The sequence below is a fragment of the Salmo salar genome, chromosome ssa24 (assembly GCF_905237065.1).
Source record: "Salmo salar chromosome ssa24, Ssal_v3.1, whole genome shotgun sequence".
NCBI lineage: Eukaryota > Metazoa > Chordata > Actinopteri > Salmoniformes > Salmonidae > Salmo > Salmo salar.
In genome coordinates this window covers 3,214,848-3,359,026 of record NC_059465.1, presented here as the reverse complement: position 1 = coordinate 3,359,026, position 144,179 = coordinate 3,214,848, and the positions used below count along the sequence as shown (strand labels likewise).

General features: G+C 41.7%; 2 protein-coding genes and 1 pseudogene across 4 annotated transcripts; 2 read left to right on the top strand and 1 right to left on the bottom strand.

Annotated features, from left to right (window-relative positions):
* Positions 1-30,444: 30,444 nt before the first annotated feature.
* Positions 30,445-45,488, bottom strand: prodhb (proline dehydrogenase (oxidase) 1b). The gene is made up of 14 exons (XM_014171223.2): positions 45,000-45,488; positions 43,953-44,161; positions 42,257-42,291; positions 42,004-42,153; positions 41,629-41,693; positions 41,398-41,514; positions 38,152-38,222; positions 37,930-38,011; positions 37,365-37,457; positions 37,010-37,156; positions 36,568-36,743; positions 36,028-36,126; positions 32,855-32,943; positions 30,445-32,259 (listed from the first exon to the last, which is right to left on the bottom strand). The coding sequence occupies exons 1-14, from the start codon at positions 45,306-45,308 to the stop codon at positions 32,057-32,059; spliced, it is 1,845 nt and encodes a 614-aa protein (XP_014026698.1). The 5' UTR covers positions 45,309-45,488; the 3' UTR covers positions 30,445-32,056.
* Positions 45,489-46,240: 752 nt separating this feature from the next.
* LOC106585229 (scavenger receptor class F member 2) lies at positions 46,241-73,394 on the top strand. Of its 3 annotated transcripts, none has more exons than XM_045706666.1 (11): positions 46,241-47,165; positions 49,927-49,985; positions 51,926-52,027; positions 52,186-52,705; positions 53,870-54,088; positions 54,562-54,690; positions 57,061-57,164; positions 58,790-58,904; positions 59,325-59,449; positions 64,650-64,808; positions 69,765-73,394. In XM_045706666.1, exons 1-11 carry the CDS (start codon positions 47,056-47,058, stop codon positions 71,045-71,047), a joined length of 2,925 nt encoding a protein of 974 aa, XP_045562622.1. In that variant the 5' UTR covers positions 46,241-47,055; the 3' UTR covers positions 71,048-73,394. The 3 variants fall into 3 exon arrangements, with proteins under 3 accessions (XP_045562622.1, XP_014026697.1, XP_014026696.1); XM_014171222.2 differs by having other exon boundaries at positions 46,246-47,165; positions 59,352-59,449; positions 64,647-64,808; XM_014171221.2 differs by having other exon boundaries at positions 46,246-47,165; positions 64,647-64,808.
* A 12,868-nt stretch (positions 73,395-86,262) lies between these two features.
* Positions 86,263-88,238, top strand: LOC106584946 (selenoprotein M-like; annotated as a pseudogene).
* Positions 88,239-144,179: the final 55,941 nt, after the last annotated feature.

Below are 144,179 nucleotides of genomic sequence, written 5' to 3'. Positions count from 1 at the left end.
GATTTTTACTATACTGTAGCCTACTCTTTATCTATTTAGATATAGGTATTTGATTTATATTTCCATAGCTGTTCAAGTGATGGAGGATTGGTATTGCATTGAGATCTGATATATAGCTTTGCACTGTATCGTTTAGCAAACCAACCGATGACTTTCTCTGTCAGAAAGTATGGACTGATGCTGTGATGGGGTGGAAACCTACCGGGGTGACAGTCATTAAGTTTCAGTGTGGCTTTCCATTTATCAGTCAGATATTCCCATTATCAATTGCTGGCCTCTGAAAGGCAGAGGCTGCCTGTGGGCGGTTTTGTCAATCAGACACATGACTCACTCAGCACTACTTGGTGTGGCCCTGGATGACAGCTGGATGAGCTCCCTGTATGGCCCATATTAATAGAATAACTAGAATGATATGGCCACTGGTTCACCCAGCACATAACATTGACTTGAATGGGAATGGCTGTTCTGGTAATTATATTTCTATAGCCCCAGCTCTTTTTAGTTAGGAACAGTGCTTAATTTGAGCCGGATCCTGTTCCCTCTCAGTTTTGGACTGTTTCATTCCGGAATCTATGTGCCAGGATCCAGTACCTCTGTTGGCATGAAAAATAATTGTCACTGTTTGCAATGTAAAAATTACAAATATAAGCAATCAGAGTCAATTCAAGTTGACTCCTCTGTAATTCTCCTGCCCCTAAAAATTGCAATGTGAAAATGTGGCTGATATATTCTAAGAATTGATTCGTGTTGGGCCAATCCGGGTTTATGGTTTGCGCAACACTGTAGCCTATATAGACCGACACGTGGCCATTGCTGTGGTGAGAGAGAGAAGCACGCCTGTATCTTTCATGGTAATAGAATGAGATTCACTTTCTATGATCTCTCTCCATCTCTCTGCTCTGATAGACATGAGCCTGCAACTCTCATCTCTCCAGCATTGCACTTCATCATTTATTTCCTTATAGAATCATAGCTACGGGAAGTGTGCCTGAGGTGCTGCAGCGCCTCTGATGAATTCAAATACATTTGCCAACTTATAGTATTACTGCTGTCTGTTCAGAAATAAATGAAATAATTCTGAATAGTACACCAGGAGTAAGCCTATGATTTAGCCACAGAGGATCAATAGCTTATTGTGTGTACCCCAATCACAAGGAATGCCTACAGTCGGGAACGCACTGCAAATCTGTCAGTTAACAACATGCAGCCAAAACTGGCCTTGCAATATTTCAAATACAATCATGGGAAAACACAGATTGGAAAGTATCCTGCTGAAAAGATATGACTAATCTGTCTGTAGGCTACCAAGTTATCAACTCTAAATATTAGTTAGCTGGCTAACATTTATGAGTCCAGCAATACGTTCTTCACACGCTACGAACAGATTATATTTAAAACATAACAAAACTGTTTTCTGGAGACTTGTGAGAGGAGTGCTGATGTCGTCCCCACTGCATGCACTTTTGGTAGCCTGATTGCGTCCAGACTGACTGAGGAGAAATCCGCAGTCTGGTTTGGCTGACCTCCTGACGTGGTCAGCCAAATCTGAATTCAGTCAGACCACAACACGACTTGTGTGCATCTAGACCCGTCTTTTCAATGTGATCTTAGTATTCTGATAACAGAAGTCGCATACAATTGTCAAGTGTAGACAATGACCTCAGTTTGTCAGTGTCAAAGTAGCCTGTCATTTCGATCATTTGTGAGGTCTAAAAAAATATTCAGCTAAAAAGTCTTCAGTCATCCAAAATAATGTAGAATTGCATGAAATGTGTTTATTAAAGGACACATTTTTCCTGCACCCTAGGCTACAAAATAGTTTTCCCATGTGTGCATCTTCTGCAAGTGCCTCTACTCTACTGCTCTATGCCAATTTTTGTTCCGGCACCTCCCAATTTACATATAAGCATGGTTAGGACGAGAAGAGCCTCAGTAGTAATGTTAAATGTTGACAGATAGATGATGGATGGGCGGGTGGGCGGACAGACAGATCAATTGACATGAACAGTAGCCGACGGATACAGTTAATATCTTTGAGCAGAAATTTGCATAGATTAAATACAATGAGATAAGATTAATTTAATTGTCCCTGAATGGAAATTTGTCTTGGACCATCATATTGGAATTCTCACCAGGGATGTTTCACGGACTTCTTACACACGCATTGTTTGAATCAACCTGACCGTGTTGGGAACTCTCTATCAAATCTGCACCGTCTGCTCTGACTCAATACTGATGAGTTTATTAAGGCTCCTGCATCCTACCGGTCCCCAAGCACACACTCATGTGCTTACACACAGCCACACTCACGAACACACTCATGTGCAGACACACACACACACACACACACACACAGTATGTTCACATGTTAACACCACCTTTTGTCATGTGAGTAGAATAACATGTTTTCACCTCACATATGAAGTGCAGTTTCACATGTGAAAAACAGAAGAAGAAAAAAAAATCTGCCGCTACAGACGGCTATATCGGTCCAATAATACAGGACTAGTAAAGGCCCAGTGCACTACTTTTTAAATAATATTTTCTGTTAATTCAAATTTTAAGGAGGTGCTGCAGCACCCTCAGAACTACTACTTCCCATGGCTATAGCTGAAGATACCATTGTAGCTAGCGACCTCCACATAATAATTATAATAAAAACAAATGTCATTACCATGACAATAAACTTAAACTGAAGGCAACATTGATATAATTGGCTTAGCTGCCAATGTGTATTATTTAACATTACTATTAAAATAGTACTAAATAATAAGAATGGGTAAATGTTTACAAGTTGCTAGCTATCCCATAAAGCCATCACCGAAAACCACATTTTCCTCTTCTTCTGTAGTTTGGCTGGACTGAAGATGATCAAAGTTTGAAAACATTCTAAGTATGAGGTGTCCGTCTCGCAATGGAGCCTTCAACCAAAATGGGGCATTGTGTTCCCAGTCTTCTGTGGAAGTCCCCATTGAAATGCATGACATCCTGTGCAACGTAACGGAGTGCTTATGGGTAATGTGAACGAGACTTTACTAACACACAATATTTCAGACAGCACTGGCCCGATTGCGACAACTTGGGTGAATGATGTGTCTTGCTATAGAGATCCGGCATTAACAACATTACACTGATTGGCCCAAGGTGGGACCTATAGTAATTACTGAAATGTGTGAATCACACCAGAGAGGAAGACAAGAAATAAGAGGGATAACTGGCCCAAAATCTGTTTTCTCCAGCAGGTGGTGTTTTTTCTTTGGCACATGACATTGAGTACAGGGAGTGGATTGGTTAAAGAGACTGCAGGGCTCGACATTTACGGCTGCCTGTTGGCCCGGCAAAATCTACCAAGCTAACCGGGCCATTTAAACAAGCTTTCATAAGTCCCGCTTGGGCCAGTAGCCTACATTTTCAAACTCCAAAACAGAAACATATATTTGTATTTAATCCTTCACTATCTTCCCGACATCTGACGCTTCACACTTGTTATCAACCAGGGCTGCAGTCCAAACTCAAAGTAGACAGCCCTCGGCCCTAAACTCTCAGCCCTTGAATGAGGTTGTACATTGTCATATCGGAGTGTACCTTAAATGTGACTTGTTTCAGGAAACTAGGCCTATGTCGCGCATCACTACTTCACAGGAGAGGCATTTGAACGTAAACATTTGTTTTTTTATCAAAATAAGTTTTGGGGCAGAAATGCCTTCTGGAACATGTGAACTTTAATGTGCCTTAACAAACGTGTATTCCATCTGTTAATACAAATACAGTGGTTGAATTACGAGCCTAGTTGGTTTAGCCATGGAAAAAGCCAGGAACCTTCCCACTAGTCATGGTTGGCTGAGATAATGGATGGGCTGGACATGCTGAGACATGATTGGTCTGCCATGTAGCATGCTTCTGTCTATAAAAAAGAGTATGTGTATGTAATCCTTTCTAAGGTGGCTATTTTGAAAGATATCACAAATAACTCATAGTGTTGGTCTCCACTTTCTGGAGGACAGAGTTTTGAAATCAGTGGAATGCACGGTGGAACCATGGCATCCGTGAGATGGAGAAGCGTTCATCCATGTGTACAAGTAAGAGAGTCTAGCTAGCTACATTTTCAGATAGTATACACTACCGGTCAAAAGTTTTAGAACACCTACTCATTCAAGAGTTTTTCTTTATTTTTGCTATTTTCTAAATTGTAGAATAATAGTGAAGACATCAAAACTATGAAATAACACATGGAATCATGTAGTAACTAAAAAAGTGTTAAACAAATCAAAATATATTGTATATTTTTGATTCTTCAAATAGCCACCCTTTGCATTGATGACAGCTTTGCACACTCTTGGCATTCTCTCAATCAGCTTCACCTGGAATGCTTTTACAACAATCTTGAAGGAGTTCCCACATATGGCTGCTTTTCCTTCACTCTGCGGTACGATTCATCCCAAAGGAGGTATTGGTCAAATAGCCCTTACACAGGCTAGAGGTGTGTTGGGTCATTGACCTGTTGAAAAACAAATGATAGTCCCAATAATGCCAAACCAGATAGGATGGTGTTGCGCTGCAGAAGGCTGTGATAGCCATGCTGGTTAAGTGTGCGTTGATTTCTAAATAAATCACAGGCAGTGTTACCAGCAAAGCACCTCCACAGCATAACACCTCCTCCTCCATGCTTTACGGTGGGAAATACAAGCTAACTAACTAGCTAACATTGAATCTAGTTGGTTAGCAACCTGCAGATTCATATAGGGTAGTAACATTATGAGTTTGGATTATGGTTAATTGTTTAATTGGCTAGCTAGCTACAGGTCTAAAGAAATACTCCACTATGCAAGGTACCATTTCACTATACCGTTTACACCTTCTGTATCCTCTCCATGTGACAAATAAACATACATTTTAGTGTGAAACAGTAATCTGGAGAACAACATGACCTGCACCAAAGTCAAATTAGGATATAACGTTAGGCCAACCAGACAGTGTCCAAGTTCTAAAATTCTCCGGTAGAATGCCCTGCTTTTATTTCATCACACTCACAGCCATAAGCTACTTTCTGTAATTAGCTTGCCATTAATTTGTAAATAATGATCTTGTTGCGAGTTTATTTTCCTGTAATAATGAATACAACATATTTACATCCAACAATCCTCACAACCGCAGACACACTGTAAACACACCAGCCCAGGACCTCCACATCCGGCTTCTTCACCTGCGGGATCATCTGAGACCAGTCACCCGTACAGCTGATGAAACTGTGGGTTTGCACAACCAATGAATTTCTGCACAAACTGTCAGAAATCATTACAGGGAAGCTCACTTGCGTGCTAGTCATCCTCATAAGGGTCTTGACCTGACTGCAGTTTGGTGTTGTAACCGACTTCAATTGGCAAATGCTCACCTTCGATTGCCACTGGCACCCTGGAGAAGTGTGCTCTTCATGAATGAATCCCGGTTTCAAATGTACTGGGCAGACAATGAACACAATTGCATTTTATTGATGTCAATTTGAATGCACAGAGATACCATGATGAAATCCTGAGGCCCATTGTCGTGTTATTCATCTGCCACCATCACCTCTTGTTGCAGCATGATAATGCACTGCCCCATGTCGCAAGGATATGTACACAATTACTGGAAGCTGAAAATGTCCCAGTTCTTCCATGCATATTCACCAGACATGTCACCAATTGAGCATGTCTGGATCAAAATGTATGACATCCTGATCCAGTTCGCACATCCAATGAATAGGAGCGGGACAACATTCCACAGGACACAATCCAGAGCCTGATCAACTCTATGCGAAGGAGATAACTGTGTACAAAATACTGACTGGTTTTCTAATCCACGCCCCTGCCTTTTTTAAGAAGGTATCTCTGACCAACAGATGCATATCTGTATTCCCAGTCATGTGAAATCCCTAGATTAGGGCCTACTACATTTATTTAGATTGACCGATTTCCTTATATGAACTGTAACTCAGTCAAATCATGGAAATTGTTGCATGTTGCGTTTATATTTATATTTTATACTCCCAGTCCCTGCCTCTGAAAAACATCCCCACAGCATGATGCTGCCACCACCATGCTTCCCCGTAGGGATGGTGCCAGGTTTCTTCCAGACGTGACGCTTGACATTCAGGCCAAAGAGTTCAATCTTGGTTTCTTTAGACCACAGAACCTTGTTTCTCGTGGTCTGAGAGTCCTTTAGGTGCCTTTTGGCAAACTCCAAGCGGGCTGTCATGTGCATTTTACCAAGGAGTGGCTTCCGTCTGGCCACTCCACCATAAAGGCCTGATTGGTGGAGGGTTCTCCCATTTCTGGAAGGTCCTCCCATCTCCACATAGGAAGTGTAGAGCTCTGTCAGAGTGACCATCGGGTTCTTGGTCACCTCCCTGACCAAGGCCCTTCTCACCCGATTGCTCAGTTTGGCTGGGCAGCCAGCTCTAGGAAGACTCTTGGTGGTTCCAAACCTCTTCCATTTAAGAATTATGGAGACCACTGTGTTCTTGGGTAACTTCAATGCTGCAGAAATGTTATGTTACCCTTCCCCAGATCTGTCCCTCGACGTAATCCTGTCTCTGAGCTCTACAGACAATTCCTTCAACCTCATTGCTTGGTTTTTGCTCTGACATGCAGTGTCAACAGTCCATCCTTATATAGACAGGAGTGTGCCTTTCCAAATCATGTCCAATCAATGTAATTTACCACAGGTGGACCCCAATGAAGTAGTAAAAACATCTCAAGAATGATCAATGGAAACAGAATGCACCTGAGCTCAATTATGAGTCTCACAGCAAAGGGTCTGAATGCTTATGTAAATAAGATATTTCTGTTTTCGTTTTTATACATTTGCAAACATTTCATTATGGGGTGTTGTGTGTAGATTGTTGAGGATTTGTATTTATTTAATCCATTTTAGAATAATGCTGTAAATGTGGAAAAAGTCAAAGGATCTGAATACTGTCCGAAGGCACTGTATATACACCACCGTTCAAAAGTATGGGGTCACTTAGAAATGTTCTTGTTTTTGAAAGGAAAGCAACATTTTTTGTCCATTAAAATAACATCAAATTGATCAAAAATACAGTGTAGACATTGTTAATGTTGTAAATGACTATTATAATGGAAACGGTTGATTTTTTTTTATGGAATATCTACATAGGCATATAGAGGCCCATTATCAGCAGCCATCACTCCTGTGTTCCAATGGCACGTTGTGTTAGCTAATCCAAGTTTATCATTTTAAAAGGCTAATTGATCATTAGAAAACCCTTTTACAATTATGTTAGCACAGCTTAAAACTGTGGTCCTGATTAAAGAAGCAATAACACTGGCCATCTTTAGAGTAGTTGAGAATCTGGAGCATCAGCATTTGTGGGTTCAATTATAGGCTCAAAATGGCTAGAAAGAACCACACTGTCTTTGTGAGAAGCGGTGTTGGTGAACGGATTACCTCATGTGTATTTCCCACCATAAAGCATGGAGGAGGAGGTGTTATGGTGTGGGGGTGCTTGCTGGTGACACTGTCTGTGATTTACTTACAATTCAAGGCACAGTTAACCAGCATGGCTACCACAGCATTCTGCAGCGATACACCATCTTATCTGGTTTGGGCATAGTGGGACTATCAACAGGACTATGACCCAACACACCTCCAGGCTGCGTAAGGGCTATTTTACCAAGAAGGAGAGTGATGGAGTGCTGCATCAGATGACCTGGCCTCCACAATCCCCCAACCTCAACCAAATTGAGATGATTGGGATTAGTTGGACCACAGAGTGAAGGAAAAGTGCTCAGCATATGTGGGAACTCCTTCAAGACTGTTGAAAAAGCATTCCTGGTGAAGCTGGTTGAGAGAATGCCAATAGTGTGCAAAGCTGTCTTAATGTACTTAATCTCTGCAGGTGATCTGTCTCTCTGGTCAAAATCACTAATACAAGTCCCACTACATCCTCTGATAAAATGTATAACTTAATATTATGTCTCCAGAGAAACCAGGATTCAAATAAATACTTTTTTAGATTTGCACTAGAAAACCTACTTTTCATGGAATACACACCAATGCACCTCTCTGTGTAGATGTACATTGTATCTGAGTTCTGTATTGTAGTTCTATCAAGTACTTATACTATTGACAGACTTTGTATTCAATTTGCAGAGTTTTATATGTACAAAAATAAGGTATATTTAGGTTTTGTACACAGTCATACGATACATAGTATAGAAAAGTACAATCGTAGGCGAGTACATGGGGAGCTACAGTATATCTCTGCAGGGGATCTTTCTATCACTGATCGAATCACTGATACAGGTCCCTGATACCCTCTGCTGGTATGGATAACTTCTTGATACTGTATGTCCGCAGAGAAACCTCGATTTAAATAAAGGTCCTTTCTATCAAATTACTGTGTTCTTTTGGCTGTCATTTTTTTTTAAGTCCGTATTGATATAGAAGCACCTAATAGTGATTTATATTTATTAAGAATAAGGTGATTGGCAAAGTCATAAAAACCTGGAAAAATGTAATAAACCACTTTTGGGCTAGGATCTAAAATATCACTCTGTGGTCGAAAAGACCCCAGTTGGTAGAATGTGGGTTAAGGTATTTGAACATTTGTGAATGTGTTCGTAATTTGAATTAATGTAAATAGATAATTTTCTGAAAATATATTATTTTGAATTAGGTCTGTCAGAGATAATCAGTTAACTCAAGTCAATTTTATGTAATTTTAGTGAACATATTTGTTTTAATCGTCATTAATCGCATGGTCTGAAAGCTTTCAAAATACACTGAAAACATCCCAAATACTTAATATATACAGCTAAAAACCACATGCGTTGTCTAAACAAATTAACATTGAGGTTAAAGAATTTCAATTTACTTGATTTTGTTACTGAGAAAAATGTATAAGAAATATTAATTGAAAGAAAAACTTAGTGTCGGCTGTTGTGCTTTAATGGTCAAGACATTGGGTTCCCCCGTGGAACACCCAGGTTCGAATCACACTGGTTACGAAAGCACATGTTGAACTTAGAATATCATATGTGAAATGTTGGAAAACATTGTGTCTAAGTCATGTGAAAACCATGTGTCTTTTTTTTTGTTCATGTGACATTTTTCATATGTGATTTGTTCACATGTAAGAAAAGTAAGCGTGAAGAATTAACCAGGAAGGTAGGTAGCCTAGTGGTTAGAGCATTGGGCCAGTAACCAAAAGGTTGCTGGATCAAATCCCTGAGCTGACAAGGTAAAAATCTGTCGTTCTGCTCCTGAGCAAGGAAGTTAACCCACTGTTCCCGGGTAGGCTGTCATTGTAAATAAGAATCTGTTCTTAACTGACTTGCCTAGTAAAATAAAAACATGTGTCTGACTCATGTGAAAAAATAAAACCATGTTTTTTTTGTAAGGAATCTTCTCTCTATCTCTCTCTCCTTTAAAATTACAACATTACCCGCCCGCTGTTCATCACCCCGACCAGACCGTAGCCAGATCATTAATCAGGGTGAACTTTTAACATGTCATTTGGTGCAGCTTAAGGAGCCATTTTGTGCCATCTCCGCCATGTCATTGGTCCAATATCTGTCACTCTGTAATGGCTGGTCAGAACTCATTTTTTTGTTGGTGTTAGTATTGATGAGATTAGTGGAGAGAGAGAGAGACCGCCTCTAGTGTGCTCAGACAGCATTCTGTCTGGTTGTGTCCTAAATGGCACCCTATTCCCTATGTTGTGTACTACTTTGACATGGGCCCATAGGGAATAGGGTGCCATTTGGGACACCAACAGACAGTCTCTCGCTAATACCATCAAGGTTGACTGGGATAGCAACAGCTGGAGTGGGGGTCCCTGTCTACTGTAATACAGTGTGGCATTATCTATTCTGTCTTTCTATTAGTGATGGCTGGGCCAGCGAGCCAGTGGTGGATTCAGAAATTTAATCACAGAATTGGAGAGTAATTCTACTTCCTTTCAGTACAATTTGTGTGTTTGCATGTCTGTGTGTGTCTATTTGTGTCTGTGTGTATTGTGTGTACTGTGTTTAAGAGTCGCTGTTTATGTCAGTATTTTTGTACTGGTTTACCCTAACCACACAGTGTGTTTTGATCTGTATCAGATCTGTATCAATATCTGCAGCAGCCCATATCCCCTACAGTGTTGCTCTGAGCATTTGTATATAAGCGTTGGGTAACAGAGTGCTGTAGATGGGACGGGAGCAGCAAGGGCAGACCAGGGATAATCTCTCCTCTGGATGATAATGAGGAACTATACAGTACAGTAATCCTAGCCTGGAAGGAGCCTCAACCTGCCTGCAACACAAACTAACTCACACTCACTCACACACAAACACCTCCCAGTCCCAACTGAATTATCTCCACAGCAGGAAATCACATCCACACAGTCGTACCTCAAGCCTCGCCCTGCCAAGGTGTTATGATATTTTTTATCTGAAAGGCAACCAGATTGATAGTAAAGCACCAAAATAGTTTCTGGAGAGAAGAGCTTAGGATGAGGAGCTTTCTGTTGACTAATGGAAGCCTGGGGTTAAGCCCTCTTTTAGAAAAGTGTGTGAAAGATAGAATAGGTGAAATATTAGCCGTTTTGTGTGTGGGTGTGTGTGTGTGTGTGTGTGTGTGTGTGTGTGTGTGTGTGTGTGTGTGTGTGTGTGTGTGTGTGTGTGTGTGTGTGCAATCTGTGCTGTGTGTATCTGTATGAGGGACAGTTGTACATCAGCTCAAAGAGAGAGAAAGAGGGGTAGGGAGAGATACAAGGACAATAATCCTGCACTCCTCTCTTCGCTCCCTCTCTCTCTCCTCTCTAGCTGATTATCCCTCTCTCTCTTTCTCTCTCTTTCTGTGTGTGTTCATGTGTGTGTGTGCAATCTATATCTGTGTAAAGATAATAATCCTTGAAATATCAAGGTAGGGATTATGCGGTTATGGTGACTGATATCAAAGGGAATAGAGTACTGTTATCCATCGACAATATATCGTATTGTGAATGCAAGAGGTTAATGGAAGGAAATGTGTGCTGGAAATAGAGAGATGGTGTTGAGTGTGCTTCTTTACATGTACGTTATGACATTTGTAGTGGAATATTTCTGATTTAAAGGAGAGAGACTTTTAGATTTCTTCAAAAGAATCAAACTTTATTATTCATTATTGCAATAATGGAGCTGGTCAACGACCCCCCGTGGGTGATCGCTGAGAGCCCAACGAGCAGATTTGGGTTACATCTCTTTATAGCAAAGTACATCCTCCTGAATGTTCATGACAAACAACAGATGTGTTGAATTATACAAAGGTACAATGTGATATCAAGCAACAGCAAGATTTACATCGCACCAGGTTTCTGTCTCTCGGTCATTTACTGCTTGTTAATACAGAAATACTGATGCAACATAGGACACTAGGTCCTTCCCTCAAATGATGAAGTCCTGTGTTCATCTGCGATGTGGGAGAAATAAACTGGAGGGAGGGTTTGCCTGGCACTGGGAAACAGACCAGCATTTCACACAGACACTAATCATGGAATGGAATGCAGTCTTTAGGTTTTATCACCAAAGGTATCGTAAATCAACTGTCAGTGTTAAGCCTCAGCGGCTCCTCTCAGAAGAACAGACAGAGTGTGAAAGTAACAATATAAGAATACATTCTAATATAAAGTAATGTGAATAACATAATGTTGTAATTTCCACCACACATTCTTTAGGAAACATAAATGATGTACTTACTGTAAGATATGAGAAAAACATACACCTGTGCCTGTGGTTTATGCTCTTCTGCTAAATGTGAATTCTGCCCTTATTATACTATATGGCCGTAAGTTTTGATCAATGATGTGCAATAGCCCTGAGAAGCAGGTCCAGCCTTAAGATTTTTTTTTACATATGATATTTCCCTGACTAAAATAGGTCAGCATGAAATTTCATACACTAAAAACGGCTTTAGCTGGAGGACTAGTAAAGAGCTGGAAGCTGGATGGGATGTGTAAGGTTCCAACACATCTGGAGTCTTATCATAGGAAAGGGAAGATCCCTACTGCCACCTGCTTATGAGTTCTGGTACTATATTCCTCTACCAGAATGTATTCTATCCAGAGCACTGCTCACCTTTATATTTGCTTGATCTAAAGTGTGTGGGCTTAGCGGTATGAATCATCATTTCAACTTGGCCGTGGGCGTCAGAACGCAACGGAGAAAGAAAGGATATCCTTTTCTTGCGGATCACATGCCGCCCGCCAGCTGAATCTCTCGAAGCCCACACACAGAAGAGAAATCAATGAAGATGTTTTAGTCTTGGCTGCTGTACAGTCGACTTTTATATGCTGGATTCTACCCTTCTGCCCAGGGTTAGGAATATGGAGTGAGGAATAAGGAGCGGTAGGAGTAGAGGCACTGTGCCATATCTATCTACACACTGACTCATCATCCTGAAATAAAAATTGCAATTATTTATATCCTGTTTGGAGATGGACAGGTATAATAAGGATTTAAGATGATGAAGGAACTTCTCTTTGTTTCTCTGTTCGCTTCCCCCACAACACATCTAATGACATAAGTCCACAGTCCCTCTGAGGAAGGAAGCATTGTAGAGGTATAAGAGGTAATTGTATAAGAAGGATGTGATTATGATGATGTGGTTCTCTTCTCTGCTTCCTCCCACAACACATCAGTCCTTTTCTTCCTTCCATTTGATGGAGTTCTAAGTTCAAAGTCCCTCTAAAGTCATTAGGCATGAAAACATGATAGGCCCTTAGTTTTTTAAATTTATTTTACCTTTATTTAACTAGGCAAGTCAGTTAAGAACAAATTCTTATTTTCAATGACAGCCTAGGAACAGTGGGTTAACTGCCTTGTTCAGGGGAAGAATGACAGATTTTTACATTGTCAGCTCGGGGATTTGATCTTGCAACCATTCAGTTACTAGTCCAAAGTTCTAACCACTAGGTTACCTGCCACCTAGTGGTGAACAAACACTATAATATACAGTAGGCCCAGTACCATCAACCTTCGTCTTCCCAAGGTGCAGTTGCTTGTGCAAGAACAAGGAAACCAATTTGCTGTCTTTCTGTTCTGTTCCTTTATTTCTAGTCTTACTGTATGGCTAGGCAATATTCATCCTACTGATCTGGATTTTCACCCGACCTGAAACCCATGTGATGCATGGCTGGCAGTACGCTGTCTTCCTATAGGTAGGCTGTCTTCCATAATGTTCTAGGATGCATCTCAAATGGCATACTATTCCCTATTTAGTGCACTTCATTCAAATATATAGGAAATAGGGTGCTATTTGGGACTAAGACTAGTTCTGCATCAGGTAAAGAATGATGGAATCCATCCAGATCCAGTCAGCCTTGGAGTTTTTCATTTTTTTGTTATTTATTTAAGACCATTTGGCTTGGCCATAAGATAAGATGGCGCCGACAGAGAGGGACTATTCAGTATTTCATTTTTTTATGTATTATTTCTTACATTGTTAGCCCAGAAAATCTTAAGTGTTATTACATACAGCCGGGAAGAACTATTGGATATCAGTGTGACGTCAACTTACCAACATTACGACCAGGAATATGACTTTCCTGAAGGGGATCCTTTCTTCTCACCACCACCCATGTCATTTGATCTGATCCCAGAGGCAGACCCAGAACAACATCGTAGAAGAGGTATATGGAGCGGCTTCCTGGTCAGACTTCGGAGGCGTGCACATCACCCACCGCTTCCGAGTATATTACTTGCCAATGTCCAGTCTCTAGATAACAAGGTAGATTAAATTAGTGCAAGGGTTGCTTCCCAGAGAGACATCCTGGATTGTAACATACTCTGTTTCATGGAAACATGGCTCTCTCGGGATATGTTGTCGGCATTGGTACAGCCAACGGGATTCTTTATGCGTTGTGCCTACATAAATAAACATCTCTCTGGGAAGAAGAAGGGCGGAGGTGTATGCTTCATGATTACACGACTCATGGTGTAATTGTAACAACATACAGGAACTCAAGTCCTTTTGTTCACCTGACCTAGAATTCCTCACAATCAACTGCTGACAATATTATCTCCCAAGAGAATTCTTATCGGTTATTGTCACTGCCGTGAATATCCCCCTCAAGCCGATACCACGACGGCCATCAAGGAACTTCACTGGACTCTATGCAAACTGGAAACCATATATCCTGAGGCTGCATTATCGTAGCTGGGGATTTTAACAAAGCAAATATGAGAACAAGGCTATCAGCATATTGATTGTAGCACTCGTGCGGGCAATACACTGGATCACTGCTACTCTAACTTCCGCGATGCATACAAGGCTCTCCCCTGCCCTACCTTCGGCAAATCTGACTACGACTCCATTTTGCTCCTCCTGTCCTATAGGCAGAAACTCAAACAGCATGTACCCATGATGAGAACAATTCAATGCTGGTCTGACCAATCGGAATCCATGCTTCAAGATTGTTTTGATCACGCAGACTGGGCAGCCTCAGTAAGAATGGCATACCTATGTAAGAATGGTGTTCATTGATTACAGCTCAACATTCAACACCATAGTACTGTCCAAGCTCATCATTAAGCTTGAGGCCCTGGGTCTCAACCCCACCCTGTGCAATTGGGTCCTGGACTTTCTGACGGGCCTCCCCCAGGTGGTGAAGGTAGGAAACAACATCTCTACTTTGCTGATCCTCAACACTGGGGCCCCACAAGGGTGAGTGCTCAGCCCGCCCCCTGCACTCCCTGTTCACCCATGATGCCTCCAACTCAATCATCAAGTTTGCATTGCAGACGATACAGCAGTAGTGGGCTTGATTACCAACAATGACGAGACAGCCTACAGGGAGGAGGTGAGGGCACTCAGAGTGTGGAGTCAGAAAAACAACCTCTCACTCAACGTCAACAAAACAAAGGAGATGATCATGGACTTCAGAAAACAGCAGAGGGAACACCCCCTATCCACATCAACAGGACAGCAGTGGAGAAGGTGGAAATATATATACATATATATTCTCCTTTCTCTCCCCCAATTTCATGGAATCCAAATTGATAGTAACAGTATTGTCACATCACTGCAACTCCCGCACAGACTCGGAAGAGGCAAAGGTTGAGAGCAACGCGTCCTCTGAAACACAACCTAGCCGAGCTGCACTGCTTCTTGACAGAATGCCCACTTAGCCCAGAAGCCAGCCGTACCAATGTGTCAGAGGAAACACCGCACACCTGGCAACCGTGACAGCATGCATTGCGCCCAGCCCACCACAGGAGTCACTAGAGCGTGATGGGACAAGTACATCCCTGCCAGCCAAACCCTCCCCTAACACAGATGATGCTGGGCCAACTGGGCTGGCTGCAACAGAGCCTGGACTTGAACCAGGATCTCTAGTGGCACAGCTAGCACTGCAATAGCAGTGCCTTAGAGCACTGCACCACTCGGGAGGCCAGGTGGAAAGTTTTGAGTTCCTCAGTGTACATATCACCGACAAACTGAAGTGGTCCACCACACAGACAGTGTGGTGAAGAAAGCGCAACAGTGCATCTTCAACCTCAGGAGGCTGAAGAAATTTGGCTTGTCACCTAAAACCCTCACACACTTTTACAGATGCACAATTGAGAGCATCTTGTTGGGCTGTATCACTGCCTGGTACAGCAACTGCACCACCCACAACCACAAGGCTCTCCAGAGAGTGGTGCGGTTCTGCACAACGCAATCCTTGGGGCAAACTACCTGCCCTCCAGGACACCTACAGCACCCGATGTCACAGAAAGGCCAAAAAGATCATCAAGGACAACAACCACCCAAGCCACTGCCTGTTCACCCCGCTACCTTCCAGAAAGTGAGATCAGTACAGGTGCATCAAAGCTGGGACCGAAAGACTGAATAACAGCTTCTATCTCAAGGCCATCAGACTGTTAAATAGCCATCACGAACACAGAGAGGCTACTGCCTACATACAGACTTGAAATCATTGGCCACTTTAATAAATGGATCACTAGTCACTTTAATAATGCCACTTTAATAATGTTTACATATCTTGCATTACTCATCTCATAAGTACACTACCGTTCAAACGTTTGGGGTCACTTAGAAATGTCCTTGTTTTTGAAAGAAAAACACATTATGTCCATTAAAATAACATCAAGTTGATCAGAAATACAGTGTAGACATTGTTAATATCGTAAATGACTATTGTAGCTGGAAACGGCAGATTTCTTATGGAATATCTACATAGGCGTACAGAGGCCCATCATCAGCAACCATCACTCCTGTGTTCCAATGGCACGTTGTGTTAGCTAATCCAAGTTCATCATTTTAAAAGGCTAATTGATCATTAGAAAACCCTTTTGCAATTATGTTAGCACAGCTGAAAACTGTTGTCGTGATTAAAGAAGCAATAAAACTGGCCTTCTTTAGAGTAGTTGAGTATCTGGAGCTTCAGCATTTGTGGGTTTGATTACAGGTTCAAAATTGCTACAAACAAAGAACTATCTTCTGAAACTCGTCAGTCTATTCTTGTTCTGAGAAATTAAGGCTATTCCATGCAAGAAATTGCCAAGAAACTGAAGATCTCGTACAATGCTGTGTACTACTCCCTTCACAGAACAGAGAAAACTGGCTCTAACCAGAATAGAAGGAGGAGTGGGAGGCCCCGGTGCACAACTGAGCAAGAGGACAAGTACATTAGAGTGTCTAGTTTGAGAAACAGACGCCTCACAAGTCCTCAATTGGCAGCTTTATTAAATAGTACCCGAAAAACACCAGTCTCAATGTCAACAGTGAAGAGGCCACTCTGGGATGCTGTCCTTCTAGGCCTAGTTGCAAAGAAAAGAACATATCTCAGACTGGCCAATACAAAGATTAAGATGGGCAAAAGAACACATACACTGGACAGAGGAACTCTGCTTAGAAGGCCAGCACCCTGGGGTTGCCTCTTCACTGTTGACTTTGAGACTGGTATTTTGCGGGTACTATTTAATGAAGCTGCCAGTTGAGAACGTGTGAGCTCTGTTACCTTCAAGAAGGTTTCGGTTTTGCTAGGGTGTTGTTTTTTCAGATTTTTGTTTTAAGTCTATCAAAAAACCTTAACCCTTACCTTAACCATTCGGAGTTAATGCCAAACTTAACCCTATTCTTAAAATTCTGAATTGATGCCTAAACTTAACCTTAAACACTTACTACTTTGAAATGTCATACTTAAGAAGCATGGATGGACGTCTAATTCTGACATGAGACTGTGAGAACTAGTTGTATAATACATGGGCACCATTCATTGGCTAGAACAAAAGCTAGTGGTGGTGGTGGAGAAGGAAAAAAGGGGAAGTTTGAAAGAAATCCAGTCAAGATGAATTCTTCTTCTGTTTTAGTGACTTTCAGGAGAGGAAGAGAGAGAGCTTGGCTTTCATGGCCATTGTTTGAGTCCTAATGGCACCCTTTTCCCTATAAAGTGCATGACCAAAGCACTATATAGGGAATAGGGTGCCATTTGAGACACAACCATTGGATTAGTAATTTCTATCAGGACAGCTTTGTCTCTCACCTCCTTGGAAACTGAACGGAAACTAAATTAGAGAAACAGCCAGTCCGACAACAAGCTGTGGTGGAAGAAAAGCCAATTAATTCTTCCTGAGACGTGTGACCCTCCTGTCTGCCAAAGCTACTGATATCTGACATGCTGATACCTAAAACATTTACACACACCCAGGAGATCTGTAGCCTATGACAATCGGAATGACTCATCATTCATAGTAAAATGGTATGGATGAGAGAACCACAGCAGCGATGAGATGCCAAATACACTCTCTCTCTCTCTCTCTCCCTGTCTCTCTCTTTCACTCTGTCTTTGAATGCCTCTCTCTCAACAGACCAATGAGATTAGTTAGTGCCAGTCCCATCTGTTGCGTTTACATCTCATTTGTTTACTCATTGGCTGACATCAGAGCCACCAACCAAGGGGAGCTGTGTGTAATCAGGCTGGTCCGGGTTGAGTCTCTCTCTCGCCCCCTCTCATCTCTCTATTCCCCTATCTTTTTCTTCCTCATTCTCTCTTACTCTGTCTCTCTCTTCTCTCTCGCTCTCTGAAGCGTGTTCAGATCAATGGAGCATTACAGATTACCCAGAGCCATTCAGTGAGTAAAGTGACACTGATGAAACATACACGCTCTGATACTGTTGATCACTGTTGACTACAAAGTGTTACGGGATTATCACACTCCACAAGTGTGACTAATCCCCCCTGTTAATTCAGCAAGCATTTTCATTGGACAATTGACCTAATCATATGACTTGTATATTGTGTATTTCAGTCCTCATGTATTGTGCTTTATGTGGCTGCCCACAAGAAGTGAATGCAGTCTGGAGACCTGGTGGAGCCGGGTGCGCCGACAGCATATGGCTACGTTTGGTGAATGCACATGGAAAATGAATTTTGAGTTTTAATTGATAACGGGAATAAATTGATGCCTGCCTCCTGGGCTGCACCACTTGCTATGCCCCTTTTTGTTTTGTTGGTAAGTTTTGTGTGGTTTTAAATAGCATGGTTTTAACCCATGAGTCTAAGCCCTGTCTAAGCCGGGGGGGTTCTACTACATACTGTTTAACCCCCTTCATATGTGTATACTGTATTCTAGACAAGGTGTGTGTGTGTGTGTGTGTGTGTGTGTGTGTGTGTGTGTGTGTGTGTGTGTGTGTGTGTGTGTGTGTGTGTGTGTGTGTACACACACAGTACCAGTCAAGTTTGGATAACCCCTTGAATGAGTAGGTTTCTTTATTTTTTATATTTTCTATGTTGTAGAATAATAGTGAAGACATCAAATCTATGAAATAACACATGGAATCATGTAGTAACCAAAAAAGTGTTAAACAAACAGCCAGCCTTTGCCTTGATGACAGCTTTGCACACTCTTTGCATTCTCTCAACCAGTTTCACCTGGAATGCTTTCCCAACAGTCTTGAAGGAGTTCCCACATATGCTGAGCACTTGTTGGCTGCTTTTCCTTCACTCTGCGGTCCAACTCATCCCAAAACATCTCAATTGGGTTGAGGTCGGATGCTTGTGGAGGCCAGGTCATACAGCACTCCAACACTCTCCTTCTTGGTCAAATAGCCCTTACACAGCCTGGAGGTCTGTTGATTCATTGTTCTGTTGAAAAACAAATGATAGCCCCACAAAGCGGAAACCAGATGGATGGTGTATAACTGTAGAATGCTGTGGTAGCCATGCTGGTTAAGTGTGCCTTGAATTCTAAATGAATCACTGACAGTTTCACCAGCAAAGCACCATCACACCTCCTCCTTCATGCTTTACGTTGGGAACTACACATGCGAGGATCATCCATTCACCCACAACATGTCTCACAAATAAAATCTCAAATTTGGACTGATCAGACCATGGGACAGATTTCCACCGGTCGTGTTTCTTGGACTAGCAAGTCTCTTCTTATTATTGGTGACCTTTAGCAGTGGTTTCTTTGTAGCAATTTGACCATGAAGGCCTCCACGCAGTCTCCTCTGAACAGTTGATGTTGAGATGTGTCTGTTACTTGAACTCTGTGAAGCACTTATTTGGACTGCAATCTGAGGTGGGGTTAATGCTAATGAATTTATCCTCTGCAGCAGCGGTAACTCTGGGTCTTCCTGTGGCAGTCCTCATGACAGCCAGTTTCATCATAATGCTTGATGGTTTTTGCAACTGCACTTAAACTTTCAAAGTTCTTAATGTTCCGTATTGACTGACCTTCATGTCTTAAAGTAATGATGGACTGCTTGTTGGAGCTGGTCTTGCCATAATATGGTCACAACACAACTGATTGGCTTAAACACATTAAGAAGGAAAGAAATTCCACAAATTCACTTTTAATTGAAATGCATTCCAGGTGAATACTTCAAGAAGCTGGTTGATAGAATGCCAAGAGCTTGCAAAGCTGTCAAGGCAAAGGGTTGCTATTTTGAAGAATCTAAAATGTTATATATTTTGATTTATTTAACACTTTTTGGGGGGTTACGACATGATTTCATAGTTTTGATGTCTTCACTATTATTCTACAATGTTTATAGATGTACAAATGAAGAGAAACCCTTGAATGAGTAGTTGTGTCCAAACTTGATTGGTACTGTATATATTATGCTGTCCTACGTATTCTACAGATATACTCAATGTTATATATATACACAAACACACTGGACTCTGACATTGCTCATCCTAATATTATATTCTGTATTTCTTAATTCCATTCTTGTACTTTTAGATTTGTGTGTATTGTTAGATATTACTGCACTGTTAGAGCTAGGAACACAAGCATTTCGCTACACCTCCAATAACTTGTGCTAAATATGTGTTTGCGACCAAATTTGATAAGGAATTGTTTTAAGAGGGTCATGCCAAGGATCCTTTTGTTATTTACTTTAGATTTTTAAGACCCATTGAAGTATAAAAAAAAATTTTTTGCTTTACTGCTGTTAGCCCATACAAACACATTTGACTTGAGACTTGAATTTGTATAAAATAGCTTTGACTTTGAGCCTCAAGACTAAGGACTTTGACTTGAGACTGACTTAAAAGGATCTGACCTTGGTATGTCACTCATTTTGTGGCACAGTCTACATGGATTAATCTACATGTAGCCGCATCATCGCCCTTGCAAAAAAAATGCAACAGATTGGCTAGTGAAACATACACTCGGAACTCTAATTGGACAAGCAAACTCTCAATCCACACAGGTCGGGCGAGCAGTTTGCCAGATTTTGATTACAAATCAAATCAGCATTCTCTGGATTTATGGTGCTTTCAAGACAACTGGAAAGCCAGGGGGGACGGACAAGGTCAAATCATGACGTCAATGATCTACAGGTCAGACCTGTTGGATGACCATTCAAAGATTATTGTCCCAGTTGGAGCTAGTTTTTTCCCCAGTTGTCTTGAACTCACTGAAGTTGGAGATTTCCGAGTTTGCAGTTGTTTTGAACATGGTAGAAATCATGCAGGATTGAAAGCATGGCCAATGTATTCAAACTGTTCTGGCCCGTGGTGTTGCATGTTTATTATTTTAAACTTGGTAAAGGGACCGTTAAACCCAGACTTGGACCACCCACTACACTGAATAGCAGGCTAGTGATTGATTGCTTTGCAACACTTGCAGTTAGCAACTGATTCCTTCCAAACCACTCATTGTTGAGTTTGCGATTTCCAACTTGTGTAATGTTTACGATACATCGGCCTTCAATACATTTGAATTTTATAGCAACAATGTGCACAATGTTTATAGTGCACATGAACATTTGGAAGACTCGTGAGGTAGCAATTGTTTATTTAATGAAATGTATGATTTTCTTTTTTTCATATTTCCCTGCTTATGTCAGGTCCTGGGTGTCCTGTTCCTGTCATTTTTGTTGTGCGTAATAGGAGCGCGTGCTTTAGGCTACATGGCCTGCGCTCCACGCTTTGCAGTCAGAACATTGAATGAGAGAAAATTATTGTTCCATGTATGCATGGTGTTGGAATATCATTGTCTGATTTTTAAGACTAATGTACAAATATAACAATGGATGTAGACATTACCTTTTACATTGTGGAACCAGTTTATTGGTTGTAGTTGCCTATTGGGTAATTGTATGGTCCTGTAAGCCAAGGGCTTATTATTTAGGCATACCTGTTATAGCTCCTTTTAGACAGATTCATTTTGGTTTCTCAGATACAGAGGCAATTTATTTCTGGCTATTGCTCATATATTTGGTAAATCTACTTGTATAATGTATGCCACTTTCAACGTTGGCTCACCATGACCTGTAAATAAATCTACGCTCTGAGCACATCAACCTGCCTTGCCTTCTGCTGATTTCATGCCCTTGACTGCTACAAGGTACATATTTTACAATTACATAGGCTAATAAAAATGTTGCAGAAAAAATTATGAAAAGAGCTGTCCTGTAGCCTCAATAAATATTAAAAGATTTGTAGTTGAACAAGCTGTTGCATGTATAGATTTATTTTTTACTTGAGGCAAGATGGCGCTGACAGACATGGCAGCTCTGCTTCTAGCTACTACGCAACTTTGCAGTATTTCTTTGTGTGTTATTTCTTACGTTATTAGCCCAGAATATTTTTTTGTGTTACATACAGCCAGAAATAACTTTTGGATATCAGTGGTGGTATCTCTCCAGCATTCCGACCAGAAATACAACTTTCAAATTGGATCCTTTCTTCGTACCCCCCACAAGGCTTATGAACTTATCCCAGAGGCTGCTCCAAGATGCCGTCGGCAAACAAGATATATTCGAAGTGGACTTCTAGTCTGACTCAGGAGGCATGCACACCATCCACCACTTCCGAGTATATTATTCACTAATGTTCAGTCTCTGGACAATAAAGTAGACTAGCTCAGGGTGAGGATCTTCTTCCAGAAAGACATCAGGGACTGTAGCGTACTCTGTTTCACGGAATCATAACTCTCTCTGGATATATGCTGTCCCCATCCATACAGCCAGCTGGGTTCTCAGTACATCGCGCAGGCAGGCATAAAGAACTCTTTGGGAAGAAGAAAGGCGGCATTGTATGTTTTATGATTAACTACTCATGGTGTGATTGTGATAAGAAGACATATTCCTATGTTAGATCTGGTAAAAGATAATACAAAGAGAAACATAAAAAAATACCATCTGTGGAATGCAAGAGAAAGGCCATAATGCATTATTCCAGCCCAGGCAAAATTTTGATTTTGGCCACTAGATGGAAGCATTGTTGGTGCAAAGTTTTCGACGGATCCAATGAACCCTTGCATTTCTGTTCAAAATGTTGTATAAAGACTACCCAAATATGCCTAATTGGTTTATTAATACATTTCCTTGGGGGGCACACTGATCACGTAGAGGTTAACCTCAGAAGGATCTACAGGATCGGTGTCCCTATACCGGAACAGTTGTTGCTAACGTGCGCTAATGTGAGTAGAATGACATAAGTAACAGCAAACTTTCCAAGATATAGACAAGTCTTATATGGGCAGAAAGCTTAAATTCTTGTTAATCTAACTGCAGTAGCAGTAGCTAACTGCAGTAGCTAGTACAATGACTGCAGTAGCTAGTACAATGAAAAAATAACATGCTATTGTTTAAGGAGAAAGCACAACAACAAAAAACTTTAATTACTGCAACTGGTTTGATATGTAAATTCACCACTGAAGGTAAATAATGTACTTTCATTCAGTAATTTTGCTCTGATTTGTCATCCTGGGGGTCCCAGAGATAAAATGTAGCATAGTTTTGATTGATAAAATCCCTTTTTATATTCAAATGTAGGAACTGGGTTCTACAATTTGAACCCCTGCTGTCTCACACACCACTGCAGTATATCTATATAGATAGATGAGATTTTAAATATGTTTGTCACTGAAAGTATAGGCGGGTAACAAAAGAATTACATCTATTTGGGAAAAGTATAAATCGACAATGGGGATTCTGTTTATGATATATTTCTTTGATAGTTTACGGAGTATTTTTATCAATTCAAAGCTTTTATGGTTCATATGACAGCTAAATCTCCATAGGTTTATTAGCTTTAACCATTTTATCCCACTTCCTATATATATATATATATATATATATATATATATATATATATATATATATATATATATATATATATATATATATATATATATATATATACTCCTCAGTCTCCTCCTCACCTTATTCTGTGTTGTTTGAAAGGGCTTGATACTTGTTGCGAACTTGCATTATGAAGGTTTTGTTGACGGTTTGGTCCCTCAGCATGCCAACATCAAATCTTGTTGTTCCTTTTGTTGGTGGTCCTGAACATTTCAGCTTTAGTTTGATGTTGGCAGTCACAAGATGGTGGTCACTGGCGACATCTGCCCCCATTCGCACCTTGACGTCCCTCAGCGAACTTCTCCACTTGCCGTTGATCATCAGGTGGTCAATCTGGTTCTTGTGTCTTCCATTAGGAGAGTACCATGTCAGTTTGTGGATATTTTTGTGGGGGAAACAGGATGCCAGAGACTAACACAAATGACTAATTTAAAAACAGTTATTTATAAGGCATGTTTTTCTGTTCAACCATTCAGCACATTCTGAAGTAATATCAACAATATACATTATCATTTCAATTGTTGGTATCAATTTCCTTCAGTTTCGTCTTTAACCCCTAAGGTTGATTTCCGCATCCCCGCAGAAATCGAATTAGCATAATAAAAACATCCCCATGAAAGTTTGTCAGTTGTAGCTTTTGCATTTATTATTATTGTTATTCTTTAAAAGTGCCTTCCTCAACATCTTAAATAAGCATGCCCCCTTCAAAAAAAATTGAACTAGGAATAGATATAGTCCTTGGTTCACTCCAGACCTGTCTGCCCTTGACCAGCACAAAAACATCCTCTGGCGTACTGCATTAGCATCGAATAGCCCCCGTGATATGCAACTTTTCAGGGAAGTTAGGAACAAATATACACAGGCAGTTAGGAAAGCTAAGGCTAGTTTTTCAAACAGAAATTTGCATCCTGTAGTACAAACTCAAAGTTCTGGGACACTGTAAAGTCCATAGAGAATAAGAGCACCTACTCCCAGCTGCCCACAGCTCTGAGGCTAGGAAACACTGTTACCACCGATAAATCCACTATAATTGAGAATTTCAACAAGCATTTCTCTACGGCTGGCCATGCTTTCCCCCTGAATACCCCTACCCCTGTCAACTGCCCGGCACCCTCCACAGCAACTTGCCAAAGCCCCCACCATTTCTCCTTCACCCAAATCCAGATAGCTGATGTTCTGAAAGAGCTGCAAAATCTGGACCCTTACAAATCAGCCGGGCTAGACAATCTGGACCCTCTCTTTCTAAAACTATCTGCCGAAATTGTTGCAACCCCTATTACTAGCCTGTTCAACCTCTCTTTCCTATTGCCTGAGATTCCCAAAGATTGGAAAGCTGCCACGGTCATCTCCCTCTTCAAAGGGGGTGACACTCTAGACCCAACCTGCTACAGACCTATATCTATCCTACCCTGTCTTTCTAAGGTCTTCGAAAGCCAAGTTAACAAACAGATTACCGACATTTCAAATCCCACCGTACCTTCTCCAATATGCAATCTGGTTTCAGAGCTGGTCATGGGTGCACCTCAACCACGCTCAAAGTCCTAAACGACATCATAACCGCCATCGATAAGAGACATTACTGTGCAGCCGTATTCATCGACCTGGCCAAGGCTTTCGACTCTGTCAATCACCACATTCTTATTGGCAGACTCGACAGCCTTGGTTTCTCAAATGATTGCCTCGCCTGGTTTACCAACTACTTCTCTGATAGAGTTCAGTGTGTCAAATCGGAGGGCCTGTTGTCCGAACCTCTGGCTGTCTCTATGGGGGTGCCACAGGGTTCAATTCTCGGGCCGACTCTCTTCTCTGTATACATCAATGATGTTGCTCTTGCTGCTGGTGATTCTCTGATCCACCTCTACGCAGACGACACCATTCTGTATACTTCTGACACCTCTTTGGACACTGTGTTAACTAACCTCCAGACGAGCTTCAATGCCATACAACTCTCCTTCCGTGGCCTCCAACTGCTCTTAAATGCAAGTAAAATTAAATGCATGCTATTCAATCGATCACTGCCCGCACCTGCCCGCCCATCCAGCATCACTACTCTGGACGGCTCTGACTTAGAATACGTGGACAACTACAAATACCTAGGTGTCTGGTTAGACTGTAAACTCTCCTTCCAGACTCACATTAAGCATCTTCAATCCAAAATTAAATCTAGAATCGGCTTCCTATATCGCAACAAAGCATCCTTCACTCATGCTGCCAAACATACCCTCGTAAAACTGACCATCCTACCGATCCTCGACTTCGGCGATGTCATATATGAAATAGCCTCCAACACTACTCAACAAACTGGATGCAGTCTATCACAGTGCCATCCGTTTTGTCACCAAAGCCCCAGACACTACCCACCACTGCGACCTGTATGCTCTCGTTGGTTGGCCCTCGCTTCATACTCGTTGCCAAACCCACTGGCTCCAGGTTATCTACAAGTCTCTGCTAGGTAAAGCCCCGCCTTATCTCAGCTCACTGGTCACCATAGCAGCACCCACTCGTAGCACGCGCTCCAGCAGGTATATCTCTCTGGTCACCCCCAAAGCAATTCCTCCTTTGGTCGCCTTTCCTTCCAGTTCTCTGCTGCCAATGACTGGAATGAACTGCAAAAATCACTGAAGCTGGAGACTCATATCTCCCTCACTAGCTTTAAGCACCAGCTGTCAGAGCAGCTCACAGATCACTGCACCTGTACCTAGCCCATCTGTAAACAGCCCATCTACCTACCTCATCCCGTTACTGTATTTATTTTATTTATCTTGCACCTTTGCACCCCAGTATCTCTACTTGCATATTCATCTTCTGCACATCTACCATTCCAGTGTTTAATTGCTATATTGTAAATACTTCACCACCATGGCCTATTTATTGCCTTATCTCCCTTATCTTACCTCATTTGCACTCACTGTATATAGACTTTTTGTTTTTCTTTTTTTCTACTGTATTATTGACTGTATGTTTGTTTATTCCATGTGTAACTCTGTGTCGTTGTATGTGTCGAATTGCTATGCTTTATCTTGGCTAGGTTGCCGTTGCAAATGAGAACTTGTTCTCAACTAGCCTACCTGGTTAAATAAAGGTGAAATAAAATTTCACCGCATCCGTCTATATCACACTTCTGCATCTGCGGTGAAAGTTGACAGAGCTAGAGCGTTTGTCAGACCATGAGACATCCCAAAAATCGGTTTTCTCACAAAATGTTCTGTAGCATCGGAACAGTTTGGCCTAAAAACCACTATAACCCCTCTATGGAAAGATGAGACTCTCACGAACACGACGGTGTTCTTCGTAAATTGGTACAGCCAATCTGTCAACTTCTGTCTGTAGCAGCCGAACAGTTTGGCCAACACACTAATATGACTCCTCTGTGGAAAGGCGAGACTCTCACGAACACAGACGTCCACAGGCATCACAAACTAGTCTGAAGGTCCCCCGGTACCAGTTGAAAAAATGAATGGAGACGGTTTAGTGCCAAAAATGAGGGTTTAATAACATGTAAAAAATAACACACTTCAGAACAAACTTCCTTTAGATATCTGTTGTTCCATGTTGTAAATCTGTTATTCAATGTGTTCGTATGGGGTAATAGCACTGAAAATTCAAAATCAAATAGCAAATGGATCCTTGGTATGACCTTAAAAAATTCCATGTAGCTTAGTAGAACTTGGATACTATGGTGTTGAAGGCTGAGCTGTAGTCAATGAGGCGTTCTTACATAGGTATACTGTCAAGAAGGGATAGGGCAGTGTGCAGTGCAATGGCAATTGCATCGTCTGTGGATCTATTGGGGTGGTATGCAAATTGGGGTGGGTTTAGGGTAGGCCTGGAGGGCCACATTAGAATATATTTTTGCCATCGCGGGCAAGAATCATATTACAGGATTATACAACATGTGTATGACTGTGTTGACAGATATATCTACTGTAAATCATGTCCAGATATGGTACTTATTTGACTTTTTTAACAAATTAACCACATCCATGTAGGTATTTTCATTATTAAACATGCAATGAACTACATGGAGGGAAAAGTTCACTGTGCATTCAGCACCACTGACATAACTCTCGTTAATGGGTATGCACAAAAACACCATAAAGAGAGAGAGCGCAACATTACATTTAAACTACTCAATCAGTGTGAGGAGTGAAGTTTCTGATGGGCATTGACTAGAGCAGTGAAGTCAGGTATAGTTTCTGACGTCGCTATGTGCAGGATTGCTGAGAGGTGAGAGTCAGTAAGAAATAATCTGTGCCTTGACTTGTTATATTTCATCACTGAAAATAGTACAAACATCTTCTGAGCATGACTCCTAATCTTTGGAAAGTTTTGTTAATAATCGAGAGATGCATAGAACCTTGTCAGTGACATTATTTTGAATAGTTCTCCAATCACTGCATCAGACTGAAGATCGAAAAGCTCAAGTTGCAGGTCAGTGGGAGCGTTATCCACATTGAAGGTGAAAGGAGAGGAAACCAACAGCATGTCATTTTCCCACACTTTGTAATCCTCAAAACGATGAGAAAACTCACCGTTCAAAGCATGCAGCAGTGATGTATACTTCTCCCGCTGGTCATCTGATAGGAAACAGACTAGTAGTGTCGGAAGGTGGGTGAGATTGTTGGCACCTACTTGACGGGTCAGGAGGAGTAATTTTCCCTTGAAGACTTTGACAAGGCTGTACATCTGATGTGCAAAAAGGCCCTTCCCTTGTCATTTGGAATTCAGTTCATTCATGAGGGCCATGATGTCCACGGTGAAGGCAAAATCAGCCAACCATTCTTTATCTTGCAGTTGAGGGAAATCCACATAAACTCAGCAAAAAAAGAAACGTCCTCTGCATTTATTTTCAGCAAACTTAACGTGTAAATATTTGTATGAACATAACGAAATTCAACAACTGAGACATACACTGAACAAGTTCCACAGACATGTGACTAACAGAAATGGAATAATGTGTCCCTGAACAAAGGGGGAGGGGGGTCAAAATCAAAAGTAACACTCAGTATCTGGTGTGGTCACCAGCTGCATTAAGTTCTGCAGTGCATCTCCTCCTCATGGACTGCACCAGATTTGCCAGTTCTTGCTGTGAGATGTTACCCCACTCTTCCACCAAGGCACCTGCAAGTTCCCGGATATTTCTGGGGGGAATGGCCCTAGCCCTCACCCTCCAATCCAACAGGTCCCAGACGTGCTCAATGGGATTGAAATCCGGGTTCTTCGCTGGGCATGGCAGAACACTGACATTCCTGTCTTGCAGGAAATCACGCACAGAATGAGCAGTATGGCTGGTGGCATTGTCATGCTGGAGGGCCATGTTAGGATGAGCAGGAAGGGTACCACATGAGGGAGGAGGATGTCTTTCCTGTAATGCACAGCGTTGAGATTGCCTGCAATGATAACAAGCTCAGTCCGATGATGCTGTGACATACCGCACCAGACCATGACGAACCCTCCACCTCCAAATCGATCCCGCTCCAGAGTACAGGTCTCGGTGTAATGCTCATTCCTTCGACGGTAAACGTGAATCCAACCATCACCCCTGGTGAGACAAAACCACGACTTGTCAGTGAAGAGCACTTTTTGCCAGTCCTGTCTGGTCCAACAACGGTGGGTTTGTGCCCATAGGCGACATTGTTGCCGGTGATGTCTGGTGAGGACCTGCCTTACAACAGGCCTACAAGCACTCAGTCCAGCTTCTCTCAGCCTATTGCGGACAGTCTGAGCACTGATGGAGGGATTGTGCGTTCCTGGTGTAACTCAGGCAGTTGTTGTTGCCATCCTGTACCTGTCCCGCAGGTGTGATGTTCAGATGTACCGATCCTGTGCAGGTGTTGTTACACATGATCTGCCACTGTGAGGATGATCAGCTGTCCGTCCTGTCTCCCTGTAGTGCTGTCTTAGGCATCTCACAGTACGGACATTGCAATTTATTGCCCTGGCAACATCTGCAGTCCTCATGCCTCCTTGCAGCATGCCTAAGGCACGTTCACGTGCAGGGACCCTGGGCATCTTTCTTTTGGTGTTTTTCAGAGTCAGTAGAAAAGCCTCTTTAGTGTCCTAAGTTTTCATAACTGTGACCTTAATTGCCTAAGCTGTTAGTGTCTTAACAACCATTCCACAGGTGCATGTTCATTAATTGTTTATGGTTAATTGAACAAGCATGGGAAACAGTGTTTAAACCCTTTACAATGAAGATCTGTGAAGTTATTTGGATTTTTAAGAATTATCTTTGAAAGACAGGGTCCTGAAAAGGGACATTTCTGACTTCAGGTCCCACACCCTTTTAAATCCTAACCACAAACAAGATCATCTCTTACTGACTCTCACCTCTCAGCAATCCTGCGCATAGCGACGTCAGAAACTATACCTGACTTCGCTGCTCTAGTCAATGCCCAAGCAAAACATACAAAAAGTCTAAACCATTCCACCACCACAGGGGCTCTCATGAAACAACACTGCACTTAATATTTTTGTCATTTAGTACACACTCTTATCTAGAGTGACTAAGTGCCTTGCTCAGGAGCACATTAAGAGATTTTACAAAGTCATCTTTGGGATTCGAGCCAGCAACCTTTCAGTTACTGGTCCAATGCTCTTAACCACTAGGCTACATGCCACCCTACCTGCTGCCCACATGTAAAGTGATTCCAGTCAACCTCTTGCATAAGAAACGTCGACATTCATTACATAAAGGAAATTAGGAACAGCTCAGTTTAGAAGGTACTGTCAGTGGATCTGGAGTTCCATTGTTTCCTTACTAGAGAAAAAAAAACATGTCCTGAAAGTCAAAAAGAACAGTTTAAAAAAAACAGAGAACAGAAACGTATTGCTGAAGTTTCGCGGAAGATCCGCTTTGACATTGAAAGGCAATTTCTGAATGAGCCAACATTTGCAGCATTTACTGTGAATGCAGTCTCCGCGAACATGGGAACACTGCCTTTAAATGTAATTCGAGCTATAACAATACAGATTGAATTGAGCACTTTGAGCACATTAGACAATGCATTTTTCTTGTTTCTGTAACACAAAGAGTTTTTCTGACCAATTTGCCTACAATGAATGACACATCCTCTCCCTCCCCTATTCAGTGTGAAATAACAATATCACAGGCAATTTAATGAACATCTGCAGAGTCGCAGGGTGATAATTATTGGGAAGCATGATTCGTTTCTGACTGAAATATTAATAGACTGTTAGTAATGAAACAGGCATTAGCCTACAATTATCACACAAAATTACCCATAATGGGAGTCTAACTTAAAAGCTGGGCTACCAAAAGAGGACAATAACTTTGTGATTTCTCCATTTGCTTTCTTTAACAAGACTTGTTGATGTGTTGAGAGTTCGAAGTTGTGTGCATTCATACAAAATGACCCATACTGGGAGTCTAACTTAAAAGCTGGGCTATCAAAAGAGGACAATAACTTTGTGATTTCTCAATTTACTTTCAACTTGTACAAGACTTGTTGAGGCCTTGTGCATTTTTTCATACATTCTTCTTGTCAGCCATTTTGATTATAAACTCACTTCGTGAAACACATTTTGAATAAACAAAATTAACGACTTTTCACAGATAGCTTAACTATATTTACAAGAGACAAGGTTGGAGTGTAAAATCCAACATATTTAAAATGTCATTAATTTACATGCCAAATGGACAAATAAATAGCACACTCAGTATCAGTTATTTGATGTCCAGAATCGTATACAATACTGTAATTGCATCCCTGGATATGAACACAAAAGAAACTAGGCTACCGGAGAACCAACCCTCCAGACCCTTTACACAATTTAGTTCCAAAAAACTCTTATTGATTCAAACTAAACAAGCTATGTCTATGAGAGCAATATTTAATACAGTACTAGAGGCACTAGTGTGTGTAGACATGTATACATTCTCACCCTAGATTTATGTACAGTATACATTCTCACCCTAGATTTATGTACAGTATACATTTCCAAAGAACACTATACTATCTTTAAAACATTATGTAGGAAATCTACAGAAATACTCCTCAGAGGTTTTTGTATTCTCAAGAAGCATTATAAAGTAAAAGGGATATTGATGGATCTTTTACTGCCATTTAAATCAAGCCTGCTATGTTTTTATTACTGTCGTCCCTCTCCAGGATAAAGGATAAATAGAGCTATAAAAAGCAGCGAGTGACGGGTAGACTGGGCCAGCCTGACATTTTAGGGAGTCCTGTTAGAGTAGTAAAGATGCCCATATGATGTATGCAGCGCTTTGAGGATGCTGAGGACACCAAGAGGAATGCTCACAGAGAGAATTAAGAGAGAGGAAGAACGGGAAGTGGGGGAAAGAGAGAGGGAGAAAGATGGCTAGGGGGAAGGGGAAGAGATTAACAGAGAGAGGGGTAATCAATAAGAATAAAACAGAGAACATGACAAAGAGAGATAGGAGACAGAAAGAGAGAGAACTAGAAAGAGAGTAAGCAGCACAGACAGCTAGCTAGCTGTGATTTCATAGTCCCGGTTCAGGCTGAGGTCTGTAGAAGACTTGTCCCGAGGCCAGCCTGCGTTTTAGCTCCTTCCACAGCAGCTCCCTCTCCCTCTGGGAACCCTTCATGAATCCCCTGTTCTCCTGGGCACGACGGGATAGGTACGGTATCACTTCATTCACCGGCCCGTATGGAACATATTTATAGACAGGGAAACCTGCCTGGCCTGGGGGAGAGAGACAGAGGGGAAGAGAATGACATATATTGGGGCAGCTTTTCAGTACAAACCAAAAAAATATTATACTTGGCTAGTGTAATGGAATTAGTAAGTTGGGAATTTATTCAACTAATTGTGCACTTAAATATTAGACCACACAAAGTTGAACCAGTAGTATCTTCGCTAGGCTTGAGCAAAAGCCTTTACATCCTGTGGCTCCCCAGCACCTCAGTTGACCATCCCTGATTTAGTTCAATACAATGTCTGTGATTGACAAGCTAGTGCTGTGAGCCAACAACAGACATGGCCAATTTGTCAATAATGTGTCAGTGGAAGTCCCAGAACTCCATATGTGCACATTGCAGGGTCATGAGTTTCCATGTGTCAACACAAATAACTGACTGCTATTGGGAAATACCGATACTAATCCTATTGAATCTAAACAGGGCCAATAGGCCATCAAATCAACAGTGCTCTGTGAGGTCAGAGAGCTCTGTCTGTCCCTGCATTCCAATAATCTGTCCTGTAGGCATGGGAAGTGCAAACTTGGACTATTGGGAAGCTAACCAATCAATAAATTAACCAATCAGTCAGTCAGTCTCACCCAATGGGAAGCTGATTTGGTCACACATGCCCAGCAGCTGTCCAAAGTACACCTTGTTCTCCGTGGGAGTCAGGCCCAACTCATTCATCCTGTGTCAACAAGAGGAAAAGGAAAAATGTAAGTTATATTTGTATGGTATATGACAGTGACGTAGACACAGTCCATGAAGCTAAGAGATGAGGTACCCGGGCATAGAGACTTCTTTTGGACACATTTTGTTACTGTATGTGCAAACAGCTCTAGCTAGCACTAATGGTGAAAGGGACACGTTAGCTTTCCACACACAGTTGAAGTCGGAAGTTTACATACACTTAGGTTGGAGTCATCAACACTCCACAAATTTCTTGTTAACAAACTATAGTTTTGGCAAGTTGGTTAGGATATCTACTTTGTGCATGACACAGGTCATTTTTCCAACAATTGTTTACAGACAGATTATTTCACTTATAATTCACAATTCCAGTGGGTCAGAAGTTTACATACACTAAGTTGACTGTGCCTTTAAACTGCTTGGAAAATTCCATAAAATGATATCATTGCTTTAGAAGCTTCTGATAGGCTAATTGACATAATTTGAGTCAATTGGAGGTGTACCTGTGGATGTATTTGTGGAAGGCCTACCTACCAACCCAGTGCCTCTTTGCTTGCCATCATGGGAAAATCAAAAGAAATCAGCCAAGACCTCAGAAAAAATATTGTAGACCTCCACAAGTCTGGTTCATCCTTGGGAGCAATTTCCAAACGCCTGAAGGTACCACTTTCATCTGTACAAACAATAGTACGCAAGTATAAACACCATGGGACTACGCAGCTGTCATATTGCTCAGGAAGGAGACACCTTCTGTCTCCTAGAGATGAACGTACTTGCGAAAAGTGCAAATCAATCCCAGAACAACAGCAAAGGACCTTGTGAAGATGCTGGAGGAAACAGGTACAAAAGTATCTATATCTACAGTAAAACAATTCCTATATCGACATAACCTGAAAGGCCGCTCAGCAAGGAAGAAGCCACTGCTCCAAAACCGCCATAAAAAACCCAGACTACGGTTTGCACATGGGTACAAAGATCGTACTTTTTGGAGAAACGTCCTCTGGTCTGATGAAACAAAAATATACCTGTTTGGCCATAATGAACATCGCTATGTTTGGAGGAAAAAGGGGGAGGCTTGCAAGCCGAAGGCTACCCGAAACGTTTGACCCAAGATAAACAATTTAAAGGCAATGCTACCAAATACTAATTGAGCGTATGTAAACTTCTGACCCGCTGGGTATGTGATGAAAGAAATAAAATCTGAAATAAATCATTCTCTCAACTATTATTCTGACATTTCACATTCTTAAAATAAAGTGGTGATCCTAACTGACCTAAGACAGGGAATTTCTACTAGGATTAAATGTCAGGAATTGTGAAAAACTGAGTTTAAATGTATTTGGCTAAGGTGTATGTAAACTTCCGACTTCAACTGTACAGTCGTGGCCAAAAGTTTTGGGAATGACACAAATATTAATTTCCACAAAGTTTGCTGCTTCAGTGTCTTTAGATATTTTTGACAGATGTTACTATGGAATACTGAAGTATAATTACAAGCATTTCATAAGTGTCAAAGGCTTTTATTGACAATTACACAAAGTTCATGCAAAGAGTCAATATTTGCAGTGTTGACCCTTCTTTTTCAAGACCTCTGCAATCCGCCCTGGCATGCTGTCAATTAACTTCTGGGCCACATCCTGACTGATGGCAGCCCATTCTTACATAATCAGTGCTTGGAGTTTGTCAGAATTTGTGGGGTTTTGTTTGTCCACCCACCTCTTGAGGATTGACCACAAGTTCTCAATGGGATTAAGGTCTGGGGAGTTTCCTGGCCATGGACCCAAAATATCGATGTTTTGTTCCCCGAGCCACTTAGCTATCACTTTTTCCTTATGGCAAGGTGCTCCATCATGCTGGAAAAGGCATTGCTCGTCACCAAACTGTTCCTGGATGGTTGGGAGAAGTTGCTCTCGGAGGATGTGTTGGTACCATTCTTTATTAATGGCTGAGTTCTTAGGCAAAATTGTGAGTGAGCCCACTCCCTTGGCTGAGAAGCAACCCCAAACATGAATGGTCTCAGGATGCCTTACTGTCGGCATGACACAGGACTGATGGTAGTGCTCACCTTGTCTTCTCCGGACAAGCTTTTTTCCGGATGCCCCAAACAATCGGAAAGGGGATTCATGAGAGAAAATGACTTTACCCCAGTCCTCAGCAGTCCAATCCCTGTACCTTTTGCAGAATATCAGTCTGTCCCTGATGTTTTTCCTGGAGAGAAGTGGCTTCTTTGCTGCCCTTCTTGACACCAGGCCATCCTCCAAAAGTCTTCGCCTCACTGTGCGTGCAGATGCTATCACACCTGCCTGCTGCCATTCCTGAGCAAGCTCTGTACTGGTGGTGCCCCGATCCCGAAGCTGAATAAACTTTAGGAGACGGTCCTGGTGCTTGCTGGACTTTCTTGGGCGCCCTGAAGCCTTCTTCACAACAATTGAACCGCTCTCCTTGAAGTTCTTGATGATCTGATAAATGGTTAATTTAGGTGAAATCTTACTTGCAGCAATATCCTTGCCTGTGAAGGCCTTTTTGTGCAAAGCAATGATGACGGCACATGTTTCCTTGCAGGTAACCATGATTGACAGAGGAAGAACAATGATTCCAAGCACCACCCTCCTTTTGAAACTTCCAGTCTGTTATTTGAACTCAATCAGCATGACAGAGTGATCTCCAGCCTTGTCCTCGTCAACACTCACACCTGTGATAACGAGAGAATCCATGACATGATGTCTGCTGGTCCTTTTGTGGCAGGGCTGAAATGCAGTGGACATGTTTTTGGGGGATTCAGTTAATTTGCATGGCAAAGAGGGACTTTGCAATTCATCTGATCACTCTTCATAACATTCTGGAGTATATGCAAATTGCCATCATACAAACTGAGGCAGCAGACTTTGTGAAAATTAATATTTGTGTCATTCTCAAAACTTTTGGCCACGACTGTACATAGTATGTGCTTTAAACATGAGAAAATCACTATAGAAATGCAATAACCATGTGTGTTAGAGTTTGAGCAGGAAAACTAGGCAGAGAGCCATCCTCAGTGTGTCTGTGTCAAGCTAAGGCCATGCAGTGCAGTAATGAGACTTGCCTCCTGAGGGTGTGCTTCACTGTGTCCTCATTGTGAGAAGCAACCATGACATTGGCATTTCTGTTCAGTCCAATCTCATCCAGGATGTAGTCTAGACACCTTACAAAGTACAGACATGACAGACATGTTAAGTAAACGACAGGTAGCCTAGTGGTTAAGAGCGTTGGGCCAGTTACTGAAAGGTTGTAGTTTGAATCACTGAGCCGACTAGGTGAAAAATTGGTCGATGTGCCCCTGAGCAAGGCACTTAACCATAGATGCTCCTGTAAGTCGCTCTGGATAAGAGTGGCTGCTGAATGACTAAAATAACAAAATGCTAACCAAAATGCTCTCTGTGTGAAACGATGTTACACAGCTGTGACTGAAAAATTCCCCATAGTGCTCTACTTTTGTTCAAGTCAGAGAGTTTAGTTTATAGGTCATTCAGCATTTTAACAGGTTCTTAAAAACAATTGCTATTCAATACGAATTGAAGAATGTATTAAGTACAGTATGTATTTAAGCACATTGAGTAACTAAATAAGCACATCCATCCCTTACTTGTGGTACATTACGTTAGTGGTCTCATAGTCAGGGTTGATGGGGTCCTCGTATCCGATCTCCTCCGCTCTGCTCCTCTCCTGATACATATAAGCCCCACGCACTAGCTTGGCCCCAAAAAACCATCCCTCACGCCTCGACAACTCAACATCCATGGTCACGATATCATAGGCCTCCTACAATGGAAGAGAAAGCGAGAGGGAGGAAGTAAAGGAGGGATATTAGGGACACCGGTCATCTGTATAATCATGGCGTATAAGCTGTTTATAAGCAAACCTTCAAATTATGTGTTTCAGAGAGCTGCTGGTAAGACATGACTACATACAGTATGAGCATAGAAACTCAGTGGCGGGGTCTCTGGTAGCCTCAGCTCCCAGGCTTCAACTTCCTTGTGATGTAACAAACAAGACTTGGAAGGATAGCAACGTAATGGGTCTCTAACCTTGAGGTAGCACTGGTAGGTGTTGAAGATGACAGGTTTCCCTCTATTGTAGATCCTCTGCATCTCCACAGTCAGTGTGCTGATGGCAGGCTGGAAGTAGGTCTGCTCTGCATCCACCATCAGACGAACACTGTGCTCCTCTGCATGCTGCAACACAGACAGCCAGGACAGGTGAGTTCCACTTCAATCCACACATGAGCTCAGAGCTTTTCTCAATAAACCAAGGAAACTGAACTGGTAGCTAATTATGAGATAAGATGACCTGGCGTGATGTAACGTGACATAGCATAACATTGCTGAAGATAACATAAACATGGCATGGTTTCATATAGCATTTTGACCTCCCTGTGTTTACATTGGCAAGTACATCCAGCCTCTGGAGCATCCTCTTCATCTGTTTCTCCTCCTCCTCTGTGAACTTATTGAGCAGGGGCTCCAGCTGACCAGTCTGGACAAACAAAGAAAGGACAAGCCTACCTGAGGCTCAATGAATCACACTGTCTGAGCTAACACTGGAGACAGCTGACACACACAGAGACCTGAGGGCCTTTACCTTCAACAGAATGGCTTTGTCTAAGATAAGTAAGTATTAACACACGGCCTCAAGCCTTCTCACACCGCTGAGGTGTGTGGTTATTCCTTGGAATTTCACAGCTGTCATGTGTTAATGCTTACATAGGGAATGGCGTGCCAATTCAAACCATTTCAGGCCCAGTGAGTCACAGGAGGTGTAACTCCTTTCAAACATTCATTCACCATTCTGGGATCAACTCTAAACTGAATGGTCAATCTTATCAACGTATTTACTCAAACAATTGACAGGGTTTGGAGGTGTTTACGGAACCACTTAAGTTTGAAACAAATCCAAATGGTGTTTATCTTCTAGAGTACTTTCATTGCCATTGCCGTGCCTTGCTTACCTCTAAATTTGGGACAACCAGCAGATCTGATATCTTTATTCTGTCGTCGATCAGGCTGTTCCAGTCCAGCCTGTCAATGGTTCTGCAGGGGCACAGAGAGACCGCTTTTAGTAAGTCAAATATAGTTGTTGTAAGGGGCTTTTTCAACAAAGTATGCAAGGGCAATTATTCTACTGCTTTATGACATAATACAGTTTCTCTAACTAGTGGTATTATTTTTACCCCGATCCTTGTTTCTCTCCAGTGAACCAGCCATAGAAGTCACCTGTGGCTCCCAGCGTGGTCATAAACTCCTGTATGGACAAATAGGCATTTTTGACCATATATATATAGTACGACATTGTTATCTCAATGGATCAAATAGGTCAAACAAGGGGTGATCACCTAAACAGTCATTATAAAACCTAAAGAACAGCAACTGTGTTCTCAGGGTTGGGTAGATTACTTTCTAAATATAATCCGTTAGGGTTACTAGTTACCTTCCAAAAATTGTAATCAGAATATTAACTTTTGGATTACCCAAACTCAGTAACATAATCTGTTTACTTTCAGTTACTTTTAGCTTGCTTTCCGCTTAAGAGGCATTAGAAGAAGACAAAAATGAATATGACCAATTGAATGACATTTATTGCAGGGTAAATACATATTAGAGTTTACATAGCTGGCCATAAATGGATGTTGCATTTTACTTTATGTGTTGGTTATGTAGGCTTCTTCTAACCCATTGCTTTCTACTACAGATAATAATACAAGTAGGCCATATATTTACATTAAAAAAACAAAGTCTGTCAGATGTCCTGTCATTCCAATTAATTAATACCCCTTGATCTTCAAGACTTGGAAATATAGATTAGCCAATATGTTTTACCTGACCTTAACCCAAACAATAAGGACTTAATAACCTACTCTGTTGTTTATGTTTTGTTGTCATGGAGGACTGATTGGGGTCATTGCTTCAAGTTGAAAAAGAAATGCTGCGCTCATGGAATGGCATGCTTTGAGCACTACTGAAAAGTGCAATTTGCATGTGACAAATGAATACCATATGCTGCATTTGCTATAGGCCTATTGCTTCAATTTTTGTTGGTGACACTTTGATATGCCGATAATTTGCAGCTGTTTGGGATAATTCTATCAAAAGTGTGCGAGTTTGAGCATGTGTCTGTTAGGCCTATGGAATTGTTTTTTTTTTTTATCAGCATGAATTAGATTGAGCAATAAAAGCCCCACTTAAATTAAACTCGTTTTTGACAGTATTGAACACAATACCACAGGGAGTTTAGAAAGGAGGAACTCCCTCAAACTTTTATTCGATAGGCTGGGAACCGCACTAAAGCTGTTTCATTTTTCACTGACTGTCCACTGGTCACAAAAACAATGATTAATAAGCAGCTTAAACTTCATAAATTCTACCATTATTGGGTTAAAATACACATATACATTGGTGAACTGCGATCCCCAACAACCACAATCTGTAAGGCGCACAGACACACACATACACACGGTAACATACACACATACACATGGATTTTGTGTTTTAGATATGTGATAGTAGAGTAGTGGCCTGAGGGCACACACTTAATCTGTTGTGAAATATAATGGCATGTTTTAAATTATATACAATTGCCTTAAGTTTGCTAGACCCCAGGAAGAGTAGATGCTGCCTTGGCAGCAGCTAATGGGGATCTGTAATAAATACAAATAGCTAAATGAGAGAGCAGCAGTGTGATTCACATCAATGTGCTATGTAGATATTAATAATAAGTGATATCCACCAGTGCTGTTGTCCTTAACTCCAAGCGTTTATTCAAGTTGGATAATCTTTTGATGCCGACAGCAGTCGCACCATTGGAAGACATAGCTTGGACTGTAGCCTACAAAACCTATTCCTATTTTCCTGCGATCCATCAAACACATTTGGTGTGTCAGCATAGTGTCACACCCTGATCTGTTTCACCTGTCCTTGTGCTTGTCTCCACCCCCTTCCAGGTGTCGCCCATCTTCCCCATTATCCCTTGGGTATTTTTACATGTGTTTTCTGTCTGTCTGCACCAGTTCATCTTGTTTGCCAAGTCAACCAGAGTTTTTCTCTCAGCTACTGTTTTTCCCCAGTCTCTCTTTTTCTCGTCCACCTGGTTTTGACCCTTGCCTGTCCTGACTCTGAGCCCGCCTGCCTAACCACTCTGCCTGCCCCTGACCTCGAGCCTGCCTGCTGCCCTCTACCGTTTTGGACTCTGCCCTGGCTATAAACTCTTTCCTGTCCCCGACCTGCCTTTTGTCCATCCTTGGACTATAATAAATATCAGAGCTCAAAACATCTGCCTCCTGTGTCTGCATCTGGGTTTCGCCTTGTGTCGTTATACACAGTGGTCTCTGACTTGTGGTCAGACTCGCTCACGCCGAACAAATTTAAACTTGCGCCTTTTTTCAATTCTGATTTGAATGTCATTGTCACGTATACTCCCTCTCCGGCCTCTAGGTCATCAGGCTGCTGACTATCCCGCACACCTGTCACCATCGTCAAGCGCACCTGCGCCTCATGACACTCACCTGGACTCCATCACCTCCTTGATTATCTTCCCTATATCTGTCACTTCCCTTGGTTCTTTCCTCAGGTGTTATTGACTCTGTTCTTGTGTCTCGGTGTACTGCCTTATGTTAGTGTCGTGTTCTTGGTTTTGTTTTATTAAAACGTTTCACCTGCACCTGCTTCCCGACTCCCCGCCCCATCATTACAGAATAACACCTCACTAAGGGAAGTATCAGAGAGTGTTGTTTTTTTTGTCAGTGTAAATGACGTCGGGTCCGGGAGCCGCTACATGCTCCCCTGCCTCCGCCAGCTCGTCAGGCTCTCATGCCTCAGCCGGATCGCCAGGCTCCCCTGCCTCAGCTGGTCTGACAGGTTCTCGCGCCCCAGCCAGCTCGACAGGTTCCCGTGCCTCAGCCTACGTGACAGGTTCCCGCGCTTCAGCAGGGGTGACCGGTCCGCTCCTGATCCCCGGGTTCGTCTCCTTTGTCGGCATCCTGCGGCTGGATCCGCGCGTCAGGGAGGGGATACTGTCACGTATACCCCTCTCCGTCCTCTAGGGCATCAGGCTGCTGATTATCCCGCACATCTGTCACCATCGTCGAGCGCACCAGCGCCCCATGACACTCACCTGGACTCTATCACCTCCTTGATTATCTTCCCTATATCTGTCACTCCCCTTGGTTCTTTCCTCAGGTGTTATTAACGGTTTCATGTCGGTGAGTTGTTTGTGTTTCGTATTTTTTGTTGTTGTTTATTTATTAAAAACACTTGCTTCCCGACTCTCAGCGCACTCGTTACAGTCATTGAGAACTTTCTTTCTGAATTGAAAAGTAGTCCTATAAGTAATCATCTAGTTTTTCAAAAGTATCTGTAATCTGATTACAATATTTTTGCTGGTAACGGAACCGTTACTCCCCAACCCTGTGTGTTCTGTATACCTGTAGTGGCTGCAGCTCTAGCCTCTGCTCCAGAGCCTCCATGCCATCTCTCCCCTGCTGTGCCGCCAGGAAGCTGAAGAAACGCCTCCATTTCACCAGCACCTCCGAGAACTGGAGCTATAGCGGTAGAGAGCAAAACACAAGCATTATAGCACTTCACCAGAGAGTCAACTATCAGCTAAGTGTGCGCTACACATTGATATTGAATGAGGTGAGTTTCCCCTTAACTACCAGGAACTGAGGTCGTCCCAGTGCAGTCATCTTGATGGCAGAGAAGCCATCCACTGAGCTCCCACCTGGATGAAGGTTGATAGGTCACAAATGCTCAGTGTAAGCCACACTAATATCAATCAAAAACAGCAATATATAAATTCATGGGAATAGGAAGCTGATGCATTTTGCATAATGTTGTCTAAACAGTAAGGTTCCATAGAGGGATATGTTGCTGATTAATAATTACGGTCTTGCATTCATGAGTGTCCATTAGTGAGTGTTACGATGCCAAGAAACAAAAAATTGGTACATGGTAATTACTATTAGTCACTGAATAAAAAACTCCATCCCAACCACCCAGCCTTTTCGTATTGTTTATATCCACAGGTGTACCAGATGCTTTGATACACTTTAGGAAGGTCTCCATGTGTTGGTCACATTTGGCCTCATCAGAGTAGAAGTATGTCCTGGCGCCGGTCACTCCCCCTCGGCGGTCCCCAAACTGTTGGTGAGCCTTGTACTGCTTTTCTCTGTGGTCCATGCCTGCAGGGGGAAGCAAACACATCAGCATCCCTCCCTATTGCAACCAGTTGCATCATATAGTTTGGGCTCAAATGAGAGCAAAAAAAGGCAAGGACGGACTTACTCATGCCTTCTTTCTCTGTAGCAGACACACATGAGCTGACAATGAGAAAAGAAAAGAGAGGAGAATTGATTAATTTGTTATGGACACAAAGTATTATAAGAGATCTCTCTCTCTCTCCACACACACACACATTCAATTCCTTGGTGACCACACATCAAGCCCCGTTCCACTTCTAGAAATAAATACCATTCTATGAACCATATTGCCCTTGAGGCACAAGCCAGTGTATATAGCACACATCTACCCACAGGTGGCCCCAGATTGACTGAAGCTGAGCTGTCTCCCTGCCAATGTTTTGACCTTCCTAAAAGGGCACTCAGACACACTACACCATCACAGATCACAGGACACAAGGGCTGACGTCACAGGACACTATATTGGGTATTTTGGTGGTTATTGGTGCTAGGTTTGGTGGGTTTTTGGACGTCACTGTCAGTGCGTTTAAACAGAAGGAGGTTGAATGGTATGATGGCATGTCTGGACTGTAAGTGCCAGACGTTTTACATGCTTGGGATGGAACTGTAAATGTCTGAGTGATGGTTTGGTTGTTGGTTTGCATATTTGTGTGTACATGTATGAGCTTGTGAAACCTCTATACTTTTCTATTTTATTCTCCTTGAAGGCCAAGCGTTCCTGTTGTTTGTGTCCTACTCTAGCTGATCAGTGCGATTCTCTTTGGAGGGTCATAGGAGTGCATGTCAAGCACGAACGTTACTATAGCAGTCGTCTTGCATCAAAGTAGACTAGCTACCTTTCTCTAGCATATGCCTTGCAGGTCTGTTTTTTTACCAACAGAGAGGCCTGACTGAGACTTTGATGGCCATGTCTTTTGATGGCAGACAAAGTAAAGACAAAGGAGAAAATTAAGCAGAGCAATAAAGTGACTGTATGTGTATTGAGAGAGAGAGAGAGCGTCCTCAATTCAATTTCAATTTAAGCGGCTTTATTTATCTCTCTCACTGGACTAAATGCCAACCAAATGTCTTATTTATTTATTTGTAGGTATATAACCTCAAAGTTAAAGTTGTCCTTCAAAGAGGGGCCAGGAAACTAAGCTAAGAAGAAAAACAAATGTCCTTAGCATAACTAACTCACAGTGTGAGTACATAGTGCCATTATCTCACACATCAAAACTATAGCTCTCCTCAGAGAGAACAGTTGTGTAAGTTTTTCCTGGCCTGTCATACAGGCTTATATCAGAGCTGGGATCAACTCATGTGACAGAATTCCTGAAGAGTGAGTTCCGAGAGGCCAGCCAATCCACCGAGGAGGGCCTTGACCAAACCGACCAATGGGGTCTGGACAGACTAGTGTTTACATCCTAAGAGGGATATCAAATTATAGTGTGTCCCTGGCTACAAACAAGGGGAAAATCATACTTGTGGTCATTCACTCTGGTTAGATTGGGATGCCTTTGACTTTATACAAAATAAGGAAATTACATTAGTTTGGGGAACTAAATCTGTATGTGTGAAAAATAGAACTTTGTTTGCTTAAAACAATGCCTGTGTGCTTTCAGAAGTGAACAACACAGAACTGCAGTACTTTCTATGTTCCCTAATCCTTATCGAAACCTAACTGATGACAGGAAATGCATTCATCAAACAACCACTCATATTCCTTCTGATTAAGTTGTGGAACAGCATTTTATATAGGTTAGGAACAGCATTTTTAGGGTAATAAGCAATTTACTTACTCCATCTCTTTAGTCACTGCATCCTCCTGTGTGAGGTCCTCCTCTACACTGTAGTCCAGGACAGAGCCTACTCCGAAGGCCCTGTTCTTTTGAATCAGAGACTTGATGGACTTGTGGTCCTCTCCCGCCACAAACTGACCATAGAATGTCAACTTCATAAACTGCTCAAATGCCTTCTTCCCCAGTAGGAACTTACTGATATCCATCAGCTAAGAAAAAAATGGAAATGCATTTAGAGCTTGATTCAAGCTATAGCGCTGAGGATCTGCGGTATAGCGCGATTTAAATGAAAGCGTTTACAGTGATTGGCGTCCCCGCAAACAAGTAAACATTTCCTTTAAATTTCAATCACGCCATTACTGTGGATCTTCAGTGCTACGGATTGAATCAAGACAATAATTGTGTGGTAATAATGGTAATAAAGCCTTTATAAATGCTACATAACATTGTTATAGCATTTGCCATGAACACCGTCTTTTGCAGTTTTTGGAAATTTCACTGAGGTGAGAACCTCAAGGTGACAGCAAACAGTGGGAAGGGGGCCAGGCAAGTCAGGCACAGTTATGTTCTATAAGAGGGAGTAATTCCACACTCTAAATAGACCGCTTGGTGGTAACTTATCTAGTGATAGGCACACAGCATGCTAGGTAGATGACAGATTTACTGGAAGAGGGGTAATAGATTCCTTGCTGCCTGCACCTGTATGCACACCCTTTAGGTTAACTGAATGTTAAACAACTATGTTTATGTTTTCTTATACCACTTCAAATAAGAGTTCCCTCACAGGAAAAAATTATTCCATTATATTCTGTTTCTTATATATTCTATAAAATGCAGATTCTCCTGCATTTAGAAAGTAATTTGGGCTTTCTGTGTTGTCTTCTATTATGAGTCAGCATAATCCTTTTCAGCAGGATGTTGCGAGACAGAGATCACATGCAGTAAAGTTTCTCTAATACAGTTTATGTGTCTCACCAACTTGAGCTTGTCAACAACAAAACAAATACGAACTTAATGCAGATTCAGCACACAGATATTATACCATACCTCCTTATTCTTATCAACCAAAAGGTCATAAGAGCACAGTTTGAAAACCACCAAACTTCTGAGCAGTTCTAAATTGTTTTTACTCTTGTATGCTTCCTGTGTCAGCTCAAAGTCAATAGAGATCTTTGGAGAGGAGGAAGCATTTCTGCTTTTCCTTGAAGAGTAAGATTCTCTGTTGGTGACATCCTGGTCTGCCTGAGTTGAGGCGACAGTGGACTGTGCTCTTCGGTTAGAAAGGGTATTCAGTCTTCTGACGTTTATATCCACGCCTGCCCGAGTAAGGGCAGGTACAGTTTTGATATAAGACATGAGTTTTGAGGTGCTGCGTTGGTCTCAGCGGAACTAACTAAGCAGGTGAGGGCGGCATGGGCTGTTTAAAATTAGTTTCGCATTTTATCTGCCACACGTATTCGTATCTACTCCTTTCATGCATATTTATAGTTGTTTAATTCTGAAGTACCGGTTGGTGGAAAAACCCTGACGCATGCATATTGAATTTGACGTAATAGTTTAATTTCGACACGTCTTTATTGAGACCTCATTGGCCAAGACTTTAAGGTGTACTTGGGCGCGCAAGACCATCATTCTGTCCCCTGTCATGAAATCTTATGGAATAGTGATTTTTTTGGTGTAAGCCTAATGTTGCACATTCAATATCAGGATAAAATATTACTACTATTGTATTGAAAAACTATGGCCATCTACTAATAACCCACAGTCCTCTCCGTGGTTATTTTGCCAGTTCATTTAATGAAACAGACGGGGGAGCCATTGCCGTGCAAAAGTATAGCCTAATCGGTAGTCTTTCTGTCAAATTTCAATACAATGAAGTTGGCATAAAATATAAAATTGGGGCTATTGACTGGGACTAACGTTCATATGACAAAGATGTCAATAAATACATTTGATACTTGATATAATTACTCTTATTCTTATAAAAACATTATTTGTATTACTCTCTAATTTCTCTATTTTTATATTAAAGAATTAAGTGTCTTGCTTTGCCAATCAAGGTGTCCCAATTTGCCAGTGTCGATATTGGTCTCAAGACAATCATCCATTCTGTATTTAATTCTTAACCTATTTAGAATTGCATCATTTTGGGGGGGGTTTCAGAAAGTGTCCCACTTTACCAATACTCACCCTATTATTATTATTATAATTATTGGTGGTAGTAGTAGTAGTAGGCCTATGTATTATATTTTATATTTTGAGGAAAGAACGAAGAACGAGACCTAGGCCTATATCATATGTGGCACACCCACTTTTGTATGTTGCTTATCGCCTCTTTTCTCTGAAAAGAAATCAACTGTGGCGCACGAAAAGTATGCTCACTTAACTCTGTGTAAGTAACTGCAGGCAAGGATAGAGTAACAAATCAGAAAGTGCCTGCCCCCCGCCACTCATGAGAGCGCAATAGAAAGAGAAGGCGACAAAACGTTATTAATCTTTGATTTAAAAAAAGAAAAGGGAATCTTTGCCTCGACCAGTCGAAAGATTTCGTTTGTACCTATGCCATAGCACTGTGCATAAAACAGAATATTTGTGGTCAAGTTATGGTTGGTGGCAATAAGCGGGTGCTTTTATTGTCGAAGGAGGATGCCCGTTGGATTCCGCTACTTTCCTGATGCCTCTTTCCTTCTTCCTTATTCTTCTGAAAATGTATGGGATAATGAATGGTTTAATATTACGAATCAGCAATGAAGGAAAGTAATCGTTCGAGGAGATCGAATTGCGTGTTCAAGTTTGGGTTTTATAACTTCTTTGGAACTGTGCTCTGTGTGGTTTGGTGTCGCTACACATTCTTTCAACTCTTGGGTACGTCGATGGCGTAGATGGCGCAGTGGTAAGCCTTTTCTCCCCAACTGGAACCTGGATCATTTCTCGAATACTTGGATAAAGCTTCTGAAGTTCCCACAATAACAAAACATTTTTTTTACCGCCGTGGATTATAAACGCAACCCTGGAGAGCAGAAGAATAGGAGCAATTGTCGTTTTCTGGAGAGGAGGAATGCGGAGAGAAAGAGGCATCTAGAAGGATGCTGTTTCTTGTAAAATGGAATTGAAGATCATTATTGAAGTTGTTGTGGTGGTTTGTTCATTTTTTTCTTTGAGTTTTAGCCAAGAACTCAATCCTAAAGGCAGGAATGTATGCAAATTACCAGGGTAAGTATAGCTGCACTGCGGACGCAGAATAACGGGCTTCTGTCGATAAAAAAAGAGTAGACTGCCTCTATCGTTCTCCATGCGATGCAACTAGTTACTAGGCTACTTGTTGATTATTCAGGTCAAATTCTGAACTATTGTACTTTGAGTATTGACTATTCACATTGCAAAAATGTGTTTTAGACTCGGGATTACTGGTTTCTCTTGCCCTCCACTACCTAAAAAAGTTCATTTTCGATATTGTGTAGGCTAGTTGGTCATAGTTCTTTTCATATGCACTCTCCTTACACAAGGAGGAGTCCATCTGAGGAGCAGCCATCCAGATGCTACCTACATCTGGAACCGTGGGTAATGTTCTATAATTTCACATAGGGGGCGCTTTCAGGCCCTATATATTTAGTGTCACTGGCCTGAAGTCGTGGCATCAGCTATATGGCTGAAAATAACCACACAAAATTGTATGGCTGCAGCTACCAGAAACAAAGGTTAAGTTGTAGACTGAACTTATAGACAGGGGGTGCATCAAGTTAGCATAAGCCTACATTTCTTATTCACCAGTAAAGCACCTTTACTATGCAGACTGAAAACCACATGTCAAAGGAGGGTTGGTGTAGGACCAGAGTGTGTGAAATCTGTTGACATTTTGGCATTCCATAACAGAGGTCATAGCCCTTCTGTGGTCTGGTATTATACACATTTAAATGACATTACAAGTAGACCCCTGGGCCCTGCCTGCGCCTATCCTTACCTTTCGTGTTAGAATGTAATAGAATGTGACTCAATAGACAATGGTGAGCATTTACAGTGTCTCACGGGGAAAACATGTTCCTTTGTTGTCAAAGTTGTTGCCCAAATGTCTATAGTTGGTTTGAAGGTCATTACTTTAACATTTAGCATCTCCGAGGAGAGTTAGTGCTTACTGTGAACTATTCTCAATCCTTTATCTTCAATGCAATCACACACGTTTACTGTTGGCCCCACTCTCAATTTAAAGTCTCTACCACAATCCTATTCTTAGTGTTTTTACTGGCTTGCATGATTTATTTTTTGCAGTGCACCACCCCTATCATTTTCTTTCATTTGTGCATTTTGTTTAATCTCTTTACTGGGTTCACTGCTCACAGGAAGAATTGAGGGAAGTAGTTGTTCATTTATCATTGCTGCTTAGCACTTCCTATCTGTGTCCACGTGTTACTAAATCAACTCGCTGACTGTAGGGGGGGCATTGACAACATTAACAACGTTGGTTCACACATCATTGTTTGTCAGTATTCAATGCATCATAAAGTACCATGGGAAAGTGAGAAGAAGAAAAAAAACATACAAATTGAGAAAAGTTGCTATCTGATTTTTTTCAGTGTTGAGAAACAAATATTATGTTGTTGAATGAAGTGTTAAGTACTAGAACTCTGTTCAAAGTGCCAAATGTAACAATCCTGTGGCCGATAAAGTTTAGGCTATTTTGAGTAACTAAAGACAAATGTGGGTCCTGCTTTGATAATGAGAGACCAATGTGAGTCCTGCTTTATCTCAAAACGTCACATTTGTTACACAATGAACATAATGTGTTCTTTTCCAGAGCTGTGATGGATTGAGCTGTATGTCAAAGGTCAGATGGGGTCATCTAAAATCGCAGACACCACTGACCACATTGGAAATGCTTCACTAAAAGGAGATTTGATTAATACCTTACAAACAGCTTCTTGTGAGGTATAAATGAACCAACACAGCTTTTTATCCATGTATTAGCTCATTCTTGCGTCTTTAGACCCAATCCAGAATAGTAGGCCTAAATAAGACCAGTATCCCTTAGACTCTCCCTCTGAGTGACAGACCCAGTTCTAAGACAAAACAGAGAGGCTGAGATAGTGTTTTTAACAAATGCCAGGTTTTAGAGGGGAAAAACAGCGCATGTGTGTGTCTGTGTGCACGTGTGCAAGCCCTGACTGAAGGCAGAATTCCGCCCCCAACACTTTAGAGGAAGTAAAAGTGTGGTGGGGGCCTCTGGGAGGTCAGTGGTGTGGGAGGAAGAAGAGAAGCATCTGTCCTTTCCTGACAGAGCAGTGTGGAGAGGAGAAGAGAGCAGAGTGGAGGGGATCTAGCTTTGCTTCAAACTAGACCGCCAAAGACTGCCTCTCTAAACTCACTCCTCACTCCTTCCTGGCTAGACGTGGGGTCATCTTTAAACAGTATTTGTGTTCTTTCTGATACCAAAGCTGTGCTTGATTGAGACTGACTGACACACTGATCAATGGGATAGTCCCAAAAGTGCAAAACATCACCCGTCAGTTACGCCTGGTAGGTTCAATCACACATTATTAAAGTATTTGAAAGAAAACATTGTTTTTGAACTGTGGTTGTAGCTAGCTAGCTATTTCTAGAGTTGCTCTTCTATAGTCTCCATGGGTTAGCACTTCAGAGGCTACTATTGTTCTGACTGTTGACTGCTGACAGGCCGGGCAGGAGAGGTCGAGTTGAAGGGGCTTTGGAGAGAAGGATGTTTATGTGAGAAGTGTGTTATTCATATTTACCCATTTCTTTGCACATGGAAAGCATATGGAGAAAGTCAGAACAAATGCTGCGCAGACGTTTAGTTTTCAGCGTTTGCCACATGAAGGACAAGTGTGAGGACTGAGGAGATGAAAGGATAGTAGTGGATGTGCAGGGTGGTGGCATGTTGTTATATTCCAGTGTCTGTTTAAGTTGCCTTGCTTATTTTCTTCCTATCTGACACACTCGTATTTCTTCTCCTCTCTGTCAGGTCACCAGGCTTTGTGTGCTGCAGCGGGTGGGGGCAGATAGGAGAGGAATGTTTGACACGTATGTATACAGCATATCAACATCATAGCACAGTATTTTCATATGTAGAGTTGAAGTCGGAAGTTTACATACACTTAGGTTGGAGTCATTAAAACTCGTTCTTCAACCACTCCACAAATTTCTTGTTAACAAACTATAGTTTTGGCAAGTTGGTTAGGACATCTACTTTGTGCATAACACAAGTACTTTTTCCAAAAACTGTTTACAGACAGATTATTTCACTTATAATTCACTGTATCACAATTCCAGTGAGTCAGAAGTTTATATACACTAAGTTGACTGTGCCCTTAAACAGCTTGGAAAATTCCTGAAAATGATGTCATGGCTTTAGAAGCTTCTGATAGGCTAATTGACATCATTTGAGTCAATTGGAGGTGTACCTGTGGATGTATGCCAAGGCCTACCTTCAAACTCAGTGCCTCTTTGCTTGACATCATGGGAAAATCAAAAGAAATCAGCCAAGACCTCAGAAAAACAATTGTAGACCTCCACAAGTCTGGTTCATCCTTGGAAGCAATTTCCAAACGCCTGAAGGTACCACTTTCATCTGTACAAACAATAGTACGCAAGTATAAACACCATGGGACTATGCAGCCGTCATACCGCTCAGGAAGGAGCATTCTGTACTTTGGTGCAAAAAGTGCAAATCAATCTTGTGAAGATGCTTGAGGAAACAGTTACAAAAGTATATATCCACAGTAAAACAAGTCCTATATCGACATAACCTGAAAGGCCGCTCAGCAAGGAAGAAGCCACTGCTCCAAAACCGCCATAAAAAAGTCAGACTACGGTTTGCAACTGCACATGGGGACAAAGATTGTACTTTTTGGAGAAATGTCCTCTGGTCTGATGAAACAAAAATAGAACTGTTTGGCCATAATGACCATCGTTATGTTTGGTGGAAAAAGGGGGAGGCTTGCAAGCCGAAGAACACCATCCCAACCGTGAAGCACGGGGGTGGCAGCATCATGTTATGGGGGTGCTTTGTTGTAGGAGGGAGTGGTGCACTTCACAAAATAGACGGCATCATGAGGGAGGAAAATTATGTGGATATATTGAATCAACATCCTTCCCTGTAGCTCAGTTGGTAGAGCATGGTGTTTGCAACGCCAGGGTTGTGGGTTCGGTTCCCACGGGGGGCCAGCACAGAAAAAAAAAAATGTATGAAATGTATGCATTCACTACTGTAAGTCGCTCTGGATAAGAGCGTCTGCTAAATGACTAAAATGTAAACATCTCAAGACATCAGTCAGGAAGTTAAAGCTTGGTCGAAAATGTGTCTTCCAAGGACAATGACCCCAAGCATATTTTAAGGACAATAAAGTCAATGTATTGGAGTGGCCACCACAAAGCCCTGACCTCAATCCTATAGAAAATGTGTGGGCAGAACTGAAAAGGCGTGTGCAAGCAAGGAGGCCTACAAACCTGACTCAGTTACACCAGCTCTATCAGGAGGAATGGGCCAAAATTAACCCAACTTATTGTGGAAGCTTGTAGAAGGCTTCCCGAAACGTTTGACCCAAGTTAAACAATTTAAAGGCAATGTTACCAAATACTAATTGAGTGAATGTAAACTTCTGACCCACTGGGAATTTAATGAAATAAATAAAAGCTGAAATAAATCATTCTCTACTATTATTCTGACATTTCACATTCTTAAAATTAAGTGGTGATCATAACTGACCTAAGAAAGGGAATTTTTGCTAGGATTAAATGTCAGGAATTGTGAAAAACTGAGTTTAAATTTATTTGGCTTAGGTGTATGTACATTTCTGACTTCAACTGTACATGTTTATATCACTTAGGGCCTTTTTCCTGGACAGAGATTAAGCTTAGTCCTGGACAAAAAAATGATTTCAATGGAGGTTCTCGGTTTGGTGAAACCAGCCCTCAATGTTTAATATGTGGACATGTAGTGATTCAGTACATCCTCCCCCTAGCTCTCTGTGAAGGTAACTTCACCTGTAAGGAAAATGAGGTATGCGTTAGGCCCAATGAATGCCGCTGTCGCCATGGATACTTCGGAGCCAGTTGTGATACAAGTAAGCACCTTATTTTTCGGACACATCTCACACGTCCTGTCCTAAAACATCAGAAACGACATATTCACCTAGATATAAGGCATCAAAGAAATGTTTGTGTAATGCTTATGATGTTCTCACCATAATATCCTGATATTACTTCATCCCTCCTTTCTCAGAGTGCCCCACCCAGTTCTGGGGCCCAGACTGCAAGGGCAAGTGCCAATGCTTTCCGAACGGCCAGTGTGATGATGTGACGGGCAAGTGCACGTGCAACCCTAACCGCTGGGGGCCCAACTGCGAGAAGCCCTGCCTCTGCCAGAAGGGCAAGTGTGACCAGGACACAGGCACATGCACTTGCCAATATGGCTTCTGGGGCCCTCAGTGTGCAAACAACTGCTACTGCAGTCTCAACTCTGTGTGTGACCAGAACACAGGAAGGTGTAACTGTAGTCCAGGCTGGTCGGGGAGGAATTGTGCCATCCAGTGTAACTGTAATAACTCTCCATGCGAGCAGTTTACGGGTCGTTGCCAGTGCCGGGAGAGACTGTGGGGCCCCCGGTGCGAGAGGTATTGTCAGTGTATCCATGGGAAGTGCAACCAGGCAGATGGCTCATGTACCTGCACACCGGGGTACCGGGGGAAGTTCTGCAGGGAACCGTGTCCCGCAGGTTTCTACGGACAGAACTGCAGGAACAGGTGAGGAACCACTGGAGAACATTACTCTGTGTCATTATAACCGAAAATAAGACATTTTTCATGATAGTGTAGCAGATGGGAAACTGAAATGCCGTGGATTCTTATTAACAGGGCTTTCTCTTAATTTTATTCCGAGGATCTTAATGTTAATGTTTTCTTTCTGATACGTATTATATTGTGGTTTTGGAGTTTTGATTGAGCTCCAGCTGATAACCCATAACATATCTTAAAATACTTGTCCAGTGTTTACAGATTTCTAGAAAATATGACCTATAAATAATTACTATATGAGTGAAATGTTGATTATTAAGTATTTTAAAAATCTGCTTTTCTGTGTTGGAATGGTGTGGTCGTACCCCAACAACAGAATGGTGTGGGCGTATACCGGTCATAAAAATTATTCATGCGAGTATAGTATTTAAAAAAATGTTTTATTTAACCTTTATTTATCTAGGCAAGTCAGTTAAGAACAAATTCTTATTTACAATGACAGCCTACACCGGCAATGCTGGGCCAATTGTGTGCCACCCTATGGGACTCCCAATAACAGCCAGTTGTGATACAGCCTGGATTTTAACCAGTGTCTGTAGTGACACCTCTAATACCGAGATGCAGTGCCTTAGACCGCTGTGCCACTCAGGAGCCCAGGAAGAGTCAACAGCATTATTTGGGTATGAATTAACAGAATATTAACTTTTAAAAGTGAGATTTTCACTGGACAGTTACTTTAAACATGATCGGTAAAAGTGTACTGTGGAATTGGTATTCACTGTTCCTCATAATAATCATCCAATATGCTGAAGCCATTCAGGTTAAGTAATTTACCTTGCTCAAAGTCTACAGAACTCATGTATAACATGAGCTGCTACATAGCCACTTTCCCACATTTCTCTGACGTCTATGTCATAGATGTTATAAGAAAAGGCAGTATGGAGGTGTAACATTTCTACAGGCTCCTGGAAATGTATATACAGGGACCGCTAAATTGTGTAGATACCAACACAAAGATTCGCTATAAAAATGTTACCAAATAGTCTTGCTGTCAATAGGCCAGGCCAAAAGTAGTGCACCATAGGGAATATTATGTTAATATGGTGCCATTTCCAAGGCAAATGTTTCATCCACCATCTTGATGCCCTCTCTCCCTTCATGTCCCGACTCCAGGTGTGGCCACTGTAAAGGCCAGCAGCCCTGTAAGATAACAGAGGGGAGGTGTGTGACCTGTGAGAGGGGCTGGAACGGGACCAAGTGTGATCAGATGTGCCTGCCAGGCTTCTTCGGAGAGAACTGCCTGGATGTGTGTCCCCCGTGTAAAGATGGTCACTTCTGCAACCGCATCGACGGAAAGTGCTCCCACTGCAACCCCGGCTGGATCGGGGACAGGTGAGAGAACACTCACTTGGAATGGAAACAGAAACACACGTACACACACATAAACACTTTTTTTTGCTTCTACCTGGTAGTTTATTGCACTCACCTGGTGTCCCAGGTCTGAATCAGTCCCAGATTCGAAGGAGAGGATGAAAACTAGGAGTGTTTTGGCCCCTCCAGGACCGACATTGAACAGCCCTGCTCTAGTACAACACTTGAAAACATAACTTCAAACAAAGACTTACAGTTATGCTAATATACACTTGAATACAAAGCTAGAGAAAATGTCAATTGTTGTCTACTCTTCAGCATGTCAAAATGTAATTTACATAGATACTGCATTATAATTACTATTTCAAATACCTGAACTTGTACTGGCACAGGCTTTCATGTTATGCTAATAGTTCTGAGACATGACTCACAGCTGATGTGACAATGACCATAATAAACAACATTCATTCCTGTTTTGTCTCCCTGGTCGGTAGGTGTGAGGTGCGCTGTCCCAACGGGACTTATGGGGATAACTGTGAGAATGACTGCAGCCACTGTTTTAACGGCGTTTGTCACATTGCTACCGGAGAGTGCCTGTGTGAGCCGGGATTTTACGGGACCTAGTGAGTCAGACCTTTCACCAAAACATCTTAATGTTTACGCTTCCCTTCATGGCTACAATACCCAGAGAGCAGTGGCGGTCGGTGCCATTTAAGATGAGGGAGGACAAAACAAATTTTTTTTTTTAATGAACATGGCCTCATTTCTATTGCAGCATATTGGATGAGTGTCATTCATACTCCATTCACTCAGCTCATTGTAACATTGACAGGTTTAGGCTACTACATGATACTATTTTAACGGTGTCTGTCACATTGCAACCGGAGAGTGCCTGTGTGACCTGGGATTTTACGGGACCTAGTAAGTCAGACCTCTCACCAAAACATCTTAATGTTTACGCTTCCCTTCACGGCTACAATACCCAGAGATCAGTGGCGGTCGGTGCCATTTAAGATGAGGAAGGACAATTTAAAAAAAATATGAGCATGGCCTTATTTCTATTACAGCATATTGGATGACTGTCATTCATATTCCATTCACCCAGCGTAATGTAACATCGATAGGTTTAGGCTACTACATGATACTAACATTTTCCCTATACCCATCATGAGGTTGCTACAACCTAGCCTATGAATGAAAGTTTACAATGTAGGTGCAAAAGTCGAGAGAAATTTGAGCAAGCAAGGTGACAGACATTGACACATTCAATACCGCCTTGCACAGTCTTGACTGCATCTAGCTGATCAAGGGTGTAATCATTAGTCAAACACTTGCAAACAAGAATTTCTATTGGACAAATTCCGGTATGTTTATTCCCGTTTAATTCTGTTTGTTTTCATTTAAGAAACGTTTTTCAACAGAATCGGTGAAATGAATACACCCCTGATCACACGCAAACACAGTTCACTTTCATAGCAGCCACATAAAACAGGATGATCGATTTGAGCTTTGGATTATTCCTTCTCGCATTTACGCCCTCTCCACCACTCACCTTTTCCCTTTGCTTGTGGACTTCAGTGCACAACACATTAGCTGTCTGTGACTAGGCAAAAAAAACTTTCCAAGCCAAACCTTCATATCATAACCGCTAACCGCTACACACAGTCTACATCGCTGTCACCATTATTAGCTACCGTCAAGTCAACAATGTAGGCTGGTGACAACGATGTAGGCTGTGTAGTTGTTAGCGGTTATGATATGACGGTTTGGCTTGGAAAGCTAATGTGTTGTGCATTGAAGTCCACAAACTTCAGTGCACAAATAATGCATTAGTAAACCCGCTACAATCATGCAGTACAGTGTACAGTTAGCAAGCAGTTTACCAGTTACACCGCCAGGCCCCGGTGGCAATAAATTAATAAAACCAAAAGCTTACCTTGACTTGGAAGAGTTCCAGTGTTGCATAGCCATAACCAGATAGGTAACATAGCATCCCTCTCTTTTTGAGCCAGGGTGTTTGAGTAGGCTAAACTAGCAAGCTGTATTTTACTAGCTAAGTAAGTGAAAGTGAAATAAATACTAAATATAGCTAGCTCCTTCACTCTCTCTTTCTCTCTTGCTACTCCTTCATTTATGAAGAAATTCATTTGTAAAAAACTGTTCAACTATTGTCTTTCTCTCTCTTTGAGTCAACTACTCACCACATGTTATGCACTGCAGTGCTAGCTAGCTGTAGCTTATGCTTTCAGTATTAGATTCATTCTCTGATCCTTTGATTGGGTGGACAGCATGTCAATTCATGCTGCAAGAGCTCTGATAGGTTGGAGGACATCCTCCGGAAGTTGTCATAATTACTGTGTAAGTCTATGGAAGGGGGTGAGAACCACAAGCCTCCTATGTTTTGTATTGAATGTACCCAGAGGAGGATGGAAACTTGCTGTCCTCCGGCGACACCATTTTGCCAGTCTACAGAGTGTTGCTAAGGCTACTGTAGACCTTCATTGCAAAACAATGTTCTTTAATAAATTATTTGGTGACGTGAATATATTTATTATAGTTTTATCTAAAAATAATAACTTTTTAAATGTTTCACTATTCTTATTTTTATCAAATTCACCTAGAGGGATGGTCCTCCCCTTCCTCCTCTCATGCTTCACTGCCAGAAAGAGTGTCCAACATGTCATGTTTTCTCTCTACTGTTTTTTCCACTCATCCGTGCTTCACGCTAGAGTTTCCTGTCTACTTGACTAGATCAGGAAACACTTTAGACCCCTAGCATATCTCTAGAACCCTGCTCAGGTCATATATTCAGGAAAAACTCCTGGCTGTACTCATTGCTTATTCAGTCAGTACAGGGAAGTAGTCAGTATTATATTGTCATTATCCGTTTTTTTTTTTTACTGTCTTTGAATCCCTGTGCCACTGTCTATTTAATTGTATGTTTCTCACATGGACACAGTAACTAAGTTGTTAGTGTCTTCTCTTTCTTCTAGCTGCAATATGACGTGTCAGATGGGTCAGTATGGAGTGAACTGTGCCCAGACCTGCTCCTGTCACGACAAGAACTGCAACCCAATGTCTGGGGCCTGCAACCTACGTAAGGAAACCAACCCACTCTCTTTCCTTAGTCACACATACATGTGCATGAAAAACACACACACACACACACACACACACACACACACACACACACACACACACACACACAGAGACACATATACACTCTGCAACCTATGTAAGGGAACCACTCTCTTTATTACCTCATTCACTTCTACAGATCTGGGTGAATGTTAGGTCACTGTTTTTGAAGTCAGCCACGCTGCAAGACCTAAAATGTAGATGTAAAAAGGCATTCTTAGCAGAGTACTTGCGGCGTCAAACCCTGGTGCTTCTAGTGATAAAGACATTTTTATAAGAAGAAAGGCACAACATAAAGAAAACACACCCCTGCATGAAACCATAGGGAACATATCAAATGGGTGCACTGCACATGAAGGTCCCAAACCCCTTGCTTGAACTGTTTGTCTAAATAGCCAGTTGATAGCGGTGACAGAGACAAGTTCATCCTAAATGGCACCCTATTCCCTATATTATGTACTACTTTTGACCAGAGCCCTATGGGGGAGACAATGAGCACTAGCACACATGTCGATTCAGGTCAATGTAGTAGTTGAGCCTAACGGTGTTTCCAGACTGCCTGGTGTCCTTTTTTTACTTTGTGTTTGTTGGCCCTGTTCCTGTCCTGCTGGAGAGAGAGAAAAGAGGAAGAGAGAACTGGAGGAAGAAAAGAGAAGGGATGGAGGGAGGAGAGCAGCTTGAGGAAACAGGGTTACCAAATGGACATGTTGGGAAGCAGTGATGATGTCACAGGTCAGGCCTTTGGGCTCTGCCAGGCTAGTCCCTTCCTTTTTCCAGCTGTGAACACAAGAGGCCTTACACGCCACACCCAGGCCACACTTCCATTCATCCACAGCCTCTGACAGAAGAGGGGCGTAGAGGGCCAGGGGCCAGCAGTATTTATCTATCTGCTAACTTATAGGTTATCTCACTGATGGCGTCATCTGGCTGCACAGTGCATGTATACTGTGGAAATTAAAGGTGCGTCTGAAATGGCATCCTATTCCATATGCAGTGCACTGCTTTTGATTAGGGCCCATAAGGCTCTGGTTAACAGTATAGTGCTCTATGTAGGGAATAGTGTGCCATTTCAGTCACACCCTGAGAGATGCTTATGCAACAGATGGACTGCTGTTCTGTTTAAGTGTATCCAGTGTAGAAAGGGAGGGGTGCTAATAAATCATCAATGAATTATGGCGGTATAGGGAGTGTAGTAGAGGGAGTGAGAGAAAAGTGAAAAGATGGGGTTTGACAGATATTTCAGAAGTAGAATCCACATCAGGAGATAGATAATGCGGGTGGCGATTTAATAGATGGAAGTCAATTTGTCTGTTCCACATTGTCGATAATTTGGATATCTCTATCTCTTCAATGCCCACTTTAATGATTGGCCTACAGTATTTCCACAGTGTGGAGGGTCAACACAGTGCAGGACAGATTGAATTTCAGCTCCAGAGTTCTGGTTCTAGGAGTTCAGGGAGTTCTGACAGAGAGTAACATTAGTTGACACCAGATATATTATACAAATGGCTCTTGTTGGCACTAGCAGTCTGCACCAGTGTGGCACACCCAAAAATCCCTGCTTGTGTCTGTCTGCTGTTTCAGAGCCCAACCAGCGGATGGGCGTGATCGCGGCAGGAACCCTGGTCTCTTTTCTGCTCATTGTCCTCCTCTCGCTGCTTTGCTGCTGCTGCCTCTGCCGAAATAAAGATGACCACAAGTGAGTGACAGACACGGGCCTGGTGTAGGGCGAGGGATGGGATGGGTTGGAAGGGAAGAGTGGGCCATTTGCCTTCCTTGCTAGTAGCTCATGCAGATGGCTCTATCCTTTTAAATAGCTTTTTGCCCTTTTGTCTTATATCTGGGTCCTTGTTATAAGTTACAATAAGGGCCTAAAGTCTTTCCTGGTTAGTTCACATGGTAAGGAAGAACGGCAGGCCCTGCATATCGTTTGTAGCCAAATCAAAAATGGGTCAGTATGATATTGTGTGTGGTCTTTTTTTCTTCATGTGGCCCATGAAATGTTGCTTGTACTGCAAGCGTGTCAATACAGATGAACATTACCCACATTTGAATCAGTTTGTGGTGTTTCGTAATTTAGTATGTTTTCCATGGAGTCACCCCTCCCTCTTTCCCTCAGTCCTGACCAAGACAACTCTACCAACAGCAAAAAAGCCAAGCGGATCCTGTGTGGAAGATTCAGCCGAATCAGCACCAAACTCCCCCAGATCCCACTGAGACGACAGAAGCTGCCCAAAGTAGTCGGTAAGCCCCAATCCCTCCTCCCCATAGTCTACCGCCTCAACCATGCCAAGACAGAGCCTGCATCCTAAATGGCATCCTATTCACTAAATAATGCAACTCTTTTGACCAGAGCCCTATGGGCCCTAGTTAAAAGTAGTTTACTATATAGGGAATAGAAGGTGTCATTCAGGATGCAGCTACAGCCACTTTCTTCAATACGATACTCTCTAGTTTGTTTGTGTATATGCTCCATGCGTCTCCGGATGATCCCATAGTTTCTGTGTCATAATCATTGCAAGCCTCTTTAACTCTTCAGCAAGAGGGAGAGAGCGTTTTCATTTTACCTTTGCTCTGTGATACTTCTCTCTGCGACTCTCTGTGGAGTGGTTTTCAGACAATGAATAGGGTTGAAAAGTGTACTGCGGCTGCCAAATGGGTATGGGGTTTCATCTGAGAGGAATGCACTGGTTGCAGGGCTTATTATTCTTGGCACCCTTAAATACCATGTGTTCATATTATTACAACCCTAAACAGGCCCTTCTCTTTTTTCTCTCTCTTTTCTTTACTCATTTCCCTCCTTCCCTACTTCCTAAGAAAGTGAGTTGAGTTCCTACTCTGCTGGGCTGAAGGCAGTGTTATTAAGAGAGAATGGGTCAGTGTGGTGCTCGGGAGGTCTGAGTGGTGTTGAGTGATACTTTATCAAAGGCTACTCTGTTTGTGTCAACGTGGATGGGAGAGTAGCTCCTGTCTGTCTGTGTGGAGGGAGGGAGAGAAGGAAGTGGAGGAAGGTCTCGTGGTCTGGGATAGGATTGTCTGTCAGGACCCATCTCAAGTCAGCTTAAAGGACATTACACATTGCCTACATACTGAAGAACGCTCCTTTGTCTACCCAGATGCCTTCTGGAATCTCTAGAAATTTCAAACACGGCCACATTCTGTGCCGTTCTGCTTTGGCTCTGCTATGTAGGAGTTAAATTGAATCATGGCTATCTAGACTGGTTCTGAATGCATGGATGGAATAGCTCTGACAGTGCTCTGACTAAATTTTGGAATTAAGAAATGCCCTATTTGTGGGATATATTGTAGTTACCTTTACCAATTAAGATCAGTGATGGGGAAGGAGTTAAAAAGCGGTGACCTTGTTTCTCTCCTCTTTTACAACGAGTAGCATGTTCTTCTCCACTTCTTTAGCTGATTATTTCAGCTCGCAGCTGTCTTCATTGTGCCTGCGTAGAAACACACACTGGAACAGTATTGTCTTTGTCATCTAGTGTCATGGGACATTAAGATCATTTTGCACAAACACCCTCAAAGTTTACTGAAACTTATAAACAATCCGCCAGAGGCAACAGAAATGGCATTTTGTTAAAAGTCTATGCGTATGACCTTTCAAACAAACAAGCCCTTTCATTATTTTGTGCACAAAGCATATCGTGCCATGTCTGGGTTGCGATCAAGCAAATCAAGGAGAACAAACTACCACTTTGGGAATTTGGAAAGAGTAGAATATAGAGTTTTTGGTTCAAACCAAAACCAATTCTCTCTAAGTTTTCCTCCCTCACATTCAACAATACATGACAACACACAGCTATAAAATGACTGACTGAATTTAAGAATATACTTTGGAGTCCTTCTCCCAGTGTTATAGACTCTCTTCTTCATAAGGAGAGATAAACTGGTCAGCTTCTCTCTCTCTCTCTCTCTCTCTCTCTCTCTTTCTCTCTCTCTCCCTCCATCTCGAGAGCCCGGACGCTCTGCTCTGCTTTGCTTTCCTCATTGCCTGCCCACAGAAGCGTGGCCTGCCTGCCAGCGTTTTGAAACTCTACCCTCCCTGGGGCGCCGTCAGTCCCTTCAACATTCCACAGGAGGCCCACTGGACTCGAAACAGGAAGTGGCCAAATTTACCCCAGCCCGTGTCAGACCTATGATTTACCCACACTGTGGTCAACACACTACAACAGATGTGGCAAGACAAAAGGAAAGATGAAAAAGGGGAGGAATTGGAGGGAGGAAGAAAACCTTTATGCTGTCTTTACACAAACACTCACCCATTCCAAGACAAACGTAAAGAGAAACAGAGGGAGGAGGAACAGGAGGAAGATGAAGAGGAGGGGGAGGAGGAGGGAGGAAGAAAATATTTATGGTGTCTTTACCCAAATGCTCACCCAATCCAAGACAAATGTAAAGAGAAACAGAGGGAGGAGGAATAGGAGGAGAGGAGGAAGAGGAGGAAGAAAACATTTGCTCTGTCTTTTGCATAGCTCATATAGCTCCTCCGCTCCTTCATGCATAAACGTTCTCCCATCCCCCCTCCTCTTCTAAAACCTCCACACTGCTTATAGTTTGTCATTCCATTCTAAGCATATTTATTCCACGCCCTATACTATAGTTAGCTATCTCACGCTCGGCTGGCTGCCTTCCCCCATTTCCATTCCGTAGTCCTCTGTGTGTGTGCGTGTGTGTCACAAATGGTACCCTATTCACTATACTGTATAGTGCACTACTTTTGGCCTCTGGTCAAAAGTAGTACACTATAATATAGGGGATAGGGTGCCATTTGGGATGCAGTTGCATGTCCGAATGCTTCCCTGTGAAAAGTGATGTGGAGCGGGACCACCTGCTCCAGTGTAGCTGGCCTCACAGGCAGCTATGATAGGCCTGTACAGCTGGGGTTCATCAGAAATGCACAGTTGTCTAATGGACTCTGTAGGCTGAGCTTTGGGCTTTCGCTGTTGTCCCGTCTCGCCCCGAAGAATCCATCCGGCTCCAGACTTTTAGTCTGGTGTGAACATTCAAGCACAGCAGTTGTTCACTGTATCATGAAAGAGAATGTATGGAATAAAGAGCCAGTTGGTTAGTCGGTCAATTGAGGTTACTTACAGTAGGCCCTATGCTATACCTATTGGACACTGCATCAGTCCTGAGTAATATAGTCTAGCACAGACAATGGTTAAGTCAACTGGGACATTCTGCTATTGTACCTCCATGGCATTGGAGTCGTCTGGTCATTATACTCTAGCATAGCAGGGCTGTTACAATAGTCATGAAGTGCATACCTTCCAAACAGAAAGTCTGCCATTTATTTATGTATCTACTTTATTGAATTTGAACAAAATAATTTTCAGCTGGAAGAAAAGCTGCTATGAAAGAATTGTCATGGCCTTTCTTTTCTGTGTCCGTGGATAAATATTTGGATGGGCACTGTTTATATTATATTGTTTCTAACGGCTGCCATTGCTACAATCCAACGAATCTACATCAAGTCAATTTCCTCCATTTAATCCCATCCCCATGGCGGTATTATGTAGAATTTCAACAATATCTGAACAATATTGGGATGTCACCAGATATAATGCCTGGAACAATTTCAGAAGTACGGAAAATAGTCACTTTCTGCTTGACTCTGCAGTATGCAGGATATCCTCATAGTACCCACCATTTTCAGTGGAAATTCCCACCAAAATAGAAAGTCCCCTTGCGTCAATCTAATTAACAAAATGAAAAGAATCCCATCAAAATCCATCTGTTCAACCTCTGAGGTTAACCGCTATCCACCTATGTCACTGTTTGTCAGACCTGGAGACCAGTCTTCTCACGAAAATGTACAGTATGTAGTGTCTGAAAGGTTTAGCTTACAAACTAATATGGAAAAGATGAGACTCTCACGAACAAGATGGTGTGGTCCATTTTGCTCTATGACATCCACATAGGACTTGTCTGAATTTGGTACCGCCGATGTGCCATATTCTGTCTGTAGCATCCAAACCGTACAGACTAATATCACCACTCTATGGAAAGACGAGACTCCCACAAACACGATGATGTTCTCCCTTTTGTTCTACGACCCCCACAAGTGTTACAGGACTCACAGGACTGAAGGTAACCCCATACTGGTTAAAACAATTCGTTTTGTTTTAACTGGGGGGATATATATGTGTAAAAATATATATATAAAAATCCAGAGCTTTCGTATATCTCCTAAATATAGGACAGACACTTCAAAATCCAATTCCTAATGATACATTTTTAGACTGTCTGTATTGCCAAGAAAATCTGATACCTACAGGGGTCCTAAAATTCTAAAATCTAAAAGCTAAATGAGCCATGGTATGACATCTTAAAACAATTCCATATGTTAGCTTAGTACACCCCCCCCTCCCCCCCCAAACCCCAAGGCTTAGTTAACAAGTGCTGTGAGAATAATAAAATAATGCTGCTTTTTCATTTACACATCTCCTGGTACTCATTTAGCTGTAGCTGTACCACACCTGGTTGTGTTGGTGTTAGCAGAGGTCAGTTGTTTTACAATTTGGGAGATGACATCCATGCCACAACGTTCATACTATAAACTCATAACACAATAAGGACCACAATGGAAATACGTTGTAAAACTTTTTTGATTTATCCTCAATGATTTTAAATGCAGTAAATCCACTTGTGTGGCTGAATTGTGTTTAAAATGGTCAAATAAATCATGTCAAATACATAGAGAGTTGGAGGGGAACTTCCAGCCAAGAGAGGGTTTAGTTTTAGCTTAGCGTTAGCGGAGAACAAACGGATGGGCTCATGTGTCCTCCAGTAGAGGGGGGAGGGTGTAAATTGAGGTATCTGATGTGGTTAGTGTCCAGTTAACGCCCAGTCACACACACACACACACACACACACACACACACACACACACACACACACACACACACACACACACACACACAGTCAGTCCTCGGGCCAGTTGGGGAAAGGAGAGGAGGAACCACAGACATCCCACGAACACAGCTGTCCCCAGACTGAAGGGTCAGCAGAATACATCAACATCTAAAGAGGAGGGAGGGAGGGAGGGAGGTAGGGAGGGAGGGAGGGAGGGAGGGAGGGAGGGAGGGAGGAGGGAGGGAGGGAGGGAGGGAAAGTACCTACATTTAGGAAATGGAGCATTCTCTGTCTATTGGAATGATAACTAAAGGAAAACTCGAACTTATTTCTCAGTAAATAGCAGTTTGTTCAAGGAATGTAGAAGCATGAAGATTGTCACAAAAAAATGTAAATCAACATGAAACACTATTGAAACATTCTAGATAACTCAAGCCAGACTGTACCGTGCCTGACAACATCAACACACTCCACAACATCTCTGTCGATCTGTTGTTCTTGTAAGGTAGTCCTGTCAATCTACTTCTCTCTGACCCCTGCTTCTCTGTGTTTGTTTTCTCTCCCTGTCCTCCAGTAGCCCACCACGACCCGGAGAACACATTCAACTGCAGCTTCATCGAGCCCCCCTCTGTAGCTGAGCAGCCCTGCCCCTCCTCCTGGTCCTCCCAGGAGTCCTTCGATTCCTTCGAGGAGGAACCCAGCGATGATGGCCCCGTATACTGTGTACCCCATGAAGGTGAGTCATTACACACACACACACACACACACACACACACAGAGAGAGACACACGGACGGACACAAACGACGACGGACCTGTCTAAACAATGTGTGCCCCATGAAGGTGAGTCATCAGGAAAGAACAATAAACACTGTGATTAGCCACAGCTACTCCACAAATAAACACATCCAGGCACGTACGGATGCATGCACATACACACGAACACACACAAATATTTGAACATACACACACATGGAGTGGGATTTGTTTGTCACATAGTGTAAAGGAAGAATACGTACTAGGATGACTGGGCACTGAGTCACACACTTTTGCAAAGTTAATTAGAGAGATATGATAGTTAGTTATCCTTACCATGTGCCATCGAGCCCAGTCCCTTGTGTTGATGTGAAACAATAAACAGGAAATATAATGGTAAAGTCATCCAATTCATGAATCTCTCCTTGTAGTTTGGTGGAAAGCATTATGGCTATCAGTTTATATATTATTTCGTTTAGACACCCCCGTGAGTTTATTGTTTTTGGAGGCCTCAAAATGTCTTGATATTATTCAAGAAGATAAATATGATGTACACTCATTCTAAATAATGTGAACATGCCTCACAAAAGCATCCTTTATCCCTGATGATGCACTAATACTGTATATGAAGATTTTAATTAAACACCGCTATACAGGGCCTTCGGAAAGTATTCAGACCCCTTGACTTTTTCCACATTGTGTTACGTTACAGCCTGGTTCTAAAATGGATTAAATAAATAAAAATCATCAGAAACTGACAGCCATTACACCATAATGACAAAGCAAAAATTGTTTTTTTGATTTTTTTGCAAATATTTTCAGACCCTTTGCTATGAGACTTGAAATTGAGCTCATCCTTGAGATATTTCTACAACTTGACTGGAGTCCACCTGTGGTAAATGCAATTGATTGAACATGATTTGGAAAGGCACACACCTGTCTGTATGGGGTCCCAAGAACACAATGGCCTCCATCATTCTTAAATGGAAGATGGTTGGAACCACCAAGACTCTTCCTACAGGTAGCCACCCGGACAAACTGAGCAATCGGGGGAGAAGGGCCTTGGTCAGGGAGGTGACCAAGAACCCAATGGTCTCTCTTACAGACATCAAGAGTTCCTCTGTGGAGATGGGACAACCTTCCAGAAGGACAACCGTCTCTGCAGCACTCCACCAATCAGGCTTTTATGGTAGAGTGGCCAGACGGAAGCCACTCCTCAGTAAAAGACTCTCAGACCATGAGAAACAAGATTCTCTGGTCTGATGAAACCAAGATTGAACTCTTTGGCCTGAATGCCAAGCATCACGTCTGGAGGAAACTTGGCACCATCCCTATGGTGAAGCATGCTGGTGTCAGCATCATGCTGGGGGGATGTTTTCAGCGGCAGGGACTGGGAGACTAGTCAGGATCAAGGCAAAGATGAACGGAGCAAAGTACACAGAGATCCTTGATGAAAACCTGCTCCAGAGCACTCAGGACCTCAGACTGGGGTGAAGGTTTACCTACCTTCTAACAACCTGTTTTTGCTTTGCCATCATGGGGTATTGTGTGTAGATTGATGAGGGGAAAAAAATATTTTTTACATTTTAGAATAACACTGTAACCTAACAAAATGTGGAAAAAGTCAAGGGGTTTAAATACTTTCCGAAGGCACTGCATATCTATTTTCAGAAATGTTGGTAAATTAGCTCTTGACGCGCTGATCCCGTAACCGGGATCAACATCCAGCGAAAAATCAGAGCGCCATATTCATAACCAAATCTAATAAATTCTGTTTCTCAAACATAGGACTATTTTACACCGTTTTATAGATACACTTCTCCTGAATCGAACCACGTTGTCCGATTTCAAAAAGGCTTTACAGCGAAAGCAAAACATTACATTATGTTAGGAGAGTACATCGACACAATAGCCACACCGCCATTTTACGACCAACCACATGCATCACAAATAACCAAAACACAGCTAAATGAAGCACTAACCTTTGACAATCTTCATCAGATGACACTCCTAGGACATCATGTTACACAATACATGCATTCTTTTGTTCGATAAAGTTCATATTTATATATAAAAACAGCATTTTACATCGGCGCGTGATGTTCAGAAAATGTTTTCCCTCAAATGCTTCCGGTGAAGCAGCGCTACAATTTACAAAATTACTATTCGAAAACATTGGTAAAATATAATATTGTCATTCAAAGAATTATAGATTAACATCTCGTGAATGCAACCGCATTGCCAGATTTAAAAATAACTTTACTGGGAAATCACACTTTGCAATAAACGAGGTGCTATGCTCAGAAAAATAGGCTAGGCGATACAGGTTAGCGCCATCTTGGAACCATCTAAAATCAAATATACTATTGTAAATATTCCCTTACCTTTGATTATCTTCATCAGAAGGCACTTCCAGAAATCCCAGGTCCACAACAAATGTAGTTTTGTTCGAAAAAGTTAATAATTTTTGTCCCAATAGCTCCTTCTTGTTAGCGCATTCCAAAGGCTACTCATAATGTACGAAGCGAGCGGGACTTGTCGTCACGAATGTGCAATTTTTTTTTATTTACGTTCATTCAAACATGTCAAACGTTGTATAACATAAATCTTTAGGGCCTTTTTCAATCAGAATCAATAATATTGAATAATATTCAAGGCGGACGATTGCATTGTCTTACTAAACGTTTCGGAACGAGAGAGTACCCACGGGCATGTGTGTCATAGTAGTAATGGCCCTCCCTCTATGACACACTTTCCAGGCCTCTCGTTCGGTCAGTTTTTACAGGAGAAGACTCAAACCACTTTGTAAAGACTGTTGACATCTAGTGGAAGCCTTAGGAAGTGCTAAATGAATCCTACCTCACGGTGTGTTTCATAGCCAAAGGCTTGAAAGTGATTCCACAAATCAGATTTCCACTTCCTGTTAGGATTTGTCTCAGGGTTTTGACTGCCATATGAGTTCTGTTATACTCACAGACACCATTCAAACAGTTTTAGAAACTTTAGAGTGTTTTCTATCCAAATCTACTAATTATATGCATATCCTAGCTTCTGAGTTTGAGTAGGAGGCCGTTTAAAATGGGCACATATTTCTTTCAAAATTCGCAATAGCTCCCCCTGTCCTTAACGTGCGTCAAGAGGTTTAAAGAAATTATGAAAGTGTTTTTTCACTATCTAATAATGGCAATAACAGATGTATTTGTTTAAAATCTATTACTTGATGGATTAATTTCAGAGAGACAAATAACCATGTTTTTTGCAAAATGCTGTATTTCCACCTCACTTTCAGATAAATAATTAGTACTGCTAGGTTTTACACAGTCAAATGTATTCAGTAGAGTCATATGAGATCTGTATGTAAAACATTTACTTTTGACATTTTAGTCATTTCGCAGATGCTCTTGTCTAGAGCGACTTACAGTAAGTGCATTCATCTAAAGATAGCTAGGTGAGACAACCACATATCTCAGTCAAATATACAGGATATGAACATACCATTCCTGTTAAACAATGGATATATATAGCGTCTTGAACAGTGGTGTAGTGGTGCCTGGAGAAGTGTGTTTCCTATAATTTTGCCTACATTTTTCCAAATTGCACCCTGTGTGAAACATTATATTAGAAACAGTGACATACACTCTGAATGAACTAAAATGATAAATCCCATATTGGTCTTTCACAATCAGGCCAACCCAAGCAGTACTGTTCAGTAGGCTAATACTATTGAAACAGATAAACTGAGTCAGAAATTCACAGGTTTCAGATTCTCCGCCATTTTTTCTGGCTTTCTTTCTCAAAGTCACACTTTGTTTTTCTTCAGAAAAACAACTAAAAAGTCCATAACAATGCACATCAGGAAACCACTTTTGAGGTCTGGTAAAAATCTAATAAATTGTGATTTTTTGATGGTAGCTACCCTGTAATTCAAGTATGCAGGTACCTAGCACTATTGTTTGATTAGCTGTGTTTCTGTAGCACATGATATGGAGTTTGCAAAAGAAATGGCTACTGGATTGATGCAAATAATCATCATGATATCATTCTGACATATAGGCATGCGCTACTTTGTAGCTAGTTAACATTTAATAGAGAAGGTTTTTCAGAAAGCCTTTCCATCTACCAGAAGACAGTTAGGCCTATCATTAGCATCACTATATTTTTCCTGTTCCTTAATTGTTTGAAATCCGGACGTTTTACTTAATATTATGAGGCATGTCTTACCTTGATTCAAAGTAGCCTAAAGACAAAATCCCACCATAGAAATGTGGAGGCAATTATTTTTATAATGGTTTTCTTTCAACTTTCTTTCATTATCTAGCAGCCAAAGACATTATCCTAATCATATTAGCAACCCATGATAATTGTTGCATCTTTAAATTCCACCTCTTTCTAACGGATATTTCCATCTCTGTATTTCACTCTCTGGCCATGAAACCGCTTGCATGTGCAGTGCGTACTTCAGAACGGTGTTTTCCCGCAAATTGCATTTTGTAACATTCACGCACTGCCATGTGTACAATGCTGCGCCTAAAATGTGAACAAATAATAATTTATCGACATTTGAAGCAAAACATTCCAATCTGTTCTATCAGCCCTATTAATTGATACTGCTTATACCTCTGCTACACTACTTTGATACCTATCAGTGGGAATTAAGAAGTGAGTATAGGCAATGCCCACTGAAAAATAAGTGGGTATACGGCGTATACCCGCACCTACACCACTGGTCTTAAATACAAAATCTGAGAACAGTAATATTTTACACACACATGAAGGTACTCATAAGCGATCATTTCTGATTAAATAAAAAAAAGAAAAAAATGTGTGGATATAGTGTTTTGGAAATAAACTTCATATTCTGACCACCTACGTATGATAAACATTACCATCCAAACTAAACCTGACTCTCATCAATCATATATCTTACTGTCCCATAGAGTCACTGAATGAGAGTAAGGAGAAGCCAGCAGCTGAGAAGCCATCCGCAGCAGCTGTGCCCAGTGAAGACGATGCAGGGGAGTACACCTCTCTGAAAGACACCAGCGCTACCAGTACCACCACCAACAAGCCTCAGGCTGGGGACGGGAGCGAAGCAACCCTGCTCAAGTCCTCCGACAGCGAGGGCTCCACCAGCGGCTCTGAGTCGGCCATCGGGGCCCTCTATGCTCGCATTGCACGCCTCTCCAAGAACTCCAAGGACGAAGAGGATGGGGGTGGCAGCACAGTTACAATAGAGGTCAAAGGTAATGGCAAGCCACCTTCCCCGGGATGGAAGACCACCACCAAACCACGCCCGCCAGACCCCTCCACCAAACCGAAGGTGTCGTGGATCCATGGGAACACCGGGGGTACCACACCCCAGGTGGAGCAGCTGAACCAGGGGGGTAAGGGGCTGACAGTGCCCAAGGAAAGGACGACCAGGAGCTCCAGCGACAGCTCAGCCAAGAGCGAAGAGAGGCAGAGGCTGAAGGAGACGTCCAAGGAGAAGAAGAACCAGGAGGGGAAGGGGACGGAGGTCAATGGTTCCCCCATCAAACACAAGGCCCACCGGCTGGGAAGGTCCAGGGAGGATATTAACCACATGGAGCACATAAATGGAGTGGTGCAGAACGCTCTCAAGAAGATCGGTAACTTCCACAACTCCAACTCTGACAAGAAGGTGGCCGAGAAGGCAGCCGCTTTGGAGAACCCCAAGGAGCCGCCCAAGAGCCCCAAAGTGATCCACCCACACATGAACTCCGAGGCTGCCACACTCCTGGCAGCCCAGCTCAAAGAGAAGACGCAGAGCATCAACCGGAATGAGGGCACTGGCCTGGTAAAGACCAACGGCCTGCCCACCCCAGCCTTCCGGGACCGAGGAGACCGGGAGAAGCCCACTCCTCCGCAGAAGGCCAAGCGGACCACTCCGGCCACCCCAGGCCACCAGGGCTCCAACAAGCCTCTGCTGCCCACCACCACCAGCCTCCAGAAGATGGTGGGTGTGGGGGTCCCCACAACGGACCCAGCCACCCCCGAGGTTGCCCCCAAGAGCCCGGAGAAGCAGGACTTGAACGGCTCCAGGGTGGGAGAGGGTGGTGGTGGAGCAGTGGACGTCACGCCAAAGAAGACCCCCATCAAAAAGCCTCCCAGAAAGAGAGGCAAGGAAGGGACATTGGATACTGCTCTGGAAACTAAGACACCAACAAAGACAGCAATTATGCCACCGCAGATAATCAAATAGACCATTTGTTACTCCAATACCTATTGACCAGGGTTTTTTATTGTTACTCACACATATGACAATGGGGAATTAATTACTTTTCTTCCAAAGGAGACATGCAAAAGGACTTGGTGGTTTTTCATGAAAGGAATTTATTATGTGTGTGTGTGTGTGTGTGTGTGTGTGTTGTGTGTCCAGGACCAGTGGAAAGTAAGTAGAACTTTGTTTAAACTGTGGTTCTTCTCATTGGTGTGGGAGTGTGTTTGTATTATATTGAACTCATATACCTGCAATGTATCAGTTTTCCACTTCAAAGCCGGACATAACTGTGGCAGTGGGAGAGTTCTGACAGCGGCAAACAATCATCTTCTATTTTCTTCCATCTATACTATATCTCTCCAATGCCCACCACTATATTTATATAGGAATTTCCAACAATATTTGTAATTTAAAATGTTTTTCCTCAACATTGTATGTGATACAACAATAGAAATGTAATCTATGCAAAGTGAGGTCTCAAGTTGAAACAAGGTACTGAGAATACAAATATAGTATTTGTCTGTTTGATTTAAATTAGCCAGTTTCAATAAGGAACACTCCATAAAGGAGATTGAGTTATTTGTATCTTTTTTTGTTGCTATGTTGTCCACAATCTAATGTTTTAGCTGAAGTACAGTACGTTTGTTCCACAGTTTTGTCAGTCACAGTTTATTGACAATGAAATGAGTAATCAATGCAAACTTTTAAGGAAGCACTTGTTGTCATTCCCCTCCCATCAGAGCAATAGCCCTGTATTCTGATGGCACGCACTATATTACCTGGATATGCTGTAAAAGCAGCTAAAAAAAGCTAAGGTTATGTTCTTTCGTCGGGCCTATTGAACAGCTAGTGTACATGTCTTAGTCTTAGATTCTTTCCCACTCAATAGTTTTCAGCCTGATTCTTACGCACTAATAAATGTGGGTAGGCAATGTTCCTTATACCAAATGCTTCTGTGCATTGTTTCTGCAGCCATTGTTTTCTAAGAAGCACATAGAGACAAATGTATTGCCACTAGGTCTTTGGCCACTAGAAACAGTCTGTGAGAGGCATTGGCTTATCTGGTATTTCTCATCATAATGTTGTTTATAAAGGTTGAAGTCATGTTTGAATTCCACATCCACAGGGAACGTAACAGATTAAATATTATACTTACATTTTGATACTTCAATCATTCTTTACCAGTATATTAATCATCCACCTACCTAACAGACAATCTAGTCATGTTACATTAGAAGGTTACTTTTTCTTAACTTGAATTCCAGTGTGGCTAATTAGCTGAATAATGCTAGCTAATTAAAGCTAATTGGTTAAAGAGGCCTTATTGAATCAAGGGTAACACTTACCCCGAAAGGGATGTATTGTTTAATCAACATTTCATATTGTATTAAGTTTTACTGGTTTTATACATATGAGGATTACTACATTACAAGAGGAGGATCGTAGAAAAGAGTATGGAATATAAATACAACACTTCATTAAAAAACAATTAATCAATCTGCATAATATAAGGTAGTACAAAAGTGGCAGTGGTTCAGGCTGTGGATTCAGACTTACTGAAAATTCAACAGTTTTCAGAGCTATTTGATAATGCTTATGATTGTTTTGGTGCCTTTGATGTTTTCATTTTTTTATGGTACAGCCAGCCTACTCTTTACCAGTGTTCTTTTTCTACACGTGAAGGTGTTTTTGTATCAGTATAATTGTATATGTGTGTAAGCTGCGCTTATATGAATTATTTTGCTACTTATTTTTGTTTGTGTCAATGAACTGGCTTTCATGTTACATTTGATTGTTTGTGTCAGGCTCTCTGCAGCCACAGTATGAGTATGTACTTTGTAAAGTTGCCTTTGGCTTCTGTCAATGTTATTGTTTGTTTAACACTTAACTGCATGAAGCAGAGTGAAACTTATCTGGCATTAATAGCTACACAGGAATCTATAGCCTACTCTCTTTATCTTATCGACTTTCCCAATTGCTATAATTTTGTCCATAGGAAATATCAAAACTTCAAAGGATTATACAGGATGTGCATTATTGTGTTACCACTGTTATTAAGTACTAAAACCATATGAGCTGTGTGATTATAAAGTGCCAATTTAAGCAAGCAGAAAACACATCTTTTTATATCTGACTGACTGGCCTCTGCCTGCTTTCACAGGCTACAGTACATATTTGTAAGCAGGGCCTCATAACGCTGCAGAAACATTATCAGCGATATGGTATATTTGTTTGTTTGTCTGATCTGATTTTCAGTTGTTTATTGTCGTTGAATTTGTTTTATTTTTTTTTATTTACTTCTTTGAAATAAAAGCGATACATGTAGCTATATGGACATTCTCACCTCTCACATTAATCTGTGAACCTATCCCTCAGTCAACCTTTTGCGTGCTAAAATATTATCATTACCATCACACAAACATCACACAGTGGCCCTAGAGTATTGATTTCAGAACCAGACATATAGCTCCCTTCCACCATTCGTAGCCTAAAACCACCCATCCTCTTAGCAATAATTGATATTTTACAGTTTCCGGTGACTCCTGGCTGCCTCTCTCCTGGAGACAAAGAGGATACAGAGACTTTTTCACAGTCACACTCGATCATCAAAGAGGCAGAAGAGCCAGAGGACCCACTGCTGGGCTCCTCCTGAGGGAGACAAGAGCTCCTTTCATGGGGGAAAACAGTGGGAACTCTGTGCTAAGGACCCCAAAGTTAATGCATCATGCGCTGCATATTTGTACTCTTTTGGGGGATAGAAGGGTATATAGCCAGGAGCAAGGCAGAAGGCTGTGAAGGAGTGTATGGATGGATCATGTGGTCAGGTAATTGAATCCAGAAGACCGGGTCATTGACTTGGGCCTGCACTGCTGACATGGTACTCCACTTCCATGTTTTTTTAACTGCATGTGTGTGCGAGCATGCGTGTGTATGTGTGTCTTTCTGCGAGTGTGTGTGTGTGTGTATTTCTTTGAGTGTGTGTGTATTTCTTTGAGTGTGTGTGTGTGTGTGTGTGTCGCATAGACTAAACAAAGCGCCCCCTATGCACAGCTAGACTGCAAACTAGGGCACGGTCAAGACGTGACACAGAGGTCGACCGCAGCTTCAGACCACACTGTGACCACAAAGAGAAGGTCTGAGCCAATCATATCCCAGACAGCCCAGAGAAAGCAGTTAAATGTGTCTTGATTGACACATGACGTTTCTACGTTGTGTTTTTAATGTAAAGACCTTTCTAAAATAGACCTCCTTCCACTAACTGCCAAATTCAGTTCGTGATACTAACCTGGCCATAAGTGACATAGGCAACATCGCCTACAACTCCTGGTCGCACAGCAAAATATTTATTTGCATATGCAACCAAATTGGTCAGACTTTAGAGCCCAGTCTCCACCATCAAGAGGGGGCCACTAAAATGTTTTGCCTGTGAGCTGGGAGGACCCCCAATTAAATCTTGCCTAGGGCCCCCAAAAGGCTAGGGCAGGTCCTAATACTAATTCACCACATCCCAAAGAACTCTTGACTACTGTATTCAGTGTTTGGCTGTAGAACTGGCAGAGTAGAATTGTATAGAACTTACTGAATGTTAGAATGTAATATAACTTATTGAATGTTATCAAACTTATTGTCAGAGTAGAACTTACTGTCGTGGAACTTACAGATGGTGGAGGTTCTCAGCCCAGCATCGCAATATCTGTCACACAGTTGCTCTCCCTCGACATGCCCTATAAGACCGGAATGAATGAAAAGGCATATCTGCGTTTAATCAGAGTCTTTTGCGAATTACAGGCGCAATCTAACCTTCAAACACAATGTTTTTGTACTAGTATTTTCAAAGAGAAAGTTTGCAGATAGTGTATATCTCTTTTCTTGTGATTTGGCCAATTCAAATATCAACTTTAGTTGAATTTAAACAATGCCTTTGGCCTGAGCTCTGAAGTATTCCTGTACTGTATACAAATGTTGTGGTTTTGGATAGTTATGATTCCATCCAAAGTGAAACATTGGTTAGAGAAATATGAAAATATGTGTTTACTCGTTATTTAGATGCTCAAAGCTTCTCATGCAACTTGTAAACTACAGTATTAGAAAAACAAACAAACCATACAGGATAACTTCCAGGTTTGACAGTCAAACTGTTAGGGGGGAATAGAGTGGGTGGGAAGTGCAATGACAAGTTGACTGACAGTCTAAACAGAACTTGAATCTTGGCACATATTACGGCGGTGTAGTGTGCCAGGTCTATAGAAACAGCAACAGTGAGTCAGCCAAGCTAACAGCCCTAGAACCTAGAAGGTCTTTTCAGAACCCTGTGTTACCACGGTAACAGGAACAGACTGCATCCACATCTGGCATCCATTTCAGCCCTAGCTGCAAAAAAAAATTGAAAGAAAGAAATCTATGAGTGAGGGAAAAAATACAAATATTTTCTGCAATGCAAAGCAGAAAAGGAAATGGGATAAAAAAATATATATAAAATATAAATGTTTCTGTGGCTAGAATGCATGGAGAAAATGTTTTTATATTCTCCCATACGTTATGGATATTAGAGCGAGACTCACTGGATGACGTGCACTACTTGTAAAATGATATATTGGACTAAGCAGAGTATTTCAGCATTGAGAGGGAAGTACAGGTTCACTCAAGTCAACATACGTTTTCATAGTAATTCCTGACTTAAAACTATACACATATCGTTCAAAGTATCTTATCTACTGTCTGATGTTCATGTCAACATATTGTAACATATTGTCTTACAGCAAGAGACATTGTTTAATTTTAGTGCTTTGTCACATTGAATGTAATTTAATGTAATGCTCAGCATGTGGAGCTTCAGTAACTATGAAATGACTTTTACTGGAAATGGAGCTGGCGTTTCCCCTCGCCCTAAACCACACACACACGCACACACAAGCACGCACGCACACACACTTACCACAGCATGCTGAGGTCAGTGTTTCACCATAAGGAAATAACGCTGGGATCCCATGTGTGTTTATATATTTCCATTCCAGTGACATCTACTCGCTCTGTGATTTAAAACTGTCATTATAATAGTATAATATAGCCCTAAACTCAAAACTCCCTCACAATGGCACCACACTCAAATTGGATATTCTGACATACTATGTTGGTTGAAGACAACCACATTGCATGACATCTCAAATAGACATTCGGCAACACTTATCTTTAGTAAAGTTCGGGTCAGTATTATGATATATCTGTCATAGAAAGACAAAAAGGGATTATGGGTAAGTAATAAACGAATAAGGGGTCTAGCATATTTAAAATAAGTATGTCATGTAATGTAATTATGCTTAACATGTGGGTTTGAAGCGTCAGCAGATATGGAAACATCAGAATAATACATTTTTCTGCAAATTATAACTAAATCAAAAGATCTGCTCTACTAAAACAACAAGGCCTTTATAGCGTAGGCTAACAAAGTTGTGATTTGCAATGAAACAATTATCTCAGCACAGTATTAACCTATAAGAGTCGAAGCCCTGTCTAAGCCGGGGGAGGGGGAGGGCGGGGGGGATGGGGTACTACTAAGCTATATGGAATTGTTTTAAGAAGGTCATAACAAGGATCACTTTGATATTTGATTTTGACTTTTAAGACCCCTTGAAGTATAAAAAAAAAAATAGAGATATATTATTTGATGACACATTTTATTTAGCCTTACTGCTATTAGACCATAAAAATTGTCACGTTGCTATGAATGATTCAGGAGACAGGCGCAGGAATGCGTAATAGGGTTTTTATTCAGCCCAAATAACGCCGTGCTGTGTAAAGGAACGGGGACGAAGACCAACCAAACACATACATAAAACACAGGGTTGAAACCCAAACAAAAGGAGCGAAGAGTACCTCGAATAAATACACACACGCACAATGATTAACGCACGGGACGAGACCCGTAATCATCTGCACAATCCACAAGGGCACGAAAGCCCAAATCACACAGCACAGGTACTCACAGGCACCAACGGACATTGGTTTCCTTAGGGCTGTCGATTATTGTTCCAAAGGGCAATCTTAGTCAAGTACTAATCAGTGGGAATAGGGGACAGGTGTGCGTAATGAAAGTTCCGGAGGGATCCGTGACACAACTGCATAGAATAACAGATTCACTACATGGGATTCACTACATCTAAAGGAAGTTTGTTCTGAAGTGTCTATCCTATATCTGAGAGATATAAGAAAGATCAGGAAACATTTGTTACTTAACCCCTTAGTTTTGTTACTAAACAGTCTCCATATCTGCTTCCATAAATTTTTTCAACTTGTACCGGTGGACATTCAGATGCGTCTTGTGAGGCCTGTGGGCCTCCTAGACAAAAACACAGAGGGGTCATTTGTGTGTATTAGTGTGTAGCCCAAACTGTTTCAGACACTACAGACAGAAGTTGGCAGATCAGCTGTACTGACTTCAGACGAGTCCTAAGACACTTGTGGGGGTCGTAGAGCAAAACGGTGAACACCATCGTATTTGAGTCTTTTTCCATAGAGGGGTCATAGTAGTTTGTAGGCCAAACCGTCTGGAGGCTACAGATTTCCGGGATGTCTCATGGTCTGACAAATATCGCTCTAGCTCTGTCACCTTTCACCACAGATGCGGTTACATAAGCGGATGCGGTAAATTGAGATGCATCCAGTGCAAAACCCCCCCAGAAATCTCTAGCTTAAACTGACAGATTTCTATGGGTATTTTTGTATTATGCTAATTATATTTCCTTGTGGACAATGACCTTATTAGCATTCAACCACACTTCTTCTGTAATGCAGACACTTAGCTAGTAATTATAGTTGTATGATTCATTAGTTATCATCTTGTCTTGTCGTAAACATGGCATTACTGATGAATGGGAATAATTTGGGAGATAATGAATCCATCTACAATCCCTCTCCATCCAGATTGTTTTTTGGTGGAAAGAGAGGGGTATGCAAACAGTTGTCTGGGACTTTAAATAGCCTAAACTATTTTTTCCCCCTTTGTCAGCATAATTCTGCTGAGAGTGTATTAAGGAGCTCTGGTTCTAATAGAAAACAGGTCAGTCAAACGTTCTCTCTCTCCTTCCCCTTCCCCTCTCTCTTTCTCTCTTCCTTTTCTCTCTGTCTCTCACTGTCTCCCTCATTCTCTCTCGCCCTCTTTCTTTCCCTCTTTCTTTCCACACCCCCATCCACTATCTATAGAGAGGAGGCAGTGTGTCTCCAGGTTTCAGTTTTCACATATTCCAGAGTCAGACCCAGAGCTTTTTAACTTCCTCTCCAACCTGGAGTAGAGAACCTCACTATGCTCCAGAGATTGGGATGGAAAATGGTCACAAGATTCAGCTCTCTTCTATCCAAAAACTGGAGAGGGAAATGATTCAGAGCAACAGAGCGTATATTTTTATGCACTGAACCAATGGTCCTACAGTCAATGTAATCAAAAGCATACTGATAAATACACTCAAGCTTCAAGCGGTTGCACACATTGAGTACATTGTATGAGATGCAGGCATTCTTTTGACTATTTTCAGTGCCAAGAATTACTAAAACGTATGTTGCCACCATGGACTTTTCCATCTCTGGCTTTCCCCCTTGCCTAACTAGCTTGCCTTATCGCTGTCTTGCTCTCTCCTTTTTTCCAGCCAAGTCATGGTTATTCACACCCTCTTTATCCTGGCTTAATTCGCTGAGATGATACGGCTTTCCGTTCTGCCCACCCAGCTTTCTGCCTGAGACTCCAGGGGTTGATAATGGCCGTCTGACTCGCTAACGCTAAATGGAACACAGGGAGTTCGCGTCACTGCTTTGTGTGTGTGTGTGTGTGTGTGTGTCCCAGGCTCACACTGAAGCCATTACCCCCTCCTAGCCACACACACACACTGTGGCCATGTGTTTTCCATTAGCAGGCTGAGATTAGAGAGGGGAGCAGCAGTGGTAGTCTGTTTGCCCCGTAGCCTCTCTGATGTGGTCAGCGGCTGGACATCGATCATTGCAAAACTCCCACATCCGGCATGATGTCAACTCACGCCGCCTCCCTAACTCGCTAGTTATCCTCAAATCTAAATATGTAAACATTGAGCCCCCCCACCTCACACCACCACAATAGAAAAAACAACTGTTTGAGGGTCATAAAGCTTTTATTTAGGTGTGGAGATTAGTGACTAGATTCTATGGGGTTGTATGCAGTCTAGCACATGGCTGAATTGAAAACAAAGATTTAAAGCTGGGATATTATCATTATTGCAGGATGTCCATCCTCTGGTTCGTGCCACATTGCCAAATGCTCAAAATGGACGTATTCCAGCAGCAACTTATCATCATGTATTAGATGTCTTATGTGTCAGCAGAGGGTATAGGCTGTAGGGCCAGAAGTTTGCCCTGACCATGTTACTTGACCAGGAATAACTCTGGGCCCCCAAATTATTGTATATGCAACTCTAGTGTGCAACCCTGTTACCATGCCGACAGTTACCAACCCTATTTTACAGGCAGCAGTGTTTCCAGCAGACAGAGAAAGTCAGGGAGGAAGGCCTTAATTCCCCTCTGCAGCCCTGAGGGCCCAGACAGGATCAAACACACAGCCAGACCCCTGTTACTGTTAGTGAAGCTTCCCGCCGCAGCACCACATTAGTGGAGAGAGAGGATAGAGGAAGTGTATGTCTCTATAACAAGCCCTGACGACTGCTGAGTGTGAGGAAACTAAGAGACAGGAGACAGGACGGATAGACACACACACACACAGACAGGGGCCTGCAGATCAGTTGGGGAAGAGAGAGGGGCTTCCGATTGGTTCCCCTCATTATGCATGTTCGGGACGGCATGCTGGGAGTCCAGTACACTCACGATGGAAAGGATAGGAAGGAGGGAAGAGCTTTTTTAGATGGATGTTTGATCTTGCTCCAGATTCTGTGTGGAAACCTGCCCTCTAAATACACCTCTGCTGTCTTCAACTAGGATCTCAGCGATCACTGCCTCATTGCCTGCGTCCGTGATGGGTCCGTGGTCAAACGACCACCCCTCATCACAGTCAAACGCTCCCTAAAACACTTCAGCGAGCAGGTATTTCTAACCGACCTGGCCCGGCTATCCTGGAAAGATATTGACCTCATTCCGTCAGTAGAGGATGCCTGGTTATTCTTTAAAAGTGCTTTCCTCACCATCTTAAATAAGCATGCACAATTCAAAAAAATTTGAACCAGCAACAGATATAGCCCTCGGTTCACTCCAGACCTGACTGCCCTTGACCAGCACAAAAACATCCTGTGGCATACTGCATTAGCATTGAACAGCCCCCGCGATATGCAACTTTTCAGGGAAGTTAGGAACCAATATACACAGGCAGTTAGGAAAGCAAAGGCTAACAGAAATTTGCATCCTGTAGCACAAACTCCAAAAAGTTCTGCTACACTGTAAAGTCCATGGAGAATAAGAGCACCTCCTCCCAGCTGCTCACTGCACTGAGGCTAGGAAATACTGTCACCACCGATAAATCTACGATAATCGATAATTTTCTACGTCTGGCCATGCTTTCCACCTGGCTACCCCTACCCGGTCAACAGCTCTGCACCCCCCACATCAACTTGCCCAAGCCTCCCCCATTTCTCCTTCAGCCAAATCCAGATAGCTGATGTTCTGAAAGAGCTTCAAAATCTGGAACCCTACAAATTAGCTGGACTAGACAATCTGAACCCTCTCTTTCTAAAATTATCCGCCGCAATTGTTGCAACCCCTATTACTAGCCTGTTCAACCTCTCTTTCGTACCGTCTGAGATCCCCAAAAGATTGGAAAGCTGACGCAGTCATCCCCCTCTTCAAAGGGGGAGACACTCTAGAGCTAAACTGTTACAGACCTATATTTATCCTATCCTGCCTTTCTAAAGTCTTTGAAAGCCAAGTTAACAAACAGATCACCGACCATTTCAAATCCCACCGTACCTTCTCCGCTATGCAATCTGGTTTCCGAGCTGGTCATGGGTGCACCTTAGCCACGCTCAAGGTCCTAAAAGATATCATAACCGCCATCGACAAAAGACAATACTGTGCAGCTGTATTCATTGACCTGGCCAAGGCTTTCAACTCTGTCAATCACCACATTCTTATCGGCAGATTCAACAACCTTGGTTTATCAAATGACTGCCTCTCCTGGTTCACCAACTACTTCTCAGATAGAGTTCAGTGTGTGAAATCGGAGGGCCTGTTGTCCGGACCTCTGGGTGTCTCTATGGGGTGCCACAGGGCTCAAATCTTGGGCCGACTATTTTCTGTAGACATCAATGATGTCGCTCTTGCGGCTGGTGATTCTCTGATCCACCTCTATGCAGACGACACCATTCTGTATACTTCTGGCACCACTTTTGACACTGTGTTAACTAACCTCCAGACGAGCTTCAATGCCATACAACTCTCCTTCCGTAGCCTCCAACTGCTCTTAAATGCAAGTAAAACTAAATGCATGCTCTTCAACCGATCGCTGCCTGCACCTGCCCCCCACCTAGCATCACTACTCTGGACGGTTCTGACTTAGAATATGTGGACAACTACAAATACCGAGGTGTCTGGTTAGACTGTAAACTCTACTTCCAGACTCATATTAAGCATCTAAATTCAAAATTAATTCTAGAATCAGCTTCCTATTTCACAACAAAGCATCCTTCACTCATGCTGCCAAACATACCCTCGTAAAACTGACTTTCCTACCGATCCTTGACTTTGGCAATGTCATTTACAAAATAGCCTCCAACACTCTACTCAGCAAATTGGATGCAGTCTATCACAGTGCCATCCATTTCATCACCAAAGCCCCATATACTACCCACCACTGCGACCTGTATGCTCTCGTTGGCTGGCCCTCGCTTCATATTCGTCGCCAAACCCACTGGCTCCAGGCCATCTATAAGTCTTTGCTAAGTAAAGCCCCGCCTTATCTCAGCTCACTGGTCACCATAGGAGCACCCACCCGTAGCACACGCTGCAGCAGGTATATTTCACTGGTCACCCCCAAAACCAATTCCTCTATTGGCCGCCTTTCCTTCCAGTTCTCTGCTGCCAATGACTGGAACGAATTGCAAAAATCACTAAAGCTGGAGACTCATATCTACCTCATTAACTTTAAGCATCAGCTATCAGAGCAGCGTACAGATCATTGCACCTGTACATAGCCCATCTGTAAATAGCCCATCCAACTACCTCATCCCCATATTGTTATTTATTTTATTAATATATATTTTTTGCTCTTTTGCACCCCAGTATCTCTACTTGCACTTTCATCTTCTGCACATCTATCACTCCAGTGTTTATTTGCTAAATTGTAATTATTTCGCCACTACGGCCTATTTATTGCCTTACCTCCCTAATCTTACTTCATTTGCACACACTGTATATAGACTTTTCTATTGTGTTACTGACTGTATGTTCGTTTATTCCATGTGTAACTCTGTGTTGTTGTTTGTGTCACACTGCTTTGCTTTATCTTGGCCAGGTCGCATTTGTAAATGAGAACTTGTTCTCAGCTGGCTTACTTAAATAAAGGTGAAATAAAAAATAAAAAAAATTCTGTGTGGAAATAGGCCTGTTGCTATACTGTATGTAGACCAGATGTCATACAGATCCTACAAGGAGTTGGTTTTCACTAGGGCCCAGAGTTTTTCCTACCTGGTCACATGGTCTGTAGAAACTCCTACTCCAGGGTTTCTCAAACTCGGTCCTCAGGACCCCAAGGGGTGCACGTTTAGTTTTTTGCCCTAGCACTACACAGCTGATTCAAATAATCAAGTAATCATCAAGCTTTGATAATTTGAATCAGCTGTGTAGTGTTAAGTCAAAAACCAAAATGTGCACCCCTTGGGGTCCCGAGGACCGAGTTTGGGAAACGCTGTCCCAGTCTAATGTCCGATAGGTACAATGGATGATGGAAGAATAGACTAAGATGATTTGACAATACCGACAGTGATTTTTTTTAAATATACTGCTAAAAAAAATAAAGGGATAACACATCCTAGATCTGAATGAATTAAATTATCTTATTAAATACTTTTTTCTTTACATAGTTGAATGTGCTGACAACAAAATCACACAAAAATAATCAATGGAAATCCAATTTATCAACCCATGGAGGTCTGGATCTGGAGTTACACTCAAAATTAAAGTGGAAAACCACACTACAGGCTGATCCAACTTTGATGTAATGTCCTTAAAACAAGTCAAAATGAAGCTCAGTAGTGTGTGTGGCCTCCACGTGCCTGTATGACCTCCCTACAACGCCTGGGCATGCTCCTGATGAGGTGGCAGATGGTCTCCTGAGGGATCTCCTCCCAGACCTGGACTAAAGCATCCGCCAACTCCTGGACAGTCTGTGGTGCAACGTGGCGTTGGTGGATGGAGCGAGACATGATGTCCCAGATGTGCACAATTGGATTCAGGTCTGGGGAACGGGCGGGCCAGTCCATAGCATCAATGCCTTCCTCTTGCAGGAACTGCTGACACACTCCAGCCACATGAGGTCTAGCATTGTCTTGCATTAGGAGGAACCCAGGGCCAACCGCATCAGCATATGGTCTCACAAGGGGTCTGAGGATCTCATCTCGGTACCTAATGGCAGTCAGGCTACCTCTGGCGAGCACATGGAGGGCTGTGCGGCCCCCCAAAGAAATGCCACCCCACACCATGACTGACCCACCGCCAAACCGGTCATGCTGGAGGATGTTGCAGGCAGCAGAACGTTCTCCACCGCGTCTCCAGACTCTGTCACGTCTGTCACATGTGCTCAGTGTGAACCTGCTGTCATCTGTGAAGAGCACAGGGCGCCAGTGGCGAATTTGCCAATCTTGGTGTTCTCTGGCAAATGCCAAATGTCCTGCACGATGTTGGGCTGTAAGCACAACCCCCAGCTGTGGACGTCGGGCCCTCATACCACCCTCATGGAGTCTGTTTCTGACCGTTTGAGCAGACACATGCACATTTGTGGCCTGCTGGAGGTCATTTTGCAGGGCTCTGGCAGTGCTCCTCCTGCTCCTCCTTGCACAAAGGTGGAGGTAGCGGTCCTGCTGTTGGGTTGTTGCCCTCCTACCGCCTCCTCCACGTCTCCTGATGTACTGGCCTGTCTCCTGGTAGCACCACCATGCTCTGGACACTACGCTGACAGACACAGCAAACCTTCTTGCCACAGCTCGCATTGATGTGCCATTCTGGATGAGCTGCACTACCTGAGCCACTTGTGTGGGTTGTAGACTCCGTCTCATGCTACCACTAGAGTGAAAGCACCGCCAGCATTCAAAAGTGACCAAAACATCAGCCAGGAAGCATAGGAACTGAGAAGTGGTCTGTGGTCCACCTGCAGAACCACTCCTTTATTGGGGGTGTCTTGCTAATTTCCACCTGTTGTCTATTCCATTTGCACAACAGCATGTGAAATTTATTGTCAATCAGTGTTGCTTCCTAAGTGGACAGTTTGATTTCACAGAAGTGTGATTGACTTGGAGTTACATTGTGTTGTTTAAGTGTTCCCTTTATTTTTTTGAGCAGTGTATATAGCAGCATGGGGTGTGAATTTGTATAGGCTTGACACTGGAGTTTAAGTTTGTGGAACGGGGATCAAGATATGAGATGCATGGAGGTTCGTTTGCCTTTGTGTTCATGAATGTGGCTATTTATGTTGGGTATGACTGAGTTCCTTCCTATTTTTACTGCATTTATTTTCCTGTCTTTTCACAGGAATCAGTGTTCACCATGTGACCTATCTCACTACAGCTCTACACCATCATTAGTCCCTCTCATTGTCAGCAGATGGATGGTTGTAACCTCTCGTTCTGACATACTCTCCAACATAGAAGGAGGCCTACACACACATCCAGGGAGAAAACATATGGTATGCATCCACACATATACAGTACTCTCACAGAGGCATGCCAAGAATACCCAACCCCCATCTTCTCCTTTCTCTCTCTTTCCTTCTCCTGCTGTTTAAAATTAATTGTATTTGGATTGTTCTGCTGCTCAATCTTGGCCAGCAAACTTACATTGTGAGAAACATGGCTGGGTTTATAACACAAATAAAGATAAATTAAAGTAAAACTATAACTATTTTCCGTGTCGGAGGGGGCCTGTTCTTTTCAATTTGGGCTGTGGATTTACAGCCACAGCCAAGGGGAGGAAACTCTGTTAAACTCTGTTAAAATGAGGACTGCTCTACCATTTGACACATCATGGCTTGCACACATCGAACTGCTGAATGTTAAGGGTTGAACATCAAGTTCTAAGCTCTAGCCTGGGAAATATAGAGAGAGATGGTTTTGCTTTAGCATTCCAATCTAGAAGGGTTTATTTTTCTTGGAAACATAATTGTCTGTGGCCAGAATTTGGAAGTAGGCTACATTTTACCCGCCAATCTGCCAGGAAATAATAGTCAGTTGTTGTTGCCCTCTAGTGTACATGTCATGCCTCTATTTCATTGACAGAGGAAAAGCAAAGGTTCTACTATGGAATGGGACAACAGAATACTTTTTTTGTCATCTACTGTGTTGTTGTGTCATGGGATTTGACTGCATTCATTTCAAGGGGACTTCTTGGATTAAGGGCATGCTTATTCAATGTAACCATTTATTTCAACCTGACATACTGTTGTTCTACTGTAGCTCCATCTGTGGGGAAATAGAGAAACGTTCTAAAGTGTCACATTCTAAAGTGTTTTACTATGTTTCACTATTCTCTGCAGCACACCGTTTAGCAGGTATTTTACCGTCATACATACAGGCTTAACAAGTTCAAGAAAATGCACTGCAGTGTGCCATGAGGTATGTTTTCACTAGCACCAGGATCTGGGAAAAAGTGATAAGGATGCAGGTGCCCTCGAGGGTTGCTACAGAGACTGATAGAAAGTGTTCATTAACATCTATATTTATGTTCACCATTTCAAGTGGAACAAGCATTATGCCCATCTGGTGACCAGTTCCCATAATGTCTGTCATTGAGAATAAACCAAAAGAAAACCCAAACTAAAAAGATAACTCATTTTCCTAATAGACCCTCTTCCCCCTTGGCCCTGCCACCTGGTTCAGTCCAACCTGAGCACGTGTCCATGGTCACCCGAAAGGTAGTTTACTGTGTCAGTTGTTGAATAACTCCATTGAAGACTCAAGAAGCAAGGTTTAGACTCAAACATGTGGGCTGTTTTGTTGCTCATGCTGGCCTTTTCTGCTACAAGAATGACGGCAGAAAAAAATGTCACAGATATAGCCGTTGAAGAGAGACCTGTAACAGCCAAGGGCATACTTAAGGTAAGTTAAATGTGAATGATGTGGTGATTAAAATAGTGAAATTAATTTACTTCTGTACTCTGAGCATACCTTTGCTAAACTTTCTACTTAGGAGGAAAACACATATTTATTGTTTATACATGAAGGCTTCACTATCTTTGATCTAACTGAGAAACAGATTAGACATGGTGGTTGTGAATGAAAAATACTAATTGTCTGTTCATTTTTCCCATAGGGTCCAAGTGTGGTTGGATGAGCCATCAAGAAGATGCCTGAGCTCTATATGTTTCTCATGGAGCGATGGGCATTGTAGTATCCTTCTATTGGTTTCTGTGTAGATCTTAAATAGATTTATGAGGCTAGATTATAATTTTTTTATGGTTACTATGTCGCTTTCTAATCATATCTCGGGAGATCGTTTGCCTTGTACTGTATGTTAGCATTACCTCATATGGTTACATGGTACATCATGTAATTTTTTTCAAAACTTGACCCACCCAAAGCCTTTTGTAGTTTCTCATGACCTTCCAGATAAACAAGAAAATGTGTGTTAGCGACAACCCAGTTTTATGCCATCTTGAATTGGCCTCAAACCACAAGTGGGTCCAACTAAGTTCAAAACCATCATGTGTCAGTATTCAAGTATGTTGAATGATCTCACTTGAAATATATCCAGAAGTAGATTGTTCTTGAATTTGTTGGTGTCCCCGTATCCTACAGGCAGAGAGTGAACCTAGTCCTGGACAACAACAAAGAATCATGCTTAATGGAGAATCTTCACTGAAATAGTCCAGGACTAGGAATAATCTGGGCTCAGGAAACCAGCCCTACATATATTTTCCTTGAGACTTCTTTCGGTTGAAGTCACAATCTGGAATATGATACAGGGGAGGAGAAGAATCCACTTCTGATCTTCTACAATGATAAGGATGAGGTTGTTCAGGTAAGATATGAGTCCCATTGAAGATGCTACATATTGTAGCAAATTCAGAGGGTAACTCTGACTGGGATTTGAACCCAGGTCCAGTGACTGTCAAGCCAACACTTTAACCATTATGCCAAGAGCTACAAACCATTCAACAAAGTCGCTGGGTGTTGGGTTAAGGTCGTTACATTAGCTCCTTCCTTTGGGAGAGCTTGTCCCCACACTTCTCTATACCAAGTACCTTACATGTAAATGCCTCTCCAAAGGCCTCATCCCACTTCTGACACCAATGTAGTGGATGTGGGGGTAGGCCTAACAAGGCTTCAAACCCAGGTCCAGCTACTGTATAGCCAACACCTTAACTCTTACGCTAAGAAGTCAGAACCTCTTGATGGGTGTTGTTTTAAGATCGCTACAATATCGTCTAAAGTTCAGACAAAGATTATTAGCTAAATGGTTGGGTAAATAATATATATTTTCTGTCCTTGACTCAAGCATGACAAGATTAGAGAGGAATACATAACTACTGCAAGAAGACATTACACAATAAAAAATAGGAACATATAGGTGTGATTTGAAACAGTTAAAGAGAAAGAGGCATGACAGTGATGCCGGTACTGAATGTAAACATTTTGTGTGTATTGTATCAGACTGTCCCTGTAAAGAACATGAAGGTGGATGAGATCAGCAGTCTGCTGGAGTTGCTGGGTTTCTACAATAGATCTCAGAAGGGAGAGGAGGTGCCGGAGCAGTTTCAGTATTTTCCCCTGCGTGCCCCCAGAGATGAGTTGTAAGCACAGGGACACCTTGTGGCCATACTCTGTCATTGCACCCTGTCACACATGATGAGTGAGGCCCTAAGGCCACAACATAATCCAGGCCCCAGTCTGAGGACTACAGACACTGTGCAGTTGAGCAAAGCAGAGCCCTACCACACCGTCTCACTGTAATTTAAACATTAATTGAATCATGAATTTGTCAATAAAAGTTTTCACAAGTTACGTAAAATGTTTCTCTTACTGACTTTTTGTGGCTTACTACCATTTTATAGAGATCCTATTAAATTACTATGTAATAAACCCTCAACGTTAGAATGGGGTGAAAATGGCAGCCAGATTGGCCAGGGAGAAATCCAAACCAGTCTAATTGGCGTGAACGGCAGAATTGACATAATCCATCTTTTACTTATGCAGGTAAATAAAGGTAAGGCGGGTGATATATCAGAAATTGTGTAGTAGAATTATTGTCAACCTAAAATATTGTCATATAATTATATATACAGTTGATATGGGTTGTTGACCAATTTTCTGTCTAAATAGCCTCTAAAATATATGTAAGCAGATCATAAATGTCTCAATTGTTGTTTTCTTGGAAAGCTATGAGTGCTATTATATGATACAATATCAGTAATTGTTGCAAGTCCAACTGATTTCTGCCAGTTTATTGCTGCATTGTTTTAATGGAATATTGGAATAATGGCAGTTCATTTGAAAAATGAATGGAATCATTCCTCTTAAACTGGCAGGCAACTAGCCAAACTAGCCAAACTAGTATACATTGTTAAGAATAATGATAGTGTCCTATTATGGTACAAAAAAAACCAAAAAATCTTCCACGATAATTGCACCCGTAAACATACAGTGCAGATAAATTCTTCAAATTCATTATTTTACACAATATCTTATCACAGCACTTGCAAACCATGGTTGACCAACTCCCTGACCTAAACGGCTGACCTTTATACCATCATAAGAAGGTTCATGTCCATCTAGTATTCTAATTCCTAATGATATGCTTTCTACACTATCTTCCATCAAAACATGGTTTATCTACATCTCATTAAAGTCATAGAGCAAAGTTTCAACAGGTGACGATTGATATTAGTTAGTGTAGCAAATATGTGTGATGTTGATTTAAAAGATAACCTGTCTTAATCCTTATATCAATTACAGGGGATTCACAACTAGCACTTAATGTTCTGAGAACCACGTGTTTCTTAGAGCTTGGTGAATGTGTGGTAGTCCTATGGTTATTTTACATACAACCTTCCCACAACTTTCTGGGAATGGTGCAAGATAGCTGCTTGGCTTTAGAACATTCTCAGCACATTTAAGGAACTTCACAAAAAATGTATTTCTTAGTATTTTATTACTTTAACAGAACGTTTCCTGAAAGCTCAAACATGGTATATTTCATTTTTATTTTGGGAATGTTCTAGGAACATTCTCCAACTGGTTTGACATTGGGAATGTTTATTCATGGTTCTAGAACGCTAAGAAACAACGTTCTTCTTGTGGGAATTTCCGTACTTGAGCAATACGTTTCCTAAAGCTTTCCTCATGGTTCTATTTAAAGTAATGTTCTCAAATTGTTCCAAGAACGCTAAGAAACAATGTTCTTCTGTGGGAATTTCAGCATAATCTTTCCTACAGGATTAAATAAAAAATGTATACTGCTTTCTCATGATATCCAAGCACTGCAGTGCCTTATACCGCTTTCTCATGACACCTCAAGCACTGCAGTGCCTTAGACCGCTGCGCCACTTGGGAGGCCCCTACAGGTTCTCATTGTTCTATTTAAAGTCATGTTCTCAAATTGTTCCGGTAACGTTAAGAACACTTTCCAAAAAAACACAATAAAACTTTTATAACGTTCAAAGAACATTCTAAGAATCTTATTTAAAAACATATCCATTCCGTTCTCATAATCAACAAAACTCTATCCTTTATCTTGTAAAGTGTGTTCAGGTGTGTTGGCCGCGGCCACTAATTGGGCATACCTGATCTTTAATGAGTGCTTGTTTTCTTTGAAATTGGGTCTGTTTGAATAAACTAAAATGAACAGCCTTGTATGTGTAAAAAAAACATGTTAGCTCCATCCTGGTGGCACAGTGGAATAATTCCATCAATAGAGAACAGAAGATTATAGGTTCAAATCTCACTGATGCTGTGTCACAATAAAAAATAAATTAATTTCCATGTGTCGTATCTGTGATTCGAGATAAAAACAGTTAACCTAAAATAAGATGGTGTTTTATTGAAACATTCAGTGAATGTTTTAAGGAAGTTATAAAAAAAAAAAATCGAAAGTAGCAATCATTTCCGTTCTCAGGGCGTTAATAAAACCTCCCAGGAAAAATTTCAAGCAACCAGAGTAAAATGTTCTGAGCCCCTCTGCAACCTAAAAATTAACTTTTAATTTCTTCTCAGAACATAAAAAAAAACGTTCAGTTTTACCAGTCAGGAACATATGGCTTCGTTCCCACAATCAATATGAAACCAAAAACATATGTTCCTACAACTTCCAAGGAACCAAATGATATGGCTGGGAAAATTGTCTTTATTGATGGGTTTTATCTATTGTTATTTTTTTCACAAGGAATGATCAATTTGACATTTGAAAACTTGGTTGACATCATACCTTCTATTCCCATGTATTAAAACACTAACAAGGTACTGAGTGCAGAGCCACAGCCACCACGCAGTTATGTCTGTCTAGGGCAGGGGGATTAGTGCCCTAGACAGACATAACTGTCTGTCTAGGGCACTAGTTAGTTAACCAAATGTCTCCACTCTGATAATCTAATTAGCAGACACTGCCGTCTGGTTAACTAACTAATCCCTACAGCCCTCAATCACACACACACACAATTACCAACACACTGTTGTTGCCTTCACCCACACAAACAAACTGATAGCAGGCATGGTTGTATTGGGCAGCCACCATGCCTGTGTTCTACTCCCCCACACCCAAGAACCTGCATATAGGCCTGGCTTCCGTCAGTGGGTCTGTGTTCACCAACAACAGGACAGGGGACTTTAGCAGTGACTACAACAAGGAGCAAGATGACAAAACAGCTAGGCCTGATTCCAAGAATAGGCAGAATAGTATATGATGCCAGTTTCAAATAGCCTATGTATTCAATATATTTGTTACTCTGAAATGTATTTGAAGAGGTATTTTAGGAAAGTATTTCACATCCTTTTGGAGAGTGTTTGGATATTCAGGAAAGCATTTATATACTTCAAATTTATATACTTCAAATATACATTTATTTATGGTCAATCTATCGCTTTGTTTCCATATTCCAATCAATGAGTTGGTGTCCCACCCCCTTCAGATGCTCCTCTACTTCAACATATTCCAGTTCCCATGCTGGTAGGTCTCTGCTGTTGTCATGTTGGATCAGAAGGTGGGTTCTTCGTATGACTTTACAGAGGTAGCCCCAAGGTTCCACAATGCTTTGTTTATCATTTATAGCATACCCAAATCAATAATGCGTTATTAGTCTTAGTTGTATTACCTACCTGGTTACTTCCAAGCTCTCCTTGTGACTGGGGTGGTTCTGCTTTACATCTGTGAAATCACCAGGCTCTATCTGGGCTATATCGGAACCCTCAAAGAGAAGGTAACTGAAACCAACTTCCTCTCTGGAACTTCCTCTCTGGAGCAGTGCTGTGTATTCATAGATGCCAAGGGAAGCCATGCTTCCCTAAAAAAATGGACCAATAAAAAAAGGGTAAAAAAACATAAGAAGAATATATCTTTTGTCTCTCTGTATTTCATAATTGTCCTTAAATTCAAAAGAGGCAGAATGTACACTACATGACCAAAGTATGTGGACACCTGCTCGCGAACATCTCATACCCCCTTTGCTGCTATAACAGCCTCCACTCTTCCGGGAAGGCTTTCCACTAAATGTTGGAACATTGCTGCGGTGACTTGCTTCCATTCAGCCGCAAGAACATTAGTGAAGTCGGGCACTGATGTTGGGCAATTGGGCCTGGCTCGCAGGCGGTGTTCCAATTCATCCCAAAGGTGTGCGATGGGGTTCGATGTCAGGGCTCTGTGCAGGCCAGTCAAGTTCTTCCACACCAAATCTCGACAAACCATTTCTGTATGGACCTCACTTTGTACACGGGGGCATGCTGAAACAGAAATGTTTTTTCCCCAAACAGTTGACTCAAAGTTGGAAGCACAGAATCATCTAGAATGTCATTGTATGCTGTACCATTAAGATTTCCCTTCACTGGAACTAAGGGGCCTAGCCTGAACCATGATAAACAACTCGGGACCATTATTCCTCATCCACCAAACTTTACAGTTGGCACTATGCTTTGGGGGCAGGTAGTGTTCTGCTGGCATCCGTCAAACCCAGATTCGTCCGTCGGACAGCCAGATGAATGCGTTTACACCCCTCCAGCTGACGCTTGGCATTGCACATGGTGATCTTAGGCTTGTGTGCGGCTGCTCGGCCATGGAAACCCATTTCATGAAGCTCCCGACGAACAGTTCTTGTGCTGATGTTGCTTCCAGAGGCAGTATGGAACTCAGTTGTGAGTGTTGCAACCGAGGACAGACAATTTTTTTTCAGCACTCGGTGATCCCGTTCTGTGAGCTTGTGTGGCCTATTACTTCGCGGCCGTTGTTGCTCCTAGACGTTTCCACTTCTCAAGAACAGCACTTACGTTTGGACTTGGCAGTTCTAGCAGGGCAGATATTTGATGAAGTGACTTGTTGGAAAGGTGGCATCCTATGATGGTGCCACATTGAAAGTCACTGAGCTTTTCAGTAGGGCCATTCTACTGCCAATGTTTGTCTATAGAGATTGCATGGCTGTGTGCTCGATTTTATACACCTGTCAGCAACGGGTGTGCCTGAAATAGCCGAATCCACTAATTTGAAAGGGTGTCCACATACTTTTTTAAATATGGTGTATGTCCCCTGGAGAAAGCATCCGAGCGAGCGAAACAGCGCCCCTCTATATGTGTAGGTTATCTATCGTGAGCTAGATAAAGTTGGCCTTTTCCTAAATTAGCCATGGATGGAGATAGAGATTTGGACATGTGGTTTTACTTAATTCTCTGTACTGGCCAGTGATTATAATGGTGATTCTGATCCAACCATATGTGAAAGAGACGTGATTTAAATACAACTTGAAATGCTTTTCCAAAGGAGGAAGCTACTAAAGTGTTAAATTGTGCCCAAAATGTAGTCAAATCAAAGCAAATTGCATTTGTTACATGCACAAAATACAACCTTATCCTAGAAAATGCTTACTTACAAGCCCTTAACCAACAATGAGGTTTTAAGAAAAATAACAGTTAAGAAAATATTTACTAAAGAAACTAAAATAAAAAAAAAGTAATAACAATAATAATGACGCTATATACAGGGGGTGCCGGTACCTAGTCAATGTGCGGGGGTACAGTTTAGTCGGGGTAATTGAAGTAATATGCATATGTAGGTAGGGGTAAAGTGTAACGGCTGTCTTCAGGAAAGGACCAAAATGCAGCAGAGTTAGTATTCATCCTTCAATTTAATTGGAAAGAACACTATACAAAACAAAAACAAGGAAACTGACAGCCAATAGTCCTGTCAGGTGCAACCACACTAAACAAGAAACAATTACCCACAAACCCCAGTGACAAACAACTCCTACATATGTGACTCCCAATCAGGAACAACGATTCCCAGCTGTTCCTGATCAGGAGTCACAAGACACACACCAGACTGCCACGTCCTGACCCCCAAACTACTACACCAGCTCCATCTGCTGGTCAGGACGTGACATAAAGTGACTATGCATTGATAATAAACAGTGAGTAGCAGCAGGTTAAAAAAAGGGGGGTCAATGCAAAAAAATCTATAATAATTTTTATGTAACCTTTATTTATACAGGTTTTTCTCATTGAGATAACATCTCTTTTCCAAGAAAGACCTGAAATAGTCCAGGTAGTCATTTGATTAACTGTTCAGCAGTCTCATGGCTTGGGGGTAGAAGCTTTTAAGGAGCCTTTTGGACCTAGACTTGCAGTAGCAGAGAGAACAGTCTAGGTTGGCTGGAGTCTTTGACAACTGCTGGATATTGTGATCTGTTATAAGATTATAATTTTGTTATGAAATTATGAGTTGATGCACTGTTTTATAATTTTGCTGTTTATTTACATAAATCATGTGCGTTTCAAAACGGCCTTTCAGTTCAGTTACTTTGATGATTGATAATGGTAGTAGTAGTTATAACCACATGAGTGCACTAAATGACCATAAGAGGGATAGTAAACTTTGAAGAGTGTGGCAAAGTCCCAATAGTAAATGATCATGGTGCTCAGATCCTGGTGAGAGATCTTATCTGATGATCCACGCGTAGCTTGTAGCTTTCGTGGATAGATAGGGAGACAGAACAATAACAGCACAAAAATTGACAGCACAAAATCTCCAAAGAATATTAATTCACTTCCAATCCTATATGCCAAGTTATTTGGTTGAGATAAGAGGAAGAACGATTGGTTAACAGTACATTTTATTATCTTCGTAAAGTTTTTTTCAGTAGAATATTTCAATTTCACACCATTTTTTTTTTAAACAGCTTACAAGTAACCGAGTACTCAAGCAGCGGTACTAAAGGTAATCTTATAAAGAACACTATGATTGTATCACTAAATAATAATAACAGCTTGAATGCTTTTCCAGTCAAGCTAATCTCTCTGACTGATATAGCCTACTGTGCAATCCAATCCATGCTGATTTAGTTTTATTTATTTTATTTTACCTTTATTTAACTAGGCAAATCAGTTAAGATGAAATGTAGTCCTGTGTAGTCCGGTGTTAATAGCGTTTCCCTCATCCCCCATTTACCAGACGACCCTGCCCTCCCCTCCCCGGCCTCGTCCGAATCACATTTAATAAGTTTGAATTCCATTTGCCGTTGAAGAGGAATAGGGAATAGAAATTGGGGTAAGAAAAAAAGAGAGAGAAAATCCCTCTGGAGGTTCGGGCACATCTGAGGCAGCTCTCCTCACTGCTACGATTTCTCTGGCTTCTCATCAAATTGACTTTCTTTTAGCTGAATGTGGTGAATAATAGCCTGCGAGAGGCAGGGGACATAATACTCCCTATCTCACCAAACATATTGTTTCACTTGTGATTTCCCTTTGAAATGTGACTGTGAGTTCTGAGTGTCTCTCTCTGTCTGTACCCCAGGATTCTTTTCTTCTATCTTTCGTCTTCATCCCCCTGTGTTGCAGAGTACTGTCATCTCTCTCTCTCTCTCACACACACTTTCCCTCTCTCTCTCCTGATGCGGTAGGCCCCATCTTCTCCTTAATTATAATTGGGTGCAGCTTCAAGATAATCACGAATGTGATCTCTGAGACGTATGGTGGTGGTGCTGTGAGAGCTGTGTGATGGGCAATGAGAAACGATTGCCTTCTGAATCTGTGTGTGTGTCTCTGCGTGTGTGTGTGTGTGTCTGTGTGGGTCCTCCTTGGACAGGTGCTAAAAATGTGTGTGTATGCTTAGAGACTTATTACAGTGAGGGAAAAAAGTATTTGATCCCCTGCTGATTTTGTACATTTGCCCACTGACAAAGAAATGATCAGTCTATAATTTTAATGGTAGGCTTATTTGAACAGTGAGAGACAGAATAACAACAAAAAATCCAGAAAAACGCATGTCAAAAATGTTATAAATTGATTTGCATTATAATGAGGGAAATAAGTATTTGACCCCCTCTCAATCAGAAAGATTTCTGGCTCCCAGGTGTCTTTTATACAGGTAACGAGCTGAGATTAGGAGCACACTATTAAAGGGACTGCTCCTAATCTTAGTTTGTTACCTGTATAAAAGACACCTGTCCACAGAAGCAATCAATCAATCAGATTCCAAACTCTCCACCATGGCCAAGACCAAAGAGCTCTCCAAGGATGTCAGGGACAAGATTGTAGACCTACACAAGGCTGGAATGGGCTACAAGACCATCGCCAAGCAGCTTGGTGAGAAGGTGACAACAGTTGGTGCGATTATTTGCAAATGGAAGAAAAACTAAATAACTGTCAATCTCCCTCGGCCTGGGGCTCCATGCAAGATCTCACCTCGTGGAGTTGCAATGATCATGAGAACGGTGAGGAATCAGCCCAGAACTACACGGGAGGATCTTGTCAATGAGCTCAAGGCAGCTGGGACCATAGTCACCAAGAAAACAATTGGTAACACACTACGCCGTGAAGGACTGAAATTCTGCAGCGCCCGCAATGTCCCCCTGCTCAAGAAAGCACATATTCATGTCCGTCTGAAGTTTGCCAATGAACATCTGAATGATTCAGAGGACAACTGGGTGAAAGTGTTGTGGTCAGATGAGACCAAAATGGAGCTCTTTGGCATCAACTCAACTCGCCGTGTTTGGAGGAGGAGGAATGCTGCCTATGACCCCAAGAACACCATCCCCACCGTCAAACATGGAGGTGGAAACATTATGCTTTGGGGGTGTTTTTCTGCTAAGGGGACAGGACAACTTCACCGCATCAAAGGGACGATGGACGGGGCCATGTACCGTCAAATCTTGGGTGAGAACCTCCTTCTGTAATGCTTTCGTTAGGAGAAGTATCGGAGTCAGGCGCAGGACACAGGGATGAGTGCAAACAAAATGTGTTTACTCAAAACCATAATAAAACTTCTTCCACAGCAATAATACACGGTTGGGAGTCACACCTCCAACAACCACAAAACAGGAAACAATCACGGACAAGACAATCAGGGAAGACAGAGGGTTAAATAATGAACATAATCAGGGAATCATAAACAGGTGTGTATAATTAAGACAAAACCAAACGAACAGGGAAACATAGATCGGTGGTAACTAGTAAGCCGGTGACGTTGACCGCCGACCTCTGTGATTGCCAACAAGGGTTTTGCCACCAAGTACTAAGTCATGTTTTGCAGAGGGGTCAAATACTTATTTCCCTCATTAAAATGCAAATCAATTTATAACATTTTTGACATGCGTTTTTTCTGGATCTTTTTGTTGTTATTCTGTCTCTCACTGTTCAAATAAACCTACCATAAAATTATAGACTGATCATTTCTTTGTCAGTGGTCAAACGTACAAAATCAGCAGGGGATCAAATACTTTTTTTCCTCACTATATCTGTGACTGTGATGACTCTATGGCACTATGAAAATATGTACATTTGTCATCCCCCAGACATGTGTCTCTCTCTTCTCTCTCTCCTTCTCTTCCTTTTCTCTTTGCACCCTCTCTCTCTCTCTCTCTCCATCCCTCCCTCCCTATTACCCAAATTGTTCTTCTATCACCAACCATGGGAGAGTGAAATGGGGTTCTACAGATCCAGAATGAGACATGGTCGTGTGTTTGGGGAGCTAGGCTACTCATGTAGGTACAGATTGCTGGAGAGAGATACCTCATCATTTTTAACAGTAAAAAAATCCTCAGTAAACGTAGACAAACATACAACATATAGGCCACTATTTTTACAACACGTAGATATCACAGGCCTAATCTCAGTATAGACAATACCAAACATGCCACTTTTTTTCATCCACCACTATGTTTCCATCATATTGCAATCTCTAATGCTGAGCCCAGAGAAAATAGAGAGATTTTGACACCATCCTTAGTGGCTCATATTGGGAATCAGGTGAAGATTGGCGCCGGAACCTTGCAATCTGAGTGTGATTTTCAGTGTTATGGGGGATGCCAGCGTCCAGGGTAATTTACTTCCCTCAGTCAGGGATTTAAATGGCCACTCAGGGTTCTGCATGAGAAGGACCGCATTACATTGCTTGGGCTCAGTGAGACAGGTGGATCTTAATGTGTTGCTATGAGCTAACTGTGAACCTGACATTTATTTAAGTGTTTGCTGTTGGTATTTGGCAGTGATTTAAGTTAGCTTTTCGTATTTCCCTAATGCGTAAGCGAGTTCTTGCAGATTATGGCAATATAGGCAAGAGAGAATATAATAGACGACATGTGTCAAAAAGTGATTGATGATCTATTTTTAGTGTCATGTGTTTATGCCCTTTTATGGACATCTTGTCCGGATGTTCTCACACTATGAAGTGAGTGCTTATGTAACATGATAGTGCCTTTGAAGTAAAGCATATGTTTTCAATAAAAATGTCCTGGTGATTGATGTGTAGTGGCCTTGTTGAACTGTTGAATGTGTTTGAACATTTGAAACAGTTAGGCATTTATGTAGTGAATGGGGGAGGCCTGAGTTTGCAATTTAAATAAGTTGAGAATTTATGTAGTGAATTGGGGGGGCTTGAGTTTGAACATTTGAAACAGTTGGGAATTTATGTTGTGAATGGGGAGGCCTGAGTTTGAACATCTGAAACAGTTGGGAATTTATGTAGTGAACTTATGGAGCTGCTGTTTAGGGGGCTTGTGAAATGGAAAAGTATTTGCTGGGTATCTCTGCCTGAGTATAAGTAAGTGTTAGACTTGTCCTATGACAAGTTGAATGCAGAACGAGGAAGATCTTGGTTTTGTTTGTTTGGAAAGTTTGTTGTTTGAAAGTGTATTGGAAAGTTATTGCTAGCTACCTAGCTTAGTTTGGATCCCGCGACGCAGTTGGCATCAGTTGCGGGACTGCTTGTCTCTTTCCAGTGATCCTGCTGACCAAGGACTGGTCTGAGGAGCTATTTGGCGTTGCAGCTAGCCTAGCTGCTAGTTAGTTGCATATCAAGCTAGTGAGGTTCTGAAAGCAGCCCGCGACATGGTTAGCCATTGTGGCTGGGACCGCGGATTGTCCCAGGTTTGTGGCTGTTTGTCTGTCTGCTGTTTGTTGTTTTCAATTTTCCTAGTGACTTGCCCTGTCTGGAACTGCAAGGAGTAACAGCGTAACCTACGTTGCTAGCTACTATGACAAAGACCAAAGCCGGCGGGAGTACTGTTGAGGACAGTGGTGTCTCTCTATCACATGTGAAGGATCTTTTATACGAACAAAAATAGACCTACACGCAGTTGTTACAACAACCAGAAAATATATTAAAGTGTTTTGTCCAAATGCTTGTGGATTCTACTAATAAAAAGAATGGACGATCTGACTAGAGAGGTCCAGGACCTGAAGAACAGTTTGCAGTTCTCCCAGGGTCAGCTCGATGAGTTGAAACAGGAGAACAGCAAGATGACAACAATCTGTAAGTCATTGAGAGAGGACATCAGTTCTGTGTGTAAATCCATGATAACAATGACATATAAATCAGACTCTCAAGGGACAATCAAGACGGAACAACATGGTTGTGGACGTAATTGCAAACTCTCCACATGAGACCTGGACGGAGTCTGAGGACAAAGTGAGGGAAATTACCTCTGAGAAATTGAAGATGGACCACAGGAAGATTGAGGTGGAGCGCGCCCACAGGACAGAAAAACCAACCACCGGCCCAGGTGATGGGCCCAGGCCGATAGTGGTCAAGTTCCTGAGGTTCAAGGACAAAGTAGCTCTTCTGGAAAGAGCCAAGAACTTGAGAGGAACTTATATCTTCCTCACCGAGGACTATCCTGAAGTTGTGCGCCAGAAGAGGAAAGAACTAATCCCAGCCATGAAAGCTGCCAGAGCGTGTGAGGACATTGCGTACATCCACTATGACAGGCTCATTATCCACCCTCCCTCCCAGAAGCCTGGAAGGGATGAGAGAGCCTATGGGTTTGTAGCCTCAATCCCGCAGCACACACACACACCAATTGATTATTTGACTGCTGAATGTATATATTTTTCTCTTTCTTCGTCTGCTCTTTTCAGTATTATGTCTACACAGGAAATGTCTGAAAATAGCCCTTATTGATATATGTAGCCTTAGAAATAAGGTTCATGAAATCAATAACTTACTAACATCAGATAACATTCATATTCTGATTCATGATTCTGATCCAAACATATAGTTATAACCACTGAGACACACTTAGATAATTCATTTGATGATACATCAGTAGCAATACAAGGATATAACATTTATAGCAGAGACATAAATGCTTATGGGGGAGGTGTTGCTGTATATATTCAGAGCCATATATCCCTGCAATGCTTAGAGAAGATCTTATGTCAAGTGTTATTGAAGTGTTGTGGTTGCAGGTTCACTTGGCACATCTAAAACCTTTTCTTTTGGGGTATTGCTATAGGCCACCAAGTGCTAACAGTCAGTATCTCAATAATATGTGTGAAATGCTTGATAGTGTATGTGATGTAAACAGAGAGTTCTACTTTATTGGGGACCTGAATATTGATTGATTTTCATCAAGCTGTCCGCTCAAGAGGACTGTAATCTGTGCCTGTAATCTGGTTCAGGTTAATTATCAACCTACCAGGGTGTTTACAAACAATAGAGTAACAAGATCGTCCACATGTATCGATCACATTTTTGCTAATGCTGTAGAACTTTGTTCTAAAGCTATATCTGTACCCATTGGATGCAGTGATCACAATATAGTGGCTATATCCAGGAAAGCCAAAGTTCCAACAGCTGGGCCTAAAATAGTGTATAAGAGATCATACAAAAGATTTAAGACTCTTATGTGGACGATGTTAAATATATTTGTTGGTCTGATGTGATTAATGAGGAGCATCCAGATGCTGCACTTGATGAATTTATGAAATTGCTTCTTCCAATTATTGATAAACATGCACCTGTTAAAACGTCTTAGGGATCAAAACCCTTTAGCGGGATCGATTTGACAACATCCGGTGAAATTGCAGAGTGCCAAATTCTAATTAACCTGTTATGGCTAGGGGGCAGTATTTTCACGGCTGGATAAAAAACGTACCCGATTTAATCTGGTTACTACTCCTGCCCAGTAACTAGAATATGCATATAATTATTGGCTTTGGATAGAAAACACTCCAAAGCTTCTAAAACTGTTTGAATGGTGTCTGTGAGTATAACAGAACTCATATGGCAGGCAAAAACCTGAGAAGATTTCATGCAGGAAGTGGCCTGTCTGACAAGGTGTCGTTCTTCTTGTCTCTGTTTATTGAAGAGTGAGGATCTTAGCTGTCCCGTGACACTTCCTACGGCTGCCATAGGGTCTCAGAAGGCGGTAAAAAGCTGAATTGTGGCTTTGCAGGCTCTGGCTGAAAAAAAGTAGCGCGTTTGGGTAGTGGCTGGTTACAGTACTGTGAGACTCAGGCTCGTGCCCGCGTCGACCGAAAGCTTTGTTTACTTTCCTCTGTTTAGCTAAATGGACATTCCCGGTCGGAATATTATTGCTTTTTTACGAGAAAAATGGCATTTGATTTTAAACAGCGGTTGACATGCTTCGAAGTACGGTAATGGAATATTTAGATTTTTTTTGTCACGAATTGCGCCATGCACGCGACCCTTATTTACCCTTTCAGATAGTGTCTGGAACGCACGAACAAAACGCCGCAATTTGGATATAACAATGGATTATTTTGGACCAAACCAACATTTGTTATTGAAGTAGCAGTCCTGGGAGTGCATTCTGACGAAGACAACAAAAGGTAATCACACTTTTATAATAGTAAATCTGATATTAGTGAGTGCTAAACTTGCCGGGTGTCTAAATAGCTAGCCCTGTGATGCCGGGCTATGTACTTAGAATATTGCAAAATGTGCTTTCACCAAAAAGCTATTTTAAAATCGGACATATCGAGTGCATAGAGGAGTTCTGTATCTATAATTCTTAAAATAATTGTTATGCTTTTTGTGAACGTTTATCGTGAGTAATTTAGTAAATTGTTAGCAAATTCCTCCGGAAGTTTGCGGGGGGTATGCTAGTTCTGAACGTCACATGCTAATGTAAAAAGCTGTTTTTTGATATAAATTTGAACTTGATTGAACAAAACATGCATGTATTGTATAACATAATGTCCTAGGTGTGTCATCTGATGAAGATCATCAAAGGTTAGTGCTGCATTTAGCTGTCTTCTGGGTTTTTGTGACATTATATGCTAGCTTGAAAAATGGGTGTCTGATTATTTCTGGCTTGGTACTCTGCTGACATAATCTAATGTTTTGCTTTCGCTGTAAAGCCTTTTTGAAATCGGACAGTGTGGTTAGATAAAGGAGAGTCTTGTCTTTAAAATGCTGTGAAATAGTCATATGTTTGAAAAATTGAAGTTTTTGTATTTTTGAGGAATTTGTAATTCGCGCCACGCCTATCATTGGATATTGGAGCAGGTGTTCCGCTAGCGGAACGTCTAGATGTAAGAGGTTAAATTACTATAAATATTTAACTTTTGTGAAATTACAAGTGTAATACATCAAAATAAAGCTTAACTTGTTGTTAATCCAGCCGCCGTGTCAGATTTCCAAAAGGCTTTACGGCGAAAGCAAACCATGCGATTATCTGAGGACAGTGCCCCGCATACAAATGCATAACAAATCATTTTCAACCAGGGAGTTGCGACACGAAAGTCAGAAATAGCGATATAATATATGCCTTACCTTTGAAGATCTTCTTCTGTTGGCACTCCAAAAGGTTCCAGTTACATTGCAAATGGTCCTTTTGTTCGATAAAGTCCTTCTTTTATATCTATAAAAACTCAGTTTAGCTGGCGCGCTTCAGTCAATAATCCACTCGGTTTCCCTCCTTCAAAATGCATACAAAATGAATCCCAAACGTTACCAATAAACTTACCCAAACAAGTCAATCAGCATTTATAATCAAACCTTAGGTATCCTAATTCGCAAATAGACTATAAAATTTAAGACGGAGAATCGTTATTGTCTTTACCGGAGATAAACAACAAAGAATGCACTTTCCTCCACGCGCATTGGAAACACTACAGCCAAAATGGGAGCCACTTAGAAAAACTACAACTTCTCCCTCATTTTCCCAAAAAACAGCATGAAACTCTTTCTAAAGACTGTTGACATCTAGTGGAAGCCCTAGGAACTGCAATCGGGGAGGATTTCGCCTTATTATAATAGTGCCAGCCATTGAAATCAGTGGTAGGATGAAAATATGTTTTTTTTGGGGATGTTTGTCCTCGGGGTTTCACCTGCCATTTCAGTTCTGTTATACTCACAGTGTTTTCTATCCAAATCTAATAATTATATGCATATCCTAGCTTCTGGGCCTGAGTAGCAGGCAGTTTACTCTGGGCACGCTTTTCATCCAGACGTCAAAATACCGCCCCCTAGCCCAAAGAGTTTTAAGAAACTGACTGTTAGAACTGTTAAGGCTCCATGGATTGATGAGTAATTGAAAAACTATATGGTTGAAAGAGATGGGGCAAAATGAGTGGCTAATAAGTCCGGCTGCACATCTGACTGGCTTACTGCAAATTGAGAAATTATGTGACTAAACTCAATAAAAATAAGAAGAAACTTTATTATGAAGCAAAGATCAATGACATAAAGAATAATGAAAAAAAAACTTTAAATGAAATGATGGGCAGAAAGACATTCAACTTCATCTTTCATCAAATCAGATGCTTTTTCATCACAAAACCATTTGCTGTTGCCAATTATTTTAATGATTATTTCATTGGCAAAGTGGGCAAACTTAGGCAGGAAATGCCCACAACGAACAGTGAGCAATTGTATTCATGCCTAAAAAAACAAATATTGAAAGAAAGGCAGTGCAAGTGTGGGAGAGGTGGAAAAATGATTGTTATCGATCAATAATGACAAACCTCCTGGCATTGACAACTTAGATGGAAAGCTACTGAGGACGGTAGCTGACTCTATTGCCACTCCTTTCTGTCATATTTTTAATCTGAGCCTAGAGGAAAGTCTTTGTCCTCAGGCCTGGAGGGAAGCCAAAGTAATTCCGCCAGCCAAGAGTGATAAAGCGGCCTTTATTGGTTCTAACAACAGACCTATAAGCTTGCTGCCAGCTCTTAACAAACAGTTGGAAAAAATTGTGTTTGACCAAATACAATGCTATTTCTCTGTAAACAAATTAACAACAGACTTTCAGCATGCTTATAGAGAAGGGCACTCAACATGTACTGCACTGACACAAATGACTGATGATTGGTTGAAAGAAATTGATAATAAGAAGATTGTGGGAGCTGTACTGTTAGATTTCAGTGCAGCCTTTGATATTATTGACCATAACCTGTTGTTGAAAAAACGTATGTGATATGGCTTTTCAATCTCTGCCATATCGTGGATTAAGAGCTATCTATCTAATAGAACTCAGAGGGTTTTCTTTAATGGAAGCTTCTCTAATGTCAAACATGTAAAGTGTGGTGTACCGCAGGGCAGCTTTCTAGGCCCTCTACTCTTTTCTATTTTTACCAATGACCTGCCACTGGCATTAAACAAAGCATGTGTGTCCATGTATGCTGATGATTCAAACAAATATGCATCAGCAACCACAGCTAATGAAGTCACTGAAACCCTTAACAAAGAGTTGCAGTCTGTTTTGGGATGGGTGGCCAGTAATAAACTGGTCCTGAACATCTCTAAAACTACGAGCATTGTATTTGGTACAAATCATTCCTTAAGTTCTAGACTTCAGTTGAATCTGGTAATTAATGGTGTGGCTGTTGAACAAGTAGATTGTAAACTGTCATGGTCAAAACATATAGATTCAATGGTTGTAAAGATGGGGAGAGGTCTAGCCGTAAAAAAGAGATGCTCTGCTTTTTTGACACCACACTCCAAAAAGCAAGTTCTGCAGGCTATAGTTTTGTCTAATCTTGATTATTGTTCAGTCGTGTGGTCCAGTGCTGCAAGGAAAGACCTAGTTAAGCTGCAGCTGGCCCAGAACAGAGCGGCACGTTTTGCTCTTAATTGTAATCAGAGGGCTGATATAAGTACTATGTATGCAAGTCTCTCTTGGCTAATAGTTGAGGAGAGACTGACTGCATCACTTCTTATTTTTATAAGACACATTAATGTGTTGAAAATCCACAGCTCTGACACACACTTATCCCACCAGACATGCCACAAAGGGTCTTTTCACAGTCCACAAATCCAGAAGAAATTCAAGAAAGCGTACAGTAATATATAGAGCCCTTATGACATGGAACTTCCTTCCATCTCACATTGCTCAAATAAACAGCAAATCTGGTTTCAAAAAACAGATAAAGCAACACCTCGTGGCACAACGCCTCTCCCCTATTTGACCTAGAGAGTTTTTGTGTATGCATTGATATGTAGGCTACGTGTGATTTTTTTATTTTTTTATGTAGATCTGTCCTTGAGCTGTTCTTGTCTATTCTGTATTATGCTATTCTGTATTATGTTTCATGCTTTGTGTGGACCCCAGGAAGAGTAGCTGCTGCTTTTGTAACAGCTAGTGGGGATCCTAATAAAATACCAAATACAATGTCTAAAGCAGATAAACCACAGAAAACATGCCTCCTAGACAAATTATAGGTGTATTGTGATTTACCTTCAATGAATGAAATCGCTGCCTCTCTCCATGTCTCTCTCCCCCCTTGGGGTGAGTGTGAGGCCTGGTTGCATGGGTGGTGTCAGGTTACAAGCTGTGGGGTTACAAGCAGAGAGAGAGAGAGCGAGAACCCTTTCCGATGCCTTCTTTTCTAAGAAAATAATAATAGTTTAAAAAAATGTTTAGCTGTCTTTCTGACAATGAAAAATAATAAATAAATATATATTTTATAGTAATGTGTGATAATAATATGTATGATATATATATAAAGGTTTTGTAAAACAACAAACATTTTAGAGGTATAGTTTAATATTGCATAGTAACTTTTAATAATAGTAATATGTTTAAATGTTGGTAGTAAACATTTTGAAGAAATAAAGGGATTTAAAATGTAATTTACCTTTAATGAAATCTCAGGCTCTCTCTGTCTCTCTTCCTCTGGACCTATGTCTCTCCGTCAAAGGTTGTGTGTGTGTGTGTGTGTGTTTGTTGTGTCAAAAGACAGGTATTCATATTCAAGGAATTCACATTTTCAACTGATTTCAAAGATAAAACACCAGCAGGGGGCGAAAGAGTGTATGCATTGTGGAACCCATCATTAGCTTGTGTTTCCCTGGGGAACATATGTATATACATTAGCTTAAGCTTCAAAGTATGGAACAGAGTGGAGCTGGAAGATCCACCCAGCAGGCTCCCCTCACAGGAATGGTGCTGCAGAAGCAGCTGTTTGCACTGTGAAGCGGGCCTTGCACAATATGAGAGGAGAAGGACTCTTCACATGGAGTGAGTTTCAAACATTTATGTTCATGGCTGCTAACCTTGCCAATGAAAGGCCCATAGATGCCAGGACTCAGAGCCGGGAGGACTGCATAGAATACATCAGCCCTAATTCTCTTCTGCTTGGAAGGACTGGACCTAGGGGAGACTTAGGAAGCTTTGAGTTTGAGGACTACTCCTACAAACGGTTAAGAGTCATTCAAGCGTAAGTTAACTGGTTCTGGAGGAAGTGGAGTCAGTTAGCTGGACCTAACCTGTTTGTGAGGAGTAAGTGGCACACAAAGCAGCGAAACGTGGCCGTTGGAGACGTCGTCTGGCTTGCAGACCAAAACGCTTTGAGGAGTCAGTATAAGCTTGGTGGGGTCGTCAATGTCAACGCTGACAAGGAGGGCATTGTGAGAGATGCAAATATACGAACCTACCCAAGTTATCCCATCTCAACTTTTGAAGCATGTTCATGGAGACAAAGCAAAGAAACGTTCAACCAAAATCCCTGCTACAATTCTTCACAGGGACGTCAGGCGTTTGGTTGTGTTATTACCTGTAGAAGAGCAGAAGTAAAGCCATTGAAGATGAAGCCGATGTGACCTCCTTGGGTTCAAGAACCAGGAGATCAAGTGGGAGGTGTTGCGTCAAAAGACAGGTATTCTTATTCAAGGCATTCACATTTTCAACTGATTTCAAAGATAAAACACCAGCACGGGGCGAAAGAGTGTATGCATTGTGGAACCCATCATTAGCTTGTGTTTCCCTGGGGAACATATATACTGGTGAACCTTTGTGGTAGCAGGTGGTGAAATGTTTGGTGAAAAAGCATTTCACTGGAAGTCCTTCATGGAAGAGGAGACTCTCATTCAGCTCATTTAGGATTCTGGAGACTCAACCGGTAGGCACATGGACATTGTTGTATAAAATTGTTGCCAGTGAGGTGTTTATTTGTGTTGAGAATTGAGACCAATTGTCTAATTTAGTATATAGTACAATTTAGACAATATGACTACATTGATTATATATTTAATTTGAAAAGACCTTACTGAAGTAATGTTTATTTCTTTTTTTGTTTTGCCTTTAAAGGTTATCAACCTAATTAAGTAACTAATTAGCTAAAAACCCAATTTTAACTTTTTTTTTAACCGACTAAATAAATAAAAGAAGTCAGAAGAAAATTGAGTTGTCCTTCAGTCCTCTTGAGGCTACAATCCCGCTAATGGGATTGGTTGGACAACAACCAGTGAGATAGCACGGCGCGATATTCAAAACAAAATAATCTCAAAATTAAAATTCAAGTATTATACGGCATTTTAAAGATACTCAACTCGTTAATCCAATCACATTGTCTGATTTCAAAAAGGCTTTACGGTGAAAGAAAAACATTAGATTATTTTAGCATAGCACCTCAGCAAAGAAAAAAAAGCCATTTTCCAAGCACGATAGCCATCACAACCAGATTTACAGCTAAAGTTAAGCACTAACCTTTGACAATCTTCATCAGATGACACTCCTAGGACATCATGTTAGACAATGCATGCATTTTTTGTTTGATCAAGTTTATATTTATATTCAAAAACCCAATTTTTACATTGGCGCGTGACGTTCAGAAAATGTTTTCTCCCCATAACCGTCGGTGAATAGGCACATTTAATTTACGGAAGAACTCAAACGTTGAACATTTTTATAACAATTATTTAAAGAATTACAGATAATCTACTCCTTTATGCAACCACTTTGTCAGATTTCAAAATAACGTTATGGAAAAAGCACATTGTTCAATATTCTGAGTACAGAACTTAGCCTTCAATGCTAAGCTATACAGTTAGCCTACAACCACGGCGTCGACAAATCTCTAACAATATGTTCGAAATATTTACTTACCTTTGCTGATCTTCGGCGGAATGCACTCGGATGGGCACCCACTTCCACAAGAAATGTTAATTTGTTCTGCAAAGTCCATTATTTATGTCCAAATACGTCCATTTTGTTGACCCATCCAGAACACTTTACAATGCCATGTGGCATGGACGCAAATCCATAGACGAAATGTTCAAAGTTCCATTACCGTTTGTAGAAACACGTCAAACGATGTTTACAATCAATCCTTTAGGGTATTTTTTAACGTAAAATTGCGATAATTTAACAACCGGGCAATAGCTATTCATCCCAGAGGAAAAATAAAAAACGATGACGTCACATGTACGCGCATCATAAGACACCTCTCCTCAGACTGGCCAATGATTGACTGAGCCAAAATGATCTACCCGGTAACAGATGACGGTTGAAACCTGCTCATAAAGATTGTTGACAGCCAATGGAAGAGTTAGGAGGTGACGTAAATTCTATGTAACGTAACGTAAATCCCATGTCACTGTAGTTTTCCAAGGGATTCTAAACAAAAACTACATTTCAAATTTTCCCACTTCCTGGTTAAATTTTTCTCAGGTTTTTTGCCTGCCATATGAGTTCTGTTATACTCACAGACACCATTCAAACAGTTTTAGAAGCTTCAGAGTGTTTTCTATTCAAATCTACTAATAATATGCATATATATTTTCTGGGCCAGAGTAGTAACCTGTTTAAATTGCGTACGTTTTTCATCTGGCCGTGAAAATACTGCCCCCTAGCCCCTAGAGGTTAGAGGCCTTTTTCAAGTTTGGGCAAAGAGCTGCAGTGTGAACCATACACAACTTGACAGTGTTTGTGTGTGTGTGTGTGTGTGTGTGTGAGACAGGGTGTCAGGTTACATTCAGAGAGAGAGAGAGAGAGCCAGGTTCCAAGGCGTTCTTTCTAAGACAATACATTTAGAAAACAGTCTTTCCTACAACAAAATAATTATACATAAACATTTAATGGGTATTTAGGATTTATATAAAGGTTTAGTAAAAAAAATTTGTTATAGTTTTAATACTGCATAGTAAACTTTGTAATAATTGTAATATGTACAGTAGGCATTTCGGGAATTAACATTTTTGAAGAAAATGTTATATTTAAAAAGAAAATGTAAATGACCTTTAATGAATTAAATATCTCTCTCCCTATGTCTTCCCCGATCTGTTTCTCTACACAAGAGCCAGGGGTTCCTGTAAGGTGTATGTGTTTGTGTGTGTGAGTGTGTGTCTTTAAAAACACCTGTCTGAAAACGGTTGTGTCCTGGGGCGTCCGAGGATCTCATGACCTATGAATCTGAACGTGTCTGTATATGTCTTTGAACCAATGTTTTTTTTTTTAACCAGTCTAACCTTTAATCATCAATACCCAATATATTAAATAGTGAACATGAATGGTTCGTTGGGTGGCCCCTTAACCCAACAATGAAGAGGCGACTCCGGGATGCTGGCCTTCTAGGCAGAGTTGCAAATAAAAAGCCATATCTGAGACTGGCCAATGAAAAGAAAAGATTAAGATGGGCAAAAGAACACAGACACTGGACAGAGGAACTCTGCCTAGAAGGCCAGCATCCCGGAGTCGCCTCTTCACTGTTGACGTTGAGACTGGTGTTTTGCGAGTACTATTTAATGAAGCTGCCAGTTGAGGACTTGTGAGGTGTCTGTTTCTCAAACTAGACACTCTAATGTAATTGTCCTCTTGCTCAGTTGTGCACCAGGGCCTCCCACTCCTCTTTCTATTCTGGTTAGAGCCAGTTTGCGCTGTTCTGTGAAGGGAGTAGTACACAGTGTTGTACGAGATCTTAAGTTTCTTGGCAATTGATGAAATTGATGTTCAAATGTTGCATATACTTTTTTTGTGTCTCAATATTGTGCTATATGTTAGAATGTCCAACAAATAACTATATTGTATACATTAATAATATTGTTTTGTCAGGAAAATGTAAATATAATAATAATAAAGTTTTACCTGCACCTGTAATCAGACGATACGTTTGTGTACTCTATCGGCCGGCCTGCTGATCATGCGCTATCTGAACTACATTATGCTTTCATTGTTTTGTAGAAAACCTTTATTGACCTTAAATTATTATTGAATACGTGTAAAACTAAGTATAAGTTTTCTAGAGTGTACAAAAATTATTCAAATGATTGAAGTGTATGTACCTTGTATATGTATAGTTAAGCTGTCTTTTAAAAAAACAAACATATTGATGAGTTAGTTATTTAAGAAGATGAATATAAAAAGGGGCTTCTTATACAGAAACAGGTCAGGCCTCAGGCTTAATAGTACAAAGCAGATAATTCAAGTGATGTTCTTACTGGTCCTAGACTATGGCGAAATCATCTATATGAATGCAGATGCCACTTCATTAAAGCCTTTAGAAGCATTTGACCATAGATCACTTAGTTTTTTTTTTATGGGTACAGGTTCAGTACACATCCCTGCATTCTCTATCATGAAGTAGACTGACCCTCTTTGAGGTCACGTAGGTCAATTCATTGCTCTCTTTGCCTTTATATAGCTCTTTGACATACTGTAAACTCCCACTGTAGCTAACATCTACAACATATACCATTAGACGTACGAGTCAGAGTTATCATACACAGTCTCAGGGATAGCTAGCTTTGGAAATTCCTTTGGTCTGTACAGAGTTAGGTAAATCAGCTCTTTGCCCCTTACTTGTGAAATAATCTCCAAGCTCCTCTAAACATTAATGTTTTGGTGTGTCTAGGTTAACCCTCCTGTTGTGTTCGTTTCAAAATGACCGCCCAATTATAGCTGATAATAAATCCATAATAATACATATATTATCACCTAATGTTGTGTTGGATCTTTTTTATCAACTTAAGTTCTTGTGAACATTACACGTTTTGAAATTATATTTGCTATTAATGGCCTGTAGGCCTCATTGACCTGAGCTCATACAACTAGTTTGAGTAAAAGAAAAGCATAACGTATGGATTATTTTGACAATAACAAATACTCAGATGAAACATATTGTGCTATTTATCACAGACTACTTTCTCCTCTAATGCATCTTCACTGTCAATTTTACTGGCCTCTACTCCTCACCAGTGTTATGATCAAAGATATGATCAAGAGTCTCACAGTACATCGTTTGGTCATTGTGCTGCCACAGAATGAATTGTGAGCAAGGCCTCAAAAAAGCTTTTATATACCACAGCTGCGAGAGAAGTTCTATATATTATTGAAACAATGTTGCGATTGTTTGTGAGAATGCCAACAGATGTGGTTCCCGTGGGGGAAAGATTATATTGGGGAAAGGTCCCATGGGGGCTGCCATGGAAGCCAAGAAGGGGACTGAGGTGTGTCTGTGTGTGTGCGCGCTCAAACACACATGCCTGTGGGGGTCTGGGAGAGGAAGTGTGTCCATCTGATGAATGGGCATGTGCCTGAACTCAATTTTATACAGTAATTGTAGTCTCACCCATTCATTTCTAATGACCAGTCATTTTTGACCGGAAACACCACAGGTGTACAAAAGTTAAATAAAACACCCAAAATTGAATGAAAATCATCAAAATGTATTTTGTGTGTTCAGATGCCCTGTGTGGACAAAGTCATGGAACCTTATGACAATCAGATTAAAGGAACTACATTTTTCAGAGAGAGAACTTGTAAATCGGTCCAATTAGACCTGAACACAGCTGGAGGGTTAATTCAGACTGCTGAATGAGGCCTGTTGCAACTTACTTACAGAACCTTTAAAGGAGTTTGTGAAACCATTCAGTCATGCATGTATGTAAACATATTTAATAAGTATTGCTTGTTACAGAAGACTACCGTTGTACATTGAATAGCCATTCATCACTGTTACACCTTCTTGATGTGATGGTTCTCTATGTCTGTAAATGTTTATAATCCACATAGTGTGAATAGTGGTTTCCATAAAGTTATTACCCCCCCCCCTAAACCCGAGTCTGAAATTACCTTTATGATCTTTCTTACCACTATTGCTTTGGGGTTCTATCCCCTCTTTCAAAATCCACACTTTGAACAAATCTTTAACATTCATGATGCTTCATTATATTTATCCCTAAACTACCCACAATAACTATTGTCTACTGTTATTCTCAATGGCCTTACTGACAATGTGAAAGTTTTATACAGAGCTAAATACAATGTTGGAGACAGTTTTCATGTCTTTCATTATGCAAACATTTGTTTATTAGATTATATTTCTCATTAAGAATAATGTTTTAATTATATGAGTCATGCTTTGCTTTGCTCAAGTGTTCTCTTATAGGTCAATGATTTTAATTAGAATATAGCAATTATGTTCTCGCTTCAATTACTTGGAAGGGTATGTGGTCCCACCCCTCCCATGTGTGCCCAGGTGCATATTTTATAGTACATATACATTCAAGATGTAAGGCTTACTAGGATGGATGGTGCAGAAAATAAAGACATTGCCAGTAGTCATGTTAAGGTTTTCAATGTTTTTTTGGTGGAGTTTTGGGATTTACATGTGACTGTGCATTATATGATGCCTGAATAGGAAAGAGGATCTGATCAAGCCTATTGGTGTGAAAGACACACAAATGTTTTGGGGTTAATTCCACATCTGCTTGCATTGTTTGGTAGTGTATTAGCATGGTATGAGACAACATAAATAATACCATTTAAGTAAAATAAAAATAAACAGTATTATCCTAAATTGTTATCACATCAACAACATCAAAATCTTTCAGAATGTACCTGTTTTCAGTATAGAACGACATGTATACAGATTATATTACAACTTTTTGTGTTTTGTCTTAGTGATTGTTCTTTAGTAAATAGGAAACTCAACAGTGTGTTAGTCCGAGATATATTAACCTGTTACGGCTAGACGTTCCGAGAAACATCAACTAGATAGTTGTTTTATGTTTGTGAAACCTTGACATGTACACAATGAGAAGTGATTTTGTAACAACAGATTTGAATGAGTAATTGTATCAAATATATATCATTGTATGTTTGAATTAGCACTCATATAAACTGTTTTCATCACTGCCTTGTAAACACATTGTAAGTTGGAGCTACTGTACGTGAATACGTGAATATGTTGTACAGATTTGAGCACTTGACATGACGTTGACATTTCTGGGTATGTCTCACCTGTAAAATATTAATAATAATGATTATGATAATAATAATATTGTTATTATTTGTATAATAATACAAATCTGTCAATCAACCAAATGGATTTCTTAAAAACCCTTTTTGCATCAGCAGTTGTCACAAAGTGTTTTACAGATACCCAGTCTAAAAATCTAAGACCCATCAATGCATATACTGAACCACAGCATCTAGGAAACACTCCCTAGAAGTCATACACCCAGGATTAAAATTAGAGAGGAACCATGCTCCAAGGGCTGTGCTGAGTGGACATTTAAGAGTACAAGTGTCCCTTATTGTTATTCAAGATGTTCCAATGTTCATAGATGACCCTCATGGTCATATAATAACCAGGGTGGCTATAGAGTGGGCAAAAGTTCAACACTCAGGAGTCAAGGTCATGTCTTTTGTCTTTTTCATAGCCTGAGAGAGAAAGAGAGAGAGAAAGGATCTATTACATAAAGTTATCATAGATGCACACTATGTATATTAATAATTCCCTAAAAATGTGATGTCATTGTCTTTCATAACTGTTGCAATACAAAACATTTAAACGTTAAATATTTGTTACTTTGTTATACATTGAGTGAAATGTTATGCATTGAGAGAGAGAGTAATATTACACAATAAAATAATAGACCATCACTCACACAGACATGGCTTCAGAGTTGTTCATAGTTTGTCATAGTTTCTAATTATCATTTCTAATCATAGTTTGAATGTAGTTTCTAATCATACTTTCTTCTAGTCTGAGAGGTTTTGATATAAGAGGGTCAAATATAATCTAAGAGGGCAGAAGCTATTCTATACAAACAGTATGAATAAAAACAATGGCTACTGCTCAATGGATAAATAGCCTTCATTTGTAATACATATCATTCTTAAATAATATATTTCTATATACAAACATCACCTCGAATATTCAACTAACTTTCAAAAAAAAAGTTCCATGAGGAAGAAAGGATTCCCAGGTTATCTGTTGAAGAGGGGAGGCACAATTGAGTGAGCTGGGGGCTTTTATGGTCCTGCCTCTGGGAGCCTGTTAGCTTCTGACATGATGAAAGAGTGAAAGAGGGCCTACCTGTAAGATATTTTGGTCTAGGACAAGGACAAGCCAGGCGAGGCCACCCTGATCCAGGGGGACGTTCCAGCCCAGGACCCCGCTGCCTCCTCCACCACCAAAGTCCCCATCAGCCTGGTGTTGAGGTTGAGAAACTTGAAGAAAGAACTGAATGACATCCGTTTTGAGTTTATGCCTGGAAGAGACTCAGCTGATGGAGTGTCTCAGGAGTGAAGAGGTTTTCGACCATTTAGGGACCTAATCTCAAACACTCAGGAAAACATGAAAAACATTATTGTCTACATACACTAAAGAATGTGAATTTGGTCATAGAAATGCTTTTTGACAGGTTATTTGCATGAAAATAAAGATGCTTAAAAATATGACATTTTGGAGAGATTTTGGAACACTATAGGGACTGTCTAGGCCTTGTCATGGATAAATGTCTATAAAGATAGACCATTATATAATATCTGCTCCATTTTTGAGGGCCATGTTGACAAGATGTTGGGGAATCACTGGAGGGGTATATTGACCAACTGAGCTTCTTAGTGTACAGCTCAATAAACACAATAGGCGTCTTGATACATTTCAGTCTTCTGTGATGTATTTAAAGTGTCATATTGGGATGCAAACTCAAAAATGAATACATTTAAACTATATCTGACATGTTACTGGTGTCTTCTTTTTTAAGTCCATAAGGGGAGGTGAGGTGTAGACTTTTGGTTCACAGTAGATTTGTTTAAGACTACCAAGAAAAACACTCTGTGTGCCCCTGATATAGCCCAGTGCATTATTAAAAGGTTATCAAGGGGGTAAAATGGATCTGTTTAAGTCATAAGTAAAGGGCCCATCTTAAAGAGTACAATTACCCTTTCAAAAAGAGGATGGTGTGATTTACTGAGACATACCCCAGGACACCTCAGGAGACCCCAAACAAACAGTTGTTATGGGGTACCACTATGTACATATAGTGAAATACAGTGTAAGGTTTGTGAACATTTGTTGACCATTCATATGGATTTGCTGAGTAGTCTTTTGGAAGGTTAAAGGTTAGACATGTTTAAAGAAAATGTTGGTTCAAACACGCATTCACAACCCCGAGGGGAGAGACAGAGGTTCTGACATCCTCGGACCCCCAAACAACTGTTTTTCAGACAGTTACATTACTGTCACACTGATGGGAAAACAGATCTAGTCTAATGGATATCCTGGGCACTATTTTTCCAAAAGTTATGTATTCGGATTTCATCTATCGGATAGGATTAAATGCGTATAAATAGAACAGGAGCCCCCGTTCAAGTCAATGATTCATCTGTTCAATTCATTCTATGTCTATGAATTTAATCCTATCCAATAGGCGAAATCCAGATAGATACTTTTTGAAAAACTGGGCCCTTGTGATCCATAGTGTGGCTAACACCTAACTGTCGATGTACTCCTGACTTCAGACTCTGGAATGGCTCTTTGATGATGTTGGCACAACGCGTTGATAATGAAGGAGGCTGTGCTTTTACTGTTTGGCTATCTTCTGTGTCATTCTCATTCAAACACCCACACGCATAGCCAAACACAGCCCCCGAGCGCCGTTACCTTACATACACGGTTGGATTTTCAACTCCAAACAACGAGAGGTATCAACCCCCGAGGGAAAAAAAACATTTGAGAGCACCAATCAAACCCATCGCACAATTTCTGAGTGAATATTGCATTAACAAACAGCCTCCTTTCCACACCAATGTGGTCACAGATCTCCCTGCGCTGTGTGTCACGTGGGTCATGTTTGCCAGGTTAGGTGATCCACACATCAAGCTTAAAAAACATATACACACACCATCATCATAATTTCAGGAAAACATGCAGCATGTGATATCTTGTGAAATGCCCGTCACTTCTGCATACTGCAGGTCTCCAAGGCACCAAAGATGAAAAACAAACAATAACTTTTACAAAACAGAAATGATTGGTACATGAGATTACAATTTCATTAGAGTTATGGCTAGGGTTAAACCATTATAGTCTAAGCCCCGTCTAAGCCGGAGGAGAAGGGGGTTCTACTAAGCTATGGAATTGTTTAAGAAGGTCATAACTAGGATCATTTTGCTATTTGATTTGGAAGGATAATTGCCCTATTTGAATTTGGAATTTTTAAATCAAGATATAAGAGATATAAGAAAGATCAAGAAACATTTCAAAAACAGAAATCCATGTATTTAACCCCTTATTTTTGGAACTGAACAGTCGCCATACACAGTGCATTCGGAAAGTACCCCTTGACTTTTTCCACATTTTGATACGTTACAGCCTTATTAAAAAAACGTATTAAATTGTTTTTTCCCCCTTCTCAGTCTGCACACAATACCCCATAATGACAAAGCAAAACCAGGTTTTCAGAAATGTTTGCTAATTTATTCAAAATAAAGAACGTAAAATCCCATTCACGTAAGTCATTTTCGACCCTTTACTCAGTACTTTGTTGAAGCCCCTTTGGCAGCGATTACAGCATCGAATGTTATTTGGTATAACGCTACAAGCTTGGCACACCTGTATTTGGGGAGTTTATCCCATTCATCTCAGCAGATCCTCTCAAGCTCTGTCAGGTGGGATGGGGAGCATTGCTGCACAGCTATTTTCAGGTCTCTCCAGAGATGTTAGATCGGGTTCAAGTCCGGGCTCTGGCTGGGCCACTCAAGGACATTCAGAGACTTGTCCCAAAAACACTCCTGCATTATCTTGGCTCTGTGCTTAGGGTCATTGTCCTGTTTGAAGGTCCTGAACACTCTGGAGCAGGTTTTCATCAAGGATCTCTCTGTACTTTGCTCCGTTCATCTTTGCCTCGATCTTGACTTGTCTCCAAGTCCCTGCCACTGAAAAACATCCCCAGAGCATGATGCAGAAACCACCATGCTTCACCATAGGGATGGTGCCAGGTTACCTCCAGACGTGACGCTTGGCATTCAGGCAAAAGAGTTCAATCTTGGTTTCATCCGACCAGAGAATCTTGTTTCTCATGGTCTGAGAGTCTTTAGGTACCTTTTGGCAAACTCCAAGCGGTCTGCCATCTGCCTTTTACAGAGTGGCTTCCGTCTGGCCACTCTACAATAAAGGCCTGATTGGTGGAGTGCTGCAGAGATGGTTGTCCTTCTGGAAGGTTCTCCCATGTCCTCAGAGGAACTCTAGGACTCTGTCAGAGTGACCATCGGGTTATCGGTCACCTCCCTGACCAAGGCCCTTCTACACAATTGCTCAGTTTGGCCAGGCGGCCAGCTCTACGAAGAGTCTTGGTGTTTCCAAACCTCTTCAATTTAAGAATGATGGAGACCACGGTGTTCTTGGGGACCTTCAATGTTGCAGAAATGTTATGTTACCCTTCCCCAGATCTGTGCCTCGACACAATCCTGTCTCGGAGCTCTAAGGACAATTCCTTCAAACTCATGGCTTTGTTTTTGCTCTGAAATGTGATTTATTTTTTAAGCATCAATGCACACTGACAAATGACAAGGAGAGTCAGAGTCCCTATTATGATCTTGCATACTTGAATGGACGACTTAGGACGTAATGTTACAATGTACTTTGTTAGAACTGTTGCTGCAGTCAGTAGTCACCTGGAATGCACTTCAATAAACAGGTGTGCCTGGTTAAAAGTTAATTATATGTAATTTATTTCCTTCTGAATGTGCTTGAGCCAATCAATTGTGTTGTGACAAGGTAGGGGTGGTATACAGAAGATAGCCCTATTTGGTAAAAGACCAAGTCCATATTATGGCAAAAACAGCTGAAATAAGCAAAGAGAAATGGCTGTCCATCATTACTTTAAGACATGAAGGTCAGTCAATACAGAACATTTCAAGAACTTTGAAAGTTCAAGTGCAATCGCAAAAACCATCAAGCGCTATGATGAAACTGGCTCTCATGATGACCGCCACAGGAAAGGAAGACCCAGAGTTACCTCTGCTGCAGAGGATAAGTTCATTACAGTTATCAGCCTCAGATTGCAGCCCAAATAAATGCAGACACATCTCAACATCAACTGTTCAGAGGAGACTGCGTGAATCAGGCCTTCATGGTCAAATTGCTGCAAAGAAACCACTACTGAAGGACACCATTCAGAATAAGAGACTTGCTTGGGCCAAGAAACACGAGCAATGGACATAAGACCGGTAGAAATCTGTCCTTTTGTCTGATGAATCCAAATGTTAGATTTTTGGTTCCAACCGTTATGTCTTTGTGAGACGTAGAGTAGGTGAATCGATGATCTCCTCATGTGTGGTTCCCACAGTGAAACATGGAGGTGTGATGTGTGGGGGTGCTTTGCTGCTGACACTGTCATTGATTTATTTAGAATTCAAGGCACACTTAACAAGCATGTCCACCACAGCATTCTGCATCGATATGCCATCCCATCTGGTTTGTGCTTAGTGGGACTATCAACGACCCAAAACACACCTCCAGGCTGTGTAAGGGCTATTTGACCAAGAAAGCGAGTGATGGAGTGCTGCATCAGATGACCTGGCCTCCACAATCACCCGACCTCAACCCAATTGAGATAGTTTGGGATGAGTTGGAATGCAGTGAAGGACAATCAGCTAACATGTGCTCAGCATATGTGGGAACTCCTTTAAGACTGTTGGAAAAGCATTCCTCATGAAGCTGGTTGAGAGAATGCCAAGTGTGCAAAGCAGGCAAAGAGTGGCTACTTTGTTTAATCATTTTGTGGTTACTACATGATTGCATGTGTTATTTCATAGTTTTGATGTCTTCACTATTATTCTACAATGTAGAAAACAATCAAAATATAGAAAAATGATTGAATGAGTAGGTGTGTCCAAACGTTTGACTGGTACTGTACCTGTTCATGAGAGTCTCATCATTCCATAGAGGGGTCATACTAGTTTGTATTAATATAGTTTGTACTAATAATAGCCAAACCTTTCAGACGCTATAGACAATTTTGTGACAAGGCCAATTTTTGGGATGTCTCATGTCTCATCTAACTCTGTCACCTTTCACCGCAAGTGCAACATCGGTGGATGTGGTGGATTGAGACGCACCCAATACAAAACTGAACAGATATCTCTAGCTTAAATTTACAGATTTTTATGGGCATTGTTTTTTAATGCAAACTAGATTTCAGTGGATACTTTGAGATTTTGGCAATGAGGCCCGTTATATATTGCCCCAGAGTCAGATGAACTTGTGGATACCATGTTTATGTCTAGCATGCTGGCAGGTACCCATAAACTTCCAATCATAGCACTAACGCTAGTTGGCATTGGCTCGCGAAACTACCTCTAATTTCCTTCATACTGGACACAGCAATAAAAATGGTATCCACTAGTTCATCTGACTCTGGGGAAGTAGATAAAAGGCCTCATTGCTAAAATCCCGACGTATTCCTTTAAGATTGAACCGGGATGTGAACATGAAGCTATGGTTAGGATTAGGGTTGAGGTTAGGGTTAGGGTTGGGATTGAGTCAGGTTGTGGACATGAAATTAGGGTTAGGGTTAGAGTTAGGGTTGTGGTTAAGGTTCAGGTTAGGGTTAAGGATACTGCTATAATTACAGTGTAAGTCAAATAAAGTGTTACTGAATTTAAACAAACACATTTCACTCAGTGACACAGCTAATATCAGAGAACATAAGGTGTCATCCAATCCTGAACTGGATGACTGATGACCTGCCTACGCACCTGTGTGGCATATCACATTGCCAACCTCTGTAACTACACCCAAAGACCACATGCCATGCAAATGTCCTACTCAGTGTCACAGGAACCACATCTATCCATATGATTGAGGAGGATGTGTTGGGGTTGATACAGTACTTGATAGTCACACTTGATAGTCGTGTTGAGGTACTTGTTAAATACAGTTGGAAAATGCTCTAACTTAAGCCAATAATATATCAAGTTGTACAAGGCTTATAGTTTTTCATTAAATCAATTGTTGTTGATATTGTCTTGCTAAGTAAATTTAAGTTAAGTGCGGTCTCTCTACCTAGGCTGCATTCACACTGGCAGCCCAATTGTGATCTTTTTTTCCACTAATTGGTATTTTTCCCAATCACATCAGATCTTTTCACGTAAGATATTTTTTCAGATCAGATCTGATTGGTCAAAAGACCAATTAGTGAATAAATATAATAATTGGGCTGCCTGTCTAAATGCATCCCTAGTAGCATATGTAATCATTGTTGTTTGAACTGTTTAATTGCTCAGAACTTGTGACTGCTGATACATTGACTTAGTTTCAGGCCAATTTGTGATGTTGCTAATTTGTGGGTGTGTTGTAGGAGGAGTTTTCTTAACCTCTGCCAGGCAATCAACAATTATTAATGGAAGGCGTTCACCTCTGCTAGGCAATAAGTGTTAGTACTTCAGTCTCCCCTGTTTTTACAGCGGCAGTGTCATTTCCGAAACAAAGACAGTTCAGCGATATTTGAGGAGAAAGAGAGGAAAGCTCCACACTACTCTCTCACTTGGGTATCTCACCTAGTTATTTTCAGATTCTCATTTTGCTCTTTTGTAGGTTTGTCAACTTTGTGTGCCCACCCCTTTGCTGCAACCCTTCTAATGTAGTGTACCCTAAGCACACAACCTGTGTGGAATTTCTGGTTTCAGCATCGTTTGGAACTACCGATCATGTCTGCCTGACAGAGACATGGATTACCCCAGAGAACACTGATACTCAAGGTGATCTCTGGTCAGCTGAATATGTGTTCTCTCATAGTCTGAGAGAATCCGGTCACTGCGGTGGTGGCACAGGGCTACTCACTTATTTTTATTAGAGAATGTATCTTTTCCCCCTCTCTCTCTCACCTGTCCATCTCCTCATTTGAATTTCATGATGTAATCTATCGCCCACCAGGTGCCTCAATGAGCTTGACACCTTGATAAGCTCATTTCCTGACGATGCCTCACCACACATCATACTAGGCAACTTCAACCTCCCGACGCCTGCCTTCGGCCTTCCAGCTCCATGGCTGTGTGACTTACTGCGAGCTCACAGAACAGGGCTTTCAGTATCTGAGCAAAAATGGAGGAAAACAAAACTTCTGGAGGACCTTCCTCTGTATCTGCTGCTAAAGCCGTTTTCTATCACTCTAAATTTCAAGCTTCTGTCTCTAACCCTGGGAAATGACTTTCCACTTTCTCCCTCCCTCCTTGATCCTCCTCCCTCTCTTTGGACGACTTGGTCAACCACTTTGAAAATAATGTTGATGACATCCGTTCCTCATTCACTCAGCCTATTCTCTGTCCTGGCACCCCAATGGTGGAACCAGCTTCTCCCTGAAGCTAGGACAGCAAAGTCAATCTTCCGAAAACATCTGGAACCCTACCTCTTCAAAGAGTATCTTAAATAATCTCGCACCCTCTACTCACCCTTTTGTGAAGTAAACTAGCTCTGTTGCTGAAAGCTGCTTTATTGAGGAAAAATGTACTTACTATTATTGTGATATGTGATTGTCCCACCTAGCTATTTTAACCTGTTTTAGGACAGAGGGCAGTATTTTCACATTTGGATGAAAAACGTGCCCAGAGTAAACTGCCTGCTACTCGGGCCCAGAGTCAAATATTTGCATATTATTAGTAGATTTGGATAGAAAACACTCTGAAGTTTCTAAAACTGTTTGAATGATGTCTGAGTATAACAGAACTCATATGGCAGGCAAATCCAACCAGGAAGTGGGAAATCTGAGGTTTGTAGTTTTTCAAGTGATTGCCTATCCAAACTGCAGTGTCTGTGGGGTCATCTTGCACTTCCTAAGGCTTCCACTAGATGTCAACAGTCTTTGGAACCTTGTTTCATGCTTCTACTCTGACTGGGGAGAGAATAAGAGGGGATTCAACAAGTGGACTAGGCTGAGGCCAATGAGTTGTTTACAGTGCGGTTACGCAGGCGCGCCATTCCTTCTTTTTCCTCTGTAATGAATACGCTATTGTCTGGTTGGTATATTATCGAAGATTTATGATAAAAAGACCCTAAGGATTGATTGTAAACATCATTTGACATGTTTCTACGAACGGTAATGGAACTTTTTGACTTTTCGTCTAGGGTTTTGCGCTCGTGCATTGTAGCTTTGGAATAGTGATCTAAACGCGCGAACAAAATGGACTTTATCGAACAAAACAAACATTTCTTGTTGGGGTCCTGGGAGTGCATTCCGACGAAGATCAGCAAAGGTAAGTGAAGATTTATAATACTATTTGAGTTTTGTTGACTCCAGAACTTGGCGGGTAACTGTATAGCTTGCTTTGATGGCTGAGCTCTGTACTCAGAATATTGAACAATGTGCTTTCACCGTAAAGCTGTTTTGAAATCTGACACAGCGGTTGCATTAAGGAGAAGTGTATCTATAATTCTTTGAATAACTTGTACATTTTATCAACGTTTATGATGAATATTTCTGTAAATTGATGTGCTCATTCACTGGGAGTTTTGGGAGGCAAAACATTTTCTGAACATTACGCGCCAATGTAAAATGGTGTTTTTGGATATAAATATGAACTTTATCGAACAAAACATACATGTATTGTGTAACATTGAGTCCTGGGAGTGTCATCTGATGAAGATCGTCAAAGGTTAGTGATTAATTTTAGCTGTATTTCTGGTTTTTGTGACGCCTCTCCTTGCTTGGAAAATGGCTGTGTGGTTTTTCTTGTCAAGGTGCTGTCCTAACATAATCTAATGCTATGCTTTCGCCATATAGCCTTTTTGAAATCGAACAATGTGGTTGGATTAACGAGAAGTTTATCTTTAAAATGTTGTAAAATATTTGATTGTTTGAGAAATTTGAATCATGAGATTTTTGTTGGCAGAACGGTGGCAGAACGTCTGTCCTCAACAGGTTTTAAGATTAATGCACTAACTGTAAGTCACTCTGGATAAGAGTGTCTGCTAAAATGTATACATTTACATTTGAGTCCACTAGTACCACTCACGCAGAACTACCCTACGCTCTGACCTCTTTCTCTCCAGATGAAATCTTGCAACTAGTGATGTCCAGCTGCCTGTCAAACCTGCCCGTTCGACCCCATCCTCTCCTCCCTTCTCCAGACAATCTCTGGAGACCTTCTCCCAATCCTCATCTCCCTCAACTCATCCCTGACCACTGGCTGAGTCCCCTCTGACTTCAAGATGGTCAGAGTCAGTCCCCTCCTCAAGAGACCAACACTTGACCCCTCTGATGTCAAACTACAGACCGGTATCACTTCTTCTATTCTTTCCAATACACTTGAGCGAGCTGTCTATGACCAACTCTTGTTATCTTTGTCAGAACAATCTTCTTGACCCTAACCAGTCAGGCTTCAAGACGGCTCACTCTGAGACCACTCTCCTCTGTGTCGCCGAGGCTCTTTGCTCTATCAAAGCTGATTCTCTCCTCTGTTATCATCCTCCTAGATCTACCCTCTGCGTTCGACAATGTGAATCATCAGGTCCTCTTCTCCTCCTCTCCACCTTCTCAGGGCTGGGCGACTCAGCCTCTCCACACCCTCTCCTCTTTTTCTATACACAGTCACTCAGCTCCGTCATATCCTCAAATGGTCTCTCCTATCATTGCTATGCAAATGACACTCAACTACTTTTCTCCGTCCCCCCCTTTTGACAACCAGGTGGTGATACTCATCTCTGTATGCCTGGAAAACGTCTCAGCTTGGACGTCTGCCCATCACCTCAAGCTCAACCTTGACAAGATGGAGCTGCTCTTCCTTCCAGAAGCCTACCCGCTCCAAGACGTCTCCATTACGGTTGACAACTCCAGTGTCCCCCTCCCAGAGTGCAAAGAACCTTGGCGTGACCCTGGACAACACCCTGTCGTTCTCTACAAACAAAGCAGCTCCTGCTGGTTCATGCTCTACAACCCTCAGATTCAACTCTGGACCTCGAAGCCAGTTACACTGCTTTTTTAAATCACAGACTGATTTAGACCTGGGACACCAGGTGGGTGCAAATAAGTATCAGGTACAACTGATATCCAGCAAGCTCCGGACCTCATAGGGTAAGAGTTGAATACCCCTGCTCTACAACATCCGTAGAGTAAAACCTTCCCTCACACTGAAAGTGGTGCAGGTCCTAATGCATGCACTTGTCATCTCCCGTCTAGACTACTGCAATTCTCTGGTTGTGTCATCAAACCCCTGCAACTTATCCAGAACGCAGCATCCCACCTGGTGTTCAACTTTCCCACATTCTCCCATGTCACCCCACTGATCTGCACATTCCACTGGCTTCCAGCCGAAGCATGCATCCACTTCAAGACCCCGGCGCATGCCTACGGAGCAGCAAGGGGAACTTCAGGCTATGCTCAATCCCTACACCCCAAACCGAGCACTCCGTTCTACCACCTCTTGGCCATCCCACCTCTATGGGGGTCAGCTCCCGCTGAGCCCAGTCAAAGCTCTTCTCTGTCCTGGCACCCCAAAGTTGGAATGAAACAAATGAATGCTTGACAGGACCTATGGACATGTATACAGTCTATGATTTATGAGCTTCTGTGAGTGACCGCACCAATACAGTAGCTAGGGACAGGAAATGACCTAACCGTGTGGCTGGGCTGAAAAAAAAATGATAGTTTAGGAAGTTTATTCAACCAGCATATTTAAAACATAGTATTTGGCATAGGACTACGGTTATGGTTATAGTTGAGGTAAAGGTTGAACCTTGATGTGGACTTAGGGTTATGGTTACTGGCTGCTGTTAGGGTTAGGGCTAGTGATAAGGTTATTACAGACATTTAATTTTTTCATATTTTCTTAGCTTCGCATTAAAGAAACACATCAACCCTCAATTATAATTCCATCCATGTCAAATTCTCCAATTATTATTTCCAACCCAAGGGACCACATCCTCCTGGGGAGAGAGAGTAGAACTATTTAGTAGAATTTTGTTAGGATCTCCTACTGTTCCTGGGGGTCCAAACAGGAAACAACAAATAAAATACATAATATACATAACACTACAAAATACAATAGTAGTGTTGATTGAAATAGATTAGGAAGTTAGGTGACTTCTGATTAATTTCCCATCTTGACAATGGTCCCTGACTGTGCCCTGCATAAGAACATACTCACTTCTCAACCAACACCTGACAGACAGGACATCAGACATCGGGAACATGACAGTCTTTCAGCCTTAATGAAAATGTATATTACTCACCCTTACATTTTTGGGGGCTTTCATAAATCATATCTTGAAATTCATAACATATTAAAAGCCTCTGTAGCGAAAATAGGCCTAATTATTTCAGCAACAACCCACTCCCACATCATAAAATTGTAAGCATGCTAGTTACAGTGCCTCCTAAACACATGATTGACATGGGGGAAAAGAGGGTGGGCCATCAGCTGATTGTTGATGATTGATGTAAATCTGCTAGGTAGCGAGCACAATTTATTTTACTGACTGATTTACCGGTACAGAGTCAATGTGCGGGGGCACCGGTTAGCTAAGGTAATATGTACATGAAGGTAGAGTGAATATGCATAGATGATAACAACAGAGAGTAACAGTGGCGTAAAAGAGGGGGAGAGGAAGGGGGGGCAATGCAAATAGTCTGGGTAGCCATTTGATTAGGTGTTCAGGAGTCTTATAGCTTGGAGGTAGAAGCTGTTTAGAAGCCTCTTGGACCTAGACTTGGAGCTACGGTACTGCTTGCCGTGTGGTAGCAGAGAGAACAGTCTAGGGTGGCTGGAGTCTTTGACAATTTTTCGGGCCTTCCTCTGACACCGCCTGGTATAGAGTTCCTGGATGGTAGGAAGCTTGGCCCCAGTGATGTACTGGGTCGTTCGCACTACCTCTAGTGCCTTGCGGTCGGAGGCCAATCAGTTGCCATTCCAGGCACTCCTCTCTGTCTGTATGATGGCACCAACGGAGATGGCAGCATCGCGACTAGCTCCTAAGCAACTCTGCAGTATATTGTTTGTTTTATGTACTATATTTTAAGTTATTAGCTCAGGAATTGTTTTGTGTCATTACATACAGCCGGGATGAACTATTGGATATTAGAGCGGCGGTACCTCACCAGAACTTCCAGCATTACGACCAGGATTGCGACTTCCCTGGAGCAGATCCTTTGTTTGCTCTCCCCAGAGCAATTTAACTTATTCCAGAGGCTGACCCAAAATAACGCCAACGGAGAAGAGGTACTCGAGGCGGTCTTCTGGTCTGACTTAGGAAGTGTGCACACCACCCACAGCTCCCGAGTATTTTACTCGCTAATGACCAATCTCTGGATAATAAAATTGATGAGCTCAAGGCGAGAGTTGCTTTTCAGAGAGACACCAGGAATTGTAACATACTCTGCTTCACGGAAACATGGCTCTCTCAAGATATACTGTCTGACTCTGTAAAGCCAGTTGTGTTCTCAGTACATCGCGCCGACAGGAACAAACATCTCTCCGGAAGCAGAAAGGTGGAGGTATATGTTTTATGATTAACGATTTATGGTGCAACTATGATAACATACAGGAACTCTAGTCCTTCTGTTCACCTGACCTAGAATATCTCACAATCAAATGCCGACCGTACTATCTCCCGGGATAATTTTCGTCAATAATAGCCACAGCGGTCTATATTCCGCCCAAGCGGATATCAGGACAGCACTCAAAGAACTTCACTGGACTTTATGCAAACTGGAAACCACGTATCCTGAGGCTGCATTTACTGTAGCTGGGGATTTTAACAAAGCAAATTTGAGGAAAAGGCCGCGAAATTCTATCAACATATTGAATATTGTACTCGTGCTGCTAAAACCCTCGACAATCGCTAAACCTACCCTAACCAGAAACCGTGGATAGATGTGAACGTTCGCGCAAAACTGAAAGCGTGAACCACCACATTTAACCAGGGCAAGAAGACTGGGAATATGAAAGAATACAGTGTAGTTATTCCCTCAGCAAAGCAATCAAGCAGGCTAAACATCGGTATCGGGACAAAGTTGAGTCCCAGTTCAATGGCTCAGAGATGAGACGTATGTGGCGGGGTCTACAGACAATCACAGATTAGAAAAGGAAAACCAGCCAAGTCGCGGACACCAACGTCTTGCTTCAGAACAGGCTGAGGATAATACAGTGGCACCGACATGGCCCGCTATCAAGGACTGTGGGCTCTCCTCTCCTTCTAGTCAAGGATCATATCACCTCCACCTTACCTGCCACCCTAGACCCACTTCAATTTGCTTATCGGCCCAACAGATCCACAGACGATGTAATTGCCACCACCCTGCACACTGCCCTGTCCCATCTGGACAAGAGGCATACCTATGTAAGAATGCTGTTCATTGACTATAGTTCAGCATTCAACACCATAGTACCCTCCAAGCTCATCATCAAGCTCGAGGCCCTGGGTCTGAACCCCGCGCTGTGCATTTGGGTCCTGGACTTCGACGGGTCGACCCCAAGTGGTGAAGATAGGAAACAACACCTCTTTGCTGATCCTCAACACTGGGGCCTCAAGGGTGCGTGCTCAGCCCCCTCCTGTACTCCTTGTTCACCCATGACTGCGTGGCCAAGCACGCCTCCAACTCAATCATCAAGTTTGCAGACGACACAACAGTAGTAGGCTTGATAACCAACAACGACGAGACAGCCGACAGGGAGAAGGTGAGGGCTCTGGGAGTGTGGTGCCAGGAAAATAACAATTTACTCAACATCAACAAAACTAAGGAGATGATCGTGGACTTCAGGAAACAGCCGAGGGAGCACCCCCATATCCACATCGATGGGACCGCAGTGGAGAAGGTGGAATGCTTCTAGTTCCTCGGCATACACATCACTGACAAACTGAAATGGTCCACCCACACAGACAGTGTGGTGAAGAAGGCGCAACAGCGCCTCTTCAACCTCAGGAGGCTCAGGAAATTTGGCTTAACACCTTAAACCCTCACAAACTTTTACATTTGCACAATTGAGAGCATCCTGTCGGGCTGTCTCACCGCCCACAGCCCCAAAGCTCTCCAGAGGGTGGTGCGGTCTGCCCAACACATTACCGGGGACAAACCTCCTGCCCTCCTGGACACCTAAAGCACCTGCTGTCACAGGAAGGCCATAAAGATCACCAAGGACAACAACCACCCACGCCACTGCCTGTTCACCCCCACTATCATCCAGAAGGCGAGGTCAGCACAGGTGCATCAAAGCTGGGCCCGAGAGACTGAAAAACAGCTTCTACCTCAAGGCCATCAGACTGCAAAACAGCCAGCACTAGCACATCAGAGGCGGCTGCCTATAGACATAGATTAGGGATCAATGGCCACTTTTAGAAATGGGTCCCTAGCCACTTTAATAATGTTCCGTATCTAGCATTACTCATCTCATACGTATAAACTGCACTCCACACTATTCTACGGTATCTTAGTCACTTGTAAATTGGATTTACATATTGCATCACCCATTTCATATGTATATACTGTATTTTATTCTATACTACACCACTGACTGTTAAACCGCCATCTCCAGCACATCAGAGGCTGCTGCCTATAGACATAGATTAGGAATCACTGGCCACTTTAAGGAAATTAAACACTAGCCACTTTAACAATGTCTCCGTATCTTGCATTACTCATCTCATATGTGTAAACTGTACTCTGTACTATTCTACGGTATCTTAGTCACTTTAATTGTCTGTAAATATTGCATCACCCATCTCATATGTATATACTGTACTCTATACTATGCCACTGTATCTTAGTCCAAGCCGCTCTGACATATTTTCTTAATCCATTCCTTACTTAGATTTCCGTGTATTTTGTGTATATGTTGTGAAACTGTAAGATATTACTTGTTAGATATTACTGCACTGTCGGAGCTAGAAGCACAAGCATTTCGCTACACCCGCAATAACATCTGCTAAACGTGCATGTGACCAATAAAATTTGATTTGATTTCTCTGCTGCATGTATCAAATCAGCCAACCTGACCAGATACTGATGATGATGATGATGTTGGGTTAATTAAATGTTATACTTCTGTGGCAGTACTGTTGATATTTAAACTAGGTACTGTAGCTAGCAACACACACTCTACCGGTGACTGCATCTCTCAAGCCATGCATGTTTGGATACCGGGACTGGGAAACAGGCACAACCCGGTGCATGCAAGCTCCGTACAGGGCAGATCAACAGGTGCAATCAACAGAGGGGTGGGGGAGCAAACTTAATGACAAAATAATAATTTTTGGGGAAATTATACCACCACCCAAAAGGGCACTTTGGAGACTGGAAGAGCAAAGGTGCGTCAGGCTAAGTAACAGGTCCAGAACAAATTCAAGGAAACGTACAGCGTTATACAGAGCAATGAGTCCATCTTATATAGCACTAGTGAATAGCAAACCTGGCTTAAAAAGACAAATAAAGCAACACCTCACAGCACAACACCTCTCCCCATGTGACTTACTTGTTGTGTGTTTGTACTGACATGTGTAACTGTTCGCGTTTTCAGTGTAAAACTGAAAGCACGAACCACTGCTTTTAATCATGGCAAGGCGACCGGAAACGTGACCGAATACTAACAGTGTAGCTATTCCCTCCAAGGCAATCAAACAAGCTAAGCGTCAGTATAGAGACAAAGTAGAGTCGCAATTCAACGGCTCAAACACGAGACGCATGTGGCAGGGTCTACAGTCAATCACGGATTACAAAAAGAAAACCAGCCCCGTCGCAGACACCGACGTCTTGCTCCCAGACAAATTAAACAACTTCTTTGCTCGCTTTGCAGACAATACAGTGCCACTGACATGGCCCGCTACCAAAACCTGTGGGCTCCAGTGTTGCCAACTCCTCAGTAAGGAAAGTAGCTATTGGCTGTCCTAAAAGTCGCTAAATGACGTCATCGCCTAATTTGCATAATTGGCCATGTGCATGTAATTGTGATGATGCTGTAGGAGAGAGGAATAATGTCGTGGGAGAGACAAAGAGTAAAAAACACCCTAAATATGTTTAGAACTACAAATGAGCAAGCTGCAGAGAGTGGCACACACAGCGAATAAGAACCAGATACTTGAGACCATACTCCTCCTTCAGCACTTTACCCCATTGTTAATCCCTGTCATAACAGAGGCATTGTCAGTCCCTATCCCCAGGAGTTTCTCTTTTTTAAGACAACACTTCTCGAGGAAAGCCACAACAGCACAGGCTATAGATTTGGCACCTCCTCCCTCCAACTCAACAAGCCCCAGAAATGTTGATACAATTGTCTGCTTGGTGTCACTAAAGTACCTTATCACAACCCCCAGGTACTTAGAAACACTTACATCCGTGGACTCATCGAGGAGGAGGCTGAAATGCTGGTCACCCACGTCTGCGACCAACTTTTTCAGAAAGTATGGTGCTAGAACACCATTAATCGTTTCTGTGCACTTTGAAGTGGGTAGCAGCAGTGGAGTCTGAGAAAGCAGCTCTACATACTTCTCCAATGTGATCACATGCCAGCGGAACAGTGTTCAGCGATAGCTAATGCCATGTTGGCCTCAGCCTTTTTTGCAGAGTAAATGTTTTTAACCATAAATGGCAGCTAATTTTGGGTGGAACTGTTATAAGGCTTGTCTTTTGAGTATGTTTTTGAGTTGTCATGTGTTTTTTTACATCACTAGGTTTGGCGTAGAAATCAGCCTTACAATACAGGCAGTATTCCCGTGTATCTTCTCCAATAAACGGCTTCAACCTGCCTTTGAATTTAGGGTTTGATTCCCAGTTCTTTCTGTATTTTTGAGTGTACAGTTTAGACGGAGACATGATGAGCTAGTCAGCTAGATGTTTAGCTTATGTCACAGAGAGGCACACACACAGTGGACAAGGTGAGTAAGTGACTGAGGCTGTGTGAGTCAAATGCAGTGATTTATTTTTGTGCAGTGATTTATTTTAGACAAAGAACATTTTACATTTACATCCCGCCCTGAATGTAAGCCAGGGCGTGATCAGCTAGCAGCGGCTTCCCGCATGCACGATTCATTTGCAGTCTGGACACGGAGGGGTGAACATCTCCTGCTCTGACTGCAGCTGGGAGGGACTGCTGCGCGAGGACTGGGCCGCCTGTGAGTGCTTTGGGACGGGGGTGAGGCCCACGGCAGCACCCGCTGCTCGTTGAGAAGAATAAGAACGATATGTGCTTTCACGTCAGAGTCTCCAAAAGTCTCCAATAAAGCCAGAAAAAGTCGCTAGATTTGTAGCTAGTTTATTTTTTGATAATGTGTCGCTAGAGGGGCCTGAATACTCGCTAAATATAGCGACAAAGTCACTAAGTTGGCAACACTGGTGGGCTCTCCTTCACCGTGGCCAACGTGAGTAAAACATTTAAACGTGTTAACCCTCGCAAGGCTGCTGGCAGACGGCATCCCTAGCCGCATCCTCAGAGCATGCGCAGACCAGCTGGCTGGTGTGTTTACGGACATATTCAATCAATCACTATCCCAGTCTGCTGTGCCCTACATGCTTCAAGAGGGCTACCATTGTTCCTGGTATGGCAACTGCTCCACCCACAACCGTAAGGCTCTCCAGAGGGTAGTGAGGTCTGCACAACGCATCACCGGGGGCAAACTACCTGCCCTCCAGGACACCTACAATCACCCGATGTCACAGGAAGGCCAAAAGGATCATCAAAGGACAACAACCACCCGAGCCACTGCCTGTTCACCCCACTACCTTCCAGAAGTTGAGGTCAGTACATGTGTATCAAAGCTGGGACCAAGAGACTGAAAACTGTAAATCAAATAGCTATATGATCCATAGTATGACCACCTTAAAACAATTCCATATGTCAGCTTAGAACTCCCCCTCCCACCTCAAAACGGCTTACACTTGTCACGTCCTGACCAGTAAAGGGTCATTTGTAATTGTAGTATGGTCAGGGCGTGGCAGGGGATGTTTGTTTTGTGTGTTTTGGGGTTTTTTGGTTCTAGGGGATTTTGGTTCTAGTTTTCTATGTTTCTTTTTCTATGTGTGGCCAGGTATGGCTTCCAATCAGAGGCAGGTGTCTTTTGTTGTCTCTGATTGGAGGCCATACTTAGGCAGCCTGTTTTTCCCTGTGTTTTTGTGGGTGGTTGTTTTCGGTATTGCCTATGTGCCTTACGGAACTGTTTATTGTCAGTGTGTTATTTTTGTTTAAGCGTTTGCTTTATTTAAATAATAAAAGAAGATGAGCACTTTACCCGCTGCGTTTTGGTCCCCCTTCATTGACGCCTGTGACAACACTTTTAAGAATGAACTATAAAACCAACTCTCACTGGACCTTTAACCCCTGTGCGGCCTACGGGACGGACATCCAGCGAAAAATCCTATCGCCATTAGCATAACAAAATGTAATCATTTTTTTTTTCATTTTTTTTTTCAAATTATATCGTTTTATAGATACACCTCTCCTGAATCGAACCACTTTGTCCGATGTCAAAAAGGCTTTACAGCAAAAGCAAAACATTAGATTATGTTAGGGGAGTATATCTTAAAAGTAGCCACATAGCCATTTTCCGACCAACCACATGCATCACAAATAACCAAAAAACAGCTAAATGCAGCACTAACTTTTGACAATCTTCATCAGATGACACACCTAGGACATCATGTTACACAATACATGCATTCTTTTGTTCGATAAAGTTCATATTTATATATAAAAACAGCATTTTACATCGGTGCGTAACGTTGACTAACTATTTTCCCTCAAATGCATCCGATGAAACAGCGCTACAATTTACTAAATTACTATTCGAAAACATTTTTAAAATGTAATATTGTCATTCTAAGATTTATAGATGAATATCTCTTGAAAGCACCTGTAATGCCAGATTTAAAAATAACTTTACTGGGTAATCACACTTTGCGATAAAAGCGGATGCGATACTCAGAACAATAGGCTACCGTTACAGGTCAGCGCCATCTTGGAACAATCGCATATCAAATCTACTCTTGTATACTATTGTCAATAATCCCTTACCTTTGATTATCTTCATCCTTAGGCACTTCCAGGAATCCCAGGTCCACAACAAATGTATTTTCGTTCGAAAAAGTTAATCCTTTATGTTCCATTAGCTTGTTGTTGTTAGCGCGTTCTGAAGGCTGCAGCAAAAGTTCTGACGTGCGCGGGGCTACTCTTTCAACAAAATGCCTTTTTTTCTTATTTAGGTTCGTTCAAACATGTCAAACGTTGTATAACATAAATCTTTAGGGCCTTTTTCAACCAGAGCTCCAATAAGATTGGAGGGGGACGATTGCATTGTGTTTCAAAACGTTTCGAAAGGGGAGGGTAGCTAGGGGCGCCGGCGTCATAATGGTGATGGCCCTCTCCGTGTGACCACGTTCCCCAGCGTGTCATTCTGTCAGTTTTCACAGTAGGAGACTCAAATCACTTTGTAAAGACTGGGGACATCTAGTGGAAGTAATAGGAAGTGCTCAATGAACCATAGCTCACGGTGTGATTAATAGGCAACGTGATGAAGTTGAGTCCGCAATTCATAATTCCACTTCCTGTTTCGATCTGTCTCGGGGTTTTGACTGCCATATGAGTTCTGTTATACTCACAGACACCATTCAAACAGTTTTAGAAACTTTAGGGTGTTTTCTATCCACAAGTATTAATTATATGCATATCCTAGCTTCTGAGTTTGAGTAGTAGGCCATTTAAAATGGGCACGAATTTCTTTCAAAATGCGCTGTGGCGCCACCTATCCTAGGCGACCGTCAAGAGGTTAACACAAACAACCCAGTGTTGACTAATGGGTCAAATGTAGTGACATTTCCTCCTGGCTGGAAACGTAACATTGTTTGGTTTCCTAATAGTTGGTTGATTGCTCCACAGTCAGTGACCTGTGAAATGGAGGGCTCAGGGGCAGTGAGGAAAGTTAAAGGTTGAGTTAGAGATTTAAAGATTCAGATTTCGTGGTAGCATATCTGGGTGGAGCTGGGTAGCCAGATGTGTTGCACCAGACCATATCTTACAATAGCAACCTAAATAGCGTGCTAACAATACTGTGAAATATGTGAACTTCGGCTTGTTAGCTAGATAAGGAACTGGGTGAAGGGAGGATATTTTTCTGGTTGTGTGGCGGCTTGTTGATAATGGCTATATGTCCAATGTAGGTGGAGTTGACATTGACAGTTCCGGCCACTTAATCCTAGTCAAAAACAGTACATCTAAGGTATAGAGAACCACATCAGCTTAATCTCTAGCTGTTTGCATTTGATTATGACCATTTGCAAAGCATCATGAGAACTGTATTTTAACAAAGTAATCAAACCACACTCTGGGGAGAAAGGACTTCTGTAGTAAAATTATGAATAGTCCAACCTCTGATTTATTTTTAATTACATTTTTTTAACCCCCTTTTTCTCCCCAATTTCGATCTTGTCTCATTGCTGCAACTCCCAAACCAGCTTGGGAGGCGAAGGTAGAGTCATGACCCACCAAACTGCGCTTCTTAACATCCGCCCGCTTAACCTGGAAGCCAGCCACAACGTGTCGGAGGAAACACTGTTCACCTGACAACCGAGGTCAGCCTGCAGGCTCCCAGCCCAACACAAGGAGTTGCTAGAGCACGATGAGCCAAGTAAAGCACCTCGGCCAAACCCTCCCCTAACCTGGACGACGCTGGGCCAATTGTGCGGTGCCCTATGGGCATTACTCTAATGGACTTATCCTTTGCAGCAGAGGTAACTCTGGGTCTTCCATTCCTGTGGCGGTTCTCATGAGAGCCAGTTTCATCATAGCGCTTGATGGTTTTTGCGACTGCACTTGAAAAACTATCTTCTGTATAGCCCCCCTACCTTGTCACAACACAACTGATTGGCTCAAACACATTAAGAAGGAAAGAAATTCCACCAATTATCTTTTAAGAAGGCACACCTGTTAAGTGAAATGTATTCCAGGTGACTACCTCATGAAGCTGGTTGAGAGAATGCCAAGAGTGTGCAAAGCTGTCATCAAGGCAAAGGGTGGCTACTTTGAATAATCTCCAACATAAAATATTTTGATTTGTTTAACACTTTTTTGGTTACTACATGATTCCATATGTGTTATTTCATAGTTTTGATGTCTTCACTGTTATTCTACAATGTAGAAAATAGTAAAAAAAGAAAGAAAAACCCTTGAATGAGTAGGTGTTCTAAAACATTTCACCGGTAGTGTAATTTCAGAGGCTATTTTAGTCAACTTGTCTAGTCAAATAACGCCAGGTCTGCAGGTTCTCTTCAGTCCAAACATCAGGGGTCTCCAACAGGTCAATTGCAGCCCACCTATGAGTAGCTCGTCAAACAATTCTGAAAGTACATGCAGTTTTCACCCCAAACTGTCGTAAACAAATCTCACAAGTAGCGTATCAGACGCCGCAAGCTCCCAGCTACTATCTAATCAATGCAAAATTTAAATTATCCCACCCCTGGTTAGCCAGTATTGGCTTAAAAGGCAAACCTGACACTATCTGACAATTCATTTCCAGCAATATTGCCCGTCTGTCTGTGTGGTGAGCACATTTGTCTATCACTCTGTCTGCATCCAGTTGATGTGATAACCATCTTGTGGGTTGACAGTACTTTCCACAAAACCTTCTCAATTAAATGTTCGCTGAAAAGTTTGGCTTACCTGGCAGAAGTATATCATGAGTAAGTATATCATTTGTTTCTATTATTTGTAATTTGCAAACTTTGCCATTAAATGAGCAGAAGCCGTACAGAACCATCATAAGACCAGCACATTAGATGGCACATCCCTCACTCCCTAGATGCACAATTAAAGGGCCAGAAGCGCAATTAAAAGGGGAATTACACTCAAATTAAATCAAATCATCAAATCAAGCTTTATTTATAAAGCACTTTTCCGACATGGAATGCAACACAATGTGCTTCACAGGAAAAAAATAAAAACAATGAAAAATAAAAACAAAAATAATTACTACATAACAAACATGAGAGAATAAAAAAAAGAATAACAAAACCTGAATGACTAAAAAGCACCCTAAGAAAAAGCAAAGCTAAAAAGGTGTGTTTTAAGATCTCTTTAAAAAATGTCCACAGTTTCGGCCCCCCCTCAGGCTATTCCAGAGGCTGGGGGCAAAGTAACTAAAGGATGCCTCTCCGTCGTTAAAAAGCCAATGCCAGAAGACCTGAGGGACATACTGGGTACATCACTTAAAAGCATGTCTGACGTGTATTGGGGTGCACAATCGTGGATTGATTTAAAAACCAATAGAATAATATTAAAATGAATTCTAAAACTCACAGGCAGCCAGCGCAGAGACCATTTTCAAAAATAAGTAAAGAAAATCAGTTAGCTGTTTGAAATCCTATTTCTCCAGAATTTTGTTTAAGAATGGAAGGCTGGAGATTCATCTAAATTCAGCCACTTTTATTCAAAAGGGGTTTCACCATAGCAGTTTTTAGTGCAGTTGGGAAAATGCCTGTGAACAGGGAGTGATTAACAATAGCTTGCACTTCTTCAGATATGCAATTAAAAACTGTTTTGAAGAAGGTGGTGTGGATAGGATTGAGAAGGCAGGTAGAAGGGTTAAATTGTGATATCACTTTCCTAAGCATGTCTGTGTCAACCAGGGAAAATAAATCCATAGTGCCTTTGCGTGGTTGACTGATATCCAGCCTAATGTTTGTCATCTTATCTCTGAAATATGCTGCAAACGCATCACATTTAGATGTGGAGGAAAGTTAACATAGATTTTGGGGGTAGGATTTATCAGGCCATCAATGGTCGAGAAGAGCAGTCTCAAATTATTCTGATTATTAGTGATCAAGTTAGAAAAATGAGCCCGTCTGGCATTGCTAATTGCCTTGTTATATATGCCAAGTTGTTCTCTCAGAATGTCATAACTAACTATCGTAACTTTCTCCACTTCTTTCTGCAATTTCTCTTTAATGTATTAGTTTCCTCACTCATCCAAGTGGCTCTCCATTTGGATGTGGCCTTTTTCAACTTTATTGGAGCTATGGCATCAATGGTTGCCCTTAATTTGCTATTAAAGTATCAACTAAATCATCACAAGAGGATGGCAGAATAGGTGATGGAGTATTGTTCATACACTCAATAAAATCTGTAGCAACTTCAGAGGTAAGATAGTGTTTCTTAATAATGTGTTCAGTATTACCCTGTGCTATGGTCAACAAGGTAGTAAAAAACACACAGTGGTGATCAGATAAAGCAACATCAACAATAGAGGATATGTCAATAGAAAGCCCCTTGGTAATAATCAGGTCCAGAGCATAGCCGTGGTTATGGGTGTGCCCACATGTTGTATAATGTCCATAGAGCTCAAAAGATTCAGAAATGCAATGGGCTTGGAGTCAGTCTCTTTGTCAACAAGAATATTAAAATCACCAAACACAATGATTTTATCATAGTTCTCAAGGACAATAGACAATAGTTCAGAGAAATCAGTAAAGAAAGTGGGGCAGTGCTTTGGCGGCCTACACATGGTTATGGCCAGCACTGGTGGCTGACATTTAAACAGTATAGCATGATGCTCAAAAGACCCAAAGTCGCCAAATGAAATGTCCTTACAGCTGAGAGCTCCATTTTTCCCCTTTTCTGATAGAGTATGAAAAGCTGTTGTCCAGGGGGAGGCTTCATTAAGAGTGACACTACAGTCTGAAGACATCCATATTTCACTGAGAAACATGCAGTCAACTTTGTGCTCAGTAATTAGGTCATTCACATGAAAGGTTTTACTAGTGATTGCGCTAACATTTAAAAGTGCCATATTCAATGAGTGTGGGCTACTCTGCTCCTGGGGCATCTTTCTTCAGATAACCAATGGAATAACATCCAAATTATTAATGTTACAACCACGTTTTCTCACATTCTCCAATCTATCAGAATGGTAGAAGATGACCGTTTGTTTAAACTCACTAGAAGGCGGAGTTAAAGAACATAAATTAGGTTACTCACAATAACTATAGTGCCATTTCTATAGGAGTTGATATGATTTCCAAGTCCTCTGTTACTTATTCTGACAGGGAGAACTGAAGCACTACCAGAACCTGCCTGTCAGTCTCTTAAAACAGTTTGCGATGTTGCTGGAAATAATAATGGAACCCCTGCGGTTAGGGTGAATCCCGTTTCTTTTAAAAAGTGCTGGTTGCTCCCACAGCAAATCAAAGTTGTCACAAAAATAGAAATTCCTGTTGTTGCAAATTCCTGTCGAAATCCCTGTCATTGCAAAGTTTCTTCAGGTTACTCGTTTAGGGCAAAGAGTCGACTGAAACGTTATGAACCCCTTTGGTAGCACGGAAGGGGGCCAGAGATAATTATTCTCTTCCCTGTCCTGGTGAGGGTCTTTAAAAAATGTTTGTAGTTCTCCCTAAAAAAATGTGTTCTTCCAGACCCTCAAAAAGTGTCTTCTGATGTGATGTAAGCACTGACATGGACTCAGAACATCCAATTTTGTTATTCAATGAACAATTGTAATTTTAAGAGTGAAAAACCAAGAAAATCTAAAACGAGGAAAAATAAAACATAATTTGGGAAAATAAATAACAGAATTTGTGGGTGGAAAAAATCCGATTTTATAGGTCCCCCCCCCCTTAGAGTTCTTTATAAACCATTATTTTACCAAGTACGCTACCATTCAAAAGTTTGGGGTCACTTAGAAATGTCGCCTTATCACTGTTGACGTTGAGACTGGTGTTTCGCGGGTACTATATAATGAAGTTGCCAGTTGAGGACTTGTGAGGTGTCTGTTTCTCAAACTAGATACTCTAATGTACTTGTCCTTTTGCTCAATTGTGCACCGGGGCCTCCCATTCCTCTTTCTATTCTGGTTAGAGCCGGGTGCACTGTACCTTCCCTGTAGTTCAGTTGGTAGAGCATGGTGTTTGCAACGCCAGGGTTGTGGGTTCGATTACCACGGGGGGACAGCACTGGAAAAAAATGTATGAAATTGTATGAAATGTATGCATTCACTACTGTAAGTTGCTCTGGATAAGAGCGTCTGCTAAATGACTAAAATGTAAATGTACTGTGAAGGGAGTAGTACACAGCATTGTATGAGATGTTCAGTTTCTCTGCAATTTCTCACATGTAATAGCCTTCAAGAATAAACTGATGAGTTTCAGAAAAAAGTTTTTGTTTCTGGCCATTTTGAGCCTGTAATCAAACCCACAAATGCTGATGCTCCAGATACTCAACTAGTCTAAAGAAGGCCAGTTTTACAGTGAGGGAAAAAAGTATTTGATCCCCTGCTGATTTTGAACGTTTGTCCACTTACAAAGAAATTATCAGTCTATAATTTTAATGGTAGGTTTATTTGAACAGCGAGAAACAGAATAACAACAAAAAAATCCAGAAAAATGCATGTCAAAAATGTTATAAAATGATTTTCATTTTAATGAGGGAAATAAGTATTTGACCCCTCTGCAAAACATGACTTAATACTTGGTTGCGAAACCCTTGTTGGCAATCACAGAGGTCAGACGTTTCTTGGCCACCAGGTTTGCACACATCTCAGGAGGGATTTTGTCCCACTCCTCTTTGCAGATCTTCTCCAAGTCATTAAGGTTTCGAGGCTGACGTTTGGCAACTCAAACCTTCAGGTCCCTCCACAGATTTTGTATGGGATTAAGGTCTGGAGACTGGCTAGGCCACTCCAGGACCGTAATGTGCTTCTTCTTGAGCCACTCCTTTCTTGCCTTGGCCGTGTGTTTTGGGTCATTGTCATGCTGGAATACCCATCCACGACCCATTTTCAATGCCCTGGCTGAGGGAAGGAGGTTCTCACCCAAGATTTGACGGTACATGGCCCCGTCCATCGTCCCTTTGATGCGGTGAAGTTGTCCTGTCCCCTTAGAAAAAAAACACACCCAAAGCATGTTTCCACCTCCATGTTTGATGGTGGGGATGGTGTTCTTGGGGTCATAGGCAGCCTTCCTCCTCCAAACACGGCGAGTTGAGTTGATGCCAAAGAGCTCCATTTTGGTCTCAACTGAGCACAACACTTTCACCCAGTTGTCCTCTGAATCATTCAGATGTTCATTGGCAAACTTCAGACGGGCATGTATATGTGCTTTCTTGAGAAGGGGGACCTTGCAGGCGCTGCAGGATTTCAGTCCTTCACGGCGTAGTGTGTTCCCAATTGTTTTCTTGGTGACTATGTCCCAGCTGCCTTGAGATCATTGACAAGATCCTCCCGTGTAGTTCTGGGCTGATTCCTCACCATTCTCATGATCATTGCAACTTCACGAGGTGAGATCTTGCATGGAGCCACAGGCCGAAGGAGATTGACAGTTCTTTTGTGTTTCTTCCATTTGCAAATAATCGCACCAACTGTTGTCACCTTCTTGCCAAGCTGCTTGGCGATGGTCTTGTAGCCCATTCCAGCCTTGTGTAGGTATACAATCTTGTCCCTGACATCCTTGGAGAGCTCTTTGGTCTTGGCCATGGTGGAGAGTTTGGAATCTGATTGATTGATTGCTTCTGTGGACAGGTGTCTTTTATACAGGTAACGAACTGAGATTAGGAACACTCCCTTTAAGAGTGTGCTCCTAATCTCAGCTCGTTACCTGTATAAAAGACACCTGGGAGCCAGAAATCTTTATGATTGAGAGGGGTTCAATTACTTATTTCCCTCATTAAAATGCAAATCAATTTATAGCATTTTTGACATGCGTTTTTCTGTCTCTCACTGTTCAAATAAACCTACCATTAAAATTATAGACTGATCATTTCTTTGTCAGTGGGCAAATTTACAAAATCAGCAGGGGATCAAATACTTTTTTCCCCTCACTGTATTGCTTCTTTAAATCAGGACAACAGTTTTCAGCTGTGCTAACATAATTGCAAAAGGGTTTTGTAATGATCAATTAGCCTTTTAAAATGATAAACTTGGATTAGCTAACACAACGTGCCATTGGAACACAGGAATGATGGTTGCTGATAATGGGCCTCTGTACGCCTATGTAGATATTCCATAAAAAAGCTGCCGTTTCCAGCTACAATAGTCATTTACAACGTCTACACTATTTCTGATCAATTTGTGCAAAAATGTGATTTTCTTTCAAAAACAAGGACATTTCTAAATGACCCCAAACTTTTGAACGGTAGTGTATATTGACAGAAAACATAGTGCACTACTTTGTCTTGTACTCTAAGGACCTGGGGAAGAGTTGGAGGGGATAGGAGAAAAGAAGAATATGCCTATTTGAAAGCTAAAAAAAAAGACACCCCTGCTGTACATAACAAATAAATTGGTACAGACAGGAGTAAATGTCTTAAATTAAAGAATGAATGCAGCAATCATGTAGCTGACATCTGTAAAGCTTTCTCTTTCAATGTTGCTTCTCTTGATGGGCCTGGGGAGAAAATGCATTATCTCTAAACAGCATAGCCTAAATATTCTTCCCTGGCAAACAATTTCAGATTAAAACCACTGAAAACGAAAATCCATGTTTCTGATGCATATTTTACGTGGTTGAAATACTGACAGCTGTAAAAGGACCAATCGTTGATTAAAAATACCCATATTCGCATTTGCTCAAAATACTGAAAGAAAAATCTTACCATATTGCTCCACTCCTTTTCCTGAGACAAAAATATATTTGGTGTATCATTGTACTGCAAGAAAAATGTCATTCTGCATTTCATATTAGGCTACAGGTGAGATGTTATAGGCCTGTCAGTGTCAAGATTTCAGTTTGTATTTCAATCTCAAGTTCAAAAGTATAATTTTAGTGGTCTCATTTCAGCTGTCTAATTCTGGCTCTCACATTTGTTGGCAAAGTAAACATTTTATAATACGATATATTAGTTTCTCACAATATCACAATCTTTCACAATAAACAAGTCATTCACAATAATACTCAAAGTAGTCATAGTAATAGAGAAATTAGTATTTCAAAGTGTCAAATATTTAAGTAGGCCACTTCCAAATGGAGAGCCATAGTAATAATTCAAAGTTTATTTGTTCTGAAGATAAGGAATAGTTGACATAGCACAATTAAATAGTAGCCATACATACAGTAATGGCAGTGTAGTACAATACAAGGAGTACTTGTACAGTGGTGCAATAGAGGCAACAGCGGTGTGGGTGTAGAGATGTGCAAAGAGTGATCTTGTGACAAGAACAAGGAGAGAATAGATACTTTATTGTCCATTGGTTAGAACAGAAATCGGTCTTCTGTTTTTCCCAACACCCTGCAGTGCATCACCCCTGAGTGGAGATCGTGGGGGTGCCTTGCTCAAGGGTAAAATGTCAGGAGATAGTACATGGGAGCCTTCCAGCTGCCAGTTCAAATCCATACCCATTTTTGTGTTGTCCTTGGCTTGAACCATTGAAGTCATGGCACCACACTCATTCATTGCTCCTGTAGTTGCCTAGCCATAGAGCACTGTTTCCTGATCCTAAGGAAACAAAGTGGTGCACATTTTTGTTTTTGCCTTAGCACTACACATCTGATTCAAACCATCAAAGCTTGATACGTTGATCATTTGAATCAGCTGTGTATTGATTGGACAAATATAAGAATGTGCCCCAGTCCGGTCAAGAAAAAATGGGAATGGAATTGAACTGGCAGCTGGAAGGCTGTTGGTCATTGATCCCATGTACCATCTTCTGCCATTGTGCCCTTGATCATGATCAAGCCACCTAACCCCCCACAATTGCTCTCCATTCAGGGGCTCTGCACTGCTGCTGACCCTGTGTCAACGTGTGTGTATTTGTTGGTGATGGGAAAGAGTGAATACATATTTTCCATTCTAACCAATGGATTATAAAGTTGTATTAAATTCCTATTTAGCGTCATCTATGTCTTTATCCAGCATACTGTCCATCTAGAGAGGGATAGACAGCCCTGACAACACCAGCTGGCTCCCCATGTACTCCACTCCTGTAACGTAGACGCAGGGAGTCAGGAAGCAGGTGCAGTTAGTGAGTTTAATGATAACGAACATGGAACAATACAAAACATGGAAACACAAACAATACTACCTGATGACTGACAAAACAGAGTGCTAGATAAATGTTAAGTAATGAAGGTAATAATGAAGTCCGGGTGTGACTGATGATAGGGTACAGGTGTGCGTAATGATGGTTGCCAGGTGTGCATAAAGATGGATTGCTAGGACCGGTGGTTAGTAGATCGGTGACGTCTAGCACCGGAGAGGGAGAGCGGGAGTAGACGTAACAACACCAGGAAATATATGTCTACCATCAAGCATTATTTTCTGAAAAAAAGGACAACACATTAGACTCCCCTGCACAGCCATTTGTTGAAATATATCAGCTCAATGATGATGGGACACCTTTCACGTTGATTATAACCCACAGACCCCCAAGATGAGTATTAACCATGCGCTATCGCTCACATAGGATAATAAATTGTCTAAAGCCAAATCTTCCTCTTAGTTACTCTTTCTCATCAATATACATTTTTTTGTAGTAGACACACTAGGATTAGGATTATGGGCTGGCATTTGGATAGATATCTAGCCAGCTAGCTAGCTAGCTTGCCTAACGTAAAGCCTAATAATAGAAAATTAGGTAACCAAGTCCTCTAGCTACTTTAGTTAGTTAGCTAGCTAGTTAAGTTCAGATTAAATGGGCAAGCCACCCCATCAGCTTTGGGGGTATAAAGCTATAGCTGTATCACAATTGCTTGCACAGAGAGCAGCTATGGTAGCTTAACAACAATACATGGATGTAGCTATTATTGTGTTTCACAGAATTAGCTAGCTAACATTAGCTAGTTAGAGTCGAGAGCTAGCTAGTTAGCTACTACCGATGTTACAGCAACCCACAATCAGATGTATATTCCTGTTGCACAAAGTTAGCTTTTTGGGTGGCATAGACAGCCTTTAAAAGACTAGACCGTTTTCGCTAGGCCTTCAGACAGTGACTGGAACACAGATTTAGGGTTGCCAACTTTCTCACTACCAAATAAGGGACAAAAGGTGGCGTTCCAGTGCACGGTGACACCGCGGTGTGGGTATGGTGTAATGGGAATGAATATACAGTGTATATTCTTATTCAATTGGAAAGGCAAAAGGCATTATGAGTTATGTGAGCTG

Coding starts and splice junctions, on each gene's coding strand:
- prodhb (XM_014171223.2), bottom strand. CDS start 45,308: ATGTCTTATATCAAAACTGTACCTGCCCTTACTCGGGCAGGCGTGGAT. Junction 42,292..43,952: donor GCAGTGACTAAAGAGATGGA/GTAAGTAAATTG, acceptor TCTCATTGTCAG/CTCATGTGTGTCTGCTACAG. Junction 38,012..38,151: donor GGAGAGAAACAAGGATCGGG/GTAAAAATAATA, acceptor GTGCCCCTGCAG/AACCATTGACAGGCTGGACT.
- LOC106585229 (XM_014171221.2), top strand. CDS start 47,056: ATGGAATTGAAGATCATTATTGAAGTTGTTGTGGTGGTTTGTTCATTT. Junction 52,028..52,185: donor CGGAGCCAGTTGTGATACAA/GTAAGCACCTTA, acceptor CTCCTTTCTCAG/AGTGCCCCACCCAGTTCTGG. Junction 59,450..64,646: donor GAAGCTGCCCAAAGTAGTCG/GTAAGCCCCAAT, acceptor CCTGTCCTCCAG/TAGCCCACCACGACCCGGAG.